Below are 144,179 nucleotides of genomic sequence, written 5' to 3'. Positions count from 1 at the left end.
CAGCTGCGCTGACTGAGGCTGGAGCTGAGGAGCCTCCTGCACACATCCCATTCCCTTTGCAAGGATCCTGGGCTCGCCCAATGTAAAAAATGGCGAGATCGGCACACTTGGGGCTGCTGCTGAGATGTCCAGGGAGGCTAAACCAAGCCACGCGCCTCTCCCAGCCACTTTCATGGCTTCCTGGAGTAATTCTTTTTTATTTTCATGATGAGAGTGGTGAGGCTCTGCCTCCCCTGACCGCACGTCACTGGTTGTAACATCCTGAGCCTTTGTGTTGTAACCTCCTGAGTTCTGTGATGTAATGTCCTGAGCAGACAGCTGAGGTATAACATCCCGGGCTTTGGTCTGGCTCCGAGTTTGCGGTCTGACCATGTGTTCATGGCATGTGTCAGTTTGCTTTGTGTGGGGGTTGGAGGGGGTGCAGCAGCTGGTGATGTCACCATGGTTTGGCTTCTGGATAGTCGTTGCATTTGGTCTATGGGATGGGTTTGGGTTTGAACTCAAACCCAAACTCTGGCTTAGATATGTAGATGATACTTTTGTAATTTGGCCACACAGGAAGGAAAAACTGGACAACTTTCTCACACATCTCAACAGCCTACATCCCAAAATACAATTTACTATGGAAATAGAAGCTAACAACCACCTTCCCTTTCTGGAAGTCCTAATCTACAAAAACGCTATGGCTCCCTAGGACACACTATATACCAGAAAAAAACACACACCAACCACTACTTAAATGCACAATCCCATCACCACCCTGCACAGATCAACTTCATAGCCAAGACCCTCATCTCCAGAACCAAACGCCTAGCTGGCAAAGACCACCTGAAAACTGAATTACACACTCTCACAAACATATTAATTTCCAACGGATTCCAAAGAAACACAATTACCAACCTAATCCAAAAGGAGAAACCCCCCAAGAACCGTGACACAGAACAGGACAACGGCATCGCTCTCCTCCCTTACATCAAAGGCACCACAGATAAAATCAGCAAAATTCTCCACAAACATAATATCAAGACAGCCTTCAACACTGACCAAAAAATAGCCAACATCTTAAGAAATCCTAAAGTCAAGATCCAACTAGAAAATCAAGGAGTCTATGAAATACCATGCAAAATCTGCCCTGCCACATACATACATTGGCCAAACTAATAGGAGAATAAATGCACACATCGCAGAGCAGAAGAATGCAGTCAGAAAAGAAGAAAAACCTTGCTCCCTCTTCCAGCACCTTAAAGCAACAGGACATGCAATTGATTTTGAAGGAACCAAATTAATCTCCAAAACTTAACACTTTAACAAGAGAATAATTATGGAAGTCATCAAAATAGAGAAACACCCCCACAACATGAACATTAATACGTTTGTGAGAAGCAACTTACAGAAGAAGATCAAAAAGCACTCACCAACTTGAGGGAAGACAACAACATAATCATTCTCCCAGCAGACAAAGGTAACGCCACTGTGGTGATGAACACGTCTGACTACCAAGTTACCTACTCCAATACCCCGCTTACAAACCTCTAAACACAGATCCCACCACCTACCTGGAAAAACCACCAAATCCAAAATAAAAGCCCCTCCCATCAGTGAAGAGATCCAGCAAAGAATCATCCCAAGAGAGAAATTATCCAGATGCCCCAAGCTCTATAGCTCCCCAAGATACATAAAGAAGGAACACCACTCAGACCCATAGTCAGCTCCATAGGCTCACCTCTACAGAATATTGTCAAATGCCTCGCCAAACAACTCCAACCCTATGCAGAATCTATCACCTCACACATACAAAACTCACTCCACTTTATAGAAACAATAAAGAAACAAAACCTACAACCCAGCGACCTACTAATAAGCTTCAATGTCATATCCCACTTCACCCAAGTGGCTATAAAAGAAGCCTTGACAGCTATCCAGAACAAACACAACCCCCCTAAACACATCCTGTACCTGACCAACTGCTGCCTAATCAACACATACTTCATCCATACTGGACAAAGATACAAACAGATAGAAGGAGCACCCATGGGATCACCCCTCTCACCCGTAATTGCAAACTTATACATAGAACATTTTGAAACTAACGCCTTAGGTAAATCTGAACACAAACCCAAACTCTGACTTAGATATGTTGATGACACTTTCGTGATTTGGCCACATGGGAAAGAAAAACTGGACAACTTCCTCACACATCTCAACAGCCTACACCCCAAAATACAATTTGCTATGGAAAAAGAAGCAAACAACCAACTTCCCTTTCTGGATGTCCTAATCTACAAAAAACCCTATGGCTCCCTAGGACACACTATATACCAGGAAAAAACACACACCAACCACTACTTAAATGCACAATCCCATCACCACCCTGCACAGATCAACTCTGTATCCAAGACTCTCATCTCCAGAACCAAACACCTAGCCGACAAAGAACACCTGAAAACTGAATTACACACTCTCACAAACTTATTAATCTCCAACGGATTCCAAAGAAAAACAATTACCAATCTAATCCAAAGGGAGACTCCCCCCAAGAACCAAGACACAAAACAGGACAACGGCATCACTCTACTCCCTTACATCAAAGGCACCACAGATAAAATCAGCAAAATTCTCCACAAGCACAATATCAAGACAGCCTTCGGCACTGACCAAAAAATAGCCAACATCTTAAGAAACCCCAAAAACATGATCCAGCTAGAAAACCAAGGAGTCTATGAAATACCATGCAAAATCTGCCCTGCCACATACGTACATTGGACAAACTAATAGGAGAATAAATGCACGCATTGCAGAACACAAGAACGCAGTCAGAAAAAAAGAAAAAAACTTCCTCCCTTTTCCAGCACCTTAAAGCTACAGGATATGAAGTTAATTTTGAAGGAACCAGGTTAATCTCCAAAACTGATCACTTCAACAAGAGAATAATTATGGAAGCCATTGAAATAGAGAAACACTCCCACAACATGAATAAATGTGATGATACCTCCCACCTACCAGACATCTGGAAACTAGCCCTAGTCAACAAACGAGTCCCAGCCACGAAAACCGACATCAGGCTCAGAACAACACAGGATGCAACCACCAATCACCCCCACCAGACTCAAACCCAAATCCATCGCATTGACTAAATGCAACCACCATCCAGAAACATCAAAGAGTAAGTGGTATTGAAATAGATGAAGGCAGATTCTGAGTACATAAATGGAGGATTTTCATTGTCAAGGAACTTTGCAGAAATAAATTTTTCTCTTGCAACTATCTGTGTGTCTTAAAAACCTTTAAGAAGTTTTTGAGGAAGCGCGTCAGAACAAATAATTGTGTATATGGGTCTTCCATGAATGTAATTATTTTAATGGAAAAGCTCAGTATGAGTTTTTTCAATTTCTTCAGAAAGCCAATTGGGGACTTATAAGTGGCTGCAAATAATTTTTTAAAAATGATATCTTCCTGATATCTCTTAGAATCTAAGATTATCTAAGCTTCTCTCTTCTGAGGAAAATTGGAACTAAACTGTATATGAAAAGATGAGATTGCTCTCCTGAAGAGAATTCTTGGTAGCTCTTTGAACTACAGTTTCCATGATTTTTGAATGAAATCCTGCAGTGTCTATTAAAAAGAATTCATTGATAGAAAAAAAAGAATATAGGTAGTCCTCAACTTACAACCACAATTGAGCTCAAAATTTATGTTGTTAAGTGAGAAATTTGTTAAATGAGTTTTGTTCCAATTTACAACTTTTCTTGCCACATTTGTTGAGTGAATCAATGCAGTTGTTAAATTAGTAAGATGGTTGTTAAGTGAATCTGGTTTCCCCATTGACTTTGCTTGTCAGAAGATCTCAAAAGGCGATCTCATGACTCTGGGACATTGCAACCATCATAAATGTGAGTCAGATATCAAGCTTCCAAATGTAAATCACATAACCATGGGGATGGTACAATGGTTTTAGGTGTGAAAAATGGTCATAGGTCACCTTTTTCAGTGATGTAATTGTGAACCGTCACTAAATGAAATGTTTTATGTTGAGGGCTACTTGTAATGTCAGGTTTTAGAGAAAGCTTTTGGTTAGTGGAAGTAATAGGAATTGGATTTTCTGTCACTAAGTGATACAATTCAGTGGTGGGTTGCTAATTGGTTTACTAGTGGTTCGCTCGCTTGTGCTCGTAATGCTTCTGCACATGCACAGAAGCATCTGGGTGGGTGGGTGGAGCCTACCAGTTCAGCCAAACTGGCATCAACCCACCTCTGATACAATTGTAAAGCATGTTACATGACTTCATCACTTAACAATGAAAATTCATGCAGTCCCAGTTGCAGTTATTAAGTGAGAACCTCTTTGCACCTACTTGCCTGCTTCTAATAAGCAAGTTGCTGGGAAATCAGCAGGAAGTTGTGAGTCCCAGGCAGCTTGCAAGAGGGCTGGTGCTCAGGTAAGGGATTGTTGTGGCTATACAAGTATAGTTGGGCTGGGAATGGCTGTGGTTGGATGCAATAAGGAGCACAAGCTACCTTGAACTCTACCACCATTGACCTTTCCTATGTTCTTCACATTGCTGAAGATATATACCTGGCCTGACTTTGTGAGGCCATTGCTGACGCTGCAAAACCTTCTTCCCAAGGCTACATGTGACCTTCCTGAAGAGCGAGGCCAAGTACTTTGTCAGCAGGGTGAGGAAGAGGCTGGTGAAATTCATCTGGGGGCAGCAGGTGCAACAGAGTGCAGAGTGCTCAAAAAATCAGAGATTGGGAGGTAAGTGGGATTTGAAGCCCACCCTGCAGTTAACCCACCCAAATTTTGATCATGTGACCGCAGGAGCAGTGCAATAGCCATAAAATCAAGGACCAGATGTTAAGTATCATTTATCCAGTGCAATCGTGACTTGAATGGTCACCGAATGTAATTTTATGTTTATTTGTCCATCATATATAACTCTAGAGTTATATTGCACAGAATCAGTGGGTTTAAAATAAAATGATTTTCTTTTTTATTGATAAAACCTATTAATTTTATCACAGCCACTGTTTATAAAAATACTAAGATTTTGTCATGAAGCCAAACATAAATTTTGCTTGTGCAAAAACATCCCATGGCAATAGTCAGCGTCTTTGTGTTTAAAAAGGTAATTAATATTCTATAAAAATGCATGTCATTGAATTACAAGATATTACAGCATTAGCTGTTGAAGAAATATTATTTATATGTAGAGCACAGCTGGATGAAGCCCCAAGCCCCCAAGTCATCCTGTGGTGCGCTACACTAACACTGTTTTAGCAATTGCCATGTGTAGGTACATATTAAGAAGCTGCTTCAGGCAGGTGAAATGCTGCTTTGGTATCTTGCTTTCCCATTTCTTTCAATCCTGCTTGGGGGGAAAAGAGGACAAATAACAAGAATATCACAAAACTTTTAAAATAGGATTTGAAGAATAATGTGCATTTTCTAAATAACGGTTTTTAAAAACACAATTTATAACTGATCAGATTATTTACCCTATAGTGGAGTGAACATAGGTTTTAGCAGATGGAGTGCTTTCACATATGTAGGGCTGAATCCTGATTTTCACAAGAATCAGACTTTGATGATGGGCAATAATGGATAATAATGTTGAATGACTGAAATCTAGTTTGCAATATTCAAGTGTGGTATTACTAAGGCATTATAAAGTTATAGAAAGAAAAGATTATTTCTAAAAGTTCTGCCAGAAAATGGAGGACTCTGGGATTTTGCAGACTTTAGCTATCCCCCTAACTGCCTGTAGAGGGCACTCTACGGTCTAGTCCAGAGTCCCCGAAGCTTTCCGTCTTTGTGGACCAGCCAGGAGGGGGAAAAGAGGATGGTTCCACATGAACAGCAGGCAAGCATGCGTACAGTTCCATTTGTGCAAGTGGTAGGCAGGCTTGTGTGAGCACTCTGCACAGCTCAAGGCCCAGTAGTGGGTTACAACCGGGGGGGGTTGGGGACCCCTAATCTAAGTTTTAAGTCCTTGCTGGACTCTACAAGCAGTCAAATGGACAGCTAAAGTCTGCAAAATTTCAGTGTCATCCATTTTCTGCCCCAACTTTTAAAAATGAGGGTTTGTTTGTTTTAGGGGTGAAAAACCTACAGAAATATTTTTTTCTACTTGCCCATTTTGTTCCTCTACTTTTCAGCCTGGAGTTAAGGGAAGGTTTATTTTTTTAAAAAAAAAATTAAAAAAATTGAGCACGCACCGAACCAGCAGTAATGCCAGCCGGAACCCACCCCTGTCCTGGACCTTTTCTTTGCCCTTGTCTTGTGCCTTGTGGATTGGACTTGGTACCTGGACCTTGTCCTGTAAGCATGCTCCTGCTCTGTGGGCTTTATTTGTACCATGGGGGTATTGTTTTGGGGACTGAGTTTGGGTGGATGCCTTCAGGGTGTGTGGAGGATGGAGGTTTACTAGTCGTTGGAGAATCATTTGCTGAGAAAAACAAAGGACTTTGTAGAAGCCTGCTTTGCCTTGACCACTTGGATCATACCAGGTTTGTATGTAATTCTAGGGTATCAGTAATTGTTTTGAAATGTCATTAAATGGCCTGCCTTATCTTAAGGATTACCTGTATTTATTGGCAACTCCATCAGATTTAGAATCTGTTTAGAATTTTAACAAATACCTAATATTTCTAAAATACTAAAATATAATCTTTTGCTATTCAATTTACATATCTATATATTTTGCAAATGCACTAAGCTGCTAAGCCATTTAATATTTAAAATACTTTAAATGCTTAAAACAGTGCTACAAGACACCCAATTGCCTTAATTAGAAGGCAGTTAAGCTAAAAATATATTTTCCCTTATGTTTTTTTTTTGCAATAAAAATAATTAAGAGTTTTCTTGGGAAAAGTCATTACAGTTAGTACTAATATGAAAACTTGCTCATTATGATTTAAGATTGGTTTTACACAGTGGCTTATTAGTGTTATTGAGGCATTATTTTCCCATAATCTGTTGGAAGCAAAATTTCAAAAGTAGTTTTATACTGTGCACCATATAATATGATATCCCCAAAAATAATCCTTCAGTAGCCTTCAACATATGCTGCTACCCTTTTAAATAGTTGTTTCCTTTCTATCATATTTATGACTGTCCTGGATTATTCTTAGCTAATCCACATCAGTTTCCTTGGTTATATTTTCTTTATCACTGGTTCCCTAGCTGATGGGTGTTTATTTATTTTTTATTATGAAAGCATTCCCTCTCAGATCAGATAATGTATTCTGAATCCTAGGGTGTCACAATCTGAGTAAATAGTACCAGATGGTTGAAACAAACACCCCCACTGAATTCTCTGGAAAGCCAAATCTACAAGGCTAATCACATCTGAAAAGAAAAGAAAACAACATAGCCTCTGACATCTAACTCTTAATAATGTATTATCTGCAACCTACAGTGATAAGTCTAGGTATGCTAAAAAAAAATCAATGCAATACAACTGATTAATTTGGAACAAATGCATTTGTGAAAATGTCTCAAACAATTCTAAAACTAGATGGAACCAACCTTATTTTGTAAAGAGAAAAAATGTTACCTGGTACCTTTTTAATAAAGCTGCTGTGTACTACCTGCTCCATATTATTAAGCCATCACAACATGTATTGTCTCAGACTTTCACGGAAGAAATATTATTTCACTTTTTGCAGAGCTGACAACCATGGCAGAATGAGGAACTGGTGAATGGATTGGGGCCTGAACCTTCTTCCTGGGTAAAAGGGAGGAACTGGGATTTACCAAAAGTGGTCCATATAGAAGGTCCCCATGAGGAAACTATAAAACTGTGGTCTATGAATTTTAGAGCTCTAAGAGCCCAGGGAAAGTGAATTTTACTCAAACAGATGCTGGATTTACCCACTTTTCTTCTTAATCATGTCTGTAAATTGTTTGTCAACTGCTTTTTGGAAACTAAAAACTTTTAGAATAATAAGTTTCATCATCATACCAGATGATTGTCTTTCAGTCTTTAGCAAATCATCACATGAGTTCACTCTATTTGGAGAAGGGATACCAAAGTTCTGAACATTCTATTTTTGGATCTTGCCAAGATGTAATAGTGAATGGTAGAGCAGCTCCTTTATTTTCTGGCAGGTGTGGGGGTGATGATGCTATTGCTAAGGACTGAAAGACAATCATCTGGTATGATGAAACTTATTATTCTAAAAGTTTTTAGTTTCCAAAAAGCAGTTGACAAACAATTTACAGACATGATTAAGAAGAAAAGTGGGTAAATCTTGCCAAGATGTAATAGTGAATGGTAGATCAGCTCCTTTATTGTCTGGCAGGTAGACAAATTTCTTTCAGAAAGAAAGAGAACCCCAATTAAGACCTTTCTTTTAATCTGGATAAGGACTCTCTGGTGGTTTCTGATGACATTGCTCTCACTTGACTGTATTTATGTTACAGACCTCTATATATTTGTAATAGCCCATGCACTGCTGCATCTCCTGTAGCAGGATATTTTCAATAGGTTTAACATTTCATGAAGGATAATTGCATTTGGGCTAGTGTGTGTTGCTTCAGTATTTACCTCTACAGAACAGCAATTTTCCTTTAAAGACATTGGCTGGAATGAAATAGTACTTCTACGGACAAAAAAAAGCTAAGTGCTATTTTCTACAGAAACGAATCTAGTACTATTCAATCATTTTGTATGGGAGTTGAATCTAGTACCATTATTTATTAATTCATTCATCATTCAATTTGTATAGTTGTCTTTCACAAGTTTGTGATCCTAGCTGGCTCTTATACCTAAAAACATTCAAATAACATAACCATTAAACAAAATCTAAAAATCACTAAAACATAATAGCTCTCTCTAAAACCAAATTAAAAATTCAATTAAAAACCAAAATTAAACTGGGAAACAGAAAAACCCTACAAATGAAAGTCCTGTATATAGCCATCTTGCATTTTCTCAAAATCAGATTATTTCTCAATTAATATTCACATAATCACTATGAAAAACATTTTGGCTTGGCATTTTGGTTTACATGAGGATTTATTTGCTTGTAGGAAAATATATTTGTGCTGAACGGCAGAAGTGATTCTCTGGATGTAATACATTCTTGTAATGTCATATAAGTAACAGTTAGAGTATTTTAGAGTAAGAAGTACCATCCTCTTGTGTATGACTCAAATAAGCCCAGTCACAAACTGTTTAATCATATAAAATGGGACTCTTTCCAGGAATCTACTCTTGAAAAGAAAATGGGGATTTTTTTTCAAAACTGGTCTTTGAATCAGTTGGATTTACTCAATATGCTGAATTTTAATCGGAGGAACTATATATTTTGATAAACTACCAAGTACTGCCCAATTTGAGAGATATACTGAATTTATGCTATTTTGATTGCTTGTTGCTTCAAGAAATATACATACATGACCATGTAATTGGACTGGCTTGGTAATTCTTACAAAAGGAGAATTGTTTTTCTTGTAAATGCTATTCTTCTTATAGCATCCAAAAATCTACTTACCAAATTTACCTTCTTCTTGCCTATAGGCCCATCTGGTTACTTTACAACATTCAAGCCTCTGTCTCTTTTACAAGAACACAGGGATAAAATGGACATGAATAATTCCTTCCCACTTACAAAAACCTTTTGGATTCAGAAATGTGTATGTGTGTGTGTGTGTTCATAGATTTTCACGGGTGTAGGTATGCTGGTCTTGTTGTATTCTGGTATTTTCCCGTGTAAGATTGAGATTGTCTTGGCAACGTTTCAGCAAGGTCTCGTTCACCATCTTCAGGCTGGTGTTTTCGGCTTTAAAAAAGGCCGAAAACACCAGCCTGAAGATGGCGAGTGAAAACTCACCGAAACATTGCCAAGACAATCTCAATCTTACACGGGAAAAGACCCGAATACAAGGCAGGCAGGCAGGCAGGCAGGCAGGCAGGCAGGCAGACAGACAGACAGACAGACACACACACACCATGTTTCCCCGAAAATACGACCTGTCCTGAAACTAACGCCTTGCCACATTTTTCGTGTGGGCAAAAATATAAGCCTACCCTCAAAAATAAAGCCCCTGGACAAAACCCCCACTCTGGCCAGACAGAGCACAGTTCAATGACCTAGCAGTATCCCGAAGGCACCAAGCCACGGGAGCCAGGGGGGAAAGGCACTAATGTTACAGGCTGAAGATGGCGAATGGGACCTCGTTGAAACATCGCCAAGATACTCTCAATCTCACACAGGAAAAGACCTGAATATGTGTGTGTGTGTGTGTGTGTGTGTGTGTGTGTGTGTGTGTGTGTGTGTGTATGTGTAAAGGATTCAATTTTTAATATAGACTGGTTTCTTTCTTTCTTTTGTTTCTTAAATAAAAATTCAGCTTTAAGTCTTAATGCCTGTCAAGTAAACCTCCAGCATGCATTGTGCTACATATCTTTCATCACACATTCTTGAAAAGTAGTTCATTCTATTGAAATCTGCAATGATCTCTTATTGAAGAGTTAAATAGGCAGTTTTAGTAACAGTATTAGAGAAAGATAATTTTAACTAAAATAAAAGAGACCCATGCTGATAGTCACAGTTTTTCTGATTCTATGAGCATACAATTTTCTCTTTTAATTTTTGTTGTGTCAATTCTTTTTTAAATTTTTTTAATTTTGAACACATACACACAATAACACATACATTACATTTCTACATCACACCTGAATTTCACATTCCTTCTCTTAGCAGTTATCAATCAGTACATCTTTATGTGCACTATTTTTCCTCTCAATACATTTCTCTGTATTGTTTCGCATTGTTTCAGATCAGTTTAGCATTTTTAACACTCTTATTTCTCTTTCATTTATCTATCGATATTTAGCTATTTACATCGAACAGACTGTTATTCTTCTACTAGTATGACATTTTTCATAGATTAGTAACTTTTATCTTTCTTGGACTATTATCGCTATTTTATGTTTTTATCCTCCAGCCACTTATACCATTTTCCCCATATTAAATAATATTCCATCTCTTCCTTTCCTTGGATTTCCTTGATTAACTTTTCCATCTCAGTGCATTCTAGAATTTTTTTGTATTATTTCATCTTCAATGGGTGTCATTTCATTTTTCCATCTCTGCATGAATGCTATTCTAGCCACTGCGATAATATGTAAGATTAAATATAAGGTCTCTTTATTATATTTTGTCATCATTATACCTAATAAGAACATATCAGGTCTCAAATCTATTTGCTTTTCTGATATGGTTTCCAGCCAGTTTTTAACTTTTACACGGTATTTTCTGGCTGCCTCACATGTCCACCATGTGTGGTAATATGTTCCATGTGCTTTCTCACACTTTCAACACTTTTGTGATACATTAGATGATATTTTTGCTAGTCTTGCGGGCGGTAGATACAACAATAGAACATTTTGTACTGGTTTTCCTTGTATGCCACAGACATAGTCAATTTTAAATTTATTCCCCAAAATTTTCCCCATTTTTCCAATTCTATATTGTAGCCAAACTTCTATGCCCCACTTTGCCATGGATTATTTTACTACTTCCTCTTCCATTCTGTATTTTAGTAGAAATTTGTATATTCTCCCAATCATTTTCTTTTCTGTGCTTTGGATTACCTTGTCTAATTCATGTTGTTCTGATTGTATTTCATATGTTTTTTTTTTCAAAAAGTTTTATTGGTTTTTTAAAACATTTATAAGGAAAAGGGTAAGTGGAATAGTTACAAATTTTGGCAGTTGCAAGTGTGGCAGACGCCCCCTCCCTCCAAACTCATAGGTTACATCTAAATATCAGACATTAATACATAATCATAAAAAATCAGCATATTAATTCTAGAAAAAATAGTTTTCAATCAGTTTATATAGTTATGATATATAGTCTAGATATAATTTCATTATTACTTTCGGTCTGTTTATAACATTGTGGTTTTCTTATTCATTTTTGTGATCTGAGCTTTCTTGGTGTTGCCCCTTCACCCCCCGCTGGCAGAGCTCCGGCCCCTCCCGTGTCCTGTGTGGCCATTGTGGTGTCTTCTGTTTTTTCTAGGTTCGCTTTATTTTTTTCCATAAAGGCCTGTGCCTCTATGGGTGTGTTGATTCTGATTCTTGTCTCCTCCCAGAATATCAGCATACCTTCAGGCATCAACCATCTAAACCACACCCCCTTCTGGTATAGTTTATTCGCCAATTGCGAATAGTTTTTCCTTTTCTCCCTAATTTTTTTGGGGATCTGCTTCAGAATGGTTATCTCCCTGTCATGGTATGTCAGTATTTGCCCCCTTTGTACACCCAGAATTTCATCTCTTGTGCTTTTCCTAAGGAATTTAATATGAACCTCCCTGGGTACATTGTGTGTTCTGGCATATGCTGAATTCACTCTATAGACCAGATCTATCTCCCATTCCATCTGCTGTTTATCTTTGTGTATGTATTCAGCTAGAATATTAGTCATAATGTCCCTTATGTTTTCCCCATCTGCTTCTATTACATTTTGAAATCTAAGATAAAAGGACATTCTCTCAAACTCTGTTTTCATTTGTTGGATATCAAGTTCTTTGTTTCCCTTCTGTAAAGCCTCTACCCCCCCTCTCACCTCCGCCACCCCACCCTCCACAAGGTCCAGTCTCTGTGAGTTCTTATAAATTTGAACTTGATTCTCTTTAATTTCATCTTTCATTTCCCTTAGCTGTTTCTTGATTTCCTCCTGTCCCTGTAAAATTTGTTGAAGCATTTGTTGAAGGTCCATCTCTGTAGTCTTAGGTTGCATCAGTTCTGTTATCTTTGACTGTGTGGCTGGACTGGATGTTGCAGATGTTGGAGCAGAAGTGGCAAAGCCAGGTTTTCCAGGAGGTGGTCTTTTTGGAGACATGGTTTATAAAACAAAGAGATCAATCAGTGTAGAAACTGGGCAGCTGGAGAAGTAGAGCAGGCAGGCGAGTCCAGAAGGCAGAGGATCCAAACAGGTGGGAGTTTCTTTAGTCACTCTAGCAATAGATGAAAGTTTTTTCTCCAAAGAGTTCAGGAAATAACAATCCACAAGAGATTCCTCTGGGTGACTCGGAGACAAAGACCGGAAGCCTGAATTTTAAAGGTGGAGTCAGGTTTCACAGTTCATGAAGACAATGGAAGTGTGCCATCTTGCCCTGCCAGCTTTGGGCTCAGAGGCATAGAAAAAAATTTAAAAGTTCAAAAAGTTCTCAGGTCATCAATAAGTTCTGGAACTAAGTCCCATGAAAAGCACTTTTACTGGGGTGAGGCATCGTTAGTTGGCTCTCCCCCCTCCTCCTTCCCCTGGGGACGAGAGCAGAATTTTAACAAGCCGCTTGTCCAAGGGGGGGGGAATCCCCCTCCCCCTCTAGCCGCTCCTCAAAGAGTAAATCCGAAAGGTTAACTTTTGAAATTACTGAAAAGTCTATCAATTCAAAAGTAAGGGGATGAAAGGAGGAAGCATCTCACCGCACCGCCGCTGCTTCCTTCAGTTTTGCATTCTCCGATCGGCATGGGGCGAGACGCAGGCGCGTCCTCCAAAACTGCTCCCCGGTGCCTGGAGCAAAGCGGAAAAGCCCCCACCAGCCACCGCCAGTGCCAGAGCCTTCCGCGAGCCGCTCCTTCGGCAGGGCGCCTCTTCGGGGCGTCCTGTGCCCCCCCGAAGACAGGGGAAGCCCACCGAAGAGCGGGAGCGGGCAAAGTCCTTGCCCGTCGCCGTAGCCGCCGGAACCGGAAGTCGTATTTCATATGTTTTGATGTCATTGTTGTATCTAGATTTAATTTGCCTGTACATGATCCAATCTACTTTTATGCTAATTAAATCTTTATATCTTGTCAATTTGCTTATATCTATGAAATTTGGGTGTGTCATCATCTCTGTCAGGGAAAGCCAATTAGGAATTTTAGTATAATGGGCTTTTTAAATTTTGTGCCAATTTTGAAGCAGCGCATTTCTGATCAGGTGCCTTTGGAAATATTTGTGGGTTTTATTTTTCCAATCCCATAGAAATGCGTGCCATCCCACTTGCAAACCATGTCCTTCTAGGGCCAAGACTCTTTTATTTTTCAGTTCTATCCATTCCCTCAGCCAAGTTAACGCTGTTGCTTGAGAATATAACTCCCAATCTGGGAGTGCTCCTTACCATCTTGCATTGATTTTAATTTGATCCTCGGTTTTCTCCCTTGCCATACAAATTTGGATGTTAATTTGTTTAATTCTTGAAAAAAAGATTTGCCTGGATTAATTGGTGCTACCTGAAACAGAAAGAATATTCTTGGGAGAATATTCATTTTCATCATAGCTACATGCTCCATTAGTGGTAATTGTATATTTTTCCAACTCTCCAGGTCTTTCTTTATTTGTATTATTAGTTTATTATAATTGCCCTCCTTGATTGAGGAACACTTTGCAGTCACCCAGATCCCCAAGTATTTAACTTTTTTAATTATTTGGTCATAAGTTCCAATTCATTATCTTGGTTTTTTGTCATATTTTTTGTTATTATTTTTGTTTTGTTTTTATTAATTTTTAAACCTGCCACTTCTCCAAATTCTTCCAATTCTTTGATTAATTTAGGGCCAGATTCCAAAGAGTCTTTTAGGTTGTCGGCAAAGGCTTGTATTTTATAGTCTTCATTTTTGATCTTTAATCCTTATATCTCCTGATCTTTCCTGATTTTATTTAGGAGTATTTCCAATGTTAATATGAAAAGCAGAGGAGAGAGGCGGCATCCTTGTCTTACTCCTTTCCTTATTTCGATCTTTTCTGTTAAGTCTCAATTAATAAGAACTTTGGATGTTTGAGTATTATATATTTTCCCCTATCATTTTTATAAATTTCTCTCCGAATTTCATCATCTCTGTTGTGTCAATTCTTATGCTGTTGTTCTCAGACATTTTTCACCATTATTTATAATTTGGCTAATTCTGGATGGCCAGTTCTCATATTACTTCAGGCAATGTGACTTTATTCCTTCAGCATCAAAATGCTGGCTTTATTACTGGAAAGAAAAAAAAATCCAGGAAACTACAGACCAATCAGCTCAATATCAATATTAGAAAAGATAATCAAGCAGCACATTTGTAAGCACCTAGAAATGAAAAAGACAATTACTAGCGGCCAGGATGGGTTTGTCAAAAACAGATCATGCCAGACAAACTTTGTTCCTTTCTTTGACAAAGTGATTAAATTAATGGATTAGAAAAATGCTGTGGACATAGTTAACTTAGACATCAGTAAGGCATTTGACAAAATTTCCCACAGCTTACTTCTTGGGAAGATAGAAAAATATTCAATAGAAGTTACCACCACTAAATAGATTAACAATTTGCTGACCAACTGCACTCAGTAGGCAATCCTCAAAGGAACTACATAATATGGAGGGAAACATGCAATGGAATGCCTCAAGATTCTATTTAAGCCCAGTATTCTTCAATATTTTCATAAATTATCTAGATAGTGAAAGGAAAGGGGAATTCAAATTTACAGATGACACCAAACTGGGGAAAATAGCTAACACTTTAAATAATACTCAATATTCAGATGGATCTTGACTTCCTGTGAACATGGCTAACTTAACACATGCAAGGGGAGAGATCTCCACAGGATTTCTCCCTGGAGTGTTGCTCTTCTGCCTTCTAATTGAAGGGATTGGTATCCCATCAGTTTTTATAACATACCCATCAGGACCCTTCAATACAGCTTTAAGCTGGCAGATTGTTTTTGGAGTTGAACTCCAAAGCTATCTGCATGCCAAAATCTGTTTGGGGACTGAAGAGTAATCATTTTTGGAAATTCAGGTTTAAAACTGATTGTAAGTTATGCCTTCCTTATCTTAATCACCTTCAAAGACCATTATTCTACCTTAAGTCAATTTAAAAGGGACTCTTTCTAGCAACAGCCTTCTATACCTTTTTGAAGACCTGTGCCATTTTAGGGATGTTTGTTTTGTTTAAAGAACTAGGAAGAAGGCTGCTAAGGCAAGCCAAATAAAGAAGTGGGGCAAGAAGAGAAAAAAAGTTGACAGATAAAGATAAAGATTGAAAGCTGTAATTTTAGTAACCGGTAGCTTGATCTTCTCAGCTGTGGGTGGCTAAGATCTTCTGATTCTGATTAAAAGAGGAAGCCAAGATGGTGAAGCAAAGTATTAGAGATATATTTGAAAGTTCTCTAAATAAAATGCTTCAATTTGTGAATCAGTTGTTCTCTGAGGATGAAAAGAATACTCTCAAAGTACTTCTGAGATGCAAACATGTGGCAAATGTTACCAAACTGCCGAGACAACTTCACAAATAGCTGTAAATACTCAGGAATTTAGCGTAGCTTCAGAAGACCCATATATTAACGTTCACTTTCACTCATTACTATTACTATGGTTCAAATGTAAACCTCTCAACACAACTGAAAGAAGAGCTTTGAGAAAATAGGCACATTTGGGTCTTTTTCTTTAAGGACATTAACAAGATTGATTAACAAGCGGCGGGCTGGCGTGGGCCACGCGGGCAGCGAGCGGCGAGCCTCCGTGAGGAAAGGCCTCCGGGCCTTTCCTTGCTGAAGTGCCAGGCTGGTGTAGGCCGTGCGGGCGGCAGGCGGCGAGCCTCCATGAGGAAAGGGCTCCGGGCCTTCCCCCGCTGAAGCGGTGGGCTGGCGTAGGCTGCGCAGGCGGCGGATGGTGAGCCTCCGCGAGGAAAGGCCTCCGGGCCTTCCCTCACTGAAGCGGCGGGCTGGCGTGGCCGGCAAGCCTCCGTGAGGCTAGGCCGAAAGCCCCCCGCCCCCCCTCTCCAGTCTCGCCTTGGCTGGCTAAGCCTGCCAGGCAGTGGTGGTTTCAAATTTTCTTGGAACCTACTCTGTGGGTGTGGCCTCCTTTGTGGGAGTGGCTTGCTGGCCATGTGACCTGGTGGGAGTGGCTTGCCGACCATGTGACCGGGTGGGAGTGGCTTGCCGACCATGTGACCAGGTGGGAGTGGCCAAGACGATATCACTGAATTCTTTGCCCCAATGGATGAACTACAATAAGATTAAAATAAGTACAAAAACAATAAAAGAGCAACTTACAGAAGGAAGATGACTGTTCTTGCCAGTCTTCAATATCACGGACTCCAATGAATGGGCTGCACAAAGAAGAGACACAGAAATGAACTCTTTCATTGCATGCACTGCATTGGGATGAAACCAGCACACAAAATAATAGAAAAGGAAAATTACTCTCCTTTTTTGCGTCTTCTGCACCACCACCTCATGCTCCAACAACCTGTACAAAGGAGAGACACAGAAAGCAAGACTTTAATTGCTTGCACTTCACTATCTCAAGGATGAACACAGCACAGACCACACCACACCCAGCAATAAAGACAGCTACTTACAGAGGAAGGATCCCTGGCTTGCCGGTCTTCTGCACACCACCTTATTGATTTACTTTGCTCAAAAAACCTGCACAAAGGACAGACACAGACAGCAAGACTTTAATTGCTTGCACTACTATATTAAGGATGAAACAAGCACACAAAGCAATAAAAGAGCTACTTACATAGGAAAGATGACTGTCCTAGCGGTCATACTCTGTTGTCTCTTCATCCTGTTAAATAATACTAACTTGGTTGGCAAGCCACTCCCACCCGGTCATATGGTTGGCAAGCCACTCCCACCCGGTCACATGGTTGGCAAGCCACTCCCACCCAGTCACATGGTCGGCAAGCCACTCCCACCCAGTCACATGGCTGGCAAGCCACTCCCACCAGGTCACATGGCCGGCAAGCCACTCCCACAAAGGAGGTCACACCCACAGAGTAGGTTCCAAAAAAATTTGAAACCCACCACTGGAAGACACGTAACATCACAAGTGGCTGAAGGAGCTAAGAGCAGACCATAGTAATCTCCAAGAACAGAAAGAAGTCACCATCACAGTAGCAGACATCCAACAGCAGGTCAACCTGAAGAGCTGGACAGCACTTGGCCCAAACACGATCCACACTTATTGGATAAAGAAACAACAGCAGTGTGCATAAATGTCTAACACAGATAAAGCACAGATAAACCAGCTGTTAGAAGCAGGCTCCCATCCATACTAGCTGAAACAAGGAAGGTCGGTACTCATCATGAAATATCCCCAAGGGAAAGCCCTGTCCAATTACCAATCAATAAGCTGGAAACCTTTTCACATAACATGGAAAGTCATAGTTATCAAGCTACAGTACCATATGAGGCAGCACATGAACACGATTCCAATGGGCATTGGAAACAACATTATATGCTCAAAACACCAGTTGCTTTATAGACACAGAAGTTACAGACTCAAGGTCTAGACAGACCAATCTGAGCACAGTCTGAATTTATAAAGAAAAGTTCATAACTCAATGCAACACACATGGATATGTGAATACCTAGCACTATACAAAGTCAACAGGACACTAAATAACTTCCTCAAGATCTTAATTGGACTGTGGAAGACAACACTGGAAGTCAACTCAAGACATCACAAATGGCCATCAAGTGTGGAATTTATCAAGATGATGCGCTGCTCCAGGCAGCAATGTACAAGATATGGAGAAGGGGAGGCATGGCTCCACCTGGGGGCAGGGAGGAGGGAGCAATATCGAAAAGGCTCAGGTCACAAAAATAAATATATCTGAAATATTATTGTAATTGTTGATATACTAGAAAGTGACAAAGAAAGAGATGATTGAACACATTGTTGATATAAAGTAAGAATTCTGTTTATGCTACCCTTTACATGTTATTTCCAAAATTGTAGAAGTGTGAGATTTGGGGGGGATTTCTACTGCTAACATGGGAGCTACTAAATTTTTCTATGTACCCTATTACCTTTTCCCTATAAATGTTTTAAAACCAATAAAAACTTTTTACAAGATGATGCGCTGCTCAAACTGCTGTTTTGCTTAGGCTTCAAGTTCAACCCAACTCCTTAAGCCAGGTAATCATAAGGTTTGGATATGGTAACAACACTACCCCAGCCATCTCTTCTGCAAGGATATCTAATTATATGCTAAGAGTGAACAAGATATTGACTCGCTGCCCACAGCATGGCTCTACTGTAAGGGCACTGATAAATCTAGATATAAATGATTTGCTTTAAATGATATAAATGATTTGCTTTAATTATTCGTTTAAAAGATTATATTTATATTTGATATGTATTTCTTTGTCCAAAGATCTAAAGTATTCTTTTTAGCAAAAATGAAAGTGATAATTTATAAAACATATTTTGAAAATCATTGCCATGGCAACTAGAAGGTCATTTCTAGTGAGTCAAATGAACAAATAGAATTAACTAACTTATGGCAGGTGATTTAAATTTATATCCCATCTTTCTTGCAATAGAGTAATGTATTTACAAATAGTTCTTTTTCCATTCATTCGCAACTTTCTAGTCTCTGGATTGTCTCCTCATAAGTTTGTTATCAACCAGACTGATAGCATTAGGCAAGGTTGAAATAATATTCCAGATGACAAATCAGTGCAATGGAACATGAGTGTGATTGTATAACAGGACACACTACTTATTAGATGAAGTTAAAATGGAGTTAAAACAGGGAAAACTGCAGAGAATATCTGTATATACAAGTACTCCATTATTATTCATAAGGGAGCACATAGTTGTATAAAGCCATTTTTCTATTACTATTTGGGTAAATTATTTCTAAGTATCAATTGATTTCCTCTGCTTTCAGCTGGGTCTTCTAAAATGCAATCTAATGACCGTCATGACTGTTTCTGTTATTTTACAAAAACAATGTGTTTTGTTTGCAAATGGCATTATATTATTTTTGACTTTTAAGGTATCTGGAAGTTAACACATGACAAAGAAAAGATTTTGTTTCTTTGAAATTCTCCCCGAGAATTCAAATTCAAGAAGGCTCAGCTGACTCACTTATTTGCTTTGCATTTAAAAACTTCACAATCTTTTTCCTGGGCTTAATAATATTTGGCTTTGTTTCCCTCAGGAACATTTGAATCTGTTGTTTTGCTGTTTTTCTACTGTGATTTTTAATGGTATTTTTATTTGTTACTGGTAAAGCTGCTGGCCTAGAAACCAGGATACTGTGAGTTCTGAGTCTGTCATATGGGTGATTTTCAGCCAGACCTTCTCAGCCCAACCCCTTTCATAGGTTTGTGGTTCTGGGAAAAATAGTAATCAGGAGTATTAAGTATGTTTTCTGTCTTGAGTTGACTTTCAAATAAATGAAATAAAGTAATAACAGCACAATTTTTCAAAGCAAAATATATCGAATCCCAGCTAAACATAAGTGTATATGCTTTCAACCGTATTGAAATATTTATTTTGATCATTAGCATTATTTTATAAATGATATCTATATTAGTCATGTGACCCAAATACCAGCCCATGCTAACAAAAGAGAAAAATGCTTAGGATATTAATTTAAATAACAAGAATAACCAGCATTCTCATTTTCAATAGGATGTCATTTTTAGATTATTCAAATTTAAATATTCCTGCTAAGTCTCAAAAGCCAAAATGTCCATTAATCATCACAGTTTTATTATCTTCTGTCTTTTATTTCCTGAAAGGAATGTTTTAAAGTCTTGGTTTTGGAAGGGATAAGAAGAAAAAGTTAAATTCCAAATTTAAAAAGGAATTAAATATATCAGCATTGTATTGTGTGATGTTAGAGTATAATCTGATAAGTCTTTTTTTTAAAATTTCAGCTCCGTTGTTTCACATTCAAATTCACCTCAATGAAATGAAAAACACTATTTTGAGGGAAGTGAAATACTTTTTTTGATTTAACTATTAATCAACACTCTTTGTTGTTCAGTTTTGTAATGACGTTTCCAGAAAAGATGTGTGCCAGATCTGATGTCTCAATCTAAATTTAATACATAAATAAAAGCTACCACAAGCTTTGGATCTAGGTCTGTATCCCCATCCTCAGTCTTTTGTTGCTGCTGGTCACGAGTTTAGGTTGGATGGGAACCTTGAGTCCAGCCATTATTTTTTGCTGGAATTCAAATTTAAAGTATTGTGACAATTGCCTTTCCTTCCTTTGCTTACAAATAATCAAGTTACATTACATGCAAACTTTTGTAAACTTTATTTCTAAAACTGTTTTTAGTGGTTGTTTTTTCACAAAATTTGTTTGTTACATATTGAACTTGTACATATTTGGGAAACTTCTACTTATAGTTGGCTGCCAACAAGATCTCTGAGGGAGATGCTAAAGCATACCAATTGATTGCCACAATGCAAACATTTGACAAGAAACCCTGCCAAGTAGCCTGTGGGACACTTGTATTAGTTGGGAAGCCTAGGTTTGATCTGTTGGTGTTCTTGCACTACTTGTTTCATAAGTTTCAGGACATAATTTTACATCTATAACACATAAGGGAGGAAATAACAAGGGAGCAGCTTGTTACTCTAATATATATTTTCTAACAGAATTCATTGTGGCTTATTTTCAAGAAACCAATACTGCACTAAAGCAAATATAAAATGCTCACTAGAAGAACACCATTTTAAATGTTATTTATCTATAATAGGAATAATGCTAATAGTTATCTGAGGCTGAAAAGAAGGCGCCCTGATTTTAAACAATACCCTTGTTCTTGATCATCCATAGCACTTTTGCCATTGTGGTGATGAAATATATGCACCGAAAATGTATTGTTGGAAGAAATGTCCTTCTGGGTTCAGCTCCAAGTGGGGGAAAAGACACTGGAGACATGGAGGCTGGTTGGAAAGATGGTTTAATGGTGGACAGGACCACATGAACAGAAAAGGTGATCACATGCTTCAAAGTTGAGTGAAGAAGAAGAAAGAGAAGGAAGGGCTGAAAGTTCCTGGCTTTGTACCCTCTGTTTGGCCCCATCTCTCTGTTTCCTGTTCCTATGTAAGAAATGTATTCTGATTGGTTGTCAGACTCCCATGGGCGAAGTTTTGAGTTTCTACATGCCATGTGGTGAGTTTCTGTGGAAGGCTAATATTATCATGCCTTAATCCCATCACCCTGGAGCTGAAGGGGAGAACTCTTTATCGTGCAGAATAGACTGGCTTGGGCATTTTAATGGGCCATTAAGGAAAGTGAGAGCTATTAAGAGTGAGTCTGTTTCCTGCCTAAAACATGTTACTCAATTTCTGATCCAGGAAAATATAATATTTTGCCTTTTCAATATTTCCTAAGATATTTCATTTTTCTAGGAGAGGGCTGGTTGCTACCTTCCTATAGTATCCAAATAAGGAGTGATTATTTTTGGTAATTTATTTATTTTATTTTTATCCCATCTTTATTACTTTATAGGAATTTAATAGCAGCAAATAAACCTAATGCTTCTTCCTTTTATTTTCTTCACATCAACAGCTCAGTGAGATGGGTTGGGCTTTGAGACAGCAACTGGGCCAGAGTCACCAGACAGTAATGTTTTATATTTTAGTGGGGGAGGGGAGAGGTTGTAATGTTTAAATGCTAAGAGAAGGCTGGGGAGAAAGTAGACTAAATGGAAATGGAAAATATACATTTATGTTATTAGATATTTTGTTAATTTTTACAGGATCTTTGTTGATTAATAAAAAAAGCTGAAGATTTGTTTGTAGAAAACAGGGTGAATGAAGAAGTATCTGGTTGAATTATAAGAAAGCAACATGGTGCTAATGAAGTTTTGGACTTTGTGAGAAACTAAGTGAAATGAAATTTTGATTTTTGGATTTGATAATAAGAATTGTATGGAATTATATAATTAATATAAACAATAGTTTATTTTAGAATAAGAGTTAAATGCACTTTTTGTCTATACCTGTACCAAAGACAGCAGGATGCCATTTTTTCTTTGCTTTTCTTTATTTTTTCCTTCTTTGATTTTTTTGTTTTTTATTTTATTCTTTCATTTTTCCCATTCATCCTTGCTTATGTTTTATTCGTGTTTTTGAAATTTAATAAAATAATATATATAAAAAAGTAAATCATGCCATTATGACTTACTATTATAATTTGAAACCAAGAAAACAAAGCTACTTAAAGAGAAGGTTTTAATTGTGGAAAATAATTTATCCAAACTCAAATATCTCTGAGCAATAATTAGCAGATGAAAGGAGACTCATTGTCATTAATAAAATATTCAATATTCATGTAGAACTACAAGATATTCAGAAAATTGTGAAAATGGAAAATGGAATATCCGAAACAATAGTAGAATAGTAGGGAGAACCTGGATAACAACAAGTAGAAATATAAAACTGACCTCCCCACCCAAGAAATAAAATTAAAAGAGAAAATTATACTATATGCACAATTGTACTTGAAATGCAAACATCGATGGCATTGAAAGTAATTCCCCCTCACAGTATAATGAAGGATGCGAATAAAGCATTTGAAAGGATTAAAATAACATCTATTGAACAGACCAATCAGCTTGCCTACGGTGTAACAGTGGTAGTTTCAAAATAATTGGTTATTAAAATTAGGAAACATAAGCAAAATCATTTTGAATCACAAAATGGAAGATCAGGCTGGAGGCCATGATAAAGAAACTAAGATCAGATATGAGTAATTTAAAGAATATGGATGAGAACAAAATTAAAGACTGTAAAGATCAAGACAAGACTAATTTTAAAAAATGACTTGGCACTAGAAAAATCTCAGAAGCTTTGGAAATATAAAGCAACAAATAACAGCAATAGCTTGACAAATCATCCAATTTTAGCTATTTGAATCAGACCAGAGGCAATTCCATGAAAGTATATCTGGCCACAGACATTCTTTAAAATGAAAAATCAAACAAAAAGGAAACAATCCAGTTTTGGAAAGATCTATGGGAAATCTATAAGAAAAATATTGGACGGATAAAAGAATTTAAAGATGGATTTGGTAAAAAATCAAATGGAAGAATTAATAATAACAGTAGAAATTGTTAAAAAATCAGAAGAAAATGATTTAAAATTGGACATCATTTAGAAACAATGAACAATGCATGGCTTTTGGCTTAAATGTCTGATTAGTTTACAAATTATAGCTAAATGACTTAATAAAACATTGCATACAGGAGACAGCATGGTTAATAACTGGAAAAATTTATCTGATTCAAAAAGATCCAATGAAAGGGACACCACCAGACTTTCCTGGAAAATTGGTCAAAAATGTGAAACTGCAACTCAAAGTTTGTAAATGTAAGACCATGCATTTAGGAAAAAAGAATCCTTTGGCAGGTTACAGTATTGAAGGTACTGAAGGTATTGAAGTGTCAGAAGAACAGCAAAAGAAAAGGATTGAGGTGTGCTTATAGAAGAATAGTCATTCTGAGTAAATTGTGTGGCTAGGAAACTGAAGATGAACAAAATTCTGGGGTGCATCTCTAGAAGTGATCACCAGCAGGAAGAAGGAGGTTTTAAAACTGCTATATAAGGCTTTAGCTAAACTCCACTTGTCCTGTTCTGGAGACCTCACTTTAAAAATATTATCAATAGGATTGAGCAAATCAGAGTGCACAACAAAGATAGTGTGAAGAACAAAACATCACAGGAGAGATTGGAAGAACTCAATATGTATCCCCTGGACGACAAAAGAGAAAGGGAACAAATAATTGAAAACTTTAAATATATTAAATATGAATAAGTTCCTAGAAAAGAGTATTTTCAATATTAAGCAACAATCAATAACACAGAAACTCACAGGAAGGGAGTTCAAAAGCTAGAAAGTATTTAGAAAGGATTACTTCACAGAAAGTGTAGGGAAAGCTGGGAACCAACTTCTAGTGGAAGTAGTGGGTCAATCATAATAACTAAGTTAAAACATGCTTGGGATAAACGCATGTCTATCATCTAACAAAAGTTTAAAAAATAAAATAAAAAGCAAAGAAAATTAATAATGAAGATAATAAATACATTAAAAAAAACAAAAACAAACAAAAAACCTAAAGGACAGACTTATCACACCAGCAGAGTTCTGAGAGATGAAATAGTTTTGGGGAATTGTAAAAGCCAATTTAGATAAGGTTTATAAAAAATATTTGATTCATTACCACATAGGTGGGTCATCAAATGTTTGGAAACAACTAGTGTCAGTAAAACATTAGAATGTTTATAGAAAAAAAAATAAGCAGTGGAAGACAGAATTGATGGCAGAAAATGAAAAATATGAGTGTGTCAACATTAAGAGAAGGATAACACACTATCACCAATATTATTTGTCATTGTCATGATCCCACTTTCAATTATTCTAATATAAAAAACTTTAAGCCCTCAAGAACGTTAATGTAACTTTTGCTCAAAATGTTCATTTTTGATCTGCTTCTTTGAAAGTTCTGCAATGTGTTTTGCAAATATCCACATATTTGTTAGTAGACATTCATATTACTTTTATTTATTTGTTCACTTATTTCAACAAAGCTGCTCTCTATAGCATAGCCAAACTTATTTACAGTATCTTGATTTCAGATCTGGGATTTTTTTTTAAACACAGCAATTCCTCCTTCCTTTCTATGATATCTGTTTCTTTTGAACAAACTGTATCCTTCACTTTCTATATTCCAGTGATGGGAATCATTCTGCCAGAAGTTTGTCATACCTATTAAATTATTCTAAGAACACTAGTTCATCTTGTTTATTTTCCATACTCTGAGCATTAGTATATGGACAATTAAAGTTACTAATTTTATAATCCAATGTTCTTTTTAACTTTTCACTGATTAATTTAAAAAGTCTCAGTCTTGCAGCAATTTCTCTCATGAGTAATATTTTTCAGTGTTACAAAAGTGTTAATGCACCTAAGCTAAATGGCAAAATAATAATCTTTAAACAAAAACTGCAGGGAGAAATAATGAACAATCCAATGGTGGAGGATGTTTATCAATGTTATTTTGTCAGGAACATCTTAGCTAGCTGAAATTGAACATAAGTACAATTGATACCTTTTAGGATTAGAGAGGTGCTGATTTATCTATTGGTGTCATTTGCTGAGCAACAAATGTATTTAAGAACAAAGTTCCAAAAGGCATATGGGAAAAAGAACATTATTCGCTTTCATTGATTCATTGAACTAAGAAACATTGAAAATATAATGCACAAGAATCATGAGGATTTCCAAAATAGCATCCTTATATTATTTTCTATTGTTTATTCATGCATTTTCCCCCAAATTAAAACTATTCTGAATAGTTTGTTAGTTGGCATTATTTGACAACATTTTCTGAATAAAATACTTGATTAAATATTTAACATTTTAATTATATTTCATTTATTTTCATATTATTATATGTAAATTAAAACCAGCCCATATTGAGAAAACATTTAGGAATTATCCAAAACCAGCCTTTTGTTTTGTAATTCTTGTTGATTCTTGACTACCATAAGTATAAGCTAAATAAAAATAATCAATGTTATCAAGTTATTCTGATTCTGACAGGCTTTAAATCAAACAGTGTGTTAATTTTCATCTTCTTAGCATTTTAGCTTCTTCTATTTTATCAATTACCTTTTTATGCTGTTTTTATTGTTTAATTTTAATTGTACTTGATATCTTGATTGCTTACATAATCACATTTTAACAAAAAGGAGTAACAATACATTAAATAAATGAAACAACAGGCACACTACCTTCGTGTATTGGGAACTGCATTTATTTATTTTTCAAACTCTGAGAACCGCAGGGGGCATAGAGGTAATACACTGATATCATCAGAAACAGCAGGGCAGCAATTTTCCACTATTTTTAATCACAGTTTTTATTTGCTTCCTCTCAGTTGGGTAAAACTTACTTAAATCTATTGCAAAATTAACATATTTGCAAAAGCAAGGGAAGTCATATTCCAACAGTGACAGCTGTCAGACTTTTTCCTTGCAACTCCATTGATAAGCAATGCAGTTGTTAAAAAAATCACGACCATCCTGCTTAGCGAGAGCAGCACTAGCAGTCCCAATTCCTGTCACTGAATGGATCCTGTATGGCAGTGACGTGCGGTGAGGTTTATGGCTGGTGAGGCTGGTGACGTTATCAGCGCGAGCTGCAGTCCCCTTCATGTTGACTCAGGAAGGCAAGGAATGGGACCACGTGTGCAGGAGACTGAAGCTGCCTCAGCCTCCTGCACACGTAGTCCCATTCCCCTCCTTCCTGACTCCTATAGCTTTGTTTGCTACAGTGCCTGTCATACCACACCTCAGCTGGGGCCTTTTTTCACTCCATCTTTTTTGAAGCTGGTGCAGCTGGTCCCTTTTCTCTCTTGTGCCAGCTGGGGCTTCTCTCATGTGCCTCCATTCGCATTCCACCCAGTTCTCCTTGGGCAGGGGTGTCCAAACTTGGGAACTTTAAGACTTGTGGACTTCAACTCCCAGAATTCTGGGAGTTGAAGTCCACAAGTCTTAAAGTTCCCAAGTTTGGACACCCCTGTCCTTGGGCTATCAATTGGCACTCTTAAAAAATAAATTATATGAGGTAGATTGTAGCCTAGTGCTTTGTTAGGTGTGTGCTGTTTTGTCTACAAAAAACAGTAAGTATATAGTAAAATAAGTAAATACGGTAGTAAAAAATTTGGGAGTGGAACACAAAAGTCAATAAGCCCTCCAATTTGCCTTTAGCTAGCTATAGAGGTAGTTTGTAATTGGCTATGTGCCCAAGAGCAATGAATACATAGTCATCCCTCCATGGCACATATTTGATAAAGTTTAGCTATAATTGAAAGAAATAAGAAAACATAACAATATTAATGCCATGGAAATTTGTTTGCCTCTTTCCTATATTTTTAAACAGTTTTAAAAAGCTTAATTTCAGTTTTACGGATGAATCAGAAACTGACTCAGGTTTTTAATTTTTTTCACATCGGTTCATTTTTGTAGTCAAGATGGTGATAATAATTTTATGATTTTATTATAATCATACTGTAAATATTTTGAAAACTATCTTGCTGTAAAATACAATAAAGCAAAATAATAAGGTGAATGTGAACTACTGTATTGCATTGACATTATATATTCAGCATAAACAATTATTAAATGGAAATTCAGATTCACGAGATGACTGTGTGCCAATACCAAGGTTTGATCAGTCATGTATGCTGTACCCAAGAATTACATTCAACAAAAGGCACATTAGTCTCATATAGATCATATTATCACCACAGAAAGATTCTAATCCATATTTGTATGAAATACTGCTTTGTTGAAATTAGGATGACTTCTGCCATTTCTTTAGTATAGATAAGTTAATGGGAAGATTAGTTAATTAATGTATCAACCTCTCATGAATTTTATAGCACTATGAAAAGGGAATAGATTAATCCTTTATTAAAAAGTGCATAACTTGAATGGTTAAAGTCATTTGACAGTTTTTCACATATTAAAGGATTATATTATCTTGCTTTTATCCACAAAGCTATAAACTCCAAGATGAATACAATGAAAACACTACATGACTTAGATCCTTAATAAGCCCAGGAAATAATTTTATTTAATATTTAGAAATTAAAACTACTGCTTTATTGAGTTATTAGACCCTTCATAATTGACTATTAAACATTGATAGATAATAATCTACTATATTTTAATATAAAGTTAAAATAAAAAAGTTCTATACTAGACTCATCATAACAGTAAGTTATAAGGATATCTTGCATATCATAGTTTCTTACAACACTGACAAATAAATGACCTATGAATCAACATTTGTGTTTGGATCCAAAAATATCTAGCTTTTTAACATGTCCATCAAATATGATAAAATGTCCCCTTTTGTTCATTTTCCAATATAAATTTGAAGTTTCTTTATTGTTCCAATGGTACACCACTTTATAAAAAATTTCTTAAGTTTTTAACATAGTGTATACTTCATTCCATTCAACCGCATATTTTCTCATTGATCCATTTCTATATTATATTCTGTGCATCTTGGCAGAGTTATGCTGGCCACATGACCACAGAAATGTATTGGGACAATGCTGGTTCCCTCAGCTAAGAAATGGAAATGAATACCGACCCTTAAAATTAAGACATGACCAGACAGGGGAAATCTTTATATTAAAATCATTTTTAAGCACATTTTATCATATATTCAATCATTTTTTTCAAGTAACCAACTTGAACAAACAAACTCTATTGCCTACTTTAAATCTTGCCAATAACTGTAACCTTCTGCTACTAGTTCTTCTCTTACTTCTATTTTACATTCCCCTTGACAAAATTCTAGTATTTCACATTGTTAGCCATTTGTGTTTAGCTATTGTGTTTAGTTATGATTTTAGTTGTATAAAATGTTTCTTATGTTGAGAGTCACAAAGTTACAGCCACAATTTTTGGAAATTAGTTTGTATCTATGCCGTATTGTAAATATGGTATGCTTAACATAATATTTTTTAAATCCACATTGACCTTGACTTTGTTGTATTGCAAATTTCCAGCTACCCAAATCCTAATTCCAAGACTCTTTTATTTCTTAGTAGCACATACTCTTTCAACCAAACCAAATGGCAAATTGCCACACAAATTTAGATATATCTTTTTGCCACTGCTGTTTAAATGTTGCATCAACTGTCAAAACAGCTATTATTTGAGACAAAACCATAATACTAAGTAAAACATTCATTTTTATCTAGACATTCTTTACAATAGCAGTTATAGTTTCTCCCATTTTAACATGACTTTTTAAAATTCATTCCATGTTTTATACATACTTTGAAATTACATACAGTTCATATTTGTCTTACTTTCTTCTCAATCTTTAAACCATGTTTCCATCAATTCTATTTGATGTTTTGTTTGCATATCTATTGTTAACATCATATTTTGTTTATTAATCTTGAAACCTGCTAATGCACCACAGCTGGCTCAGGAATTCAGGGAGTTAAAGTCCACAAGTCATAAAAGGATCATTTCCCACCCTTGGACTATATCAAAATATAGTCAATATGTAAGCAATATGTCAAGATAAGATTATTGGGAAAGTTGGGGGAACTGTATTTTTCAATGTACTCTTCTCCTAATTGATACCTTCCCACAATGAGATCCCTTTGATGCTCTCTAAGCTCTTTGAAAACCATGCCTTTTGCTGTATGTGGCAACTGAGTAAATGTCAGAAAAATCCTATTAGAACAGCTGGACTTTATAAGGCTTTGATCAGAGTCACTTTAACTGATGACAGATACTGACTACTATTTAACATCAATTGAATGTAATTGATTAATTCTGAACACAGCCATATCCCTACTTATAAATAAGTGTGCAACTTATGCAACCACATTATTATATTTTTTTCATTGTTATTTCCTTCCTGAAATATTTCAGTTTGTTTTTCCATTGAATTGTACAGCTTATAAGATCTTATAAAGATCAAAAAAAATTCTGAAGTGATATACCTTGGTCTGATTTTTTTACATCTCAAAAACCTGGCATTTTACCAGAGATATGTAGACTTTTTATTCTCACCTTATATTTAAAAATATATGCATTTTGCAAGCATTTGACACTACCACTTTAGCTATGTTTTACTTCTCCCTTAAAATCTCAATACTGTGTTTTAAAAGTATACTGTACTGTATAATATCATTAGTAACTATTTTCCCATAATTTGTATCAGTATAGCTGTCCAATTAGGAAACCCAAAATAAGGAAACACTCTCGGGAGATTTGAATTCCCAAATGTAAATGTTTATTGGATACATCATGTTGATACTAAAGAAACAAAATCAGCTCTGGTTTTCCCACGCAAATGCTTGCTCAGTTAAACAATAGTTTCCCTTTCTCCCTGGGTGATCACATTGTCCAATTATGAAATATCTTTTTGTTACGGGAACAGTCCATCTCTTTCTCCAACCCCTGCTGTGGTGACCTTGATGGTTTCCATGTCTCTCACACTTTTCGCATTCCATTTCCCCCTTCCCCGTTCATTCGTAAGTTGAAACGCATTAAGGTTTGAAATAAGCAAAGCAGTTCAATCTAGATAGCTTTTTCTAAATAATTGCTACCCAGAAGCATTAAGGTGATTCTTGGCACTATACGCCAACACATCTAGACAATGGATCAGCTGTTATTTGAATCTAGGCTGATCTGACGAATCATATTAATATACAGTTGTATATGTCTGCCCTATGTTTTATCTATTTGTAAATGAATATTAAATTTTTTGCCATTCTAACATTTTCTCTCCATCTTTTTCTCCAAGGTACAAGTCACAGAAATGCTTTCTCCAAGGTACAAACCCACCACAAGGATTTGGCTAGCCTTTCTTATTTTTTAACAATGCTTATTAACTTAGAAGACAATACTAGATCTGAAGAAAAATGTATTATCCTTGAATTACTGTATACTGGGGACATTTTTTGAGAATATTTTGAAATGGAAGAACAAATAATTCAACATTGGATGACGTATATACATACGCCTCACTGGAAGCAGTAATAATGGGGTTAAATGTTAAATGTTTTGGATGTATAAGGCTCATGTGTTAAACGTCACTTCTTGCTGGTAATTTTATAACTTTTATCTAGTCTAAGTTTTACCTGTCCTTGTAGCCCTCTAACATTTGAGTTCAAGGTGCTCATTTCAACAAATAAAACTGGGTGGCTATTGTGTCCATGCAAATGACGTCAGGGAATTCCCCCTGACAGCCGGCATCTGCACTAGCAACAGCCAGGTCGCGTCTGATTGGCTAAGACGCGACCTGGCTGAGAGCGGGGAAACTCCGGCCTGTGGATTGGCTGGTTCGTCTGACAGCTTCATATAAATAGCTGTCAGACGAACCCTGCTTGCTTCTCTCCTGTAAATAAGTTGAGTGTGTTGTATTCAATAAAGCCTTGTTAATTCTCTTCACGACTCTGCTCGCCTTTTGTGCCAACCTAACACTGGCGACGAGGATGGGATCTGGCTGCCGCTAACCCACCGAACGTTTCACCTCGGCACAATTGTCCTGGCGACCAGTTTTTCCGTTCCTGCCTAACTTTTGAACTCTGAGGAGACCATGTCGGCGATGCCAACTTTCGTCCCCTTCGGCTGCGACGGCGAGACCTGGGAAGCGTTCCTGGAGCGCTTCGAGTGCTACCTGATCGCCAACGGCCAACGCGATGTGCCGGACGACGAGAAGTGTAGTTTCTTTCTGAGCTGTTGCGGCACGCCGATGTTCAGCGCCGCTCGCTCACTAGCGGCTCCTCAGCCAGTCCACTCACTGGACTGGGCCACCTTAACGGAGCGTCTACAGCGCCACTATGCCCCTACCCCATCCTGGGTGGCGAGGCATTACGCTTTCAGACGCTGCGTGCAGAAGCCGGAGGAATCTGTGAGCCAGTTCCTCCAGTCGCTTCGCACAGCGGCGATGAGGTGTGAGTTCGCCGATCTGGACCGCAACCTCACAGAGCAGTTTGTCAGCGGCATCAAAGACTTGCGCCTACGCCGGCGGCTTCTGTCCCAAGCGGACATCACGCTCACCGGGGCCATTGAACAGGCAAGGGCAGCCGAACTCTCCGACGAGTCCATGGCGGAGATGTTCAACCTGCCGCCTCCGCCAGGCCGCACTTGCCTGGTGGACGAGTTGGTCCCTCTGCCAATCGACTACCCTGAGGAGGGAGCGGTGGCTCGTATAGGCCAGTCCTCAAGAAGACGCGCCCCTCAGCGAGCCCGAGAAGCCGTGACCGCTTGCCTGGGCTGTGGAGGCAACCACGACCGCTCTGGTTGCCCCTTTAAGGCTGCGGTATGCCGCCGCTGCCTTAAGAAAGGACATTTAGCCCAGGTCTGCAGAGCGCAGTTTCCCTTGCCTCAGCGCCCAGATGACGTCTCGACCGCAGCCGCCGCCAAGCCGCGACCCGGGAGCCGTTCTGGACGACGACAGCAGCAGCAGCAGCAGCAGCAGCAGCACCAGCAGCCTTCGCGCGGAGGCTGCTACGCCGTGGACGCTGATCAACACGCCAGCCCCGCAGAGTTGGCCTTCCACACTGGTGCAGGTGCGGAGCGCATCAAGGCGTCGCTCCTCATTGAAGGCTCCCCCTGCACCATGGAGGTGGACTCGGGGTCTTCCCGATCACTCCTGTCGTGGGCAGAGTTCTCCCGCCTCTGCCCAGGCATCTCCAAGACCCAGCTCTCCTCCCCAGAGGCAACCCTACGGGACTACCAGGGGACTCTGATTCCTACCCTGGGTTGTCACCTGGTGCGGGTGGAGTATGGGGACTTTTCAGGGTGCCTTCCCCTTTTGGTAGTAGAAAAGCCTTTGCCAGCCCTCCTGGGCCTTGACTGGTTCCCGGCACTAGGCCTGTCAGTACACGGGGTAAGGCAAGTGATGGCCACGCCTCCTGACGTGGCCGACGTACTTGCAAGGTTCTCTGATGTGTTTGATGGGCAGCTGGGGGCGTATAAGGGAACTCCCATTTCCTTGAATCTAGATCCCCAGGTTGCCCCCATTAGGCTGAAGGCCCGTAGGGTGCCTTTCGCCTTGAGGGCAAAGGTTGATGCGGAGCTGGACAAGCTCGTCGCGCAGGGAGTCTTGGAGCCTGTGGATTACTCCAAGTGGGAGACCCCTTTGGTCATCCCAGTTAAGGCGGATGGTTCCATTCGCCTCTGCGCTGACTTTAAATCCACCATTAACCTTGCCCTCCAGGCGAACCCCTATCCAGTTCCGGTAGTGCAGCACTTGCTCCACTCTTTGGGACAAGGCTGCATTTTTGCGAAACTGGATATGGCGCAGGCCTACCAGCAGCTCCCGGTGGATGACGAGGCGGCGGCCGCGCAGACCATCGTCACCCACCATGGAGCTTTCCGTTGCCGCCGCTTGCAATTCGGCGTTTCCGTAGCCCCGGGGATCTTCCAGAGCCTTATGGAGCGTTTGCTCCATGGGCTCCCTGGCGTGGTTCCGTATTTCGATGATGTCCTGATCGCCGCTAGCAGCCGATTGGGCCTCATCGAAGTACTGGTCAAGGTCCTCGAGCGTTTCAGGGGCGCGGGATTAAAATTGAAACGCAGCAAATGCTCGTCTGCTGTGCCCCGGGTGGATTTCCTGGGCTTCACTATTGATGCCCAAGGAATTCACCCCACCCCTTCCAAAGTAGCAGCCATCAGGAATGCCCCCACGCCTGCCTCCAAGACGGAGCTGCAGGCGTTCCTTGGCTTGCTAAACATTTACGCGCCATTTTTGCCGCATAAGGCGTCACTAGCCGAGCCGCTGCATCGGTTACTCGACCGATCGGCAGCCTGGCGCTGGGGCAGCCGCGAAGCGCATGCGTTCGCAGCTGTCAAAAACATGCTGACGTCAGAGGCAGTCCTCGTCCAATATTCGGACAAGCTGCCTTTGACTCTTGCTTGTGACGCCTCCCCCGTGGGTTTGGGGGTGGTCCTGAGCCATGTGCTGCCCAATGGCTCGGAGGCCCCCATAGCCTTTATTCCCGGACACTGACTTCTGCGGAACGCAACTACAGCCAGATCGACAAGGAGGCTCTGGCTGCAGTGTCAGGGATTAAGAGGTTTCACGATTACCTCTATGGGCGGCATTTTACTTTGTTCACCGACCATAAGCCACTCCTTGGGCTTTTGGCTGGTAACAAGCCGACCCCTCCCATTCTGTCACCTCGCATGACTAGGTGGACAGAGTTCCTAGCTGCTTACAGCTACACTCTGCTCTACCGTCCGGGCAAGCACATAGGGCACGCTGATGCCCTAAGCCGCTGCCCCCTTCCTGTTGCAGACCCTCCGACAGTGCCTTGCCTGTCGGTTTTGGCCATAGCGGATTTGGCTCTGCCCCTTTCTTCCGGAGAGGTGGCCACAAAATCTAGGGCTGACCCTGACCTGTCCCAGGTCATGCTTTGGGTCCAAAGGGGCTGGCCTGAGGGACCGGTGCCAGAGCACCTTCGCCCCTTCAAGGCCAGGCAGTTGGAGCTGTCACTTCACAGTGGGTGCCTCCTGTGGGGTGACAGGGTGGTCATTCCACCCAGCCTGCGCCACCAGGTGCTATCTCGCCTTCATGAGGGCCACCCGGGCATAGTGCGCATGAAAGGCCTGGCGCTCAGCTATGTCTGGTGGCCTCGCATTGACAACGAGATAGCCGCTTGGGTGGCCAGCTGCTCCCCCTGCCAACTTTCCCCACCGGCGCCACCGGCGGCCGCTCCGCGGGAATGGGAATTGCCCCGTGGGCCTTGGTCCTGCCTTCACGTAGATTTCGCGGGCCCCTTCAGAGGCCAGGTCTTCATGGTGGTGGTGGACGCCTATTCGTGCTGGGTGGAGCTCATTCTCATGAGATCCACCACAGCCGAGGCCACGATCAGAGAACTGACTAGGCTTTTCGCCACCCATGGCTTGCCGGATGTCATTGTCTCTGATAACGGGCCTCAATTTGCGTCCACCGCTTTCCAGTTGTTCCTGGCCTCTCAGGGCATCCGCCATGCCCCGGTTGCCCCATACCATCCAGCTAGTAATGGCCGGGCAGAACGGGCGGTCCGCTCGGCCAAGGAGGCGTTAAGCAGGATGGATGGGGCAGACTGGCCATCAAGGGTGGCTGCTTACCTTTTGGTACAGCATGCCACTCCTTGCCCCCTGTCCGGGAAGTCTCCAGCCGAGCTGCTGATGGGCCGGCGCCTGCGGACCACTTTGGATAGGTTGCACCCGCTCTATTCAAATGAACAGCCTGGCAACCTGGGGCCCCCTCCCCGTTCCTTCGCAGTGGGCGATTCCGTGTGGGCTCAGGCCTTCTCAGGGGCGGTTAGGTGGGTGCCTGCCACCATCACCGCCATAACCAGCCCCTGTTCTTACAGGGTCCAGCTACATGATGGGACCGAATGGTGGCGGCACCTGGATCAATTGAGGCGCCGCCTACCGTTCAACAGCGACAACAACCCTGCAGGGTCGACCGTCGACGTCGCTCCACCTGAGCCCACCAACACATCGATTCCTGGTGCCCTTCCACCAGTCACAGTTGACCCAGTCCAGCTGCCCTGGGCCGTTCCGGCCTCGGACGCCGCCTCCCGGCCGTCCATAGTTGGGGGTGTGCCGCCCATTGGGCGAATTCCTCCCGGTTTTCCGTTGGCCTTCCCCGAGTCAGGCCAAGCCTACCCTGGTGTTCCCTGCTCAAGCCCGCTTTCGGCCGCGCCCCCTCGGCCCTGCCTACCTGATCCTTGTAGTTCTCCTTCCGTGGTGGGCCTCCAAGATGGCGCCCGGAGCTCCACTCCCTTGCGGGAGGAGCTTCGACGAGCACCACCTTCTCCTCCGGCGCCTCCTGTCGAACTGAGGCGTTCTGGGCGGGTCCGGCGCCGCCCAGCCTATTTGCGTGAGTACGTATGTGCGTCGTCTGCACATGCGCACTCACTGGGGGGAAAGGAGTATTGTGTCCATGCAAATGACGTCAGGGAATTCCCCCTGACAGCCAGCATCTGCACTAGCAACAGCCAGGTCGCGTCTGATTGGCTAAGACGCGACCTGGCTGAGAGCGGGGAAACTCCGGCCTGTGGATTGGCTGGTTCGTCTGACAGCTTCATATAAATAGCTGTCAGACGAACCCTGCTTGCTTCTCTCCTGTAAATAAGTTGAGTGTGTTGTATTCAATAAAGCCTTGTTAATTCTCCTCACGACTCTGCTCGCCTTTTGTGCCAACCTAACAGTGGCATGTATTATAAAATATACAATATATATTCTCAGGAAATGCTTTACTTAGCACTCAACTGATTTCTAAATAAGTTGCAGGTTTCTACAAGAATACTCCAACAAAGAGAATGTATAAATATGCAGTAAATCAAGAGGGGGCAAAAGAAAAAGATGGTTTGGTTTAGGGCCAATCATAAACATACTGAACTAGAAATTAGCCAATCTCTTTGAAGTCCACTGTGTTATGCAGATCAGCTGGAATAAGTACAGTGCACCATTTATTTATTTTATTTATTTTATTTTAATTTGTTTGTATCTTACCTTTATTATTTTATAAATAACTCAAGGCCATGAACATATCTAACATACCACCCTTTCCTCTCTATTTTCTTCGCAGCAACCTTGTTGAGGTAAGGTGTATTGAGAAAGAGTAACTGGCTCAAAGTCACTCAGCCAGCTTTTCATGGCTAAGGCAGGACTAGATCTTTGGAAGCCCACCCTTCTTCACCGAATTAATTACATTAACTGTGATTTATCTGAACATTAAATAAGCCTAATGTAGCTCTAGGTTTATAAGGCTATAACTGATCACATAATGATATTACTACAATAATATTTTAATGACAATTATATTGTATTTTTTTCTGCTCCTCTTTTTATTTCCATTTTCCTCCCGAGATGGAAGGGAGTTTTGACCTCTGTTCAATCTTGCACAAGCCCTTTGGACCCAGGCAGACTCAGGCAACAGTTGCCTTCAGCAGGCCGAAGCCAAGGGGGCAGTCCTTGAGTAGCCATTTCATTCCTCCTTCTCCTTCACCTCCCTAAAAGGAAATAAAGAAAAAAAATCCATTCTGTTACCCCTGAAGCCTGTCCCTCCCCCCCGCCAGCCTGTCACCGAGGCTCAAAGCTCGGGAAAAGGTAAGCCCTCGCCGCCGCCTGTTGCGTTTCCTGCATAGAATGGGCGCGCGTTCCTTCCCCTTTGACAAGGCAAAAGCAGCTACTTCCTAGCGGCTAGCCGTTCAGTTACTTGACAGCCGGAAAGGAGGTTTTTCCAGGGTCTGGGCGAGACAGAGGACAGGGTTGATAGGAGAGACTTGGGGTTTTTTGCAGAGACGATATTCTCCCCCCGTAAGTGAACAACACTGTTTTTTAGATATGGTCTCCTCAAGTACATCTTTCGAAGTTGCAGGATGCAATTCGTAAAAATGGAAAGCACGGAGGTCGCAGGCAGGGAGAGATAATTTTAATTTGTGCCCAAATGATTTTTAAGCTATTGGTAGGGCGCAACATAAACAATACCATTCGGTGATACAGCCTACAGACCTTTTCTTCAAAATGTATTCTCCCGCATCACCTTCCAGGTATTTAAAGTCTGATTGAAAGAAAATACATTGCGCATATACGATTTCTAGGTAGATTTAGAAAGGCAAAGCTGTACCACTGCAAATCATCAGTAGAAAAAGCAAGAGAATAGTACCGATTCGGAGTTGGGGTTATACAGCAATCTGGAAATGACCAGACTGAAACGCTATTTGATATTATCACGGCCGAATAAAACGAGGGTACATCTAAACGTACACAGTGGGTCTTATGTGGGAGTCCTGATTAGCGGAGGAAGAATTGAAGCTGCAAGAGCAACAGTTTACTTGGCAGTCGGAAAGGAGGCTGGGATGGGACGTAATCTGCGGTAAAACTGGGAAGATGTTAACAAGATTGGGGCAATAGAGTAGGTTAAGGAAAACGCTTCTAGGTTTAGGAGGACTTCTCCGATTGAGCACATTTAAAATGAATCTCGAGAGGCCGGGTGCTTGTCGAGAAACTAGCAATCCGAAGCTATTCTGGACGTTGGCCGGGAGCAGGTTTTTGCATAGCAGGCGAACGATCCGGGAGCCCTGGAATGGTTTGGCAAGCTTGGGGAGCCGGGATACGATAGCGCAAGCCCCTTCCCGAACGGGAGGAGGGAAAATCTGGGATTACACCTTTAGGGAGACCGTGTGGAATTGAATGCCTCATTTCTTTCTGCTGATGTTCCAGCTACAGGGCAGGGTGGGGATGGGAAATTTCAAACTAGACACCAGGAGCCTGAGATTCCCTTGCAGCACGTAAAACAAAACTCTCGTAGCTTGACCCGTTAGAAAGCAAGTCATCTCCCGGATCGCAGAGGCTGCGCGCGCGCCTGTTCAGGAAGCAAGGCTTGAGGGTCTCGGAGAATACAAATCTCCCTGAAGGGACAAAAAAGGGGAAGCCCCCCTCCCTTTACGCAGCACCTGTGGAGCACGAAGCAATTGAGCTTGTCGTGTTTCTTCAACATTCCCTATAACCCCGCCGCCGCCGCTTTTGCCACGCCCGGGCTGCAGGACGCCACCAAGCCGTTGCTGTAACGCCCGACGCCGCTCATCATTCGGTAAGCGAAAGAAATCAAGTAGGAGAGCGATTGGGACGTGCTGACGGTGCAACATGAGGCGAAGAGCGAGCAGGCAACTGAGTCCCACGGGGGGAAGCGCCGCGACTTGCATTGGGATTTTGCTACAGTGAAAGGAACGAGCCTCCCTAAGATCGTCATGGGGAGGAAAAGCTAATCCTACATGACTCGTGTGCGGTTTCTCACAGAAGGCGTGCAACAAATGGCAGCCAGATCTTTAATCCAGGCTGCAGTGGCGGCGGTAGCAGCTCCCAGGTGAGGCGCAAGGCTCCAGTTCGCGAGCTGCGGCTCTCCATACTTGCCTGCGCCTCGCCTCCCTTCCTCCTTCTGAGTCATCCCGCTGCATCTGGTAAGGCGCTCGAACTCCCTGCCTTGAATGTCTCGGGTAGGCTAATCAGGGAGTCAACTTCATGCCTGGGTGAGAATCTCTCTTTTTTCTGGGTTTTGCACATTCCATTCAAAGCCTTAAAACGCGAAAGCCGAGAATGGGAGTTCAATGTCCCGTTTCAAAGGGAGAAAATAATTAATGTATGAATCAATCAAAACGGAAGAATGTCCTGAGGGACGTTGTGGTCGCGACCCCAAATACGCAATTTAATGGCTGTGTAAAGGAGGTGCAGAGATTCGCCGCAAGTGGGAAATAGCAGTATGTGTATCTCGATATGTTTTTCTAAAGGGAGCATAGAAATTCAATCACCTTGAAAAAGTCTGAAGGAAGGGGGCAAAAATACATTCTAGGAGCTGTTGAGAGGCTTAGATAGTAAATAAATTAAGTAAATAGCTTTTACTGATGGTGTATTTCCTTAACTAGAAAGGACAGAGAATAACCAGTTGTGGAAAAGAGAATCATAAAAGCTGTTGATATTCAAGTATTCAAATAATAAAAATCTAGTTTGTAAAATGGAAGATATTGAATGGAAAACTTGAGTTAACTACTAATTCTATTGTATTAGAGTATTGGATAAGCTGCGGTAATTAAAAACTGGAATCTTGAAAGTTTTTTTTTTTAATTTACTGAATACTTAACATACTTTTCCTTATTTCTTTGGCAACTTCTTGACAAAAATGATACATGCAGGTGAGTTGGGAAAAAAGAAGAAACTATTTATTTATTTATTTATTTATTTATTTATTTATTTATTTATTTATTTATTTATTTATTTATTTGGGCCTTCAAACCATTATTGAGTCCTGGTGTATCTGTGAATAAGTTGATACTATACAGTTTTCTCAGGAACATTTCTGGCTTTGCCCTTGCTTCCTAGGGTTGTGAGAGAATGACTACTTCAAAGTCACCTAGCTGGTTTCATGCCTAAAGCAAGACTATAACTAATGATCTTTCTGCTTGGTTCTAGATTGGTATTTTTAACCACGATCCCGAAGTGGTTAAATGCTAGAATGTAAAATGGGCTTTCTCTGTCTCTTCTCTTAACTAAGGGACACTATTGAGTATTTCTGTACTGGATGTTCTGAAAGTACTATTGTGGCTGAGCAATTTCAGGAATGTTTGTGCCAACTGAATAATCCTTGTAGTTAGTAAAAGAAAGTATTCTGAATGACAAATGAACATTACAGGTGTTAAATTTCATATCTATATTATTATCTTGAAATTTGCAGTTATTTTAAGAGATTTGATTTATCTTCAGAATTTGGATGTACTGCTCCTCATCACTAAAAGTGATTCGTGCTTCACTTCCCAACAAGTTAAAAAAAATGTTCCACTCTTATCTAAATTTCTTTTCTTCAAAATTCCTAAAAATCCAATCTAGACACATTTAATATTTTTATAGTGTGGAATTTTTTTGGGGGGGGGATATTTTGGGAGTTTTTCAGCAGGACTTAGTATTGCAGAACTGTTAACTTAGTTTTTGAGACTATATCCATTTTATATCTGAATAACATCATAAAGGAAATAAAGACATTGCAAGAAATTTATATATATATACACACACACACACACACACACACGTATGTACACACACACACACACACACACACACACATAGATTCAAGGTGAAGCAGTTCACAAGAAAATGAGACCAGCATTCCAGCCATTCTAACATTCAGTTTCTTTCTGTGCTTAACAGTATAGGCTGATCTTAATAAGCCCTTTAGTGCCAATGCCACTGAAAAACAAGGCCATCTATAATAAAAAGCTTATTTATATAATAAATCCAGTGATCATAATCCATCAATTCACTTCATTTCCCATTTTGTTTACTATTATAGGGGCGAATTAAAGTGAAATTAAACTTTTAATTATTAAGTCTCAGTGTCACTTGCTTTTTTCACCCAAATTAAATGACCCTTTAAACCCAGCAAGGTTATTTTCTCTGTAACACATTGGGAGGGGGCAGTGGTTTGTTTCAGGCAAACACAGTGATAATACGTAAATAATGTAAAACCATGAACAAGAATATATTTCTAAAATATTACATTCTAGGACTCTTAAATCAACATAGTAGAGGGGAATCCCTATTAGAATTTAATGATAATGGAAGGTAAATATAAGTTAAATCACAAATTTAATAATTTCTCAATGGAGGGTAAAAATAATTTTGCAGATAATTAAATGTGATCCTGTAGCCATTGGGTCTAAAAAAAATCTTTTAACATAATTAAATGTACCTATGGTTATTATGTGCTATAGGAATTGTCATTGCCTTTGGTAGGTCATAGGAATAGCTTTCCATGGATTGCTCTATTGGTAAAAATGAAAGTGCAATTAAGTCAACATGAAACATTCACTGGGGAAAAATATAGGCATATACTTAAAATCATGTAGCAATTGAACTGTTCTTCTATGCATGCCTATCCAGAGAGGAACTCTGAATATTTCAATAGAGTTGAGGCGCACCAGTGTTAGTCTGATGATCTTTTGTTTTTATTAAATACCACAACTTACTTTCTGATTATTTATTTGAAACTATAATATAGAAAAAAAGAAGATTTTTTTTAGCATAATTTGAGCTTTCTTGGTTTTTTGTTAATACCATCATTATGACCACTAGCTGACTCTGATGGTAAATCAACATAACTATGGTAAAGACTGTTTCAAGAATACTAATCCTAACATCAGATATTTTTTTTAAAAAAATAGACTTTTCTGTAGTTCTGAGCAGATCAAATCTCTCTATGGATTTCTTGGGGAGAAATTGTGAATTTTAAAAAAAAGAGCAGAGAAGAATAGAGGAAAAGACAATATCTTAAGTTGAATCCTTACCATAGATACTTTGAAATTAAAGAGCTTACTTCTTACATTGCCCTCATTATTCCAATACTTCTACAGAGAATTCTAAGCATATTAATTCAGCATCCAACTTTGGCACATAATTCAGGACCTTATATAATCATTTTCAAAAATATTGAAATGTTTTGTGCTTGCTTTAGGCCAGGGGTCACCAACCTTTCAGACCTCAGGGACCACCAACTTCATAATTTTAAATCCCACAGACCACTAATATGATCTGCCTAATGACCTGCTGGATGGGTGTGGTTAGGTGGGCGTGGCCAACTCGATATCACTCATGACAAGGGCGCCTCGCCAGACTCTACTCGCTCCTCCCCTCCCCTCCTTGCCTGTGCACCCGGACTCCTTAGGGCCCCAACAGGAAGCAGTTGCTGAAACTAAGCAGCCACCATGAGAAAAAATTGACAAAACAGCTGGCTCAGTTCAAATTGGATCTGACCAAGAAGGAGCCTCAGCAGAAGCCCCTCACTAAGAACTACGAGCATAGGCTTACCAAGCAGAAGGAAGACCTGTGGGAGTGCTAAGCCAGGGACTGGTCCCTGGAGGCTCAGCAGACTGAAATGGTCAGCCAGTTCCAGGCTATGATGAAGTCCCACTGGAACGAGGCCCTCCGGTTCTTCGCCACCAGTGGCACTTCCCTCCAGCCTTTACTCAAAGCCCCTCACCAGGAGGCTGAAGTAGACCCCAAGTCGGAATTTCTCCCACTCCGAAGGGGGAGGCTCTGCAGCAACACAAATGTTCATTGCATATATCTGGCCCAGGAGCCGTAGTTTAAGGACCCCTGATTTAGTGCAATATAAAAAATGCAAGTAATTTTTCTGCGGACCACCAAAATTTTCTCTATAAACTTCCTATTGTAAATAATTATTTGGCTTTTAACTAAAATTAATATTAATTGACCGATAAAATATATATTAGTGTTCTTACTTAATATGTTTGACCAGGAAGCACCCATCACTGTAGAATGTTACATTCACTGTAGAGTGAATTGTAGAAATATATTTTTTTAATCCACATTCTTCAGTTTGTATTTCATAGAAACAAATGTTATTTCCATACCGTGATTTGATCATCAGAATTAAGTCTTTACCTCATGTGCTACCACCCTGCCATCACCAACTTCGATCCTATTGCATCCTCATTCCATCCCTTAGTTTTTAGGATAGTTTTTCTAGTTTGGAGAAAAAAATGAGTTTGTAATAATCATGGCTTGGTAATTTAATTCTGACTGATACTGGAATGACTCCCAGAAAGCCTAATCATCATCAACAGTGGTGAGAAACTTTATGAGTGGTGATACAGAAATGCTTCAGTAGAGAAATAAGAAAGAAAACTTTTGGAACAAAATTATTATGAGCGAGAAAATAAATTCTGTAGTTCCAAATTTATAATATTTATTTTAAAGCAGACAGGTATTATTTCATGAGCATTATACTGAGCCACAGTGGCACAGTGGTTAGAGTGCAGTACTGCAGGCTACTTCTGCTGACTGCAGGCTGCCTCAATTTGGCAGTTCGAATGACACCAGGCTCAAGGTGGACTCAGTCTTCCATCCTTCCAAGCTTGGTAAAATGAGGACCAGATTGTTGGATATAATAAACAGCTTAGAGAGTGCTGTGAAGCGGTATATAAGTCTAAGTGCTAATGCTATTGCTATTATAATTGGACCCCACTTGCCAGCAAGCAAGATTGGAAAAATTGCACAAGAAATAAATGTTTTTGATAGTGTCGCTATTCCACAATATCCTCTTGCAAAGTTTATTTATTTGCACACCAGAGGTGGGTTCCTGCCAGTTCTAACCTCTTCTATAGAAGAGGTTTCACAAATCTACAGTGCTGTTTAGAACCGGTTCCAGCTCCCCCCCCCGTCCGCACATCATCAAGAGGAAGAGGGAGAGGAGGAATTCTGGGAGTTGAAGTCCACAAGTCTTAAAGCTGTCAAGTTTGAACACCCCTGGGTTTTTTTTCTAAAGGGTTAGGGGTGCAAAGGTCTTGTAACTTGACAGCTTTAAGACTTGCGTGCTTCAAATACCATTTTGGTTGCTAAGCAAGAGCGTTGTTAAGTGAGTTTCACCACATTTTACAAGTTGGCCACGCCCACCCAGTCACATGACTGGCAAGCCTCTCCCACCCAGTCACATGGCCGGCAAGCCACTCCCACCACGCAGGCCACACCTACAGAAGAGGTTCTAAAAAAAATTGAAACCCACCACTGTTTCACACAAACCCACACCCACACTTCAATAGCAGACATTTACTAGGTTTCTGATAATTGCTGATAGTTGAAAAATTTGTCTCTAGAAATGTGCTTTTGTTATCCTACTGTAAACCAAGCCCGACTCATATGATATATTGAACATATCTGAGTTGCCTATCTTTGGATATCATACTAAGTTATAGCTGAGTTCACACTACTACATGAAACCAAAATGAAGCCATAATTTGGGTTAATGTTATGTAAGGATCCAGCAGGGTCCTTCTACTCTAGAAGTGTTGGAAGAAATGTCCTTCTGGGTTCGGCTCCAAGTGGAGAAAAAGACACTGGAGACATGGAGGCTGCTTGGAAAGATGGTTTTAATGTTGGACAGGACCACATGGCCTGAGTCCTGAACAGCAAAGGTGATCACATGGTTCAATGTTGGTGGAGAAGAGAAGGGAAGAGAAGGGCAGAAGAGCAGGGTTGAAGAAGGGCTTGCAGGGATTTTTATAATCTGTTCTGCCCCACCTATCTGTTTCCTGTTCCTGTGTAAGAAATGTATTCTGATTGGTTGCCAGACTCACATGGGCCCATGCAGGGGCAACCCTCTAGGCTGTTTTGAATTCAGGTTTGATTGAGTTCAGATGCCATGTGGTCAGTTGAGTAAAGGCTTATTATCCTGCCTTAATCCCATCACAGCTGAAGAGGAGAACTCTTTATTATGTAAAGTGGACTAGCTTGGCCTTCTTAATGGCCCATTGACAAAGTGGGGATGGGCAGGAAGCTGTAGGAATTTAGTGTTTAAAATGTGTTTCTCCCTTTTTCACATTCAGGAAAATATAATATTCTGCCTTATCAATATTTCTTAGGATATTTCATTTTTCTGGGAGAGGGCTAGGTGATAACTTCCTACAGAAGTAAATCCAGACTAAATTCTCACTGGTTTTAGTAAGTCCTTCTTATAATTTGTTCTTATGTTAATATTTATAATCTTCCAATATAAGTCCTTTCAATTACTTATTCTTCAAATTTAATTGAAATAGTTTAGAACTTTGGTTCTGGCCTACAGACATTCCACAGAATGCAACATCAACTTTGCACAAAATCACTCATTTCAGGTGATTTGTACAATCAAAATTGTTGATTGTATCTGGTTAGCAAGTTACAGCCTTGCTCACAGCAAAAGCTGTGTGCTGTGTTCTAATATGAGGATCTTTATTTGCTCACTGAAAAATATTCCCAAATAAGAAATTAGTGCTCTGTGTTAGTAAATTGTGAGAATATTTACAAAAAAACAATATTTACATTAAAATATCATTTCCTGACATGCGTAACAATTTATTTTTATTCTCAATATTGCTTCTCCAATTCATGTAAAATATCCTTCACCTTTTTTCCTTCTGTTATTTCTAGATGCAAAGGTTTCTTTTCTCCAAGCCCAATTTCCTGAGAGTGCTGTATCATAACTCTTGATTTAAAGAATTGTCAAGCTCAGAGTTTATCTTGTGATTGAACCATGACTAAGGGAAAAACTTTTAAAGCACTCAAGACTGGTGCATGCAATGTTTTTTTCTATTTATGGTCCAGTGTCTAGCAGTAATGTTCTGTAGATAGAACTGAACTCCAAAATTTTGGTCATTTTGGGCTTCTGTCTCTCAAAAAAATCAGTTTGTGTGTGTGTATTTTTATGTGTTGCAAATGTTATAATTAAGACAATGTTCACAAAGCATATTGCTGTACTAAATTCTGCTTATAGCAGAAGGGAGAAGTAGGGTGGTCCAATTTTTTTAAAAAGTCCCCTGGGATAAAAGACCAACCCATTTGGTTGGTAAGAGACTAGAGGTATTGTAATGTGATACACTGAAGAATACCAAGAGATATTACAAGAAAGGTAAAATAGGCATTTCAAAAAGAGATTTAAAAAGTTGTGCAGGTATCAAGAAGACTGTGGAACATGTCCTGACTGTAGATAAGATAGCAAAGTTGCAATTACAGAGGGCTAATCTTTAAGGCTGGACAATGCTTCAGAATCAGTTTAAATAAATACTTCGAAGCACATGGGCTCCAAATGAAGTACAGATAATCCTTGATTTACAACAGTTCATTTAGTGACTGTTCAAAGTTACAATGGCACTGGAAAAAGGGACACGACCATTTTTCACATTTCAACTGTTGCAGTATCCCCATGGTCATGTGATCAAAATTTAGATGCTTGGTTCATATTTATGTTGGTTGTAGTGTCCTCGGGCCATGTAATCAGTTTTTGCAAACTTCTGCCAAGCCAAGTCAGTGGGGAAGCCAGATTCACTTAACAACCATGTTACTAACTTAACCAGTGTAATGATTCACTTAATAACTGTGGCATAAGAAAAGTTGTAAAATGGGGCAAAACTCAATTAACATGTTTCACTTAGCAACATAAATTTTGGGCTCAATTGTGGTCGCAAATCAAGGATTATTGGTACTTGTCTGCAACTCCTTTGAGCAGATGTGCTTGAAAGCACTTTTGGCTGAATCCAAAGTCAATGCAGTCCTACTAATTATAAATATTATATACATTTTCTTTGTATTATAAGATTGTGATCAGTTGCTTAACCATTTAGATTGGGTCCCATGTAGAATTCAGGAAACTAAAATCATTTTTTTAAAGAACTCTAATATTTGTCTAGAAGATTTGTATTTTGTTTATGAAAATTAAAGCAATGTTGGAGTTCTGAAGTACAGACTGAATTTTATTCTAGCGAAGAAAGAACGTTGACAGGACTCAGATTGATCATCTCGTTAATGCCCATCTTTGGAACATGTGAAGCAGCACTTTGATGCCCATAGCAATCAATTTTTGCACACTGGTAATTAAAGAACAATATTTTGGGATCAGAAACTGTGGTTTATGAGCTTATTTGAGTTCCAACATGCTTCTTTTCAGATAGTGAAATTACTGTAAATGCTGGAGGCTTTATTTCAGCTGCTATGCTCCTCTACCAGATGGCCAAACCATCAGTCATGCTGTGGTCAAATGATAGAATGTTCTGCTGTTGTGAACTGAGTCATATTGCTTCTTGCTGATGGTCACTGACCCAGCTAGGAGATTTGTGTTTTCAATACTCAGCAGTCATCTTTTTGTTAATTAGTGTGTGACTATGGAGGACAATTACAAAGGCCATGGACTTTAAAAAAAAAACAGTGGTAAAGTGCAAGGAACTTGTTTCCCTAAGGCAGAAAACATAATGGATAGGAAATTTTGTGTGGGATGCTTCTTGTTTATTCTTTCATTCTCAAGCATAATAAAATGTGCTTTATTGGAAGGTTGCAAAATTATTACCTCGAGAAAAACTATCTGGTTTTGTTGTGATCGCTGTCTCTGTACATTGTAAGTTTTTTTGGATATTAAAGGAATAGGGCCCTCCACAATACCAATTGATATGAAAAGAGGCAGACTCCAAAATAGAATAGTCCAGGATAAAAAAAATGGATGGGGCCAGAAGACAAACTAAAGTGCATGAAATGTAAATTTAATCAAATCAATAAAAGTTAATATCAAACCAAACTATTACATGTCACCAACCCAAACTATAAGTTAACAGGCTGTACTGAGAGTAGCAAGGAATAGTAGAATATAGCACAGGGATACCGTATATCTTACTGTATAATGGACCAATCATTATTTCTCAACCCCAAGGGAATGTAATATAAAAACAAAATCCTCACATATTTGATCATGTTTATTTAACACTGCAAATAATTAATCGACATAAAATTTTGGAGAGGCTATATGAGATTATGAACAGTTGTGCTCTGAACTATTTTCTGCTGGAGGAAAATAATCTGTTTATACTAATACCAATGTCCAGAAAGCAAAATGCTTTCTAGATGTATCATATACCCCCAGTTCAGTGGTGAGATTCAATTTTTTTTACTACCGGTTCTGTGGGCGTAGTTTGGTGGGTGTGGTGTGCCTTGGTTGGCGTGGCTTGGTGGACATGGCAGGGGAAGGATACTGTAAAATCTCCATTCCCTCCCCACTCCAAGGGAAGGATACTGCAATATCCCTATTTCCTCCCAATTAGTTGTGACTTGGGAGGCAGAGAATAGATGGGGCAGGGCCAGTCAGAGGTGATATTTACCGGTTCTCTGAACTACTCAAAATTTCTACTACCGGTTCTCCAGAACTGGTCAGAACCTGCTGAATACCACCTTTGCATCAGTTGCTCCAAGACTGGAGCCTTTCTAGCAATAGACTTTGAATGGAAATGTCTAATAAAACAGTAGTTTTATTATACATTTTCAGTAGTTCATTAGTTAAGACTCAGGAGAGAAATATAATTTGATTTCCTGAGTGGTCTGAAGGGTGAATGCTTTGGCATGTGTCAAAGGGATAGGAATTATATTGGTAATGGAAAAGAAAGAAAACTATAGGTTTCTTTACAAATGCTCTGTCTGAATGTGGACAAGTTTGGCATCAGGAAAAAGAGTATATGAAATATATCAGACTTTCGTTAGTCACAATAAGGTTTTATTAGGCTGAGTCCTTGGAAAGTAGCAGAGAAGATAAAGAACTAAACTAGGTCAGTGCCGCCAAACTACTTTCTGCCTTTTACTGGGCACATGTAGAATTCGGGGAAGTTGTTACATGCTTTTGTGCAGACTGGCTGTTACTGCATCATAGAATAGCTGCCTTACAGGGTCCAACCATTTATGGAACACTAGATTGCCTGCCAGTCCCCTCAAAACTCCAGACTGTTTTTGTTCATTTTTCTGAGCAGAAAGGCATGCTTACTATATAAAGAATGCCCTGAGCTGCACCTGCCCATTAAACTGTTTGCCTCTACTAGCAGTCTAGCTTCCTGTTTTATTTTTGTTTTAATCATTTCTTTTTTGAATATAAAATATTAGGTTGGGTAGAAAATCTGGCAATGTCAAAGGAAATATTGTAAAGCACCTGGATTAAATGATCACTTGAAAATCCATTTGCATTCTGAATAGAGTGAGTTTCATGAGTAAATTTCACAAACTTATTTAAATGAAAAATTATTCCAGAAATTGAGTTTTTCTAGGAATCATGGTAAAATTTCAAAGGAAAAGAAAATATTGATTTTAGCGTAGATTAAAGAACTAATAAGGGACAGGAGATTATGGCAAACAGTATCAAGCTATGTTCTCCTTCACCCAAAGATTGTGTGACTCATGCTGTACTTAATAGAAAAAGGAATATCTAGACTATATTATTCGTTATTGTTCAAATAACATTTGAAATGCTAGTGCTTCCAGTAGGCAGTCAATACTTTGTCTTTTGATCAATGTAGGGATAAAAGGAAAAATAGTGTACATATGGCTTAGGTCTTTTTCTCTTTTCCTTCAATAGAAAAATGTGTCGAAACATTCAGGCTATTTTTTGCTAGCTTGTTAAGTCTTTATTCAGCTTTCCAATCAAAATGTAGCCTTCTGAGCCTAAGTGTTTGCAAGAAGACTTTGCAAAATGATGATAGTGTTGTCTAGTTATAGAACTGAAAGCAACTCATCAGCCCTATAGGATGACCTGCTGGGTTGACAGCTGTGTCATTTTTGCAGTTACAGATATAGCAAGTTGTTTATAGAGCGCCCCCCCCCCCTTGATTGGGTTCATTTTTCTGGTCATACATTTTGACATCAGAATATAATTCGTGGTTCACCATGGATATTTCGGCTAATAGTAATGCTTAAAAAAAACAACCTGTCATCTGATTGTTCTTATAAATGTTCCATTTATATACTTAAGGTTTAGAAAAGAGAATCTTATTCTCAATACGGGGATGAAAATAATGTGATTGTATAATAAAATATCTATAAAATATTTTGACTTTTTAATTTGCAGAGTGGACTCCCTTTAAATTTTTTAACAAAGAAATACCTTACTTTCAAAAGAAGCATAAGATTAGGCCCTGCTGTTCAGAGAAAATTTGCAGTGGGGGTGGGGAGAGGGATACATTAAGTATTAATTTAGAAGTGAGTAGATTTTGTTATTGCTACAGCTATGATATACATGTGTATTATCTTAATTCTAATAAAAATATGAAAGCCATTCATTGGAGCATCATATGACAGATGGTGAGGCAGGAAAGGGAGTGGTCTGAATGTGATTTGGACAGAGGTTTGAATGGCATTAGATCTTCATAAACCTCCACCAGATAAACTACTTGTGATTAATAGCTTCTTAATCCTCTTAATGCCATGTAGAGCTTTAACTAAAATGACAATTCAGAAGAGTCACCTTGCAATGAATATCTGATATGGAAACAGTTTGGATGATATGTGTACAGAATATAATTACTATTAAATTGCTTTAATGTTGTAGAGGAAAATGCTGGCTTTTGTTACAAATGACTCTTTAGTTCCTAAGTGGAATGTAGTAACATTTTCATGTCCTTTATGTGGTAGTTTACAGTACAAAATTGTGCAATGTATCTAAAAGATGTAGTTTCCAGCATTGTTGACTTTTTTATTATCTTGAGTTGTAAATTGGAGACTATTAAGCAGCAAAGGGTTTTGAATTTGAGCTAATACTAAACATATCATAAGTCTTAAGTATGTTGTTATTTTGGTCTGTTAGAGCATATATATTCTGAAAAAAATGTTGGCTTCTGCTACCCACTTATCTCAACTGATCCCTTTCAGATTCATCCTGTCTTAAGTTTGGGCTTTCTCTTAAACTTCTCTTTTCTCAGGAGTTCCATATATCTCTTTCCTTTTCCTTATTATATGCTCATCAAGTGTGCCTTAGTTGCTAATTGGTCTCTAGGTGAAATCATATTCAACAAGAGAGTTCCAGGAAGGATTGGAACAAGTCTATTAAAGCACTTTCCCTTAGTGTGTGCTCCCCTGAAGACTCCATCACATCAGATCTGTAAATACAGGAATGTCAGTATCTGGTTTTAAGCCATCCTGGGGCATTTAAACAATGATTATGATGAGTGCACTGATCAGGGGCATTTTCAGAAAATATAAAATAGTCAAGAAAGTAATCATGACCACACAATCTAAGCCCCATCTATTTTGCATGCAGTTGTGGTTGCCATCCTCATCTTTTTCCATCTCTCTGGGCACTCCTAGCTCTTGACACCGAGCAATAAGAAATAAAAAGAGTATTGACAAAGAAAATAAAAAAAAGATAAAACATTTAAATATTTATAATAAGCAAAGCTGTGAAGGAAAAGCTGTGAGAGATTACTAGAATGGTCACAATTTACTTAATAACAAACTTTTAAAGTCCTATGAACTTTAGTGGAATAGCTCAATATTTCCATATTTTGTGAGCTGTTAGACTTGTTTTTCTCTGAGGTTGTTCTTCAATTTCCAAATATTTTGTCATCAGACTGGATAACATCATCAGTTGAACTTTATGGAGCTGCTTAAAATTTAAGTGAATTGCATCCATCATGTTTTAAGTCAGCTGTTAAAAAGAAAGACAGCTGAATTGAATAAATAAGAGTATCCTAAGCTGAATATATTTTTAATAGGGAAGAATAAATATCATTGCATAACATAGCTATAGCTTTGGAAGTAGAGCAATAGGACCACGGTAGCTTTCTCCCTTACAAATCTATATGATATGACCTATTGTAAAATTTCTTCTAGATGCCAATTAGATTGATGATTTAACTCAGTTACAGGTGGTCTCCACTTATGACCATAGTGGACCTTGTGGCAAGATGGGTGGCAAATACATTAAATTAATAAACAATAAAATGGAGCCTAAATTTTTCATTGCTGAGCAAAACAGTTATTGAGTTTTGCCCCGTTTTATAACCTTTTTTTTTACGACAGTGTTAAACAGATCATCACAATTCTTAAAGGAATTTGGCTTCCTCCATGACTCTGCTTGTTGAAAGCCAGTTGGGAAATCTACAAATTGTGATCACATTACCCTGGGACTGTGCAACTGTCATAAGTACATAGTTAAGTGTCTAAATTTTTATCATGTGACCATGATGCTGCTACACTTGTAAGTCATTTTTTTCAGTGTTGTTGTAAGTTAAAACAATCATTTAATAAATGATTGTAAGTCGAAGACTACCTGTAGTTGATTAGCCTGCTTTTCAGAACTTTCCTATTTCTGAATCTTGTTTTGAACCAAAGCTTGTTAATAACAGCCACATCCTAACAGAATGGAAGAAATAACAGCATCTAGATAAATATTTTAACTTGCAGAATGTGCAAGTGCTTAAAGGTTATTCCATTTGCAGATTTATGTTACATGATATACAAATTCCCAACCATCCTGTTAGTGGGTATGATGTTATATGTATCATTGTGAGGCTGGCATTTGTGAATCTGTCTAAAATTGCTAGGTCTTCTTTTTATAAAGCAATTGTGTATGTTGAATACTCCTGTTTTTTCTGTAAATGTATTTTAAAATATAAATATGAAAAGTTAAGATAATATTTTCAGCTCAGACTTGGGTATTGATGATTTCATTAATTTGCCTATGTAATTTTCTTGGCAAAAATGCTGGAATAGTTTTTCATTTCCTCCGCCTCTTGAATTTTCTTTTCTTTTTTCCCCCTCCTAGAGCCCCATTATTTTGGTCAATCTTTCATCCAAATTTTAAGCAAACCCTATTCCACTTAGCTTTCAGAAATCTATAGAGACCTATTACTGTATTTTTCGGAGTATAAGATGCACCTTATTTCCTCAAAAAGAGGCTGAAAATCCGTACCATCGAGGCTTCCAGGCGGCCTTCGACAAACTGGGTCTACAACTCGACCTGGGATGCGTTCGTGAGGTGGTGCGCCCCGCGTCAGATTTCCCCAGCTAGGGTCACTATTCCCAATGTCTTGGACTTTTTGCAGAAAGGACTAGACGATGGTCTGTCACATAACACCTTGCGTCGTCAGGTAGTGGCTCTGTCTTCGGTACTGGGGGGGTGTAGGGTCTTCCTCCCTTTCTCAAGTTCCCCTGATCAAGCGGTTTCTTAAGGGGGCAGCTAATCTCCGGCCTCCCCCTATCCATGGGTTCCCTACATGGGATCTGCCCCTGGTCCTCAGGGCCTTGACGGGGGCCCATTCAAGCCTCTCTTCGGTTCATCTGAGATTCTTGTCCCTTAAAGTGGTTTTTCTAGTGGCAATTACCTCAGCCTGGCATATTTCAGAGCTGGGCGCTCTGTCATCCAAGGATCATCTTTGCCATTTTCACCAGGATAGGGTGGTTCTTCGACTCGACCCTACCTTCCTCCCAAAGGTGAACACTCCTTTTCACAGGGCACAGGAAGTTGTCCTGCCCGATTTTTGTCCGGGGCCGTCTAGTGATAGAGAGAGGCTCTGGCACCGGTTGGATGTTCGTCGGGCTTTGCGTATTTATCTCCGTCGGACAGCTGAGATTCGTCGGTCGGAGGCCTTGTTTGTCTCCTTTCAACCTAGGACTCTGGGGGCTAGGGTGTCCTCGGCTACCATTGGCCGTTGGCTATGACAGGCCATCTGGAAGGCCTATGGGGCAGCGGGGCACCCCGTTCTGTCGGGGATAACGGCCCATTCTACTAGGAGTGCCGCAACCATGGTGGCATGGGCCACTAGGGCTCCCTTTGAAGACATTTGCCGGGCCACCACTTGGGCGACTCCGACCCCGTTCATCAGACATTATCGTCTGGATTCGTTCGCTTCAGTGGATGCTTCTTTTGGTCGGAGGGTCCTACAGAGGGTGGTAGCGGATACCCCCCTTGGGCCATAGCTTGTGGTTGCGTTTTTGTTCCCTCCCTTGGGACTGGGCTTTGGTATGTCGCACACGTGACCACTCCCTCTCTTCCACTGGAAAAAGAATGTTGGTCTTACCTGAACGTGTCTTTTCTGGGGAAGAGAGGGAGTGGTCACGACCCACCCTGTTCTTGGGTTATAGGGGCCAAGGGGAGGCCAGGTGGTTCACGGGGGTTTGTGTTGTTGTTTTGTTCCAGTTCTGTTGTTCGCCTTCGAGGAAACTGGGCAGGAAAGGAAGGCAGGAGTATTTAAGAAGTTTACTCTCAGTCTTTGGACCAATCAGGCTTTGAGAATACCCTACATGTGACCAGAAAAGACACGTTCAGGTAAGACCAACATTCTTTTTTCGAAAAACTGGTCGTTTTTTGCTCATTTTTGGCCCTTCACTCCCCCAGGAGCACTCTGCAAGCCCCCCCCCGGCTATTCATGCTTTTTTAAAAACGGGCTGGTTTTCGTGAGGTTTGCAGAGTGCAAAAACTTTTTTTGGGGAAAGCTCTTTAACTGATTGCTGAGAATTACATTGATCAAGTGCTGTGCCAACAGAAACAAAGTCTTAGGTGCTGCAGATTGTCAGCAATTTCCTTCTCCAGCACATGGATAAATACACCTGGAAACATCTACCTACCTACCTACCTACCTACTCACTCTCTCTCCCTACCTACCCACTGTATCTCTCTCTCTCTCCCTCTCTCTCTCCCTACTTACCTACCTACCCTCTCTCCCTACCTATCTACTGTATTTCTCTTTCCCTCTCTATCTACCTACGTACCTACCTACTCTCTCTCTACCTATCTATGTATTTCTCTCTTTCTCTCTGTCTATTTCTCTCTATCCCTCTACCTACCAACCTATCTACACACTCTCTCTCCCCCACTACTTATCTACAGTATTTCTCTCCATCTCTCTATTTTTCTCTCTATCCCTCTACCTACCAATCTACCTACTCTACCTCCCTCTCTGCCTATCTTATTTATTTATTTATTTATTTATTTATTTATTTAGCGCTTCTAGACCGCCCCCTCTCCCAAAAGGGACTCGGGGCAGTGTACAATCCATATCAAAAACATCATAAATAAATTTAAACAATTAAAATTATTAAATGGATAAATACATAAATAAGAGGAGGATAAAAATAGACAGAACTGTAATTGCTAAATAAATAATTTAAAATATACAGAATTTAAAACCCCAGTGTCCTATAAAATTAAGTCCCCTAAAAAACCAGTAGGAAATATATATGCCAGGAGGTAGACGTTAAAAATTATGCCAGGCCAGCCAGTCGGAACAGGTGTGTCTTCAGTTTCTGCCGGAAGGAGCGGAAGTCAGTGGTGGTTCTAATGTCGGGGGGGGGGAGGGAGGTCATTCCAGAGGGTTGGGCCCATCACAGAGAAGGCCCTACTCCTTGGTGTCGCCCGTTGGCATTGCCTAGTGGACGGCACCAGGAGAAGCCCCTCCCTGTGAGAGCGAATTGGCCGCAGGGATGTGTGTGGGAGGATGCAATCCCGCAGGTAACTAGGCCCTATGCCATGGAGCGCTTTGAAGATGGTGGTCAAAACCTTGAAACGCACCCGAAAGACCACAGGTAGCCAGTGCAGCTCGCGCAGGAGCGGTGTTACGTGGGAGTACCTAGTACTCCCCATGACTGCCCGCGCGGCTGCGTTCTGGACTAGCTGCAGTCTTCGTGCGCGTCCCAAGGGAAGCCCCATGTAGAGAGCATTACAGTAGTCCAGGCGAGACGTCACCAGCGCATGAGTGACCGTGCGTAGGGCATCCCGGTCCAGAAGGGGGCGCAATTGGCGCACCAGGCGAACCTGGTGGAACACCCCCCTTGCCACGGCTGCCACATGGTCGTCCATTGACAGCCGGGCATCTAGGAGGACGCCCAAATTGTGCGCCCGTTCCACAGGGGGCAGTTGTTCGCCCCCTATGGCCAGCGTTGGAGTCAGCTGACTGAACCGAGGTGCCGGTAGCCACAGCCACTCAGTCTTTGAGGGGTTGAGTTTGAGTCTGTTGTCCCCCATCCAGACCCCAACGGCTTCCAAACACCGGGACATCACTTCGACAGCCTCGCTGGGGTGATTTGGGGTTGAAACGTACAGCTGAGTATCATCAGCGTACAGATGGTATTCAACCCCAAAACCACGGATGATCTCCCCCAGCGGCTTCACATATGTGTTGAACAGGAGGGGCGAGAGGACCGACCCCTGCGGCACCCCACAAGTGAGTGACCTCAGGGTCGACCTCTGCCCCCCCGTCAACACACATTGCGACCGGTCGGAGAGGTAGGAGCCGAACCACCATAAAACGGTGCCTCCGACTCCCATCCCCTGCAGCCGGCGCAATAGGATACCATGGTCGATGGTATCAAAAGCCGCTGAGAGGTCTAATAGGACCAGGATAGAGGAACAACCTCTATCTCTGGCCCTCCAGAGATCATCAACCAGCGCGACCAAGGCTGTCTCTGTGCTGTGCCCGGGTCGGAAGCCGGACTGGCGTGGGTCTAGATATTCGGATTCGTCAAGGTGTCGTGGAAATTGCTGTGCCACCACATTTTCAACAACCTTCACTAAAAAGGGAAGGTTGGAGACTGGACAATAATTAGCCAGCTCCATTGGGTCCAGTGAAGGCCTCTTGAGTAAGGGCCTCACCACCGCCTCTTTCAAGGCAGTTGGTAAGAAGCCCTCACCCAATGAGGCGTTCACCAGGCCCAGAAGCCAGCCTCGTGTCACCTCCCAGGATGCCAGTACCAGCCAGGAGGGACACGGGTCCATTAAACATGTGGTGGGTCGCAGCCGTCCACGCAACCTGTCCAAATCCTCGGGGGCAACAGAGTCAAACTCCTCCCAGAATGGTCTCACAAGACTCACTGTTGACGGCTCTACTGTATTTCTCTCTCTCTTTCTATTTCTTTCTCTCTATCCCTCTACCTATCTACCTGCTACACACACTCTTTCCCTACCTATCTACTGTGTTTCTCTCTCTCTCTCTATTTCTCTCTCTCTCTATCTAACTTTACCTATCTAACTACTCTCTCTCTCTCTCTCTCTCCCTACCTACCTACCTAGCTAGTTACCTACCTACTATATTTCTCTCTCTTTCTCTCCCTCTCTATCCCTCTATCTACTTACCTAATTTTTAAAAAAATTGCCTCTTCAAAAGCTTGGTGCGTCTTTTACTCCGAAAAATATGGTAAGTACCAATCTCATTGTTCTCCTTTTTCACTTCATGCCTCTATGGACATGGTCCTTAGATATCAAGATAATTAAGCTTTAACTTCATTATTAATGCTGCAGTGACTGGTTTGGTTTTACTTCATCTAGTATCAAATGATTTGTTCTTGCAATTCAACATATTCTCAGAAATTATCACCACTACATTTCAAAGGTATTTGTTTTTCCTCATTCAGCCTCTAGAATTGTCTTTCTTTGTAGGATACCTGTCCCTAGTGCATTACATGCCATTAAATCCATGTTTGACCCTTCACGACAAATGGCTGTGGAGTTGCAAGTCAAAGGGAAGGACCTGTGGGACAGTAGAGAGCAGGCCAGCCAAAAGGGCAGAGATCTGGGAGATATGTGAGGGGAGTTGTGACATGCTGTGGTTGTAAATGCAGACTGCCAAGCATCTGAATTTTGATCAAGTGAATGCAGGGGCAATAGACTATAAATTCATTCAACACTCTTGTAACTTTGAATGGTTGTAAGTAAGGGCATGGTGAATTTTATTTAAATCAAGTTGATTTAAATCACGATTTAAATGATTTAGATCACTAGTAAAAAGGCTTGATTTAAATCAACTATATTTAAATCATAAGTTTTAAAGAGCAACTTGTCACGATGTTAAAAAGTTTGCTAGGCCTGAACTGAATGAATTGACACTCAAGAGTTAAACTAAGAAAGAGTTATTGCGCAGGTCATAAAAGGTCTTATCTGAAAGTGATTTATTGCGCATGCGTTACACATTCCAAAATTCCTTTCTTCTTTGTCCGGCTGCCAAGCAGAGCTGGCAGACGGAGCTTTCATTATCAAAATGTAACAATTAGTTTATTTTACTTTTATTTACTTTTATTAAAGTTTGTTTATTAATTAGAATATACTTGTCAAAGGCTTTTATTTTATTTTCTTAATATCTCAAAAGATATGCGGAAGGGAATCAGCCCGATCCATTGATCTCAGATATCAGGCGTTTTTTTTCCCCCTGACACAACTGTCATCTCTGTCATGCAGTGACTCCTCCTCTGACCTGCAATTGGCTCATCGACAGTCCCAATATTGCAGAATATATACTCTCATGCTACATAACTAAGCACCATTTCATGCTGAATAAATTAAATTATTAATGCATCTTAAATGGAAGATTTTTAGATAGCTCTTTACTCCCAAAGCATTTTATTAAAATACATTTAGTAAAAATAAACAGGATCTGATTTAAATTTTAAAAATCAATTTAAAATTTAAAAATATGATTTTTATTTTTATTTTTAAATCATTGATTTTTATCCATCCTGAGTGAGGACCACTTGTAGTCATTTTGGTTTGGGAGCAGGTTATTTTGATAGTCTTGCATAATTTTCTTGTTATTTACTTACAGAAGCTACACACAAAAATTAATGATACATATCACAACTCTTGCAATTCTTTCTTGAAAGTGCAATTATTGATTTGGTAAAGCCATAACAGATAAAATCATAATCTACTGCAGAAAGAGCATGAACTCTCTATTAGGAAGATGCTTAAAGTGTCATCCTTTATCTTCCATTTTGTTTTGCTTTTCAATGAGATCAGAAAGTGTTCAGAGAGTACTTGATGCTAATTGGTCTTGAAAGAGCATTTTTTTAGAAAGAACATCCTTTTAATTCATTTTGTTGAATTTGTTTATTAAAAAATCAGTATAAAATAAAATATTTGAATATCAGTGGGTATTCTGGATGGCCACCTTATTCTATCTTTCTTCTTGTTCTATTTACCCCTTTCAGTCTGCCAGAAAAAGCTGTTTTTAATTAGCTATGATAAGATTATATCAATACAGAAAGTTCCTCTGGAGGCAATATATTATTTGAATTCAAGGAACTGTCTTTAGATTGAAGGTAACATTAACTCACATAAAGCATATATCAATACCAGTTAGGCATATATGTATTAAGTATTGGAATGAGATGAACATCAAACTAGATTAGTACCGTGTTTCTCCAAAAATAAGACAGGGTCTTATTTTCTTTTGACCCCCCCCAAATTTTGCTTGTGCCTTATTATCGGGGGGGCTATTGGTTTGGGGTTGCTGGGTGGCTGCTCTCTTGCAAGCGGGCGCCTGAAGAGCCGGGCACAGCCTCAGGGGCAAACGGCTGTGTTGCGCTGTCACAGCAGCGCAACAAAGCTGCCATGAGGTGACCACGCTCATGAGCAGCTGCCCAGCAACACCCCTTTTCAGCCGGGCAGAGTGCCACTCAATGACCCAGTATTATTCCAAAGGCACTAAGCCGTGTGGCGCTCTGCCCGGCTGGAAAGAGAAGTTGCGCGAGCACTTGTTCTGCCTCCAGCTTGCGTGCCTCCCTGCCTCACCATTGTTAGGTACTTGTGCGATTAAGCACTAGCAATGAACCCTAGGTCGAGGTTATAACAGAGCAACCCTGTAAAGTATACGCAGCGTGCGATAGATAAAGCAACTACACTGAATAATGGATAGTAAAGTAACAAAATAAACTTTACTTTTTGAAGAATATAGCAAAATCCATAAACACAGCCAAAAAGTCATACACAGAAAAAACAGTCCAATACTACCAAGATAACTTGGATACAAGTAGCAAATAACTTACACACAGTAAGTAATAGCAACAGTAGTAACAGTTAGACAGCAGTTATCATACATCAATCAAGAGAGAGAGAGAGAGAGAGAGAGAGAAACAACATCAGCTGCAATTTAAATGCTGTAATCTACTAATTAGCAGAGTTCCTCTCTTAAAGATACATAACATGCCTGGTGCAATATATTGTCTACCCAACTTGTTGGTTACACCCTAACAACCATGTCCACCACCATGTCCCTGCAGGGCTGGGCCAGGGTGCCGGCACCACAGCGACCCCACTCCTGCCACCGCCGCCATGCTCCGAGCATAACTGGCTTCCAAACTACGGAGATCCACTGCCGAGTCTTCTGGCAGTAGCCGCTCTGGGGCTACGTTCTGTGTAGTCCCAGAGCGGTCATTGTCCAGGGGGCTTATTATTGGGGGAGGGCATATATTTTTGCCCACAGGAAAAATATGGCATGGTCTTGTTATCAGGACATGTCGTAATTTCGGGGAAACATGGTATATATAATGGATACTCCATACATGTGTAAAAATCCAATACTTGTTAGAGGGCTATTTTCGTGCCTCTTCTATCATAACTCAATTAACTGAATACAAGTAATATATCAGAAACACCCATTTTATTAGAGGCTACCAATTTAGTTTACTCCCCCCAGTACCCACCCCATCTTTTGCAGACAGATAGCCCTTTGAAATAAAGCACTGTAGTTTGCAATATGAGAATAAAATTCAAATTATACCGAGCAGGTAATCTAACAAAATGTCTTATGAACAGGCTTGTATCTGCTATTCTTCCCTGAAGACTTATAGAATAGTCAGAAGCAATTTAAATCAAGACTCTTAAAAATATACCCATATAGTTTATTTTATCGATGCTTTGTATGGGTTTGTAGCACAATACAGTTAATGTTGGCATTTTGAAACCCTTTCGTTTATTTCAATTATTGTGTTAAGAACTAACTCACTGGCTATCTGAAAATAACTTTGTGGTTTCCACTGCTGGTTATCATTACATCCTTTACTTTTGGAGCTTGTTTTAATTTGAGTTTGAAGAGATCAGCAGTGCATTAAAATAATCTTGCTCTCTGAGTTTAAATTTGTGTTCTTCATTTTCCACCCATTTAACAAAAGTGCTTCTGTTAAAACAACACAGTTTTGAATGGAAGGTGATGAATTGAAACAAAGCCTATAATAAGATGCAATATATACAACTGACATTGGCAACATGAATACGTTTTACTCCAAAGTTTGTTTCCTTAAGTATTCTTCCTCAGATTACAGCAGAGTGATTTAATATTACATTTATTTTATCAGACCTTATTAAAACTCAAGAACAGGGAAAATAGGTATAAAAAGTTAATATTAGAAGTTAGAAGTAAATTATTTATATTTAATATTATTTTTCATTAGGAAATATTTAACTTAAAATTTATTTATGTATTTATTTATGTATTTATTTATGTATTTATCCATCCATCCATCCATCCATCCATCCATCCATCCATCCATCCAATGTTTGTATTACCACAGTTGTAAAGCTACCATTGGCTTGCAGCCTCAATAGTAAAACATCCATAGCATTCATAATTTTGCATAACAATAAACAACACAGATGAAATATGAATAGTCAATGGTGATATAAAACAAAGGTCATCTTAAATGGATCAACTTTTAATAGTTTCTGAAGTCTAACAGAGTAGCTGATACATCATATCTCTACCAGTGTGGGCCTCCATTCACCTATTACAAATAAATAGTAGGAGTGATGGTGTTAATAATAGATCTTTCCAGGAGCTCTGCATTAGGTGGGCTTAACATGAGTGGAAGAGATCATCTTGGAAGAACTATAACGGCAAGCCTTGATCTCCTCTCCCCCTTCAGTCAGTAGTAACAGATTCTTAAGACTGCCTGGACAAATCCTTGCTGTGTTCTTTTCAAAGTTTTCAGAGTGGTTTGCCTTTGCCATCTTCCTAGGGCTGAGAGAGAGAGTGATTGGCCACTATAAATGAGAATAGGACAATCCTCTAACACCATGATGACGACCCTATGGCACAAGTGCCACGGGTGGCACGCAGAGGCCACTCTGCGGGGAAACCAGCTGTTGCTGGAGCTATACCATGCAGGTGCACGTGCCTCCTGCCAGCCAGCTGATGTTCAGGTCTCTGCCACTATGTGCAGGGGGGGCAGGGTACATGCAGGGATGCACATGCGCAGGGCAGGGTGCATGCATGGGGGGCACTTGCATTGCATTTATGGGCCTCACACAGCATCCCTGTGCCCCATTTTGGCTTCCGGGTTGGTGCAGGCGGCCTTCCAGGCCAAAAACAAGGCGCAGGGGCACAGCATGAATTCCCCCCCTGTGCCCCATTTTGGGCCTGAAAAGCCTCCTGCACCAACCTGGAAGCCAAAAATGGGCGATGGGGGGAGTGGGGGCATACATGGGGGGAGGGGAAGCATTGCATGCATATTGCATTATGGATGTGGGCATGCACGATTTTGGCATGTAATGCCAAAAAAGTTAGATATCACTGCTCTAACCATTCAAAGTACTATATATGTATGTATGTATGTATGTATGTATGTATGTATGTATGTATACGTATACGTATACATCATATACATATACATATACATCATATACATATACATCATATACATCTACATAATCTACATCATATACATATACATATACATATACATATACATATACATATACATATATATATATAATGTTAAATAAGCATTCAAGTGTGCCTTACTGAAATCTGTATAGTTCTTTCCCTTTCTTATTGTTGCCCAGCTGTGTGGGATATAGTATATAACTGGGGTGTCTTGGAACTAGTAACATGAATTTTTACCCTCATTTATATTAAGTCAATCAAGGCAAATTGTGTTTGAATGGTAGGAAATGTTTTTTCTTGGACTTTTTTTTCTACCTGGTTGGACTAAACTGCCATTTATGAAATAAGTTATCAAATGACTTTATTACTGTCTCTTGAGTTCCCCTTCTATTCCTCTATCTAAATCTAAAGATGTCGATGTATCCTGGGCTTAAAACAGAACCTGTAGAATGAGGTAGAAGCTACCCCACTGCTTCCTTCCTTCCAAGTAGATATAATTCTATTGAGGACATGTTGAATGTAATTTGTCAGCCAGTTACAAATCCCATCTGATGGTGATGCTGTCCATCACACATTTTTTGAGCTAACCAAGAAGTAGGTTGTGGTCTACTTTGTCAGATGCCTTACTGAAATCCATGTATATCTACTATATTTTGCTAATCCACTAATTTAGCCACTTTGTCAAATAATGAAATAAGATTTGTTTGGCATGATCTATTTTTGACAAATCTGGTTATAACTTTGCTTGCTTCTAGATGTTTGCAGTCTGTTGCTTGATTATCTTTTCTAGGATCTTCCTAGGTATTGATATCAGGCTGATTGGTCTGTAGTTTTCTGGATCTGCCCCCCCCCTTTTTTAAAATAGGAATCACATCAGCTCTTTTCCAATCCTCTGTAGTTCCTTGGTGATCCAGGATCTTTGAAAGATATGGTTCAGTCCATGTCGGCGGCATACAAGGAAAACCAGTACAAGATGTTTTATAGATGGCACCTCCTTCCTGTGAGGCTTGCAAAGATGTTCCCAAATATATCACCGACGTATTGGAAGTGCAAAAAATCACATGGGACTTATTACCACACATGGTGGACATGCAAGATGGCAAAACAATTCTGGCCCAAAATTTAAAAATGGCTCGAAGAAATAACGGGGGATAATATAGACTGGAAGCTGGAAGTATTTTTATTAGGTATAATCACAAAAAAGTATAGCAGAGAAATTCTGTATCTAATCTTACATATTATAACTGTTGCCAGAATAACATATACCCGAAATTGGAAGAACAATGCAGTACCAAAGGAAGAGGTGATAAGAAAGATTTTAGAATGCACTGAGATTGACAAATTGACGAAAGAAATACAAGGAAAGGAGGAATCAGAATATTATTTAATTTGGGGAAAATGGTATAAATAGAGAACAGAAATAAGAAATAGGGAAATGTAAAATAACGATGTAGTAGAAAGTTAGGACATAGTGATAAGATAGGAGTTAGTAAAGATAAGATAGAATAATTAAATGATAGTAAGAACATAAAGTATACTATAGGTAAAACAATATTTTGATATAAACAGCTAAGTATAAATAAATATGGAATAGTACATAAAAATGGATAATGAATAAGGGGACCACGAATGTAAGATGTAGGAGTATAGACATAGAATGTATAGGAGGGAAAACACTAACTGTAAAGGCACACCAATAGGAAACTGCTGTTTGATGTATGATGGAACTTCTAGTTCCTGTGTTGTTTTAAGTCGTGTGTTTGTTTTTGTGGATGTGTTTATGTGTCTAAAATTAAAAAAAAATTAAAGAAAGAAAGAAAGACATGGTTCAGTGGTCCTTCAGAACTCTGGGATGTAATCTGTCAGGTCCCAGTGATTTGAACTCATGTAGTGTGGACAGGTGTTCTCTTATCATTTTCTAGTTTATTTTTATTTTTTTGCAGATTTTTAAAATTATTTTTCCCTTCTACAACACATTACAGTCATTATATCAACATTGTTATGTCATCATATCTGTACATGTATATAATATTTCTCTTCTATATTTACACACCTTTATACACAGTTCTATATGTATTTATATATATTGTTTTTCGGCTTAATTTTCTTGTTTTGCAGCCATTTGTACCAATTGTTCCAAATTTCATAATATTCCGACTCTTCTTTATCTTTTAATTTCAGTGTTAATTTGTCCATCTCTGCACAATCCAAAGTTTTTTTTTATCACTAATTCATCCAAGGGGGTATTATTTTGTTTCCAGCATTGGGCAAATGCTATTCTAGCTGTAGTTAGCAAATGTGTTAATATGTACTTAATTTTCTTTGTATATTTCCCTTTAATTATTCCCAGCAGAAAGATTTTGGGTTTGTATTTTATCTGTTTTCCTGTAATTTCTTGCACCCATTTCCAGATTTTTGTCCAATATTTTTGTGTTTCCAGGCAGGTCCACCATATGTGATAAAAAGTCCCTTGTACTTTTTTACACTTCCAGCAGGTCAGCTTCATGTTTGGGTACATTTTAGCCAATCTTTTTGGTGGTAAATGCCAACAATAAAACATTTTGTACATATTTTCTTTAAGTGCTGCTGATCGTGTTAGTTTATAATTTGTGTTCCAAATTCTTTCCCAATCCACTAGATCTATGTTGTAACCAAAGTTTTTGGCCCACGCTATCGTGCAACCTTTAACTTTTTCTTCTTCTAATGTTACTTCTAATAAATATTTGTAAATTTTCGTTGTGAGTTTATTTTCCGGGCCAATTAAAATTTTATCTATTTGTTGTAATTCTGTGTATATTCCATATTCTTTTACATCTTTTTTGTATCTCGATTGTAGTTGGAGATATGGCCACCAATCTATATTTTGCTCCTTTAATTTTTTATTTGTTTTCAAATTCCCTTGGCTGCCTAAAATTTCACTACATCTAACCATTTTCGATAGATCTAGTGTATTGGGATGTGTCATGGCTTCCATAGTGGAAAGCCATATCTGTATTTTCATGTAATGTTTTTCTCTAATTTTATTCCAGACCTGTATCAGTGCATCTTTAATATAGTGACGGAATGTATTTTTGTTTCTTTTTACCCTCTTCCCATAGGAAAAATGCCATCCCGTTTGTGGCCCTCTAATGTTAGTATTTTTTTATTTTTTAAATTTATCCAATCCCTGATCCATGTTAGTGCTGCTGCTTTGTAATAAAGCTCCCAGTCAGGGAGTCCCATACCGCCTCTGCTTCTGTCATCTTGTAGAGCTTTCAACTTTATCCTGGCTTTCTTCCCTTGCCATATAAATTTTAATATAATCTTATTCAATTCAGTAAAAAAGTGTTTTCCTAATTTTATGGGGATTGTTTGAAATAAGTATAATATTCTCGGTAATACATTCATTTTTATTGCTGCTATTTTCCCTAATAATGATAGTTGTAGTCCCCCCCCCCTAAATCTAGATCCTTTTTTATTTGTTGCACTAATTTTGTATAATTATTTTCTTTTATAGTTGAGCACTTTGCAGTTAGCAATATTCCAAGATATTTAACTTTCTTTGTCACTTGCAGTCCTATTATTCTTTCTAATTCTTTATTTTGTTCTTCCTTCAAATTTTTAGTTATCATTTTAGTATTTTCTCTATTAATCTTTAACCCTGCTACCTCTCCATATTTTCCTAATTCTCGCATTAAGCTATTTCCTGTTTCTAGTGGGTCTTCTATAATGAATATCAAATCATCTGCAAAGGCCTGAATTTTATACTCCTCTTTTTAAATTTTAGTTCCTCTTATCTCCGAATTTTGTCTAATTCTTATTAAAAGACTTTCAAGTGTCAGGATAAAGAGCAGAGGTGATAGTGGACAAACCCTGTCTTATCCTTTCATTATTTTAAAGGTCTCTGTACTTTCCACATTTAATAATATATTTGCCCTTTGGGTCGAGTATATCGTTTCTATTAAGCTTTCAAATTGGTCCCCTAATTTCATATTCTTAATTTGTTGTATCATGCATTCCCAATTTAAAATGTCAAATGCCTTCTGTGCATCCAGAAAGACAAGTGCCACTTGTTTCTCTGGATGCACCTCATAGTACTCTAAAATATTTGCTATTATTCTAGTGTTATTCCTGATTTGTCTTGTTGGGAGAAATCCATTTTGGTCTGGATGTATATAGTTATTTAATAATTTTTTCAATCTCTCCGCTATTATTGTTGTGAATATGTTATAGTCGGCATTTAACAACGAGATTGGCCTATAGTTTTGAATCAGTTTTTTATCTGCACCTTCTTTAAATATTAATGTAATATGTGCTTCTCTCCGGTATTTTTGCTTTCATCAGTGCCTCATTGTACATCTCCAACATCAAGGGTTCTATTGATTCGTTCAATTCATCTATTATTTTGTACCATTCTGCTGGGAATCCATCTGGGCCTGGCGTTTTATTATTTTTCTGTTTCTGAATCGCTTGTTTCAATTCTAGTTTTGTTATTTTTTTTTTGACATTTCTTTCATATCTTCTGTTATTGATGGGGTTTCTTCTCCATTTATATATTCTTTTATTTGTTTTCCATCTACTTGTTCCCCTTTATACAGATTCTCAAAGTACTTGTATGCAATCTTTTTCTTCCCTTCCATTGTATGTTGTAGTTCACCAGTTTCTTCTTGAAGTTGATATACTAATCTTTTTTCTCTTTCTTTTCTCAATCTATATGACAGCCACCTCCCCGGTTTATTTGCTTGCTCAAATAAGTTTTGTTTTATTAGTTTTAGGCCCTTTACCATTTCTTCCTGGTCTAATATATTTAATTTATGTTTTGCTAACATCCAATCCTTTCTAATTTTGTCACTTTGTGGCTTATTTTGTAATTCTGTTTCTAAATTTTTAATTTCCTTCTCTAATATCTTCTGTTTTGCCCATTTTTCTTTGTTTCTTTTTGCTGAATACACTATAATAATTCCACGGGAATAAGCTTTCATGGTGTCCCATAAATTTTGTATAAATGTCTGTTCTTTTGTGTTTTCCTTAAGGAATAATTCCAATTCGTTTCTACATTTTTGAATAAATTCTTTTTCTTTTAATATTTGCAAATTTAACATCCATCTTCATCTAGTTTTTTTCTCCCTTTCCAGATTATTTTAATGGGGTTGTGGTCTCCCCAAGTATTTGGTAATATTTCAATTGTATGTATTTCTGCCCCAATTTCCCCATTCATCCGTGCCATATCAATCCGTGACCAGGATTGGTGTGGGTTGGAATAAAAAGTAACTTTTTTTTCTGGTTCCATTTTTCTCCAAATATCTATCAGGTTTAGCTCCTCCATCATCTCAGAACAGGTTGTTGATAATACTTTTTTTATTTTTAGTTTTTTTGTCACTTACGTAATCTTTTTTACTGTCTACTATGGCACTATAATCTCCTATTATGCAGATATTCCTCACTCCAATTTCTCTAATTTTTTCATATAATTTTTTATAAAAGTCCTTCTGATTTTTGTTTGGGGCACATATTGCTACCAGTAGTACTGATTTTTTATTTATCCATATCTCTATCATTAATATTCTTCCCTTTGGGTCTGCATAAATTAAATTTGTCTTTATCCCATCTTTAACATATATCGCTATCCCTTTTCCCTTTTCTTCTGCTGATACTGCATATAATATTCCTAATTTAGTACATTCCAGGTATTTTATATCTTGTTTTTTAATGTGTGTTTCCTGTAAGCATATTATGTCTGCCTTTTGTTTTGTTAATTTTGCCCAGATATGCTTTCTTTTTGTTGGTGAATTTAAACCATTAATATTTACTGACAATAATTGAATTTCTTCTTCCATCCTCCTAATTCTCCACCTGTCTTTGTTTTTTATTAACTCTAGTTTCTTGTTTTTGGTCTCACTTCCTCCTTTCTCTGTTGTTCTTCCTCCTCCCTACTACTTTCTCCCTGTTCTCCTTCCGTTATTCTCTGTTGTCGTTCTTCCTGGCTTCTATATTCCATCTCCTCTTTACTGCTGTTTCTCTTCCGGGCCTACTAGTTGCTCATATAAATCCTGTACCTTCTCTAGATTGTCAATTTTTATCCTTTTCTCCTGCCAGGTTATCAGCATCCCTTCAGGTACCAATCACCTAAATAGTATATCTCGTTTAATCAGTTGTGTCGGCAGAAATCAATATTCTCTCCTTTGCTCCCTCATTCTTTGCGGGATTTGCTTTAGGATTTGTATCTCTTTCCTTTTGTACATCATCGGCTCATCTCTTGTTATTTTATAAATTATATCTCTTACTTTTTTCTCGCGAATCTGATGTGTACTTCTCTAGGCAATCGGTGTTTTCTGGCATAATTGGTGCTTACCCTGTATATATCGTCCAACTCATTTAGAATCTCATGTCTGTCTCTTTTTAACATCTCTGCTATTAATCCTGACATTATCATTGGTAAATCTTCCTCTTTTGTCTCTGTTACATTCTGGAATCGAAGGTAAAATGCTGCAGGGTCCATTTCCAGGTGGATGAGAGAGTCTTCTAAGTTTTTGCTTGATGTTTTCATCTGCTGATCATCTAAGTTTAGTTTCTTCTCTGTTTGTTCTGTTCTTTTTTCTACCGCTTTTATTGACTGTTCATTTTTTCCCAGTATTTGTTGTATAATTCCCATTTTGTCATCTAATTTCTGTATGTCGTTTTTAACTTCATTTTTCATTTCACTCATCTCTATTTTCATTTCATTCATATCTGTTTTCAATTTACTATGGTTTTTAGCTAATGCCTCTTGAAGCTTAATCATAGTTTCTTAGATAGTTATTTATTTATTTATTTATTACTTGAACTTATTAGTCGCCCCCTCTCCCCACAGGGACTCGGGGCGACGTACAAAAGTATTCTATAGCGTACAGAGGAGGTAAGAATAAATAAATAAGTTACAATACCTAAAAAAGTTAAAACCCCAGTGAAATTAACCCTTAAAAACTAAAATTACCAATTAAAAATGCCCTGGGCTGGAGAGGTTGTAGTATTATGCCAGGTCAGCTAGTCGAAACAGGTAGGTTTTCAGCTTCATACGGAAGGAGCGAAGGTCGGTTGTTGTCCTGATGTCTGGGGGGAGGTCATTCCAAAGGGTGGGGCCCACTACAGAGAAGGCCCTACTCCTGGGCGCTGCCCTCTGGCACTCTCTGGAGGACGGCACCCGGAGTAGTCCCTCTCTGTGTGAGTGGACGGGTCGCAGGGATGTATGGGGCAGGACGCGATCCCGCAGGTAACTAGGCCCTGTGCCATGGAGCGCTTTGAAGGTGGTAACCAGCACCTTGAAGCGCACCCGGTAGGCCACAGGAAGCCAGTGCAGCTCGCGCAGGATAGGTGTTATATGGGAGAACCTCGATCTCCCCATAATTACCCGCGCGACTGCATTCTGGACCAACTGCAGTCTCCGGGTGCACCTCAAGGGGAGCCCCATGTAGAGAGCATTACAGTAGTCCAGGCGAGACGTCACCAGCACGTGAGTGACTGTGCGCAAGGCCTCCCGGTCCAAAAGGGGCCGCAATTGGCGCACCAGGCGAACCTGGTGGAACGCCCCCCTCGCCACGGCTGCCACATGATCTTCCATAGACAGCCGGGCATCAAGGAGGACGCCCAAATTGCGTGCCCCTTCCACCGGGGCTAATTGATCATCCCCGATGGTCAGCGATGGCATATGCTGGTTGAACCGGGAAGCCGGAAGCCACAGCCACTCTGTCTTGGAGGGGTTGAGCCTGAGCCTGTTGTCATCCATCCAGACCCGTATGGCTTCCAGACACCGGGATATCACTTCAACAGCCTCGTTGGGGTGGTTTGGGGTGGAAATGTACAGCTGAGTGTCATCAGCGTACAGATGGTATCCCACCCCAAAAACCATGGATGATCTCGCCCAGCGGCTTCATATATATGTTGAACAGGAGAGGCGAGAGGATCGACCCCTGTGGGACCCCACAGATAAGGGGCCTCGCGGTCGACCTCTCCTCTCCTGCCAACACACATTGCGTCCGGCCAGAGAGGTAGGAACGGAACCATCGTAATACGGTGCCCCCGACCCCCAACCCCTCCAGACGGCGCAATAGGATACCATGGTCGATGGTATCGAAGGCCGCCGAGAGGTCTAATAGGACAAGGATGGAGGAACAACCCCCATCCTTTGCCCTCCAGAGATCATCCACCAACGCGACCAAGGCTGTCTCCATGCTGTGACCGGGTCAGAAGCCGGACTGGCGCGGGTCTAGATAATCAGCTTCCTCCAGGTGGCGCGGAAACTGCTGAGCCACCACACTCTCAACAACCTTCGCTAAGAAAGGAAGGTTGGAGACAGGACGGTAATTTGCTAGCTCCGTTGGGTCCAGAGAAGGCTTCTTGAGCAGGGGCCTCACCACCGCCTCTTTCAAGGCGGTTGGTAAAAGGCCCTCACCCAGCGAAGCGTTCACCAGCCCCAGTAGCCAGCCTCGTGAGCCCTCCCAGGAGGCCAGTACCAACCAGGAGGGACACGGGTCCAATAAACATGTGGTGGCTCGCAGTCGCCCGCGTAACCTGTCCAAATCTTCGGTGACAACAGGGTCAAACTCCTCCCAGCATGGTCTCTCAAGACTAGCCTCAGACGTCCCCACTGGAGCACTGAGGTGGGTCCATCCCCTTCGGATCCGATCGATTTTATCCTGCAGGAACTCTCCAAATTCCTCTGCCCGGCCCAGCAATGGGGGGTCCCGCTGCCCCTGTGACAAAAGGGAGCGGGTCACCCGAAACAGGGCGGCAGGGCGGTTCTCTGCGGACGCTATAAGGGTGGCACAATACTGACGTTTGGCCACTCTTATTGCCACAAGGTAAGTCCTTACGTAGGCTCTTACTTGTGCTCGGTCGGATTCGGAGCGGGAGGACCTCCACTTGCTCTCTAGGCGTCTCCTAAGGCGTTTCATCGCCCTTAGCTCCCCGTTAAACTAGGGGGCCCGGGTAGATCGTGGCCGTCGGAGAGGCCGCAAAGGCGCCACCCGGTCTAAGGCACCGGCGGCCGCATTATTCCACGCGGCTACCAGGTCCTCTGCCCGGGGGCGGGGCAGGTCTGCAGGAGGTGGCCCAAGCTCTGCCTGGAACCTATCTGGTTCCATCAGACTCCTGGGGCGGAACCATCTGGGATAGTCTGGTTCCGCCTCCCCGCGGTGGGGAGCAGCGCCAGGGAAGTCCAGCTGGAGAAGTGAGTGATCTGACCATGACAGGGGCGTGATGACTAAATTCCCTCTTCCCAGATCACTCGTCCACTGGTCGGAGACAAACACAAGATCCAGTATGTGGCCTCTTTCGTGTGTGGGGTCCTGAACTACTTGAGTCAGATCCATGGCTGTCATGGAGGCCATGAATTCCCGGGCTGCCCCGGATGCCTCTCCCGTCGATGGCAGGTTAAAATCCCCCATCACTAATAGCTTGGGGGTTTCAACCACCATCTCCGTGATCCGCTCGAGGAGCCCGGGCAGGGCCGTTGATGTATGGCGGGGAGCCAGGTATACTATCAACAGGCCCAGCTGACTCCCTGGGCCCCATTTCACGCCCAGAGACTCACAACCAGATATCTGCGACACAGTGAATTCTCTCGGTGCCAAATCTTCCCGGATGATTATCGCTACCCCACCACCCCTACCTTGGGCCCGTGGCTGGTGGAATACACGGTAACCTGGAGGGCACATTTCCCTGAGGGGCAACTCCCCCTCTGGGCCCAGCCAGGTTTCCGTTATTCCTGCGAGGTCCGGCTCCCCCTCTGTGATCAAGTCACTGATGAAGGGGGGCCTTATTAATCATGGACCTCGCATTACATAACATCAGCCTAAGGCCCAGGCTCTGCCGATCCTGTCCACCTAGCCTGCGGGGGTTGGTACAAGCGACCGGGCATATCCAGCGGCCCCGGTCTCCCAACCGACTGTATGTTCCTCTAGTGTCCTCGCGCCCACCCCTCCCTACGACCGTCGCAATTGGAATTCCCCTTGTAGGAATGGTGTTTCCTCCCACCCCCCTCACTCCGCTCCCCTCCGTCCTGACCCCACCTGTTGACCTGGCTATGTCCATACCCCAAGGCCAAGTAGCCCTCCCCCCCTCCCTGGAACCCCTTAAAACCTTTAAAAAACATTTTACTAAAAAACCCCTAATCCCCCGCTTCCTCCACCTCTCTAGGTTAATAAACCTCTCATCGAGGTGGGCCCTCTTCAGGGCAAGGGGGCATGCCTGCGAGAGGGGGGACCCTCGCAGTCGAAGAATGTCAGACCTTGAATAGATAAAAAGGTTAATCAATCCATGACTATGGCTGTGGCAGGGTTTTTCTTTGCAGCAGGTCCAAGATGTAACTTGATGTAAAATAGAGCAATGAGTATTTGACAGGCAGATAAGATGGGAGAGGAAGCAGACCTCGCAATCCACAGTAATCTACAGTCCACCAGCGAGGCCCAGAGGTAGTTCTTAAGGCCCAGAGGCCCAGAGGTAGTTCTTAGAGTATACAGGGATCGCACCTCAGCGGGGGTGCGGGGTGGGGGATGGGCGGGGGGGTAGGCGGGGTGCCAAGGCCAGCTGCTCAGCCTATTGATCTTCTGGAGGTCGCCCAGAACCTCCGGCGACCCCCTGGCTTTCTTCTCCAGCCCCACCGGCCCCACTGGCCTCTTAGCCAGGTTGCGGTCAGAGAGATAGATGAAAAATAGGGCGCCCGATATTCCAGCGCCATTTCTGCCGCCCCGTCGCCACCGCCGGTCGGATCCAAACGCCGCCCCCGCACAGCAGGATGTAGCTCGCCTCTCACACGTTCTCCTCACCGACTCGCTATCCTCCCGGAGTCGCTCCTCCGCTGTCCCGTTGTCCCTCTGCCCTGGCAGCCACATAGACCTCCTCCTTTCTGCTCTTGGTGTTTTTTCGCTGCCGCGGCTCGGCCTCTGCGTTCTCTGCATTCTCGTCTCTTCGCCGTCCTCCTCCTCCTCTGCCTCCGTCCTCCTGGCTATCTGGACCCCGCCCAGATAGTTAGCAGTGCTGTCTGCACATTTTCGATATTTAATCCAGAGTTTGGCTTTTCCAATGTAGTCATTTCTTCTGTTGACCTTTGGGATGCTGGAGAAACAATCAATACCTTTGTTGCTGGATTTGTCGCTGGGTTTACAATTGTCTTTTTCCCGGTTCCCAGTGCTGTTGTTGTGATATTTGCCATATCTTTTAAAGTTTTATTTTGTTCTTTTTGTATCTTATATATGTTATCCCAAATTAGCATCCACTATCTTTCCCTTCCCCCCACTTTTTAAATGATTCCTTAACTTAGCTTGTTCTATCTATATTAATATACAAACAGTAGTCTTAAAGCAGTATAAGCAACTTAAATAATATCTATAAATTATTCAATAATAACTGGAAATAGTAAAGAAGAAGTAAACAAACAGAGAGGGAAGGACAGAGAGAGAAAGCCTCAGTGCTCATTCATATCAACAGTACTATATCTTAAAGGTATGGTTATTTCATTATATCCTTAGTATGATTACTGGAATTTAACTCAGATAGGTATTTATAACATAGACATATATAATATATAAGAATATCCACAAGCTTTCCACTTACTTGTTTATGAATATAAATATTGATTTGAGTACTTATTTATAGGTATTATAATATTATATATTATATATAGATATTGTATATAATTGTAACTTATTTCACTAATTAATGCAGTCAGTTCATTCACCACTTTTTCTTTAAGTTCTGGGTTGAGTTACTTTCTTTTCAGTCTTTACAAAATTGTCCACGTTCTTCTGTTCTAAATGATTCTAAATAATTTCAGCACAGCTGTTGCATCAGCCTCTTCCCCTTCCGTTTCGTTGTTCTCTTCTCTTCTTAACTACTGTCTGTCAACCGCTGCTCTCAAGCACACCACAGTTCTCCAAGTCCTCCCTCTTACTCGATTTCTTTCCACTACTTGAGTCTGTATGACTTAGAGTCAGTTCATACTCTTTCTTGTTGTCTCCCCTCCGATCGCTCACTTACGCCAGTTAGTTCTTCAGGCCGGTCTTTACCTCTAAAAATCTGCCACTCTCACTTCTCCAAGTGGCCTCTTGGTTATAGGGCTCTCTCACCCAATCTCTGGAGACTCACTGCTTTGTCTGTTCTCCTCTGCGATCTTCCCTTTTTGCCCACACTCACAGCTGTTTCCACTCGCAAGCCGGTCCTCTAATCCACTCAATGACAAAACAAGTTGATTAAATTCTTCCTTCCCCTTTTAGATAGTTTGTCGAGACTTCAAGTCCACCATTGAAACAAGGCAGACGCTTGCACGCCGGATTAAAAGGGTATCCCCACGTCGTAACGGGTGGTCGCCCTCCGCCTCATTAGTCCTAGGGTTTCCCTACTCCTCCGCGTCTCTCTCCAAGATCGGCGTATCCCCGAAGGGATTCTCCAAACGTGTAGATTGGGATAAGAAGTCAGAGCCCTAATTTCTTCCCCACATTCATCTCGACGTCACCACCGGAAGCTCCCATTTTCTAGTTTATTTTAATTTGTATTCCTAGTCTGTGTTTTACAGGTATGTTTTTGATATAAGTTATGTATTTGGTATATCTGAGATATCTGAGTCCAAAGTAGAAATGGTGATGGAGAATACATCTTAGAATTGATCTTCCCTAGTTCTTTGGAATGTAAAGATTATGTTACTGTAACCTTACAATAAGGGTAGTGTTAGCATTCTTGGTTTTGATGTCCTAGTCTGGAATACTTTGAAGGGCGACATAATGGCATTTTGTACATTCACTTATTTCTGGTGTTGCAACAATACTGTAGCAAGGCAGTCAGCAGATAGTGCTATACCCTGGGGGTGGAGATAGCTTTAAAAACCAAAACAGGATCTTTTGCCTCTTTAAAAAGAGAATAGTACATTTGCAATATCGATCTCAGCCTTCAAGATAGTCCAGACCAGGAAACCAAAATGAAGAATAAGAGAAGACTGAAACCTGGAACTCATTCCTATCTAATCCATCACCTTATTATTATACCATGCTAGGTGTTATGTATCAATTATAATCCTGTTTAGGCATTCCTTTTGCATATGGATCTCACCTCAGTAATGTCACTGCATAATCAGTTATTTGCAAGTTTAGCAATTACAGCTGTGTGAAAAAGTCCTGCACGCTTTCAGTTTTAAGCTGTATTAAGTTGATGTTTAATCAATTTTTCACTCATAGAAACCACGCAAAATTAGCACTTTGGTGAAAATTTCTGTAGTCGGATTGAGATGCATAATTTTTATTAATATAACCAAAGTCTTTTTAAGGTTTTGAGTGAGTTTATGTGTCAAAACAAACACAATTTGAATTTTCAAGAATGTTAGGATCAAAAGTAGCCAATCAGCAGCGAGCTTTGGTTGACCAATCAAAATGCACAGAGGCTAAATCTATGAGCCAATCAATGTTGTCATACTCTCTGACTATAAATAGGCATGAAAAGCATCAAGAAATTTAATTTAGCTCTGGCTGCAGGCAAGGATGAAGGCCTTTGCTTTCACCAGTACTGAGAAGCGCCATCACGTCATTGTGCTTCATGAAGAGGGTTACTTCTGTACAGAAATAGCCAAGAGAGTGAAATGCCATCCCACCACATCGCAGCAGAGTGGTTGAAAAATACCAAATTTTCCAGATCAAGAAAGTCGACAAAACGGCAAGATTGGGTTGTGCAACTCATTTCAATGGCTGAAAGGAAGCTCACCTCACCTCAGATTACAAGAATTTGGGGTGAAACATGATATAAAAGTATGCACAAGCACAGTGCATCACAGAGTGCTTGCCAGAGGGCTCAAAGGCTGCAGGGCTTGAAGTAAACAGATGCTTACCACTCTCATCGATGTGCGTGGACCAAGAAGTATGCCACGTGGACCAACAAACAGTGGGCCAAGGTCATCTTCAGTGACGAGAGCAATTTCTACTTGACTGGGAATCAGTGCAATAAGTATGTCAGAAGATTTCCAGCTGAAGAATTTAGGCCGTACTGCCTGAATCTATCTGTGAAGCATCCATTGCATGTGATGATCTGGGGCTGTATCACTGCTTCTGGTATTGGTCGGATACAAATTGTGCAGGGAATCATGAATTCCAAGCAATATGTTGAAGTCCTGGGAAAGACCATGCTTCCTTCAGCTCAGCAACTTGTAGGGAAGGATTTTTACTTCCAGGATGACAATGCTTCTTGTCATCAAGCCAAGTCTGTCCAGCAGTGGATGAAGAAGCATGGTGTTCGACTCCTGGATTGGCCAGCTAAGGGCCCGGATTTGAAGCCAACTGAGAACTTGTTGGCCAAGATTGGTTACGAAATAAGTAAGAAGCAGGAGCTGATTGAATCCATTATTGCAGCCTGGCACCACATTGTCACCAAAGATCACATGCAAAGCTTATACAGTTTATGCCAAAGTTATGCCGCCTGGTGATAAGCAATAAGGGCTGGCCAATTTCATATTAGTAATCATGTTTGGTTACCTAAACGGTCCTTTTCAGGGCCACAAACAATAAAAATGTTAACAAACACTAGCATCGGCCTTAGTAATTGCAACACGTATGCCACTGGGTGTGCATCAGTTAATCTGTTTTCATAGTCATTGTAAGCATGCAAGAAAATTCACAATCCCCATCCAAACAGCACCAAAAGCTTATGCTTTTCACTTAAAAACCATCAGTATTTATTTAAATATCACAATATTTGCATAGCAGTTAGCATAAAATATCATAAAATCAATGGCCTATCCAAAAAATGTCATAAACTGTAAACCGTAAAGCTTTTTCACACAGCTGTATCTGCATATGAAGAGCATATGTATTCTATTTTGATATGTATATGGTTTTTAATAATGACTGTACACCGCCCCGAGTCCTGCTTAGGAAAGGGCGCAGTTTATAAATAAAAGTTTGATTGATTGATTGAGCATTGAATAACTTATATGGAAACTTTTGATTAAATGCATACATTTTCCATGGGATATTTAACACCAACCATTCACTCTTACCAGGTAAGCAATAATGAATAAGAATAAGAAATATGCAATCAGCTGTATGTGTAACTAGCTAGTTATTTCAATTTTTCAATTTTTTTTGAAGTAAACAGTAGTAATTATGTATTAAGAACTATGATATCCAATTAGAACTCCAGCTGTTATTTTTCCTTTATAAAAAAATGTGGGGGTAGCTTAGATTTTTCTTCTACTGGTTAAATTTAAAGTTACAAATAATAATCTATCTCCAAATTGTATTATTGTATTGTGATATTTCAAAATAATTCTTGTGAATCAAAAGCAAAAAGCAACTTTGAAAAATAAGTTTACCTAAAACTTATTTTATTGCAAAAATGAAAATTTTCACCTGTTTTTCTTTTCTTTTCTGAATTCTATTCATATTCATAAGAATGAAATGAAAAGTATGATGCCTTGTATACAAACATTCCTATATAATTTTTGCTCATATATTCAAGATCTTTTAGTCTTAGATCTTTTGGAAACATCTGAGCAGCAGATTATATTTATGTTGATGTCTTGCAATCAGCAAGTAGTCTGAAATAATTAGTATAAGTCAAAACTTATATCCTTTTAAAGCTTGCCTTAAAGCCCAGAAAATATACTTTATTATAGCATGCATCTCTCATAGCATACTTTTTCTACATTTCGTTATGAATAATATTATAAGTTGAACCCACGTTTTCAAGAAGAGAACCTGATAAAAATATAAATGCAGGAAATAGAATTCTATGGATTCTTACTTGTTTTTTATGTTTTCCTTTTCTTTTATTTGGTGTTCTGTTCTTTGTAACTTTAAAAATGGTTGTAAATGATATTTTAATGATTGTTTAATTCATTTGCAGCAGTAAATAAGTATTCATTTTAAAAATCAAAATAATAACTTTTATTTAGCTCTTCCTTTAAAAGAAAAGCTTGAGATGGAAAAACAGCTCATTTCACAAAGCTGACAATAAATAATGTATTCAAAAGGTTTTATAGATAAAGCACTCTGATGCAAAACTGAGGCCAAATAGTCTTTAGAAAGACATATATCTAATAAATAGTGTTAATGTAGTTGCCTAGATCTGTTGGTCTAACTTAAAATATTGGTATCCTCTTCTTCAAGCAAACATACATTTACTTAATTCACATGAGAATGGACATTAGACCTCATTATTAGCATAATACAGTGTCTATCTCCTATAAGCAAGAGTATACAGATAAATCATTCAATAGAGCTACACTTGGATATAGATTTTGATAAATAGTTATTTGGAATAATGCAAAGATGGGAAACATAAAAACATACTGTTTTGGTGCTGTACTGCAGAGGAGAAAGTGCTAATATACACAGGGTGGCTACTTTTTGAGGAAAACTGAGCTGATAAGAGTTTTCTTTGCTGCAAAAGCAAAATGTTACTGTTGGCTTCAGTGAAGATGAAAATGACATGACATGTGGTCTAACTGCTAACAAGACTTATTTTGTTGCCTGAGAAGGGACTCTATGTACCTTCCCTCTGGAAGAGATGACACAAATATCATTTCCTGACTGTTTGTGCTGTTAACTGTAGAAGTTTCTGTGTTGATTCTAAGACTACTTGTCAGTGTACCTTTAAGCTTTTTTTTAAAAAAATGACGCAAGGTCTGCAAGAAGTCTGCCTTTATTTCATAAGTTTATGACAGAAGTTGACAACGCAAGGCTGCATGTAGACTTCAGATGTTGTGACCATAGAACTCTGCAATTGTCACATGAACCAGTTTGTCAGAATTTTGATGACTGAGCTTAACTACCACTGGTTCAATGTTTTATGTTTTAGATCAAATTGCCAACATACCCTGGATCATGAGAAAGCTAGGGAGTTCCAGAAAAGCATCTACTTCTGCTTCGTTGACTATGCTAAAGCCTTTGATTGTGTGGATTACAACAAGTTGTGGCAAGTTCTTAAAGAGATAAGAGTACTAGACCATCTTATTTGTCTCTTGAGAAACCTATATGCGGGTCAAGAAGCAACAGTGAGAGCTGGACACAAAACCACTGATTGGTTCAAACTTGAGAAAGAAGTCTGGCACGACTGTATACTGTCGCCCTGCCTATTTAACTTAAATGCAGAGCACATCATGAGAAAGGCGGGGCTAGATGAATCACAAATTGGAATTAAGAATTCCAAGAGAAATATCAACAACCTCAGATATGCAGATGATACCACTCTAATGGCGGAAGTGAAGAGGAAGAGGCGGGTAAAGGAGGAAGTGCAAAAGTTGGCTTGAAACTCAACATTAAGAAAACTAAGATCATGGCATCTGGCCCTTTTAACTCCTGGCAAATAGATGTGGAAAAAATGGAGGTAGTGACATTTTATTTTGCTGAGCTCCAGGAGCACCGCAGATGGGGACAACAGCCAAGAAATTAAAAGATGCTTGCTCCTGGGAAGGAAAGCTATGACAAATCTAGACAGCATTCTAAAAAGCAGAGACATCACCCTGCCAACAAAAGTGCATATAGTCAAGGCTATGGTTTTCCCAGTTGCAATGTATGGATGTGAAAGTTGGACCATAAGGAAGGCTGAGCGCCAAAGAATTGAGGCCTTTGAACTATAGTGCTGGAGAAGACTCCTTCATGTCCCTTGGACTGCAAGGCAATCAAATTGGTCTGTCCTAGAGGAAATCAACCCTCACTGCTCTTTAGAGGGCCAGATCCTGAAGATGAAATTCAAATACTTTGGTCACCTAATGAGAAGTAAGGACTTACTAGAGAAGAGCCTATGCTGGGAATGATTAAGGGCAAAAGAAGAAAGGGGTGACAGAGAATGAGGTGGCTGGATGGAATCACTGAAACAGTCGGCATGAGTGTGGACTCCGGGAGATGGTAGAGGGCAGGAAGGCCTGGAGGAATGTTGTTTATGGGGTCGTGATAGGTTGGACATGACTTTGCAACTAACAACAATAAGTTGCATTCTACAGTATTTACTATTTTCCTGACTTAGTGGATACAGCATCCCTGTGTAGGTTATTTTCACGAACATCCAATAGAACTGAGTTTGCAAAGTTTAAGTCCCGCCTCTCCCTGCTGAGCTTCCCCAGGTTTTGTGACTCACCACCACCTGAACCAGACGTGCTCTTGATCTCTCCCTGAATAGTGTGATATTTTACCTTACTTTTCTTGCCTTTTTCCCTCTTTTAAGCTCTTTTCTCCCTTTCTCTTAGGTTTCTTAGATCCCTTCCTCGTTGGATCCCTGGAGGCTGCCTGGCTTCCTTTGGAAACAGCGTAGCTGATTGCTGGAGGGCATCTGCAGCCGCAGATGCCCCTGTAAGTGATCCGGAGGGCCCCGGGGAATGCGAAGGCCAGGGAGGGGGAGGTTTTTTTGTCCCTGTCGGTTTTTTGGAGGCTTGGGAGCCAGGATTGGCTCCCTTGTGCCTTTGGCACCTCTGGAGCTTCTTTTTGGCTCTGAAGAGTGCTAGCAGGCAACGTCCAACATTTTAGAGGCAAGGAGACGCTTCTCCTTGCCTGTTTAACCCTTCGGAACAGTTTTTAGCTCCGGAGAGTGCAGTGGGTGGCATTTTTGCTGCCAAACAGGTGGTGGCTGCCATTTTGGGGGCAGGGAGAGGCTTCTCCCTGCCTGGTCAAGCCTCCGAAGCATTTTTTAAACTCCAGAGAGTGTGAGCAGGTGGCACTCAGCCTTAGAGGCAGAGAGAGGCTTCTCCTTGCCTGGTTAACTTCTGGAGCATCTTTAGGCTCCGGAGAGAGCAGCCGGGGCCATTTTTTGGTACTAAACACATGGTTGCTACCATTTTGGATTTTGGGAGAGGCTGCTCCTTTGTTACTGAAGCTCAGGAGCACCTGTTAGCTCCAGAGAGGATTACAGTTGCCATTTTGGCCGTAAGTGTGAGACAGTCGCTAATTGCAAAACACTGGATTTTTTAGCAGGGCGATCCCTTACTAACCACTCCAGCTGACTCACTCTAGGTCATCAGGCCTATTGACTCAGCCTAGAACTCCTGTAAGGAGAGTTAGGAATTTGGGCCAACTGGATCTGCTCCCCCAGTGAGGGGCTTACTGCCCTGCCTCGCTAATGCTTGAGGCTGCTGGCACGGGGACCATTGGATCTCTTGTTGTGGGCAAGATAAGGCCCAGGTGTGCCTGTCTAGGAGGACCATCTTCTGCTCTCATTACCCAGAAGCCGGGCCCTGGTGTGCCCTTAATTGGGATATCCACCTCCATTTGTTAACCTTCAATATCTAGTCAGATAGTATACAGGAATGGGCGGAGGTGCAGGAGAGGCCTCATCCCCTTTGTTAGATGACCCTCTGGAAAGTCCATCTACCCTTCGCCTACCCAGCAGGTGCAAATCCCCTCCCCCCAAGAAGGGAGGTAGAACCAAGGGAAAGTCAAAGGCCACACAGAGAGCAGAACTCAAGAGGCAAAAGGCCATTGACAAGCAAATTGCCAAGGCCAGAAGGAGTCACAGAAATGGTCGAAGGCAGTGATCCAGGCGGTGGCAGTTCCCTCTTCTTCTGAGACTCCTGCACCAGCCGAGGCCCCAGACCCTGAGGAAGCTCTATCTACAGACAATGACGGCTCTGGGATAGAGGACCTAGACATGGAGGAGGCCCCTCCACCCTCTGCCCCGAAAGGGACGGGCAGCCCAGGGCCGCAGGTTCTGCTGTCTCCTACGGCATGGGTAGCTGCCAGCCTGCGTAGTAATACTTCTCCTCCTGACATGGCGGCATTATTACTGAGGCCGTTAGACAGGGTATTGCAGCAGGTCTCCAACAAAAGGCCTCCTCTGTTTCCAGAAAGCGTAAGAAACATAGCAAGATTCAGTGGCAACGGGCCAATTAGGGATGGCTCCAGCCCAGGAGGATAAGAACCTGGGGTCTTCAGACAGCTCCTCCTCTTCAGAGGATTATGAGGGCCAGGCTCTTCAGGATTCTGAGCTGTCAGATGATGAGGATTCGGATCAGGAGCAGACTCTCCTAGCTGGGCTCTTAAAGCTTGCCATGTTCAGGTCTCTGATTAAAGCTCAGAAAATAGTCAGCTCAGGCCACTAGAGACAGGTCAGGCCACTAAGTCCCCAGTGACGAAAAGGGATTCAGCTGAACTGGTGTTCACCGAACCCATTGTGCAGAAGCAGGTAGTCCCTTCCCCCCTTCTTTCTGGACGTTGTCCAATGGCAATGGAAGTTCCCAGAGTCGGGTCCTTTTCCCTTCACCCAGGACAAACGCTTTTACAATATTGGGTCTGATTTAGCCAAGGCCTTGGAGGTTCCTTCGGTGCACGCTCTAATAGCGGTGTTGTCCTCACCCAATGTGACCCCTAGCAATCCAGAAGATGCCCTGAAGGCTGAGGATAGAATGGCAGAGCACGTTCTCATTAAGGGTCACCAGTCAGCCATCTGGTCGATTAGAGCAGCTACGGCATCACCCTTTTTTAACAGGACCGCTCTCCTATGGCTTCAACAGTTGAGGGATAGGATCCCAGTCTTGAACTTGAGATCCCATCAGGACCTCAATAAGCTGAAGGTGGCCCTGCAGTTCTCTGCGGACACCTCCATCAATTCTGCCAGGTTCGCAGCCAAGTCAGTGGGGTCAGCTAGAGCGGCCAGACGTCTACTATGGCTGTGGCCTTGGCAGACTGATACCAAAAACAAGTGGCATCTAGCCTCCGAACCATTTGCAGGGGGTATTTTATTTGGTGGGTCCCTTGAACCTAGTCTTACAGAGTCAAAAGATAAAAGGAAAATTATCCCTTCTGTGTTCCGCAGGACTGAGAATTGGACTGCTCCATATTGTTGCAGGCCATCCTTTCGGACCCCGGACGGAGGATACAGCTTCTCCCGTCTGGCCAGACAGTATTCAGGATGTCAGGGTCCCCAACAGCAACAGGACAGGATGAGTAGGGTTTACCAACAATTCCCCCCTTCCAGGAGATCATACCGAGGTTCAGGAAACTCTCATCCCTTCCACAGGTGAAAGTGACTGTGAAAGGAACCTTCCCATCGGCTGTCGTTTGGCCTTCTTTGCCTATAGATGGGAGGAGGTAACAATGGTCTCCTAGGTCAGGGAGACGGTAAAAACAGGCCTCTCCTGAGAGTTTCTCTCCTATCCCCACCGACGCATTTCTGCCTGTCCCGTATCTCGTGATAGCGAAAAAAGGTGCCTGGTGGACCAGGCCATTCAACACCTCTTGAACATACAGACCATCTGCCTGGTTCCAGTAGAACAACAGGGGCAGGGTTTTTACTCCCTGCTGTTCATTGTCCCGAAGGTGTCGGGGGGCTGGAGAGCAATCCTCGACCTCAAGGCCTTGAACCGCCACATTGTATACCGATGATTCAAGATGCATTCGTTACCGGCCATCCTAGAAGGCGTCTGAAGGGACGACTTCCTCATCTCGATAAATCTGACAGAGGCCTATCTCCATGTCCCAATCCATCTCGAACATTAACAGTACCTGTGATTTGTTATCGGGGACGCTATTATCAGTATCAAGCCCTCCCATTCGGTCTCTCATCAGCACCCAGAGTGTTTACCAAACTCCTGGCAACCTTGGCGGCCCACCTACGAGTCCAGCCCATTCGAATTATGTACTACCTGGACAACATTCTCTTGTTGTCCATGTCCCCAGAACAGGCCCGCAGGGATCTGCAGAACATCGTAAGCATTCTGGAAACTCACAGTTTCTCAATAAATCTTTCAAAGAGCCATCTAGTTCCAACCACATGCATAATTCATCTGGGCACACTCATAGACACCTGCCAGGGTCGGGTCTTCTTATCAAGCGAACGACAGCAAGGGCTCCGGGAGATAGCACAGTCAGTCAGGAGGCAGAACCGGGTACAGCTACTTCAGCTGTCCCAGCTGCTAGGCAAGATGGTCTCATGTTTTGGAATAGTGCCCTGGTCCAGGCTCCACAGCAGGTCTCTCCAATGTTTGCTCCTTCCCTTTCAAAAGAACAACAGCAGCTGCTCCACAAGTCAAATCACGTTGCCCCCCCAAGGTCCGCAGGTCTCTGAATTGGTGGTCTTCTCTGGCCATAATGCAAGGATGTCTGTTCTGGGAGCCTCATTGAGTCCGACGCCAGCCTAACGGGATGGGGAGCCCATTCCAGAACAGAGGTGGCACAGGGCCAGTGGACTCCATCGGAACAACAACAGACAATCAACTTCCTGGAGCTGCGGGCGATCCGTCTGGGGCTGTTGCATTTCCACTCGTCGGTAGCGGGTAGACACGTGTTAGTCCTGATGGACTACATGGTGGCAAAAGCTCACGTCATCAGGCAGGGTGGCACCGGGTCCAAATGGTTGATGACCAAGTCAGCTGCTGCTGACTTGGGCAGAGGAACACCTCTTCTCCATTCGGGCCGAACACATCGCAGGCACCAACAACGCCACAGTGGATTGGCTGAGCTGATCGCAAGTGGATCAGGCAGAGTGCAAACTCCATCCTGCCCATTTCCGGGAGATCATCAGGTGGTTCGGAACTCCAGCAAGCCAACCTCTTCGCCACCAGCAGCAACAAGAAGGTTCCTCGGTTTTATGCTAGGTATGCGTCTCCGGGCCCAGAAGGAAGCTATGCCAGAAGAACGGGCCGAGTTGATTCTCCTGGCTCCCTACTGGCTGCGACACCCATGGTTCACGGGTCTCCTGTCCCTATTGGTCGCTCCTTCGTGGAGGCCCCCCCTCCAGGACCTCTCTACGACAGGGAGCCATGACACATCCAGACCTGCAGTGGGTCAAGTTGACCGCATGGCAGCTGAGCAGCGCTCAATGACAGCAGAGGGTCTTTCACTAGACGTCATTTGGACAATCCAAGCAGCCAGGAGACCCTCCACTATTCGAATCTACGACGCCACTTGGAAGGCCTTCTGCACCTGGTGCAGGTCCAAAGGGGTGGTCCCACTCCAGGCATGGACATGCCACATTCTTGAATTCCTGCAGAGGGGTTGACTGTTGGCTTGGCTCCCAACACCCTTCGACGTCAGGTTGCAGCCCTTTCTTCCGTCCTCTGCTCCGGCCTTGACAGATTGCTGGTCACCGATCCACTCATTCGACAATTAATAAGAGGTTCCTCCAACTTGCGTCCTCCTACCATGCATCGTTACCCATCCTGGGGCTTGCCACTTGTCCTTCAGGCCCTTACCCAGGCTCCGTTCGAGGCATTGCAAGACACTACTAATCTCTACATGTCGCAAAAAGTTTTGTTTATAGTAGCCATCATGTCTGCTTGCCGGATTCCGGAATTGGCGGCTCTTTCCATGTGACAGGACTTGTGCACCTTCTATGCAGACAGGGTGGTTCTCAGGGTAGATCCGGCATTCATTCCCATGGTGAACTCTATCTTTCATCATGCGCAGGAGTTGTTTCTACCCAACTTCTGCCTACAGTTGGTCCATCACCTTAAACACAGCTGGCACACCCTTGACGTCCATCAAGCCTTGAAGATCTACTTACGCAGAATATCATCTTTCCGTCATTCAGATGCCCTGTTTGTGTCATTTAAACCAGAATCTATGGGCCTCAGAACATCGTCTCCCTCCTTGGGGAGGTGGATCAGGGCATGCATTGCAAAGGCGTATTCATCTCAGGATCAGCCCGTTCCAGGTAACATTACAGCACACTCTACGTGTAGTGCGGCCGCTACAGCTGCCTGGGGCACACGGGCACCATTGCATGAGGTTTGTAGGCCACATGGTCATCTCCATCCACCTTTATTAGGCACTACAGAATTCACAGGTACGCATTGGCTGATGCGGCTTTGGGAGGAGAATCCTACAACAGATCAGGGTTAGTCAATGGGGATTCGTCCCGGACAGTTTCCCTCCCGTGATGCTGGACAAGCTCTGGTATGTCCCACACAGGGATGCTGTCTCCACTGAGTCAGAAAAATGTAGCGTTGGCTTACCTGATATACTCATTTTCTGAAGAAGTGGAGACAGCATCCAGAGATCATTTTGTTTATGCACGTCTGCGTATTAGTTTCGTCAAAAAAGCTGGGGAAGCTCAGCAGGAAGAGGTGGGACTTAAACTTTGCAGACTCTGTTCTATTGGATATACATGAGAACAAACCACACAGGGATGCTGTCTCAACTTCTTCAGAAAATGAGTGTATCAGGTAAGCCAATGCTACATTTTATTGGTGACAATTTGCATCTGTTGTAATTTTGTATTTTGCACATGTCTGTCTTCCTTAGTGACAAAAATGTCTCAGATGAATAGGGGTTGCTGTTCTAACCTTTGTTGTCTAATCTTTCCAAGCTTTGAGGCATCTTTCTTTTCATTTTTAATGAATCAAGTCGTGCTTCAGTTTATCAATATTGAATCTTTAAGGATCATGGAGTCAGAGCTTGCCATGATCCAGTTTACCAAACTTGCAAACTAACCGACACTGTAGCCAGTACCAGTGGTCAAAGTGCGGTTGATAGTAAGAAACATTAACTAATATTAAGAACAACAAAGTGCTCAAGTGGAACATTTGTAAGTTGGACGAGGTTCAGGAAGAAAAAGTGGAAAGAACTACAGAACATGTTTCTACTGACTGCTTTTATTTAAAGAGTAACAGCTGTGTGGTCCAAACCATAATATTACTGACAAACATTTTCTTCTACTTGGATTTATCATCAAAAATGATATTTGCAATAATATTTTTGAAGCCGAAGATAATGAGAAAAGAATACTTTTGAGCAGAAGTTCCATGTAAAGCCTCATAACCCCAGGATAAGCATACTTTTGTAAATATGGGACCAATATATCTGTCATTTTATTCCAAAAGAGCAGGGATAGTGTCTATATCACCAGAATGTTCTGGGGCTGCTTACTGTCCTACAAAGCAGGGGACAGGAGAAACCAAAGGGCATTGATGGGGGAAATAGACAGGTGTGAAGGGAGAGCGGAAAATAAAAATCCCTGCAATAATAAGTGCGGAGATATTCCAAGTGCCTGAATTTTGATCTACAGGTCATTACAATAGTCATACTTTGGGCACAGGTTATAAGTCAATTTTTAAGCACCATCGTAATTCTGAATGGTCACTGAATAAATGGTTATAAGGCCAGGACAACTTGTATAGTTGTAAGGATAATACTTCATACTTATACTATTATTTCTAAAGATTTGTCTCTGCCAAGCTTTCACAGTGAGAAGCCCATCATACATCACACCAATGTGGAAGTTAACTTGTGTGAAAACATTGGTCACACTAAATGCCTGCTGATCTGGAAATCCCTTCATGCACTATTGTTTGTGCAAAGAGATCTTTCAGTACCGCTAGGAATGTGGTGCCTGAAATAAATACTATGAATGTACTAGTTTTGAACAATATGCTGAAAGCTACAATCCAAAAAGGAGGACATCTACATTTAATTCCATCTTCTTCACTTATTTTAAATTAAATAGAGTTGATATGAACATATATTGTAAAGAATGTTTATATTGAAAACTACAATTTGATCATTTCTGGAGGCCTGAGTTCTTTTGAGAATGTCATGGTCTATAGGAGGGATAAGGTTTACCTAAATTCATTGTCCTAATTGTTGTAACTTATTATATAGTAATTGTTTATGTCCAGGATTGTGGATGCATAGTTCAACCTTTTCTCTGCTAACTCAGCAGCAGGATCTATAGGATATGCAGATGAAACTCGAAAAATTAGAATATCACGCAAAAGTTCATTTATTTCAGTAATGCAACTTAAAAGGTGAAACTTATATATGAGATAAGACTCAGTACATGCAAAGCAAGGTAGTTTAAGCTGTGATTTGTCGTAATTGTGATGATTATGGCGTACAGCTCATGAAAACCCCAAATCCACCATCTCAGAAAATTAGAATATTACATGCAATCAATAAAACAAGGATTGTACATAGAACAATATCGGACCTCTGAAAAGTTTAAGCATGCATATGTACTCAGTACTTGATTTGGGCCCCTTTTGCAGCAATTACTGCCTCAATGCAGCATGGCATGGAAGCTATTAGCCTGTGGCATTGCTGAAGTGTTATGGAAGACCAGGATGCTTCAATAGCTGCCTTCAAGTCTTCTGTATTGTTCGGTCTCGTGTCTCTCATCTTTCTCTTGGCTATGCCCCATAGATTCTCTATGGGGTTCAGGTCAGATGAGTTTGCTGGCCAATCAAGCACAGTAATCCCACAGCCATTGAACCAGGTTTTAGTGCTTTTGGCAGTGTGGGCAGCTGGAAAATGAAGTCAGCATCCCCATAAAGTTTGTCTGCAGAAGGAAGCATGAAGTGCTCCAAAATCTCCTGGTAGATGGCTGCGTTGACCCTGGTCTTAATGAAGCACAGTGGTCCAAAGTCCTGTTGCTCAGTGGTCCAAAGTCCTCTTTTCTGATGAGAGCAACTTTTGCCAAAAGCACCAAAAAGTGGTTCAATGACCGTGGGATTACTATGCTTGATTGGCCTCTCCATTCTTGCTCCATACTCTGGGTCCTTGGTTTCCAAATAAGATGCAAAAATTATCTAGGACAAATATATTCTCCTTCATTTGTATACTTCATAAGTAAACATGTTTAGGGCTGCACTGAGCTTTTATATTGTATCATCACAAAAAGCAGTCAAATCAAATCAATCTTTATGATTACACAGAAGTCTGCATTAATCCCCACGAAGGGTGCATTATTTATAAAAGTACAGTATGAAAAACTAAGAATTATAAAATGGTTTATTTTTCCAAAGTTAATGAAGTTTCCTCCAATAGTCTTTTTATATCCTTTTTGTTGAAAAATTATTTTATATTATTGCTTAAATTAAAACATCCATCCCTGGTTTTTGAAATAAAATTGTATAGTTTGTGTTATGTACTGAACTTCCCTGTCATAGACTTGCATTGCTGGCTCCTGATTGGCTAAGATGCAAGCAGCCTGCTGGCGGGAGAATCCAACTACCTAATTGGTTAAACGCCTGACAGCTCAAGTATGAAAGAGCTGTCAGCTGTCTTTTGCTTTTACGAGGTTTGCTGGTACGAGGTTTGCTGTACATATGAGCTGTTTGTCACTGTTAATAAAGGTTGTGTTAGCTTCAACCTGCCGTGCCTCAGTCCCTGTCTGCCTCGTTCTCCCTATAGAACACTGGCGACAAGGATGGGATCAGGTCTGAAGTAAAGGACAAAAGCGAAGTCACTGTTAGAGCTGCCTCAAGTCACTAAGCGACAAGACGTCGCTCATATCTGATTTTTTCTGATTCTTCATGCCCATCCTTTTCAGGATGGCTACCCAACCGGCATTCTTGGCATTCAGCCCAGCCACTGAAACATGGGACGCTTATCTCAAACGGTTTGAGTGCTTCACTGGTTTGTCTAGTGGCCGTAGGAGAGGCTATTTTCTCAGCGCCTGTGGCCACGAGATATTTGGTTCCAGATCACCAGCCAAAACTTCCAAGGGCCTCTCTCTCTCGTCATAGTTGACGGCCAGCTGCCCAGCCTCCTAGGGCTGGACTGGTTCTCCGGGTTGGAATTCAACATTTCCAGCATCCACTCCGTGGTTCCAGACTCTTTCGCCGCGCTGACCAGCGAGTTCACAGACGTTTTCGACGACCGGCTCGGTAAATATACGGGGACACCTATTTTGTTTAACTTGGACCCCCAGGTGGCCCCAATCCGCCTTAAGCCTAGGAGAGTGCCATTTGCCCTAAGGTCCAAGGTAGACTTAGAATTGGACAAGTTAATTGCACAAGGGGTGCTAGAGGCAGGAGACCACTCCCCCTGGGAGACCCCCATTGTGATACCCATAAAACAGGAGGGGAGCATTAGGATCTGTGGTGACTTTAAATGCACCATCAATAGAGAGTTGCAAGCCAACCCTTACCCTGTACCTGTGGTGCGGCACCTGCTCCACTCCGTGGGGCGGGGAAATGTGTTTGCAAAGTTAGACTTGGCACAAGCCTATCAGCAGCTTACGGTGGACGAGGCCACTGCCATGGCCCAGACCATCGTAACCCATCCGGGAGCCTTTAAGTGCAAGAGATTACAGTTTGGGGTTAGCATAGCCCCAGACATTTTTCAGAGCCTAATGGATCAATTGCTCCAAGGGCTGCCTGCGGTAGTGCCTTATTTCGATGATGTGCTTGTCTCCGCCAAGGATCAAGCCGACCTCATTGACAAGTTAAGGGCGGTCCTGCACAGATTTCACCAGGTGGGGCTAAAATTTAAGCGGGGGAAATGCAAGTTACGAGTCCCCAGTGTAGAATTTTTGGGGTACCTAGTGGATGCCAAAGGCATCCACCCTACCCTGTCCAAGATAGAGGTGATCAAAAACGCCCCCACGCCCACATCTAAGGTGGAGCTTCAAGCCTTTCTTGGGCTCCTCAATTTCTATGCCATATTGTTGCCGCATAAGGCTTTTTAGCTGAGCCCCTGCACAGGCTCCTAGACTCTAAGACCCCCTGACATTGGGGTCCTAAGGAAGCCCATGCTTTCAGGGCGGTTAAGGATGTTCTCATGTCCCAGTCACTGCTGGTCCAGTACAGTGACCACCTCCCTTTGATTTTGGTGTGCGATGCATCGCCATATGGCATTGGGGCTGTTCTGAGCCACGTCCTCCCTAATGGCTCAGAAGCCCCAATTGCCTATTATTCCCACACGCTCTCGTCTGCGGAAAGGAACTACAATCAGCTAGACAAAGAGGCCATAGCTGCTGTAGCAGGGGTCAAACGTTTCCACGATTATGTTTACAGCCGTTTTTTTCAGTTGGTCACTGACCACAAACCTCTTTTGGGTCTCTTGGCAGGGGGCCACCAGACCCCTCAAATTCTGTCACCTAGAATGTCCAGGTGGACAATTTTCCTGGCAGCCTACAATTATCAGCTACTCTATAGACCAGGGAAGAATTTGGGGCATGCAGATGCCCTCAGTCGCTGCCCCCTGCCAGCTCCTGTTGTTGACCCTGCCCCCGCTGCCTCCGTCCTCCTGGTTGAGGAATTAGCCATTCCAATATCCTCCCGGGATATTGCCAGACTATCTGCAACTGACCCTGTTCTCTCCAAAGTGCTGGACCGGGTGCGCAGGGGGTGGCCGCAGGGGCCAGTTGGTCAGGAGTTCCAGCCTTTTTATGTACGCCAGCATGAGCTATCCATTCTCAATGGATGCCTGCTGTGGGGAAACTGGATAGTACCCCCCCCCCAAGCTTAGGGAGCCAATTTTGAGTTGCCTGCACACTGCTCACCCAGGAATTGTGCGAATGAAAGCGCTGGGCAGGAGCTACGTGTAGTGGCCCAAAATTGACCAGCAGATAGAGGACTGGGTGGCAGCTTGTCAACAGCGCCAGCAGTCAAGGCCGGCTCCCCCATCAGTGCCCATCAGAGAGTGGGACATGCCCCAGGCTCCATGGGCACGAGTCCATTTGGACTTTGCCGGCCCATTCCTAGGGCAGAACTTTTTAATTGTAGTGGATGCCTACTCAAAGTGGGTGGAGCTGGCACTCATGCCATCCACCACTTTGGAGGCCATCATAAAGGTGCTGGGAAGGCTTTTTGCAACCCATGGGCTGCCTGATGTGGTGGTGTCCGACAACGGGCCCCAGTTCACGTCGGCACCTTTCCAAATGTTCTTAGGGCAGCTAGGCATCTGTCATGCAACCACAGCTCCATTTCACCCGGCCGGCAATGGCCTGGCTGAATGGACTGCTAAGGAGGCATTGGGCCACCTGGGGCCAGGAAATTGGCAGGATAAATTGTCCCAATACCTCCTGGCGCAACATACGACATCGTGCCCGGTCACCAACCAAAGCCCAGCAGAACGGCTAATGGGATGCAGGCTCCGGACAACCCTGGACCAGCTGCACCCCAGCTGTGTGTCAGAAAAATGCCCCAACACAGACAACACTGCTCGAGCCTTTAAGTTGGGAGAGCTGGTCTACGCCCACAACTATGGGGCTAACCCAAGGTGGCTCTCCGGACAAATAATACAGCTAACTGGACCCTACTGTTATAGCGTCCAGCTTGACGATGGAAGAGAGTGGCGACGACACATTAATCAACTTCGACAAAGAACGACTGGTGCTTCTGACCTCCAACCAGGGCAGGCCCAATCCTACCCTGGGGAACTAACGCCGCTAGAAGCTGCTTCCGCACCCATCTCCAACACATTCTCATCGCCAACCCTACCTGGCAGTCCAGTTGGTCCAGTGGTGGTTACTTTTCCCGCCGTCTCTGCCGCTCAGTCTCCAGCAGTTCCGCAGGCCCAGCCAGCAGAGACTCCTCCTATGGCTGCTGCCCCCGAACTGAGACAATTGGGGCTGATCCGACGTCGGCCAGCATACTTGGCGGTCTACACATGTGCCAACTGGGAGGAGAGGGGTGTTATGTACTGAACTTCCCTGCCATAGACTTGCATTGCTGGCTCCTGATTGGCAAAGATGCAAGCAGCCTGCCGGCGGGAAAATCAAGCTCTTTTATACTCGAGCCTGACAGCTCGAGTATAAAAGAGCTGTCAGCTGTCTTTTGCTTCGCTGTTTGCCGGTACGAGGTTTGCCATACATATGAGCTGTTAATAAAGGTTGTGTTAGCTTCAACCTGCCTTGCCTCAGTCCCTGTCTGCCTCGTTCTCCCTATAGAACAGTTTGGCGCAGAGGAACTGTGTAAAGGAACAATTTGCTAATATTTGCTAATATTAGTTCAGTTTCTGCTTTTTCAATAAATAAGCCTATAGGCAAAAAATTGTGACAGTAAAATTCTGGGAAAAAACTTAATTGAAGGATCAGAATAATGTTTAGTACTTGCTTGAGTAAAATTTAATTTTGCGTATTGGTCTGGCACTGCTCTTTAGATTTTATTAACTAATGTTACCAATGTTCAAGCTGAACTTTTTTGTGGCTAGGGAGAAGGTTTACTGTGGCAGTGATATCCATGTGATCTTATTCTCTTAGTAATTTATTAGCAGTAAATTTCAGATGGAATATCCCAATATTTTAAAGGATCTTCTGAATGTGTATTTCAGATTTGATACAGACTATAATACAAGGTAACTTTCAACTACAATTGGCTCACAAATCCAGTTGTAAACCATTATGGTTATAAGTCATGTGACCAGATCCTATTTTTTGTATAATGTTCATGTTGTAATTAAGCAGATCAGGTGAGTATTAACTTAATGGCATAATTGTTATTTGAATCCTTTTTTCCAAATGGGCTTTTTTGTTTTTGCCAGAAACTGGCAAATAAGAACTGTAAATTGACAAAAAAGTCATTACAGAACTAGAACTAGCTTTACGGGCTATAAAGCTAGAACTAGTTTTATGGGCTATAAAGCATCTATTATGCTCTATACTCTGAATTGTCATAAGTCAATTAGCTAGTACTGCCAGTTCAGGATTCATAACTTTCGACAAATGGAAGATTGAGTAAATTTTGTTTGTTCCCTGGAGTTTTGCATCATAGATTACAGTAGCTCTATTACTAGTGCTAAGTAAATACAATTTGTGATAATCACATCTTCCAAAATAGACAGAGCCAGAATCTAACAAAAGAATAATAATATAATTAATAATATTAAAGTTGATGATTAAGTAAAAGAAGGTGTTTATTATTTGAGCCCATCTGTAAATAATTGTACAGATAGTCCTGAGCTTACAATTACAATTGAGACTAGAATTTCCATTGTTAGCTAAGTGAGGTTGTTGTTAAGTGAATCATGCCTAGTTTTACAACCATTTTGCCACTCTGGCCAGTGGACGAGTGATCTGGGAATAGGGGATCTAGCCATTATTCCCCTGTCATGGTCGGATCACTCACTTCTCCGGCTTGACTTCCCTGGTGCTACCCCCCACCGCGAGGAGGCGGAACCGGAAGGCATTAGATGGTTCCGCCCCAAGCGCCTGATGGAACCAGATAGGTTCCAGACGGAGCTTGGGCCACCTCCTGTGGATCTGACCCGCCCTCGAGTAGAGGACCTGGTGGACGCATGGAATAGTGCGACTACCGGGACCCTAGACCGGGTGGCGCCTTTGCGGCCTCTCCTGCGGTGACGAACCACCCTGGCCCCTTGGTTTACTGAGGAGCTAAGGGTGATGAAACGCCACAAGAGACACCTAGAGAGTCGTTGGAGATCCTCCCGTTCCGAATTTGACCGAGCACAGGCACGAGCCTATTTGAGGACGTACCTTGTGGCACTAAGAGCGGCCAAACGTCAATATTGTGCCGCTCTTATTGCGTCCGCAGATAACCGCCCTGCCGCCCTGTTTCGGGTGACTCGCTCCCTCTTGTTTGAGAGACCGCGGGAAGCCCCTTTACAGGGCAGAGCAGAGGAGTTTGGGAAATATCTACAGGACAAAGTCGCTCAAATCCGGATGGGATGGGCCCCTTTCAGTGGTCCAGTAGAGACGCCCGTGGTGAGTCTTGAGGGACCGCTTTGGGAGGAGTTTGACTCGGTTGCCATCGAGGATTTGGACAGGTTGCGTGGACGTCTGCGACCCACCACATGTTTATTGGACCCGTGTCCCTCCTGGCTTGTACTGGCATCCTGGGAGGTTACGTGCGACTGGCTCCTGGGCCTAGTGAACGCCTCGTTGGGTGAGGGATCTCTACCGGCCGCCTTGAAAGAGGCGGTGGTGAGGCCCCTGCTCAAGAAGCCTTCCCTGGACCCAACGGACCTAGCCAATTATCGTCCTGTCTCCAACCTTCCTTTTTTAGCGAAGGTTGTAGAGAATGTGGTGGTACAGCAGTTCCCACGTCACCTGGAGGAAAATGATTATCTAGACCCGCGCCAGTCCGGCTTCCGACCCGGGCACAGCACGGAGACGGCCTTGGTCGCATTGGTTGATGATCTCTGGAGGGCCAGAGATAGGGGTTGTTCCTCTATCCTGGTCCTATTAGATCTCTCAGCGGCGTTCGATACCATCGACCATGGTATCCTGTTGCACCGGCTAGAGGGGTTGGGAGTCAGGGGCACCGTTTTACGGTGGTTTGGCTCCTACCTCTCTGACCGGACGCAACGTGTGTTGGCAGGGGAGCAGAGTTCGACCCGGAGGTCACTCACATGTGGAGTGCCACAGGGATCGGTGCTCTCGCCTCTCCTGTTCAACACATACATGAAACCGCTGGGCGAGATCATCCGTGGCTTTGGGGTGGGATATCATCTGTATGCTGATGATACTCAGCTATACATTTCCACCCCGAACCACCCCAATGAGGCCGTCGAAATGATGTCCCGGTGTTTGGAGGCCGTACGGGTCTGGATGGATGGCAACCGACTAAAACTCAACCCTTCCAAGACGGAGTGGCTGTGGCTTCCGGCCCCCCGGTTCAACCAGGTGCTTCCATCTCTGGCCATTGGGGGCGTGCAACTAGCCCCCATGGAACAGGTGCGCAATTTGGGCGTCCTCCTAGATGCCCGGCTGTCCATGGATGACCATGTAACAGCCGTGGCAAGGGGGGCATTCCATCAGGTCCGCCTGATGCGCCAATTGCGCCCCTTATTGGACCGGGATGCCCTACGCACAGTCACCCATGCGCTAGTGACGTCTCGCCTGGACTACTGCAATGCTCTCTACATGGGGCTTCCCTTGAGATGCACTCGGAGACTACAGTTGGTCCAGAACGCGGCCGCGCGGGTGATTATGGGGAGGTCTAGATACTCCCCTGTAACACCTCTCCTGCGCGAGCTGCACTGGCTTCCTGTGGTCTACCGAGTGCGTTTCAAGGTTTTGATTATGATCTTTAAAGCGCTTCATGGCATAGGACCTAGTTACATGCAGGATCGCATCCTGCCCCACACATCCCTACGACCAATTCGCTCACACAGAGAGGGACTTCTCCAGGTGCCGTCCGCCAAACAGTGTCGGGGGGCGACATCCAGGAGCAGAGCCTTCTCTGTGATGGGCCCAGCCCTGTGGAATGACCTCCCCCGTGACATCAGGATTATTTCCGATCTCCGCTCCTTCCGTGTACAGTTGAAGACCCACCTCTTTCAATTATCCGGCCTGGCTCAACCGTAATTTTTTCATATTCTTCCTGACTGTCTTTTTTAAATTTTAAATTTTTATTGTATATTGGGTTTTTATTAAACGGGGCATGTTAATGGTTTTAATTTGTCTAAATGTTTTAATCTATTACCTCCTCCGTGCATGTATGTCTTTGTATATATGTATGTTTATATATGTCTTAGTGTACGCCGCCCCGAGTCCTGCCCGGAAAGGGAGCGGCTAATAAATCCAAATTTATTATTATTATTATTATATTATTAATTGTTAAGTGAATCATGCCATCATTTAAGTGAATCTGACTTTCCCCATTGACTTTGCATGTCAAAAACCAACTCAGAAGGTCGTAAATGACAATCACATAATCCCAGGGCAATGCAACCATCATACACATATGCCAGATGCCAAGCATTCAAATGTTGATTACATGATTATAGAAATGCTGCAGTGGTCATAAGAGTGCGGACTGGTAATAAGTCACTTTTTTCAGCACCATTGTAACTTCAAACAATCATTAAATGAATGGTTGTTAAGTCAAGGAGGACATATTCATCTACAGAAACACACATGGGGGTGCACACAGATGCACCCATCCATGTTCCCCCCCTTTTTTTTCTGACAGAAAGAAATAAGGAAATCCAAGATTTGCATTGTGATAACAAGTGGTATCCTTTATTGGAAAGAGAAGAGTGGGACTGCAGAACTGCAAAGAGATGAAGCAAGAGCAACAGAGGTTAGAATCCTGCTTAGGCTTTAGGAAAAAAACCGTACTTTCCCCAGGGAAAGATTCCCTTTGAAACATCAGCTAATCTTCGAGTTTGTCAAATATATTTGTAGCTTTTCTTCCTTGAAAATAGAGTCAGTATCTTAAATTTGCCTTCCTTTCAGACAACTGTGGTATTGTTATGGCAGTTAAATCACATGTTTGGTCAGAATCCATTATGCAAGTCTTAGTTGAAATATGTAATCTTACTAGGTGTGTGGGATAGGACTAGGCTTTCAAAAGAGTTCCATTGTGTGAGAATTTCCTTTGGTAGAACTCCCAGGTTGAAATTGAAAAATTGCTAGGTGGAAAGGTCCTTAATTAAGCTTTGCAGATTGTATAACAACTTTATTTTCAGCAGGCAGTAAATATAAACGATACCAAGACTTCTATTGTCTCTTGTTTGAGGCAGAGTTTTAAAAATAGATTTGTAGTAGCTAGTTTGGGAAAATAAGCATGCCTCATCAGCTTAAAGACATTTGGCACAGTAACTTGTAACCTTTACACTGAAGACATCATTGACATAATTTTTATTAATATTATATACGGGGGTTGAAAGACAGTTCTTTGGATCTGCAAATGATTCTTGCAGTTATATTGATCATTATTAAACATGCTGATTGTGCAATCCTGTTCATGAAATTTTAGAATTTTATTTTAAATTGAATTAGTTAATATTTAAGCTTTTTCTTTTTACTTACAATCTATTCAGGTTTAGATTTTTCATATACTTGCTTCTTTACTATTTTTGTAAAATAGATGTGAGAAAAACTTGGTGAAGGACACAAATATTTGAGGATGAGGAGGAAAGGCAATGATGCAAAAATGGGACTGGAGGTGACTGCAGAAGAGGTGTCAGACAGCATCCATATAGAGGCATTTATTGGGTATAAGTAATGGAAAAGCACATTTCCATTACGTATAACCTATAAATGCCTCTGCCTGGGATATTCCTTTCCTCCACTCTGTTTAGAAGAGCTAGGATTATTTTTGTTGTTGCTGCTGCTGCTGTTCTTGTTTTCAATTTCTAAAGTTGTCTTATATCTGATTTAGAAGTTCCCATTAAATGTTTTATGTTTCCTTTCTGAAATGATAGGAAACTACTACTGATTTTTAGCAATTACACTGCAAAACTTTAGTAAGGAGGGAGGGAAGGAAGAAAATTTATAATCCTTGGCCATAGGTTGTCTATTCAGGGTAGAAAACCACTGGCTCATTCTTTTGTGCTCCATTGTATTTTTCTAATTAACTAGATATATTGTTTTTCTTAATTTTATAGTAGTGCAGTATCATATAATGTTCTGCATACCTCTGTTCCATATGGAAATGAACATTTTTTTCATCTGTCAGTTTAAATATTTGCTTGCCAACTTTCTAGCACCATGAAAATTTTCATCTGAAGAAATGATAAAAGCTTGCATCAAAATTATTTTGTTCATCTCTTATCTGCCCATATCTATCTATTGCCCACCCAAAATAGCTTATAATTGGATAACACAAGACAATAAATCAATTAGAAACTTTGGATTTTCTCAGCAGATGATTTATTCATTGCTATAAAATACTATTTTTGGGGGGGGAGTACTAATTGTGCTTTTAAGTAGAAAAAGCAGATTTCTGATGCTGTGGTTATCAATTTAGATTTGTAAATGATATTCTATTCTTAAAATAAGCAATTGAGTTAAATTAATCCTGTTAACAATTCATTTACAGCATATTAGAATAGAAGGAGAGGGAAGGGAAGGGAGAAAAGAGAACACAAGAGAAATCATAGGGCCAGACCATGGAGGTTTCCCTAATCCAACAAGTTGCTCAAGCAGGAGACCTTAATATCATAAATGATTGTACAACCTTTTCTTCAAAATCTCCAGCAATGGAGCATCCAAAACTCCAGGAGGCAAGCTGTTCTATTGATTAATTCCTTACTATCAGGAAATTTCTCCTTAGTTTCAGATCAGATTTGTCTTTGAAGAACTTCAATCCATTGCTTCTTGATTTACCCCCAGGTGCTTTGGACAATAAGACAATCTCCTCTTCTCAGAGACAGCCCCTCAAGTACTGGAAGACAGCATCATGCACCCCCAATTCTTCTTTTTGTTAGGCTAGACATGTTCTGTACCTGTACATTTAATTTTTGCATTTGGTATGATGAACACTGTACAATATGGATATAGTTCTGTTATTAAAAGGCACTTGGTATGTGTATATTTCTGTGAAATGCAACAGAACCTGTACACAATGAGTTTGTTTAGGCCTTATCTGAGATTTGAACTATAAAAGTATAAAAATCATAAAACTATAAGAATTCAATGTATTTCTGTATAAACCATCAACTTTTGCTACTTTATACAGATATACAGGAATAAATTTAGGATACCTAGATCTAGTAATTTGTGCACTTACCCAGAAATAAATATTGAATGTATGAGGACTCATTTCTGAGTACAATTGCATAAAACTAAACTTCATTTATTTTCAAAGCACTAGTTTCATTCACACAGAAATTGATTGTGAAAAATTTAGATTGTATTCCTTTTGCAGAAATATTATATTTACACATGGATGGAATTTCATCTGAAAGGTCATTATTTCATTCATCTAGTTATATGTATGTCTCATTTAAGCAAATTTGCTTGGCTACCAGTTATAGGAAATCAAAAACAGAGCTTACAAACTGCACTACACTGATTTGAATTGTCAGAACATGCTTTGTCAAGCCGTTTTATAATTTAATTTGATGGGGAAAAATCAATTCTAGAATATTGATTTATTTTTTCCTCATGGAAAGCTGGTCAGCATGTAAGGTAGTCCCTATTTAACGTTATTGACTGTTCCAACTGATAAAGAAGCAAGTCATTTTCACTTAAAAAATATCATTTAAACAAAAAAAAAGTGAGTTATTTCAAATGAACACACTGTCTTGTAGATTTGTTTGAAATGCTGTGATAAATCTTCTTTTTCTTTGCTTGTTTTGGTAATTTATAGGATTTGGGGCAAAAGCAAAGAATTAAAGAATATTGAAACCAGTTTCATATTGAGCATGGTCCAACTTATGACTTATTTTATTAAGTCCAAATCTGTTACTTAGTCCCTCTTGGCATGTGGCACATATATTTGCAGTAGCATTGTGTGGTGCTCAAAACTCAGGAAATGAATGAATCTCAATTCATGTTCTATCCATTTCATGGAGAGGGAGCTTTGTGACACATCTGTCTGACAATTTCTACTAACAATTGTGCTAGTGGCTTTATTCCATATGGATTCCTCCAACTTTCAAGAGATATATCACATGGTAGCCTCATATACAACCTGGAATTTAAAGCCCTATCATGAAAATCTTGATAACTTTGAGACCTGTGAGATGAGTCTGTGGCCTTTTCCTGATCTTTCTAAACCCTTTCAGACTCATAAGTCACCCTCAATTGCTGTGTCGTAAAACTATAGTATATGTCCTTAAGTGAATCCAGTCATTCCAATCAACCTGAGAATAACCATGATCCTTCATTCCAAGATTTTTTTAAGTAAAGCTTATACATAAGTCCATATGTTTTATTCCATACTTCTTTGTAAAATGGGTTAATGATTCTCTTATTGTAATTTAAAGAAGAGATTTCAGGGCAAAAGAGAAGGATAAGCAGGGAAAAGAATGAGTCTGTCGGGTTTCTAAAAACAATTGGGCATTATGTCATGTCATATTCTAAGTGTCATAGCTTCACACCATTCTTGATGGTCCTATCATGATGTTGGTCATTACACTGATGTTGTTTCAAGACTTCTAAGGACAGGCATGGCAAAAAAAAAAAGACTTCAAGATCAAAAAAGTGATGAATGTTAATTTTTCCGCTTTCTGCCTTAGACTTCAGCTTTTCTGTTTCTGTTACAGTCACAACTCTAAAGATCAATATTCTTATTAATTAGACATTGTTTTCCTTTTATTCTTTCTCATTAAAAAGAAATAGCTCGTAATTCTCAATTTTCTGTAGTTTAAAAGATAATTTTCTTTTTTCTATGCCCTTATACCTATGCCCTTTCCATAATACAATATTTCACATTACCCTATTATTAATCTTCTAAATCCATGGTTAGAAAATGACCATTACTTATTAACCTTTTGAATGCTTGGTTTTATTAACACATACTTACACAAGAATTCAGTGATCAGCATTCTATGAGACTGAAAAAGATAATACGAAAGAAAATAAAGGAAAAGAATAAAAGAATTCCTATTTACAATATGGTATAGATCAGGAGTGTCAAATTTGATTTCATTGAGGGCTGCATCAGAGTTGTGTTTGACATTGGTGGGTGCAGAGTCGTGGCCAGGGTAGGTGTGGCCAGGATGGGCATGGCCAGCTTGATGTCACTCATGTCGGGGGCACTATGGTGGCCTGGTGGGGCTGAGGGTATCCATTGTCTCCAGTAGAGGAAGGTGAGACCAGGAAGAGTGCCAAATTCTTGCCCTCCAGAGGAGCCTCACCGTCCCTCTCAGACCACACAGGTGACCTCCGGATGGTGACACAGGCTGTCCAGAGCCCTAGGCAGCAGAGGGCAAGTGCCCACCCCATCCCTCGAGCTCCCAGGGCATTGGGATCCCACACTCAACCCTGCTTCCTAGAGGGGGCACCCAGCTGCACTTACCTCCTCAAGGCTACTGCTGCTGTGCTTGCTCTCCTTGGCACATGGTGTGTGCGGGAGGGCAAAGTGTGTGAGTCATAGGGAGGCCTACTCCCTCTCCACAGAAGAAGACCCCCAGTTTTGTAATCAAAGAATCATCAGTGATCGGATGGGAGACCACCAGGAGAGGTCAGGAGGAGGAGACAAGGGGATGGCAAAAAGGCAGCAGAACTGCTGGTGGCCAGGAACTAAGGCATGACTTCCCTTAGACCAGTGCTTCTCAAATAGTGGGGCGCCCCCCCCCAGGGGGGGCGCGAGGCTCCGTAAAGGGGGGCTCGTTCGACCTCGTTACGCTCTGAGCATAACTTCTTCTCCACCTTCCAAACTTCAAAACTCGGCTGCCGAGTCTTCCAGCAGTGGCTGCTCTAGGAGTGCGCTCTATGGTTGTGGGCTGGCTGCTGGACAGAGAGTCTTTTGGATATAGATTCTTCCAGACAGAGAGTCTTCCAGCAGTGGCTGCTCTAGGAGTGCGCTCTATGGTTGTGGGCTGGCTGCTGGACAGAGAGTCTTTTGGATATAGAGTCTTCCAGACAGAGAGTCTTCCAGCAGCCAGCCCACAACCATAAAGCACCCTCCTAGAGCCACTCAGCAGCCGAGTTTTGGAGTTTGGAAGCCAGAGAACTTTGTCCTTGAAAGTGGTAATGTCTTTCTATCAGAGCATATGTAAATATTTGAACAAAACTGAAGGTTCATTCTTTTCCCTTTGTTTTATATCTACAATCCTAAGCGTATTCAAGTTCCACTTTTTAGGCCTTATCAAAACAGTGCTAAACTAACTACGCTTGGACACAAAGCTATTGTAATTCTGCAAAGAGCAATCATCTATAGTTTTCTTTTTTTATTCTCTTATATGTTAATAAGGATACAGTGTTATGCAGAGGTGTACTTATAACAATTTTATAGACAAATGATAGTATTTACAGTCGCGCGGGGCGCGCAAAATGTTTTCTTCTTCCTAGGGGGGGCATGACAGAAAATAATTGAGAAGCACTGCCTTAGACTCTTCCCTTCCTCCCATTATAATCTTCCTTTCCTCTGGAGCCTGGGGAGGGCAAAAAAAGCATGCAAAAATGGGGTGGTCGCGCCTGTAGTGCACGCATGCGCTCTGGGGGGTCACGCATTGCATTATGGGTGTGGCAAACCTACACACAACCCCCCTGCACTCCCCCCACTTATGGCACGCGAGCCAAAAAAGGTTCGCCATCGCTGTCATATAGGATATGATTTTTCAGGAGATTTTGCCGAATGGGAATGCAAGTGAAAAGAACAAACCACTGCTACCATGTTTCCCTAAAATAAGACAGGCTCTTATTTTCTTTTGACCCCCAAAATATGTGCTTGGCCTTATTTTCGGGGAGGTCTTATTATTTTTGAGATGTAGGAGGCGGTGAGCATGGTAACCTCATGGCTGCTGCTGTGCTGCAATATTTTCAGGGAGAGCTTATTTTTGGGGGGACGCTTATTAGCACATGGAGCCGAAAACCCGATTGGGCTTATTATCTGGGGAAGTCTTATTTTCAGTGAAACAGGGTACGACCAAGCATAGAATCTTTTAAAAATTAATAAAATGAATTGTCAGATACGTAAATGTTTAGTATAGATACATTATTTCATAATAACTCTGTAAAAATCAGAAAAGAATATGTCTGTTATATAGAGAAGAAAATACTATCTGAATTAGGAAATAGAAATTACAACTTCCGCCTTTTTTGATTGAAAGAACTGGTGGGATTATATGAACTGCTTAGTGGAATTAAGTCCTCGACTTTCCTTCCAAATGAGCAAGATAGTCAGGTTCAGAAACCTGCTTGAATGGGTGACAATTATGCAGATTCAAGCAAGCCCAACAGAAATAACATAATAATCATCCTCATGATATTTTGATGAAATAGTACCTTTACATTTTTAACCACTTCTTCTATAGCACCTCTATTTCTTCTGCTAGCTAGTGAGACCATGTTTCTTGAACAATTTTTGCCACCAGAATGAACTAGGTTTCTTAGGCAGCGGGTATTAATGTGCTGCTTGCTGGATATATGTCCCTCTGGAATTTACACCTTTTTCACTATGCTGACTTATTATCAACAGACTTCCTCAGCCTAATTACAATGAAGCTTTTTCTTGTATTTCCTATATAGCAGCTCTGATATCTGCTTCTCATTCATTATTCTTTCCAAATAATCTTACTACATTAAACATGTGCTAATTAGGATAAGTTAGCAGTGCTATAAAGTGTATAGTTTTACCCTTAGTCTCCTTTATTTGTGGATTCATCTGGGTTTCACAAGAATGAAGAGGGAAAAAAGAAGGCTGTTTAGATGATTCACTGCTTAGGGAGGATTTGTCTGCCACTGTTTGTTATCAGTTCTTTTTAACCCAGGTGATAAAATCTATCCCATCTAGGTTTTATCTCCAGAATCTCACATTTTCACTGGATTCTCTATTATAATTTAATGTCACTAAGCAATATGTAGTGAATATGAGGTTTATATGACAATAAACAGAAAAAGACAAGAACTGGTATGTCTAAAACAGAAGGGATGAACTTTATTTTTATTTTCCTCTTGCATTCTGTGGTCTATAAGTGATCACGTTCCTGATAGTGAAGGGCCCAAACTGGAGCTCAGTGTAGCCAAAACTATACTTGGGATGGCCATGTGATTTCTTTTTAAAATCTCCTTTTATTTCTATTCTCCCCTTCTACTTTTTCTCTTCATGCAAAGGGAGTGGGCTATGTATTCACAGAAGAATGGTTTTCCACAGTGGAACAGCACCAGTTTAGCAAAAGGCAAATTGGGGGTGAACGTTGTTTCCTGTGACCTCGTTCTATTACCCTCTTTTTTTCTCTTGACGGGGGATCCTATATCCAAAGAAAACACTGGGTTACAGCTACCCTCCCTTCCCAATACTATTACCTAGACCAGTGGTGGGCAACCTTTTTTTTCAACTGAGCCAAATCTCGCCAAAACCACGATTGAAATTTACTTTGAGAGCCACATTTTTAAAACCGAAAATACATAGGATGGTACACTGTTTTTAGTTTCAATAAGTTTTTATTGAGAATATTCTGCATGCAAGTATCCACATAGGTCGGGAGGATACAAATAACACAACTAATAAAACAAAAACTTTAGAACGATATTATTTATCGATAATGTTAAATTCCGTAAAATTTTCCTTACAATGTAGAGAAAATTACATCCTGACATTGACTGACAAAGTCACAACCACTAATGTGAACATTGGCCTTGCATTTCCTTGGATAGTTTGAGTAAGTCAGGTTTGTATGTTGTTGTTTTTAATTTCATCTCTCTCTCCCACTTTCTTTCTTTTTTTTCTTTTTCTTTCTCTCTCTCTCTCTGGCTCTTTGTCTCTCTCTCCCTCCCTCCCCCATCTCTGTCACTCTGTGTGTGTGTCTGTCTGTCTGTCTCTCACTCACTCTGTGTGTGTGTGTCTGTCTGTCTCTGTCTCTCTCCCCTCCCTTCCCCTCTCTCTGTCACTCTGTGTATGTGGGTGTGTCTGTCTCTCACTCATTCACTTAATCACTCACTCTGTCTGTGTCTCTCTGTCTGTCTATCTTTCTCTCCCTCCCTCCCCCTCTCTGTCTCTCTCTGTCTCTGTGTGGGTGTGTGTCTGTCTGTCAGTCTCTCTCTGATTCCCACCCTCACTCCCTCTCTCTGTTCCTCTCTCTGTCTGTCTTTCTCACTCACACACACACACACACACACACTGTGGTCACCTTGTTGAGTGTTCCAATCACATTTGAAACACTCAACAACTGGCCTGCATTTATGGTATTTTGCAGCATTCTGCAGTCATAGGACCAAAATTGGTTGTCACTCGCCCGGGCTTTTGCAGAAGCTTCCCTCCGAAGCCCGAGAGGAGGGAGGGGAGCGGGCACCCGGCACACAGAAGAGCCGCATTAAAGGGTGTAAAGAGCCGTATGTGGCTCCCGAGCCGCGGGTTGCCCACCACTGACCTAGACTATCTGTAGGTGCTGTTCAGGCCCAGGGGCAATCTTAGAAGTAAAAATGATGCTGGAGGCTGGTATTTTGCTTTCCAGCATGCCAGATTCTCATTTTAATTCAAAAGTTGAATTAAGAATAAACTTAAATAAAGCATTAAGTGGGCGGTGAGCCTAGTGAGTGATTCAGGAAATTCACTTGGTTCCCAAATATTAAAATTGTTTATTGGCAAATGGAAAAAATGTTGATAGGCAGCTAGAGAAAGAATATATTTAATTGTAACTATGTATAGATGTAAATAAATCATTTCCCTCCCCAAGCATAGATATGCTACAAGTTAGTGGGAGATTCGCAATTTGTTACTGAGAGCAGAATTGCATGCTCAAGCAGAAAAAGCTTTCAGACATGCCCTGAATTAAAAGACAATTGGAGTATCTCTTTACTCCAATTTAAGTCCCTTTAAGTCCAGGAACATATTGCAAAGATTTCCATTCTGTTTTGCCACAAAATTATTGTTTGATTTCTTTTTCTTCTTTAATTTTTGCCATTTTTGCAATTGCATTTATTTTTCAGAAGCTAGACATATAATGTGTTTATATAGCAAACATATGGACCATAACACCAAAGGGAACGGAATTCTATATATAAAACCTATAGTAGAGTTGATAAAACTATATATGACAATCTCAGGGAAAAAAGACAGTTGATAATGAGAAAAAAGGCTGATTTAAAAAAGCAAAAGCTACTTTTTTAAATCTCTCTCTTCCATATAAGTTAAGCAATGGTATGGAAAATTGTAACTTCTTCTTAGGGCAACATCATCTAAATTTGTTAATGGCAAAATGGAAGCTAATTCAATGCTGCCAGGTTTATAATAAATTTGAGCTCCTATTTAGAGGTAGTCCTTGACTTACAACTATATTTGAGCCCAAATTTTATGTTGCTAAGTGAGACAATTGTTAACTGAGTTTTCCCCATTTTTCAACCTTTCTTGCTACTCTTGTTAAGTGAATCACTGAAACTGTTAAGTTAGTAATATGATTATTAAGTAAATCTGGCTTTGTCAGAAAATCACAAAAGATTATCACATGACCCCTGGACATTGCAAGTATATAAATATGAACCAGTTTTCAAGCATGTGAAGTTTTATCACATAACCATAGTGATGATGCAATGGTCATAAGTGTGAAAAATGGTGAAAGGTCGCTTTTCAGTGGTGGTGTAACTTCAGAGAGTCGCTAAATAAATGATTTTAAGTCAAGTACCACCTATTTTTCCCTTTTTCTACAAAAATGAAGATTAGGTAGAAGTAATCACGTAGCAAATATTAGGAGAGTAGTGTCTGCAGAATCTAACAAATTTTATCAGAATGTCAAAACAAGCATTGCAGCTTAGCTCCACTTCTTACTACTGCTCAACAGTAGTAACTGTGAAAGGGATCTTGGAGTCCTAGTGGACAACCATTTAAATATGAGCCAGCAGTGTGCAGCAGCTGCCAAAAAAGCCAACACAGTCCTAGGCTGCATAAACAGAGGGATAGAATCAAGATCACATGAAGTATTCATACCACTTTATAATGCCTTGGTAAGGCCACACTTGGAATACTGCATTCAGTTCTGGTCGCCACGATGTAGAAAAGATGAGGAGACTTTAGAAAGAGTGCAGAGAAGAGCAACAAAGATGATTAGGGGACTGGAGACTAAAACGTGTGAAGAACGATTGCAGGAACTGGGTATGTCTAGTTTAATAGAAAGAAGGACTAGGGGAGACATGATAGCAGTGTTCCAATATCTCAGGGTTTGCCACAAAGAAGAGGGAGTCAAACTATTCTCCAAGGCACCTGAGGGTAGAACAAGAAGCATGGGTGGAAACTATAATCAAGGAGAGAAGCAACTTAAAACTGAGGATAAATTTCCTGACAGTTAGAACAATTAATCAGTGGAACAGCTTGCCTCCAGAAGTTGTGAATGCCCCAACACTGGAAGTCTTTAAGAAGATGTTGGATAGCCATTTGTCTGAAACGGTATAGGGTTTCCTGCCTAGGCAGGGGGTTGGACTAGAAGACCTCCAAGGTCCCTTCCAACTCTGCTATTGTATTATATTGTATTACATATGTGTATGCAATGTCACAAAAGAAGGAAGGAAACTGATATCAAAACTGATTTCATCACTTGTTCCCCTTGCACTCTCATAGATGCCCACATAGCCTAGGAAAGGTGAGTGGACTCCACAATTCAATTGAGTTAGGAGTTGATTATTGGGCTGAAGTAGACTTTTTTATTTTTATAAATTGAATTCTAACAATGCATGCCACATAGAACGGCTAGTAGAATTGTAGGGCATTGTTGCCAAATCATTGTGCTTTCATTGTCTTTTTCTCCCTTGTTCACTTTTTACGGGCATTAGAATCTATGTTTTGGGGGGGGGGGGGCAGGACAGCATTTATGATTATGTTTATCTTGCTGCAAGGTTTCTAAATATAAACTGACTTTGTATATGTTTTCATTCTATGTTGCTTTATTTTTAAAGAAAAATACATCATCCCGAATTTGATATTTTGATATAATATATAATATTTTTCTGTTGTGGGGTTTTAAGAGTTAAATTTTCAAGATAAATTTTAAAAGCCACTGTTCACACACATCTTTCAGACATATAGTTTTTAGGATTTTTTTCTTCCCAGTATTTTGATAAAAGGAATGACAAATGTAAGTTGATTTTATTTGAGATAAGCATTGTGCTAGGAATAGATTCTTCAAGTGGAAGCTTAATTTGATGTTCCAAGCAGAATGCTTTTATAGTCCTAATGCTGCAGAGGGAAATACTTTTAAGTCACAAAATCACAAAAAGGTTTTTTTTAATTATTGCTACTGACTTATTAATTTCCAAATGACCTATACCTTTTCTGTCCTAACTTTTGGTTTATTAATTTAAACATTGAAGGTGTGGAGCCATACATAACTTATAAAGATTATCAGCTACATTTATGTGTAATCATCGGTTATTGATTCAAGCAAGTAGACAGTTTGCTCATAGGTTGATAGCCCTGTCTCACCAGAATCTCTGCAGATTTTTAACAGGTTGTGGCACAAGAGAAACTGAATAACTTCTCAAGATGCTTAAATGAAATAATTTTAGGTCATTATGTCTTGCAGTCATGATAAACTATATCAGTGTCTTTCAAACCTGGCAACTAAAAGATGTATGGAGCTGAAATCCCAGAATTGGTCTACTCATTTTAAGTTGTCATGTTTGAAAAACTGATAAATATAGTTATTAATGTCTCTACCAATTCAGTTTTTCAGTGAATAACATTGAGAAAGACAGATTAATGAGTGTGATATAAACCTTGCAAAACCTAAAGAGCTGTGGCAATGTTTTTAAAATCTTTTTGTGACTGTTATTTTGAAGATCTTAAATAATTTAATTATGAATGTTTATTATTTACAGTATATTTCCTCAATAAGACTACACACTATTTATTTTTATTGGATGGTAGACAGGCAGACAGGCACAGTGTTTTATTGTTTACTTCCTTGCCACGCTTAAGGATGTGCATGATTCTGTGTCTCTTAGAGATTTACCCAATCAGTTCTTCTGTAAGTGCAATAAAATAATTTATGATTCAAGAGGTATAAAAGCAAACTCAAATGCCTTTTGAACACGAAGTGAACACATCAGTTGACAAGTGCTGATTAATTTACACGTACGATATAATTAAGGAAATTTTAAGTCTAATACAGAGCAATGTATTTGATGTTCGTGAAGTCATCGTATAATTAAAGCTTTAAATATTCATGTGGGCTCTACTTACCATTTCATATTTCTGTAACTATTAGAGTTAATTGTTTATGACATGAGATTATTAACTGTTTTCTTTCCAGAGCCTTCATAAAAACTTAAAGCCAATCTGAAATTTAAAAACAATAGAACGTTTTCAGGGGGAAAAAATGGGCTCCAAGAGCTACATTTTACTTATTGGGGCAACTTACAACAAGATAAAAATATGTATGTATATGTGTACAGTATGTATGTTAATATATAGAGTGGTTGTTTTTAATAAATATATATTGGGAAACTTACAATAAGATAGAAATATACACATACTAAAAACAGTAATGATTTAAAAGTTTTAAAAAATTGTAAGGCAGCAGTGACATCTTAACAGCAATAGCGGAGCCACTTCAAGATCTCACCATTCCTGTGACTCCCAGGTCTATTAGCCTGATAGCATATCCAGATCTTAAGAGACTTCTGGAAAACAAATAGGGATGATGCCAACCTCATTTTGGGAGAGAGAACGTTTCTTAAAATGGGCACCACAGAAAAGCAGGTTCACCTCCTGGGATCTGCTAAGTGTAGTTCAGTAGCAAACAGAATCCGTAGCATGCACTTTCTGATAGATCTGACGAAGTGAGCAAATATAATCAGTGAAAGGCATTTCCTCAACTAACCTAACCCTATGACATGAAGGACTTTAAAGGTTAAAATCAGCATCTTGAATTGGACCTGGAAACAAAACTGGCAATCAGTGCAGCTTGTAGAGCAGAAATGTAACTTGTTCTTCTGTATAAGCACACATATCTTTTGCAGTATATCTGAAGTTTCCAGATACTCTTCAAGGGTAGCCCCTGTACAGCTCATTACAGAAATCCAGCCGAGTGGTGCCTAGGGCATAGTGAGTTTGAGAAGAACCTTCTGATCTATGAATGGGTGAAACTGGTACAATTATTTCTATGTGTGCTAAGATCCTTCTATTCAAAACTGCCACTTGCTCTTGAACCGGAGTTGTGAGTTCAGGAGGACCCTGAACTGCACACTGGATCTGTCTGGAACAGTGCAACCCCAATCAGCAATAAAGATAGTATTAGAACTGGCAGTCCTTGAAACCCAAAACCATTCCAATCTTGTCAGGAATTAGAGCAAGCCTGTTGATCCCCATCCAGACCCTCACAGCCTCCAGACACCAGGATAATACATCCATGACTTTGCTTAATTTGCTAGAGACAGAAATATATATTTTGGATATAATCAGCATATTCATCTGATGACAGATCAGCTCGCCCAGCAGCCTCATGCAGATGTTGAATAGGAGTGGAGAGAGTACCAAATACTGCAGTACCTACACAGCAAAGTCTGAGAGTGGGATCTCTCCTCCCCAATCACTACCAGTTAAAATCAAGTTCAGAAAAATATGAACCAACATAACAAAGTGCCGCACACCCTCAATCATAATACAAGACCAATGATATAAAAAATTCAGAGTGCTTAAGTAGGATAAGGATTGATGCATAACCTCCATCCTGCTCTTGCATGAGATTATTCCAAAATGCAACCAATATTGTTTCCATCTGTTCTGACTCAATTCATGAAAGCAGGTGCAGGCACCAATAAAGTATTTTATTGTACTGCTAAACCAAGACAGACAGCACTTCAGGAGTGTTGGTAAACTTCCACTCTACTTCCCCCCCCCAAACAAAACTACCCACAGTCGGTGTAACACAATTCCACCAGCTGTGTCCAATAGTCACCAGAACCAAGCCCCCAAATAGGAAGAAAGGTGAAATCCACAAACTTGGTGCAGAGGCTTCAAAACAAGGTTCATCCAGAGTCAGAGCCTACAAAGCAGGGTTTGCAAATCCAGAGGCTGAGACAAGAGTTGAAATCCAGAAGTCAAGGTTTCCAAAACTCAGGGGACTGAGTGCTGAAACTAACGATTGTTCCCAATGAAAGCACCTGCCCATGGCCTTTGGTTAAATCACTCCAACCACTTGTTCCTGCTGATGAGGATGGAGCAGCTTCCTCTCAAGCAGCCTCACAGACCTCCTCTGAGATCTTCACTCTGAGCCACTCTGTGTACCTCCGATTGTGTTGAGGAGGCAGCTGTTCCTTGCCAAAGGGCATCTATTGTCTCTCATTACTGCTTCCTGTTTGCAGCCGATCCTCTCCTGTGTTCATGAAAGCATGCAGCTCCTTGTCCTGTCTACTTTCCCCAATGCCAGGAGCTTAGGACAGCATCATCCTCAGCTCCTGAACTCTCTGAACATTCCAGGGAAGACATACCATCCCCACATGGTACTGGTTCCAACTCCCCCTCTTTCCCTCAGCTGGATTCCAATGGGGCTGTGATACCGTCCAAAATCCAGTCTATATTCTGACTGAAAGGAATCCCGATAAATATCTTCATCCAAAGTTGTCTGAAACTGCTGCACAGTCACCTTTCCAGTCACCTTTCCCAGAAATGATTAGATATGGGATAAAAATTGTTTAATACATTGGGGCCCAAAGACGGCTTCATGAGGAGAAGTGAACCAAGTCTTTAAGAGGTAAAGGAACATCACTTGAATAATTCACTACTGCTAGAAGCCACTCATGCTAGTTCCCCAGGCAGCTTTAACAAGTCAGGAGAGGCAAGGTGATTAAACTCACAGTTCTAAGGATTCCCCATTTCCTCAGGGCCCAGAGGTTCCTCTGTTCCTCAGGTAACTGAACAAAACTGATCCTCAGGCATCTCCTCTGTTCCTGCAACAAGACTGGCATTCAGTTTCAAGTTAATTTGTATAACTTTGTCCAACAGATTCTGAACAAATTCTTCCTACAGGAGATTCTACCAGCCCCCTCTACCCAAGAAGGCATGTATCACCCAGAACAGGGCTGCGGGATTTTGCAGACACAACAGGGGCAGAGAAATAATAGTACTTCACTATCCTTACTGCCACAAGGTAGGCCTTAATAGTAGTTCTAATCTGGATTCAATCAAGTTCATCCTTTGTTGAGAGTCAGCAATGGCCTAGATGTCTGTTCTCTTATTTCATCTCAACTCCTTCATGAACTACAGGGAGTGACAGGATCAACAAAAGGGAAAAAGTCACATGGGCACAATCTGATCTAGAGCCTCAGCCAGCTCCCTATTCCAAATAGTAATAGTAATGAAGACCATGAAGCAGACCAGAGAATAGCCCCCAGCTTCCTCTGAAACTCACTAGGATCCATTAGTCACCAGGAGAGAAGCAATCTAATTTAAGCTTTAAAAAATCATGTAGGCTCTACACTTTATATTCGTGTTAATTGTTCATGACATTAGATTATTAATGTTTTCTTCCCATAGTCTTTGTAGAAGCGGAAACCCAGTTTAAAATTTAAAAATAAAATAAAGGTGTTTTTTTTTAAAAAAAATCTGGACCCTTAAGACCTCAAATAAAATGCCAAAATTTATTGTATTAAATAATGACTGTGTTCTCTCATTTGGAAGTAAGACTTCATGATTAATTGTGACATCTCTTTTATTCATTTAATTAGTGATCGCTTAAACTTCTTGCTACCTGCCTAATTTACTGTTCATTTTTCAAAAACATTTTCTCCATTGATTAATGTTTTGTCCTTCATGGTGTTATGGTCAGTTACTAGGAACTGATGAGCTTGGGACTTTGAAAAAAATCTATTCAGACACTACGATTTATTCACCTCTAACTCAGAATACCTGCCCACCTACCAGTTCAAAACCATGCAAATAGGAGTAGATTAAAAGGTACTACTTCAGTGGGAAGATAACAGTATTCCATGCATCTTGGCATATAGTCATGCAGGCCACATGACCACAGAAGTATCTTCGGACAATGCTGGTTTCCTCGGCCAAAAAATGGAGATGAGCTCTTCCCCCTAGAGTCAGATACGAGTGGACAGGGGAACTTTTACTTACCTTTAACCTAGAATATTACAAATAATATCACATTGATGTAATAAGAGCCATTTTATATATTTAAGAACAGTATTCTAAATTCAAGACAATATGATAGCACAAGTTTTTCTGGACTGTAGCATTTTGAACTGCAGGTGGTGGGTCACAGTTTTACTGTTCTCTGTAAGTCAGTGAGGTCCATCAAAGCCTTTCTTAACAAATCACAGAGAGTAGTGTAGTTAGTACCGACCTGTTTTTGTGATTAGTATTGAACAGCATATCAGTTCTTATGCTTAATTATGTATATAAAGAAAAATGCACCCACATCATATTCAAGATACTGTACATGAAATATGGGATACGTGTGAGTGGTAAGATTTACAATCCCTCTTTCTTTCAGGAATTTAAGGCAATGCACCCAGTCCATCCCCCCAGTTTTCTCCCAACAACTATTTCCAAGCTAGGCTGACTGAGAGAAAATGACCAGTTCATGGCCCCAATGAGCTTCCATGGTTGAAGGTAGACTGGGAACATAGGGCTTCTTAATTTTAGTCCAGCATCTTAACCATCCTATCATATAGACTACAAAGAAGAAGCATCTATTTGTGGAAGCTCCATTTCCATCATTGGTAAGGTGACCAACTTTTTTACAATGAAAAGAAGGACAAAACATGTTCTATTGTCCAAAATGCTAAGGTGACCAACTTTTTTACAATGAAAAGGAGGACAGATAAATTGGGAAAAATATATTGTAAATAAAAGAAATATTTTATTCATTGCAACAATAATACACTAAAATATGATATATGCATAATGAAAACATTTGCAACATTTTATATTGTAATTATGCTTACATGCCTGTTAATTATTATTTAAATGAGTACTTTTCCATTGAATTAATATTTTTTGTCAATGTATCATCTTCTAACAATATATTGGAAACATCTGAACAAGAAATATCCTTCATATTGAATTTTACGGCAAGTGCTGCAGCTAGAGTATCAACATTCAATCTCGATTTCTCACTTGTCGAAAAATCATTGGCAATTGAAAAAAACTCTTTCAACTGCTGCATTAGTTCCAGGGCAGCACAACGTAAATTGAACAAGTATAAATAAATGTTCACATGGAATATGTTCATTTTTGAAATGGCTGAAAATCTCCACCCATCTTTTATCAATTTCAACATGTTGATTTTCCCATTGTATTAATTTTTCAGAATTTAAATATACATTCAGTCTTCTAATTTCTTCAAAGAGACAATTGTCGTCTATTTTAATGTCTAGCATTTCTTTAGATAAAAATTCAACACAAGATTCAATATCTGTTCAATATACTTGCGATGAAGTAAAAAAAACACTATTAAAAACTGTTTAATAAAATATGTCACATAACGCGCAACAGATTAGCCTTCAAATATCGAAAAGGAGGACATGTAGGAGGACACTTTTCAAGGGAGGACAGTACTTACAAAAGAAGGACTGTCCTCCCTAAAGGAGGACGGTTGGTCACCTTATCATTGGAAAAGTACCATTTCAGGGTCTTGGTTCTATTGATGTTTACCACTGCAAAAGTTTACAAATTACTGTTCTCTTAAGAAACTTTTGAAACATAGAAGATGAAATATTGACAGTTTCCAAAGGGTAAATTTATATCAGACCCTGTTTCTTGCTTATCTCTCAAAATTATTATAAGAACAAAACAAACCATGGGTGACAAATAGCACAGAATACAAATGTGCTGAATGAAGTTACACATGAAGAAAGGAATACATTTATTTTCATATATAGACATTTTGGGCCTGAAAATCCCTTCAATAAACTTTCTAACCTCTTGTCTATATCTGCTTTGTAGTTTACAGAATAGAAGAAAACTGATTGAGAGGTGCTGATTTGAACTATATCATGGTTATGGTACTTTCTGTATCTTAGCATATTATTTGACATGGACAGGCAACATTCGATTAGTAAAATCACTATTAAAATGTTTTCATCACCAACTAAATATTTGCATTAGCTAATTTAAATTCAAAATATTTATTACAGTCAAAAACCAATGAAAAAAATAGATAATTTATAACTCATATTAAATTTCAGCATATTGTAAAATATTGTCCTTTAAGTCTTTAATTATTAGAATGAATTCCAAAAAAGTGCTGGAAGTCAAGTAGAACAGTAAGACCATTAAATTTATTGATATATAGTGATTTCCTTTTTAAAATTGGAATGTAGACAAAAAATAAGTAGTTTGGTTTCTCTTTAATATTTAAAATATACATAAATCCTTATACTCTGGTCAGATTTTGTGTTATCATTCATTGCTGAAATTTTGTAAATGGTAAAATGGTTTTCATTTGTAAAGTTCCTGATTTATTCTCTATATATCTAAACATATTACAAGAGCAATCTGCATTAATTAGGAATATAACAGCTCTTTTGCAAGTTAAAATGGTAGGCAAAGGTTTAGTTTATTACCTATTTTCACATGTACGGTAAGTGTTAGTAGCCATTCCACTCTATTTTCGATCTCTGACAATCTTACAAAACCTATTCAATTTTAATTGTTTTAAGCATTTTAATTTGGGTATATTGGATATTCAGTGGCTGTCCAGTACACCCAATAGAAGCATATTTTTGAAATTTAGCCATGAAGAATGATCTATCATAACATTTAAAGAAAAACACTTTTAAACTTGTTAAACAGTACTCAATTATTTCTAACTCTGATCTGGCCTACAGTACTTGCTTTCCTGGTGCCAGACCTGCAATCATATTCCTTTTAGGATCTTTGGCCTGCCACTCTCTCTCTTTCTTTACTATGCTGTTTCATAAGTGGGGAATTGGGAGGGGATAGCAGTATTTTGTTTTCAAAATAAAAAATTCCTTTCTAGAAATCAAGGTCATTCTTGTCTTTGCACCTCTGCATCCGACCGAAATTAGATGGGTGGAAATGTCAACGTGGCAGAGGAAGATTGGACCATGTGATGGACTTGTGGGTGTGGGGACAAGTTCATGAACTTTTAACTGGGTGGAAACCCAGGAAGCCTTCAGATTTGGGTTTCCACAGATGTGCCAACATGTCTGTCTTATTAAATTGGAACTTTGATGAAAGTTATGTCTTGAACTCTGATTTAATTCTGGCTGACACCTGGATTTTGATGTTTATTTCATTTCATTTTTTATCCTGCTGCAGTCAGAATTTACTCGGCTGATTGCATCAGTGACGTGCAGTCAGGTGAGGCAAGTGAGGCACAGCCGCACCTCTCATCATGGAAAAAAAAACATATGAGAGCTTGCTGTGAGGTTTTAGCGCGCTCAGCCTCTCAGGCGACAGCTGAGGCAAGACTGAGCTAGCTGCTGATGACTCTGCTTAACTGTTAAAAAAAGGCTCAAAAAAGCATCCCGGCCAGACGAGAGGGACTGCAGAGAGGGTCTCCTCGAGTCTAGGACAGCGAGTCATTCAATGGGAAAGTTGCCTCTTGGAAGGAATAACCCAGCTTGGCTCCCGCTTCGTCTCTCCTGCCTCTTCGCTTCTCCGTTCAGTCGTTGGGCGGCAGATCGAAAGCGGGAGCCAAGCCGGGTTATTCCTTCCAAGAGGCAACTTTCCCATTGAATGACTCGCTGTCCTAGACTCGAGGAGACCCTCTCTGCAGTCCCTCTCGTCTGGCCGGGATGCCAGCGAGAGTGTTGGACTGGAGGAAGGAGGGATACATTCTCTCTCTCTCTCTCTCAAGTGGCAAATCCGAGCAGCCGCTGCTGGGAGCCCATCACACATGTTCAGGCAGGGGGGGGGGTTCTGAAGGCGTGCAAGAAAGCCCCCCCCCATTGCCCAAATGTATGTGACGGGCTCCCAGCAGCGGCTACTCGGATTTGCCATTTGTGTGTGTGTGTGAGAGAGAGAGAGAGAGAGTCTAGGACAGCGAGTCATTCAATGGGAAAGTTGCCTCTTGGAAGGAATAACCCGGCTTGGCTCCCGCTTTCGATCTGCCGCCCAATGACTGAACGGAGAAGCGAAGAGGCAGGAGAGACGAGGCAGGAAAGACGAAGTGGGAGCCAAGCCGGGTCATTCCTTCCAAGAGGCAATTTTCCCATCGAATGACTCGCTGCTCTAGACTGTGGAGACCCTCTCTGCATTCCCTCTCGTCTGGCCAGACTAGAGGGACTGCAGAGAGGGTCGCCTCGAGTCTAGGGCAGTGAGTCATTCGATGGGAAAGTTCCCCCTTCCTCCGCCCAGCCCTCCTTTGCTTAGGCTTCTTTGTCAAGAAGCGGCTTTTGGGGCTAATGGGAGAGGGAGAGAGAGAGAGAGAGAATCCCGTCACATAGTTCGGGCAATGAGGGGGGGGCTTTCTTGCACGCCTTCAGAAAGCTTCTGAAGGCGTGCAAGAAAGCCCCCCCACATTGCCCGAACGTATGTGACGGGATTCACTCTCTCTCTCTCTCTCTCTCTCTCACACACACACACACACACACACAAACACAAAAATGGCAAATCCGAGTAGCTGCTGCTGGGAGCCCATCACATACATTTGGGCAATGGGGGGGGGGGCTTTCTTGCATACCTTCAGAAGCTTTCTGAAGGCGTGCAAGAAAGCCCCCCCCATTGCCCAAATGTATGTGACGGGATTCTCTCTCTCTCTCTCTCTCTCTCTCCCATTCACTCTCTCTCTCTCTTCACTCTCCTCTCCCATTAGCCCCAAAAGCCGCTTCTTGACAAAGAAGCCTAAGCAAAGGAGGGCTGGGCGGAGGAAGAGGGAACTTTCCCATTGAATGACTCACTGCCCTAGACTCGAGGCGACACTCTCTGCAGTCCCTCTAGTCTGGCCCCCCATTGCCCGAATGTAAGTGACGGGCTCCCAACAGTGGCTGCTCGATTTGCCATTTGTGTGTGTGTGAGAGAGAGAGAGAGTGAGTGTATCCCTCCTTCCTTCGCTGGCGAGAGTGAGGGACTGCAGAGAGGGTCACCAAACCAATTTCGAAATCATTCTTTATTCCAAATGCGCTCAAAAAGCATCCGCGATCGGTGGAAAAGAGCACTAGGTAGCTGGAACGCAAACACGCATCTACCCAACTGTCTTTTCCAGCTTTTCATGCACATTTGGAATAAAGAATGATTTCAAAATTGGTTTGGCGGGGCGGGCGGAGTTGCGGTTCTCAGTGGAAGCTGCGGGCAGCCGAGGCTCCGACAAGAGCGAGGTGCGCACGGCAGGGGCGGAAGGTAGCCTGCAGCTACCCCCTCCTCTCCTTCCTGTCGCTCTCGGCTGGAGCCAACCTCGCCGGCCCTTCCAGAGCCGGAGCGGGATGGAGCGAAGAAAAAGGGGCGGAAGCGCAAACAAGAGCTCGGGGCGACAAAGCGGACTTTTCCTTGTTGCATGCAAAACGCCGCTTTGGTGGGAAACCGCTCGCCATTCTTGCGCGCCTCTCCAGCCACCGCCTTGGAAGTGAGTCGCGCGGACGGAACTTTGGGGCTGAGGAGAGAGGCAGGGACGGAGGGAGTGGGGGTAGAGGAGCCGGCCCCCTCACTCCCCCAGGCAATGGGGAAAGCTTTCCCGGAATGGGGGGGGGTATCGCGGGAAATAAAAAGGGCGCGCGCTGGGGGGGACGAAGGAGGCTTTGGCTCGCCTTAGAGGTGGGCGGGAAAGCAACGAAAGGGGCAGCGAGGGCGGGTGGTGGCTGCAGGCGGCAAGGCTTGAGCGGGGTGAAAGCGCAGCCCCTTACGTTGCTTTCCCATTCACCCCGCTCAAGCCTTGCCCGAGGGAGCTGGGGATCGGGCTTTGGGTTGGTGGGAGACCTTGAAGGAGTGAGGGGGGGAAGGGACTGGCGCCGGTGGAGGAAGCAATGCTACGCGGATCAGTGCACTCCGCGGTCCTCTTAATGTTCACTCAGGAAGGCGGAGAATGGGACCACATGTGCTGCACACGTGGTCCCATTCCCCACCTTCCTGATGACGTCACCAACCTCCCCAGCCATAACCCTCACCGCACGTCACTGGATTGCATGGTACCAGCAGAATTAAAACATCAGCTATAGAGATTAAAATAATGAAAATGAAAAACAAAATCAAATCTCTCAAATCCAAATAAGTCAAATTATGGTCATGCTTCACTGGGGAACATCTTAGGCTTCAGCATCTTTCTGAAAATAATCAGGGAAAGTACCAATCTGAATTCCACCAGAAGACTTCCAAAGAACTAACTCTTTTCCTGAAAAGGAGCTCTTTCTTGGCTCAGCACTTTTATTTTTCAAAAGTAGGAGACTAAGAATAATTTATCCTGAGATGACCCAATAACTTAGGCCAGTGATGGCTAACCTTTTTGTCGTCGCATACCAATAGCACCTCCTAACCAACCTGAAAGCCAAAACAGGGTGCAGGGGTCCGTGCACCCCCCTGCACCACGTTTTGGGTCTGGAAGACATTCTGCACCAACCTGGTGAGTTCCCCCCCCCATGCATGCACCCCCCAGCTGGCCAGTAGGAGGCATGCACAGTGGATCTGGGCTGGGGCAACAGCTGGTGTACCCACATAGAGGGCTCTGCAGATCACTGTGGCACACGTGCCATAGGTTCACCATCACGGGCTTAGGCCAATTTTGACTAGAATAACAACTGCTATTATAGTTAACATTTTGCTCTACAGCTTTTCTATCTATGAAGGAGGATCAGGAAGTGAAGATTTAGTAGCAGTATGATTTATCACTATAATCTCTGGGTGTTTCATTGTAAAATGTTATTAATACTGGAATTCTCCTTGAATATCTAGTTCTTTGTTATGGAAAATGGATTTTTAGAAAGTTAAAAACTGGAATTATCACTGTAACAACAACTAGGAAATTGTTTATATTGCACGCTAGTCCGATAGAAAAATACAATATTTATAGCTCATGGTTGGAGTCCTTGGTAATCTCTGTTTGCTTGTAGACATTTCATTATCCAACTATGTAACATCATCTATACAAGTAATTGTGGACTTTGTTTCCTGTTTATGTACTGTAACTTTTCCTGCCAATGTTGGGGGGGGGGGAATTGATGGTTCTTGGTAATTCCTTGATTAAGGTATATATATTTCCGGCTTGATTGTTTCTCTGATGTTAATCCTTGCTTATCTGGTATTTGATTGCTGGAGAGATATGTTCTGATTTTTTTGTTTCCTTCTTAGTTTTTTATTGCCTTTTGAGTATGTGTAAATACGGTTTGTCTCTATATGTCTATTGACATGGTTCATATATCTAAACAACAGACATTTGTTGGAAAAACCAAGAAGAAAACAACAATCTTACAAGGGCAAGCTCCTGTATATAAACAAGAGGCAGACCCTACACTCTTTAGCAATGTTGATGTTACCTAATCAGGTAATGAAACATCTCAAACAAACTCAGATTGCACAAAAGACTCAATTGTAGTAAAAAAAAATCCTCATGAAGGGGATATATAGTATAATTTGACTGGAAGAATCACCCTATTACTGTATCTTTATTAATTTGCTCAAGGACCTTTTATAGCTCTAATTATTTTTTTCTCATAAACATATTCCAGCAGTGAAAGCTGTAGTTCACTGTTGGCTTTCTATGTGATTAAATGCATTTGAAACAAATGATCATTCAGTTGTGCACAATAAGTAACTTCAATTTTGTTTCTTCCAACATAGTCTATATTTTTTGAAAAGCAGATTAATAATAGATTAGCTTACACTACAAAGAGCAATCGGAGAGCAATATGTCTTCCTTTTATAATGTGTAGTTAATATGCAGAGCTATATGAGCCAATAAGGTGATGATCCCATGTTTTTGGTCCTCTCTTACAACAATGTTTCTCAGTATTGGCAGCTTTAAAATTGGACTTCCACAGTCACATATCTTAAAGTTGCTGAGATTGAGAAATACTGAGCTTGACAAATACATTTTACAAATGTTCATGCATAATCCAACTATCTCTTTTGGTCACTTCTTCTTTCCAGTTCAAATTTGTAAGCAATCCAGTCACTGAGTGAATGGATGGCCATGAAAATTGCCTAAATAAATAAATAATACATTCCTCAGTTTGGAGAGACAGAAAATCAAGCACTGATTATGCCTCATTCTCATTCCTAAGTGTGGTAGAGAAAATAAATGTAGCAAATAAAATGGAAGCTGCACCTTTCCTGCTTTTAAACCTTTCTGATGCAGAGACAAACCCCTCTGCAATCCCATTTAAACAAAAGACTAGAAGCCTCCTTACCAGCTCCCAAGTCCAGCCCTTACAAGGGATTTGTAATCTAGAGAAAATTTCCATCTCAATCAGCCTTATTATTTTCAACATTCCAACTCTTTAACATTGGACTTCCCAGCTTTGGTACATTCCTGAAAGGCTCACTTTGCCAATTGTACAAATAATAGCCAGCAAATCAGATTCCTAAGATTTCTCACCTACTGATGTAGGCCTCAACATCAGTTAAAAATACCTTGCTTTTCCATTTTTAGGGATCCCTATTCTTATAAAGCAAGTATCCAATGACTGTTACAATTAACATGGTTTCTTTGCCTCAGTATGGTAGATTGGGGAAGTTCCAGCCAAAGCATGGAAAAACAAATCTTCCTCTAACTACAAGAAGCATGTTTTGTGTAAAGAGGGAACTCTGACAATCTTGAAACCAAACCCTCTTTTGCAACTCTGATTGGCTTTTTCCAAAGACTATAATTTCTTAATTTGAATGTATAGTAAACCTAATGAAGACATTTTGAAGCATATATTTCTTTCCCAGTGGGTTATATGCAAATGAAAAACATTTACTTTGATATTTCAGCCTAATATCTCATTTTTCCCCCAGTAATTGAACCAATAAGTTAAAAAAGATACAATCTTGCCCAGTATATAGAATTCCTGCTAGGAAATGCAACTTTCCTTTTCCCATTATCAGTTTCATTACATAGTTGAATCACTGGTTTTCTGAATATACTGGGAAATTGCCTTTGTTAACTATGATTATAATAACCCAATTTTTACCATTTTATTCATCATTTTAGCCATTGTCTATCCACTGCAGAATGAAGGCTTCTTCCGCAAGTTTGCGACCAATATGGTTCTCAGATTTCTTTTGCCAACTGGGACCACAATACTTGCTGATGCCATCAATCCATCTCTTTCTTTCATGGATGCTTTTTATCAAGTGGGGTCTATTTTATGGCTGTCTTAGTCCACCTGCCATCAGATGATCTTGTTATGTGATCAGCCCATTTCCATTTCAATTATTTTACTCTCAATGATATTGTATACTTTCATTTGCTCTCTAATCCATGTGAGGCTTTACTATCTTGTCTTGTAATGCCGAACATATGTCTTTTCATGCTCTTTGTGCCATTCATATTTTTTGTATTGATTGTGAGATTAATGTCCATGTTTTACCAACTTATTTTAGAACAGGTAGCACATACTGATTGAAAACTTTTGTCTTCAGGCACAGGGGGTGGGGATTGTTCATGAAAATTATGCTCAGTATGCAAAATGCCTGCCAACCTACTAGAGCTATTTATTTTCATGATTTTTATTTTTATTATACCTTATGGTTTCCAGCCAGAAGTTTTTCAGACATGCTGGATTTGATAACCAGCCAACATGATCAGCGCTAGCTGAAGGAATTACAGATAAGATGTAAAATAGCTAGACAGAGCCATATTGAGCAGGCTGCATGGTAGCATGTATTTTCCATAGTTCCTTATATAATAAACCAAGTTGCAAAACAGACCTCTTAATTCTCTGCACTGTGTAATTTACTTGTTGAAATGATGAATGGAATTTTGTAGTAATTATGTGCTTCTTAAGTTACAACTTGAAATAAATAGCAGTGCTTGATGCAGTAGCCATGATTTCATATATGGAAAACCAAATGTGTTATTAATGCTGAAAAAAGACAAAAGTGTTCCGTTTGTCCAAGGTATCAGTGGTTTATTTTGCCTTTATTGTACTATACATCAAGGGTGATGAGGTGAACTTGCCCCAAACACATCTGCAGATTTTCTCTGAAATCTCTACTTTCTTTGATACTCTTTGATACCGATTCTGGAATACCCGATTCTTTCTGGGTAGATGGTTTTGAACAGAATACTTTCCTTATGTGGAATTGGCAAGATCTCCACTCTTTCCCAACAAATAAGCTTTTAAAAGAATGACATTGGTTTCCTATTTTTACACTGACTTACCAAGTCAAGGTGGATTTGGAGTGTGTGACAGTAATAATGTGCTGAACATTTGAGTGATAATTGAAAATAATATTTAATAAGCGAATAAATGAAAAAAGATAGAGGAGGGCTGGTTACATCAAATTATAAGAGACTGAAAGTCGGTCTTGAAGCTCCAAACAAAGAGTTAGATGGTAAGAGTTTACCTTACTTTATCTTATTATTCCCAGGCATTACTTTTCAGACACAGACCTGCATCCTAGGCCTAATAAAGAAAGTTTCATTACTGAGTTTGTTTCTATGAGGATTATCAACCAAGGTGCAAACAAATTTCTGCTTTGTCTCTCTGAATCCTAATTTTACCTCTTATTGGAAGATACGTGTGTGTGTTATGCTTACCTTTACATTGAGACTAAACTGACTTCCTTTTAACTGATCAGTTTTTCAGAAGTTTAGGAATCTTGTTCTAAAGCGATAAGTTAGTACTTATAACAGAAAACCTGTAGGAAACATTGCACAGCATGTATGACCTGTTTATATTCATAAACTGCAATAGTGTTTAATATAGCTCCCGGCATAGACCATCTGCCACAATGATAATTTGGCTCTAGGTGTGCGCAACAGTAATATGATGTCATCTTCTTGCAAAGCCAAGTTTCAGTGCACTTCTTTTTGCCACAAAGCTTATTTTTCTCATGTTGTCGCCATTGGAGGGATACACAATCTCTCCTAAACTCAAATTAGCAACTCTTCAAATGAAGTTGTACAATACCTTCAAAAGGTAGATAATAGAATAGCATCCTTTTACGGAATTAGTGGCTAGGATAGTGTATTCAGTTCATGTCAGTTGCACTGTTGCCAGACTTCTATCATTGTGGTTGGTTTGGGGGATTATGGAATCTCAGCTGTTCTGTTCTCTTGCCAATTTCCAAGCAGAAATCAGAACACTCATTTCTTCCATTAGATCTTCCGTTATATTAAACACTGTAGTTTCTCATCCATAGTCAACTTGAAAGTTCCTGTAGTTCAACTGAGGTTTACATCAGATTTCTGGAAATTTAATCACATAATTCACAGAGGCTCTGCCCTCTTTTTGATCTGGTATGGCCACTCTATCAATTTGCAAATTGATTCTCCCCCTGTATGTATGTATGTGTATGTATGTCTATCAGCATTCTTTTCTAAATGTGAAGAATATCCCTGAGATGGAACATATATTTAAAAATTAAATGACAAGATTGTGGGCCTTCATTCTCTTGAAATCACTATCATTTTTACCTCAGCAAAGCCCACCTTGAGTATTTGCTTCTATTAGTGTAATTGAGATCTGCGTGCTATTTTTTACAGTTCTCTTTTCTTAAAATTTATTTTACTTCTGAAATTTTACAGTTTGCTTTGTATGTATATTTGTCCACACAGGAGGGATAAAAGCTCAAAGTGGCTGTTGTTATAATACCCCCATTCCATACCAAAAATTCCCCTAATTGGATCTATGCCACCAGGGTAATTATAACTAACTTACATTTTTAGAGATTAAATTAAGTAGAAGTATTCCTGTTTTGTATTCTTGAATAATTTATTATTTTATATTACTACAACTTTCCTAGTCTGAACTCCTCCATATCCCCATGCTTCCAGCTAGCACACTATTTGGGTACCTTGGAAGTCAAAATCCAGCTCATGACAAGAGCAGCCAGATTATATAAACTGTATACAGGTAGTCCTTGACTTACAACTACAATGGAGCCCAAAAATTCTATTGCCGAGTGAGATATTTGTTAAGTGAATTTTGCTCCATTTTACAATCTTATTGCCATATTCGTTAAGTGAGTCATAGCAGTTATTAAGTTAGGAACATGGTTGTTAAGTGAATCTGGCTTCATCATTGACTTTGCTTCTCAGAAGGTCACAAAAGGTGATCACATCACCCGGGGACACTCCAGCTCATAAATATTAACCAGTTGCCAACCATCCACATTTTGTTCATGTGACTGACCATGGGGATGCTGCAATGGACTTAAGTGTGGAAAATGGTGATAAATCAATTTTTAAGTGACATTGTAACTTTGAGCAGTCACTAAGTGAACTGTTGTAAGCCGAGGATTGCCTGTGATAGAATCTAAACAAATTTTTCACAATTACTTTTTTCCCATTAATGTAAATGGAGTGTGTGAAATTCTCTGTCTAATTTATTTTCTGTATTTATTTATTATTTTTCTTCTCCCAATAGGCTTGCTGTTATTTTGGTCCCTCTGGTTTATTTATTTGTTTATGCATACATACATTACATACATTACATACTCTACATACCTACATTTTGAAAGCATTTAATATTGTACTTGAAAGATAACCACCTATACTTTTTTCAATTATTTAATTATGGAAAATATATCTGGTAAGCGTTCCTTGTTTTTATTTCATTTTATATCATTTTCACTCCTTGGATTCGATTTCTTTTAAAAGCAAAATCTGCTCTGTTGGTTATATATTATTTAGATTCTCGATGCCTCATAAAAAGAATGAAATATTTAAATCTGCTTCAAATATTCTTATTATTTCATAATTCTAAATATACATTTAACAATTATGTAATAGTTGTAGAATAATAATAGTCAATTGTACCTAATAAATTTTGGGGGGAATGGGAGAAATAATGCTGGATGTTTATCATGCGCACACACATAGACACAGACACACACAAGTAAAAACTGAACTCTGCAGGGATTTTGTAGAGGAAAACATCTAATTCTTTCTTTTGTATTTGGATTTTGTGCCTTATCCCACTGATTTCTTTCTATGTTGTTTCTAACTGGGTTATTAATAAATATATTTCTATAGAATTTTGTCAGGATTTAATTCTGGTCTGAAAGCCTGAAGAAACAGCCCAGTTTTCAGAGCATTACAGAAAGCTAACAGGCCTTTTACAAATAGAAAATCTGAAAACTTCTTAGTTGAATTTAAGTTTAATTTTTAAAAAATAATCTTATGTTTCTTTAAATGTATATCATATGGCAGAAGTGGGGTATGAGAAATAAGAAATTATTTTAATGCTAGAGTAGGGAGAAATTATGGTTTTGTTTGTGTAAAATTTCATTGGTAGGAGTGGGATTCACAAGGATTTTCTTTAGAGATGTGTTTGTAAAAATGAAGTAATTTGGCTGAGAAAATATGCAGAAAAGAAATACAGAAAATTCTAATTCTTTGATGTATTCTAATTGTCATCTGGATTTATGCAGCCCAAATCCCCACACTCTTACCAGCTCTTTCCCCCTCTCTCCATCCCCCTCACCTATATCAACATTATATAAAACACATCTTTAGTTCTTTAAGCTTTGCTACCTTTTAATTTCTTGTTCTCAAAAGTAATTACAGCATCAAACTTTATGTTTCTCTTAGAATTCAACTAGAAGTTCCCTTTCCTCTGATATTGCTATCAAAATAACCCTGTATGTTCCAATAATCAAAATATGTGTGTTTACTTATTTCCTATGGATTATAGATTTATTTATTTATTTAGATTTAGATAGGATTTTTCCAATGTTTGCTCAACCTCATAAAACAATTATTTTGTTTCTCTTTTCTTTAAGATCTGCTGGCCGTAAGATATGAGATGGCACCATGTGATTCACTCAGCAAGATCTCTTTCTACCTCTTTGACAGAAAAAAGGAGCAAATTAAGAAGCTTTCTTCCAAACCCCAAGGCACTTCATCAAAGTAACTGAACTACAATAAGTTGACAGGTTCTTGGATCTTATCTTACTCTATATTGTGTTTTTTTTAATGATATAGAGAGGCTAATTGCTATTTTCTCAATGCTCAGATCCTAGGTCAGAGATAGTATTCTCTTGATATGATAATAATTAACTCAAATTCTAAGATTATATTGCTGTATATTTTATTTATTCATCCCATTTGTGGATATTACAGTTATGCTAAAATATACTTGGAGCAGTTTTCATATTAAAAGGGGTTCAGAACTATTTTCTCTTTAACATCTCTGTTGCCTCCATTTACATTTTTTTTTGTTGGGAAACATTTCTCACTGTTCTTGGGTACCATAAGAGATGAATACTTTCTGCCTTAATTTATTTATAGAATTTATTTGCCGCCCATCTTGCACCCAACAACTCTAGTATCCAAGCGGCCTTTACTCATTTGTCTTAAAAAATAGTAAGATAACCATCATGTATCAATAATGAAAAACCTATTCATTATCAGTGGTAAACATCACCTACCCATTTGCCCAACTGCTAAGATGGTTTTCTCCAGATTACATCTGAAAATAAAAGAGTGGATATTTTACTCACTACTAGTCCTAGTATTATTTTACTTACATGTTAAAATGAACTTCATTTATATTTAAATAGTTTGAAAAAATGCAAACTTAGCTTGTTGGTAAAAGTATGTGTGTTTGTGATACATATGATTGAAAAGATGGAGGTACTTCATAATGAAGAAATTAAAGATACTGTATTGCAACATTTCACAATCTGTCTTTAGGTTTTGTTCAAGTTATTGCAACCCTCTCCCCTTTCAATGGATTGAGTTCCTTGGGAAAAAAATAGGTGTTTTTTTTAAGTCATTAGATTTTATTTTACATACATAGAAAGCACTGATAATTTTTTTAGAGTTTTTATAGCAAAATTCTTTACAAGCAGATGAATACACTCAGTCTTCACTAGATTGGAACTCCAGTACACCTCCCATAATTTCCTAACTAGGATGCCTGTGAACTTGATGCAAAAACATGCTTATGACTTCAGATTTATCAGTATTTGGTTTGTCTGAAAAATAAGTACATTCTTGTAAAAAAAAGAGGACTTCCTCTCTTAAATAGTTTAATTTGGATCTAAAGCAATATGGAACATTGTAGTGCAAGGTCATTAACCACAAAAATGCTTGCTTAATTTGTCACTGCTGCATGAGTCTCAGTGTAAATCTCGTTAATGTGTCTGCTACTGTAAATGGAAGAAAGTAATTAAGTTTTATTACCACTGTTCTAGAAAACCTGTGTTTAAAAAAGAAAAAATAGTCTGCTTTGGAAATGGTGATATTAGAGTGAAAGAACATCTTAAGGTCATTTATAACACCGAACCTATTGGACATTTACTAAATTAGACTTTGCCATCAAGATTTCCCATTTGACTACAATCCTCTACATGTTTATCTGGGGACAAGACCCAGTGAACTTAATGGGAGATAATTTCTGAATAGTTTTGTCCTGGTTGTACCTTAAACTATATTGACATCATTTAAAACATACCCCTCACAGTCTTCTAAAAGGTTTTTTTGTTTTCCTTTTCCAGGAATTTCCTTTTAAAAAGCAAACCAACCATGAAGATGTCTATATACTAACCTGTTCTTGACTTCCATTGTTGGTGAGAATGAGGTTGCAGTTTTGTTCCTGAGACACTTTGCCACCACTGTTGGGTAAATGAGAAGCGGTTGGGTGATTATGCTGACATTCCAGCATGCATTTGGTAGACCTGTGGTTAACTCGTTCCCTCTCCATGTGTCTGCTTCTACAAAGCTTTGTCCTCATGATTCTATGCTTTCATTCTGCCAGTATGTGCCCCAAAGGTTGCCTTTGTTCTCATTCTGGAGGTTTGAATGTCAGCTGCAGCAATGCAAACCTGAAAGAAATACCCAGAGATCTTCCTCCTGAAACTGTCCTCCTCTATTTAGACTCCAATCAGATTACATCCATCCCAAATGAGATTTTCAAGGACTTGCACCAATTGAAAGTCCTCAACTTATCCAAAAACATCATTGAATTCATAGATGAGCACTCCTTCAAAGGGGTGGCAGAAACCTTGCAAATGCTAGACTTGTCAGACAACCGGATTAAAAGTGTGCACAAAAATGCTTTTAACAACTTGAAGGCTAGGGCTCGAATTGCAAACAACCCTTGGCACTGTGATTGCACCCTTCAGCAAGTCTTGAGAAGCATGGCTTCCAACCATGAAACAGCCAACAGTGTCATCTGTAAGACCTCCGATTTAGATGAACATGCTGGGAGGCCATTTCTCAATGCAGCTGATGCTGACCTATGTAATATTCCTAAAAAGACAACAGATTATGCCATGCTAGTCACCATGTTTGGCTGGTTCACCATGGTGATATCCTATGTAGTTTACTATGTGCGGCAAAATCAAGAGGATGCACGCCGGCACCTGGAGTACTTGAAATCTCTGCCAAGCAGGCAGAAAAAACCAGATGAAGCAGATGACATTAGCACTGTTGTATAATGAGCCCAAACCCTGTGACAGACTGAGGTAGCCATTAGGTATGGAGAGCACGGATACCAGCTGTTTCCTTCTAACATTCGTGGTCAATATGCTAAAGACTTTTTCCAATTAAACTGAATTCTGCCACTGTCAACCTTTCTTAAAAAAAAGATGTCTGTTTTGGGATAATAACAGTACTCTTTTATTGTTTCTCTGGTGGTATTCTAAATGAAGTGAACTAAAATGTAAACATTAGTTTAGACTCATTCCACTCTTTAATAATGAAATTTATTTTTTTAATTTAAAACCAAATAAAAGCTAAACTTTGAACCATGTAAATGCAGAGTAATTTATTGACCCAAAGACTGCCTTATAAGCCTTGTTTGGCTATTGCTATGTGGACAGATCACAGATTTACACTGATCCAAAAGTGATTTTGAATCAGGCCAATTCAAATTTCCCGAAATTGGCTCTCTGAAGATATATCTAAACCTTGATATGTATTGATATATTTATGAGAGAGATTATGTTGTTATATGACATAGTACCATTCTATGTTCCAAGTATACAACTGTCATTTTGATATTATCAACTTAATGTTTGGTTAGTTCCAATCTGCTGAATTCAAATGATCAACTTACTATTGATTTTGGCACTCATATATTTTTATTCTGGCTGCCATGCAACACCGCAGCTTTCTATAACCTGGTACTGAAATTTTGAGTTTCAAGTCTTATCTGCTGTGGATTTGGGGAGTTGATTTCTAAAATATCTGGTGAATATTGGAAAGTAGTTTATTGTAATGAACATAAAGTGTTGCATTTGAATAGATGTATATGAAGTGTTAGAATAGTATTTGTTTTAGCTTAAAAGAGAGCATTGGAGAATTTATCTATAAATCTATTTTGAATTGAGATTGAAGTATAATTTTTCTTCCCTCTCCTTTCATTCTAAATTTTAGAAAATCCACATCCATTATTATATAAATTATTTTTCATATATATGAAAGAGCATATGCAAAGAGTTCGCAGTTCTTTGGCTCAATCTTCAATTTTTACTGTGTATCTGTAAGTGAGATAGCTATAGAAAATCTTGTCAAGATTTGATGAAGTGGGCTGGTTCCTAACCAAATAATAAAATTGGCTCCTTAAAATCCATAGGAACTTGTTGTATAATTAGAACCTGTGTAACAGATCAGGATCCCTGTTCTGAAAGCCCAACTGTTTCAATTATTGTCAGTATTAGGTTAGGGGAATCGCAGAGCTATTGACACTAGGAAGTAAAAAAAAAAAAGCAGTGGCAAACCATTTCTGCAACCTGCTAAGGGAACCATATAGAGGTTTTCTATTAGAATCACTTTTATACAGAACCATTGAGCTGATGGGGACCGTCAGACTATTATCTAACTCCCTGTTGAGTGCAGAAATCCAAATTAAAGCATTTCTGTCTAACAGACAGCTGTGTGTCCTCCAGCTTCACTGAATGACAAGGAGAAAACTAGCTCTGAAAGTACATTTTTCCCCTAACAAAATATTGTTAATTTTTTTCTAATGTTCAGTCAGAATTGTTTTTTCTATCATTTTAACCTAACAAGCAACTTGATTAAAATACGACAAATTTAATCTAGCAAGATTTATTTTTAACAAATATATGCTGAAAATAGTATCTTCATTGTTTTCAAGGTACTTACAGATTGCTGTCTTTATTTTCATCTTTAGGTCTTCCCAACCACATATCAATTTTACATTGGTCTGTAATTTCTTGAGTACATCTATTGAACGAATATATGAATTTTTACTTTCTCCAGTCACCTAGCATATCAAAAGGTCTCAAGGATTTTTTCCAGAGATAATTCATAAATGTTGGTCAGACCATTAGCAACTTACCATGTAGTTCATAAAATCCTAGATATCTAAACTATTCGTGAGAAACTGCAATTCCCTGACCTTGCTTATGTCAGTCTTGAACTTCATTCCTTCCTGTTCAATATGCTCATGACGCAAAATATATGCTTCTTGTTAAGAGATGATATGGTCTAAAAGAGGACTTGGATAGTTATGTTCGCATTTTGCTTCTGTTCCTTTAAATATATTTTAAGAAAACCTGTTCATTTTTCTAATACTCTGCTAATTTCAGCTCATTCTGAACTTTAGATTTTGTGCCACCATTCTTACAGTTTTGGGTGTCTCACTGTACTCTCACCTTGGTAATCTCTCTTTACAAGTTTTTGTTTATTTGTTTTTCAGAACTCAAGTGTTTCTGGAACTGGGCCATACTGATTCAATATTTTAATACTTTTCTTTAGCTATACTGTTTCGAATCTCTTGTTCTTCATTATATACGAAGAAATATACCCAAAGTGAACTGGCATCTGAAGGTAATGGAACACAGGCCTTCCATTGGGCCTCAGCCCGTTACGTACAATTATACAATGCAGTACAGTTAATTCTTCACACAAACTTGAAATGGATAGAATAACCTTATTTAATGTTGTGCTATGCCTCACACACTCCTAAGCTAGCTGTGAATTTAGAGAACTAAATCCCAACATTAACCTAATAATGTTAGTGATTATCTGAATTTGGTTCTGATTTTGAAGGTATCTGCTTTCACTGAAGTGGGGGAGAAGGTACTTCAGTGAAAGCAGGTGCCTTAGAAATCAGAACCAAATTCAGATAATCACTAACATGATTAGGTTAATGTTGGGATTTTAGTTAGTTAATTAGTTAATTAATTATTTATGAAATGTTTTATTACTATAATACTGATTTCTGACAACTGGGTATCAACAGTTTCTAAGCTTTTTAAGGGAAGAAAAGACACCAGATGACTTCTTGAATCAATCCAGAAGCACTTAAATTTCTTCATATGCTCCTCATATATTTTATAGCATATTTCAGTTGAGAAATTTCAAAGTACTGAAATTGGAGAACCAATCACTAATTTTCCTTCCAGACAATCTTTATTTGGAATATATAATCCAACCAATGTTTCAGTGTTTTGATTAATTGAATTGAATATTGAATTAAACTATTGAATTTAATTCCAGAATAAGTAGATTCATGCATATTACAAAATATGTATCTCTAAAGGAAATACCCTCCTTGGAAGTAATTTGTTTAAGTTTTAATAAATTGGATACTTTTCTTTTTTTAATTATATTTCCAGACACTTTACTCTGACATATCAACGCAACCTGAGAGTGTCTGTAAATCAATGCAGTTTCAATTTTATTGAACAGGGATGATGTAAGTATTGATTATATGCTGTCTCCCCCGCTGTCAGGAACAAGTAGTAATCTTCATCACAAAGCAGTTAAACTGGGCAGTTGCTTTATTACATATTAGCTTTGAAAACGTTATGAAATCAGCATAAATTGACTCATTAGTAAAAGAAACACAGGTAGTCCTCAACTTACAAACATTTGTTTAGTAACTGTTTAGAGTCACTGAAAAAAGTAACTTATAATAGTTTTCACACTTAATGACCATTGAACATTCCCATGGGCATATGATTGAAATTTGGATGCTTGGCAACTGGCATGTACTTATGACAGTTGCAGTATCCCAGGGTCATGTGATCACCTTTTCCAACCTTCTGACAAGTAAAGTCAATAGGGGGCCCAGATTTACTTAACAACCATTTTATTAACTACAGCAATTCACTGAACAACTGAGGTAAGAAAGATTGTAAAATGGGGCAAAATGCACTTAACAACTGTGTTGCATAGCAATGGAAATTTGAGGCTCAATTGTGTTTGTAAGTTGAGAACCACCTGTAGTCAAAAGAAGCCAGGGGCATTGTCCATTTATTAATGTACAGCACTAATACATCACAAACAATATCCATCCAATTTATAAAATTAATGTCCGTTTTTCAGTTACCATATCCTCTATTCAAACTGTGATGCTATATTCAGAACTTTATCTCTCCTTGCCAGGCTTGAAATTAATTAAACTATTCCATAATGGAAACAGAAATAAGCCTTTTTATTTTATGAATGTAACAGAAGCCTACTTTTTAACCCTAAGAAACATCTAGGTTTTTTTTCCCTTCAAACCTTCTCTTTTCTTTTTTGAAAAGTTTTTTATTTTTAATCTCTTACATACATTTACAGGTATACATTCACATAGTTATTATTTTTGTTATATTTTATCACTTTTATACATTTACATGTATGACTACATGTATGATTACATTGTATTTCATATAGGGATTTAAAATATATATTCGGAATTGCTTTGCTTATCATCCCATACACCTATTTTATGTTACCGCCACTCTACTTTTCCTTCCTTTTTCTTTTTCTAACTCAGTTTAGTGATCAGGCAAGATAATGCTTGAAAAGGGGGAAATGTCAACAAAACAAAAGAGAAAGGAATAAAATCCAATTGCTGTTGATAAAATACATTCTTTGTTAGATCAATTAGCTTTTTTTAACAGTAATAAAATATAAATAGCAACAAGACAAATTTTGAAAGAAAAATCATTAAGTCACTTGAAGCATATACAATAAAGTAATTTAATTATTCAGATATATGTATAAACCCATCTATATAATTAGAAAAGACTTTCATCTTTGGATACATTTTGGTATTATAAAAAACAAAAAACAGTAATTCCAAATTAAAAATAAAGGATCAGAATTCATACATGCACTTACTCCCACAAACTCCCACAAACAGAATGGATGAAATAAATTCATAATAACTTTAAAAGAAATGTGTGTGTGTGGGAGTAACATCTCTGAAATCCTTAGTTTTTGAAGTGGGGGAAATCAGTTACAAACATTTTCTGTAAAATAGAGGAGCATTTAAATGCTCATCTTTATTAGTAAAAAAACCCTAATGTTAATAATTTTAAAAGTCTCATAGAAGTGAGCACTATGAACATAAAGTATTTAAACATTTCAGACATTTATAGGCATGTAAACTATAATCCAACTCACTACTAAGCTCTGTAGATCTAATAGAGTTCCCACTTCTATATCAGTTTCTTCTATTAAATATCTTCTTGGTATCTTCAAAAACTCAACTGCATACACTGCAGGTAATCCTCGAGTACGACAGTTCACTTGCCAACTGTTCAAAGTTACAACATAAATCCCTCCACAAAGTACTTACAACACAGTCCCAATGTTATGAATCTTGCATTACCACAACAGTCGCTCACCCTTACAAATGACTATAGAGGCACTGCAATATTCACCCTGTCTATTCCTCCTGCCCCAGCCGGGTCTCCACAGGCACTGGGGCTGTGAAGATCTAGCAAGCCTTGGGTTTCTTTGCCTCTTCGTTTCCTCAGGCCTTCGGTGCATTCACAGAAAACAGGCCTAAAATAGTGCCAGAAAACATGAGATCAGGAGCACGAGATCTCATGCTAGTGATCTTGCATTACATTAAGCCTCTGTTCTCTGTGAATTGCAGCCTGGAGGAGATCTGCGGCCAAAGGCTTTCCAAACAGAGGAAATACTTCAGTTCTTCAGGCTTTCCCTCCGTTTGCCCTTTTCTTGCCAAAGCCTGCAGGGGAAAGAGATTGTATCCCTGTATACTCGGGTTGTCTTCTTTGCCAGCAAGAAAGGAGCCCAGAAAGGGCTGGTGTATCCATCCTGGGCTCTGTTCTTCCCGGCAAAGGTTTTTTGCAAAGTCAATCAGAGCCTAGAAGGACACAACATCCTTATAGTCTCTGGCAAGACTTTGCTCAAGGTGAAACCATTGCAGAGAGGCTGGAGAGGAGACAGCTCATTGAGATCTTCAAAAGGTAAGTGGACTCAGTTGGGCAGGATTGGGGGGTAGGGAACATGAGATGTCTCTGGGTTGGGTGGTTGGAAATCACTAGGCCCTCCATGCTCTGAGATATCTTGTGCACTTAACCCACACATTCGAGTAGCGAATGCATGGGTGAAGGCAGAGAGTTTCACGTTTATTCAATGTGATTCACTCCAACAAATCCTTGGGTTATGAATGTAATTGGCAGGCTCCATTACATTCATAACTCAACGATTACCTGTATTTTTCTAATTCCACTAAAGGGGCTTCCAATTTGGCATTATTCCCTTAGTACTTTTAGTCTTTAAAAGCATCTAGATGCAGTTCGGGTGCCAATCTCAACTATTATCCTAGGAAAAAACAAATATAAATTCTTTATGCATGTTAATTTTCTGGTTTTTTTAAAAAAAAGGTAATCTAGCTTGTTATTAAAAAAAATAAAGCAAAGATAATAAAATCCTATTGTTCTTTGACTGTTACCAAGACTAACAAGAAAATATGTATAAACATAACAAGATTTAGTATTTCTGAATAAACATATTACTGGAGTTTGATTTTGCAATAGCCTCTTCTCCTGCCCATTACTAAATTCTATAGAAGTGTTGAGTAATTTATAGCAGAGTGTAGTGACTTGGAGAAATTTCTGCAAAGAAAATGTATCTCTTTTCTGCTAAATCTGCATTTACTAGAAATGTAAGAGGCTAGTCTCAGATCTATGAAATATGTCTTTAAAAAATGCAACCAACTTTTGAGGATTGGATGAAAATCTGATCCTGAAATTCATAGGTAGGATCAATCAGATTGATGTAAATACATGATAATTATGGTCAGAGTATATCTAAATCAATTAAGATAGTAATAACAGTAAATCCATAAAATCAGAAGGACCTAAAATGCAAAGGAGAAGAAAATGTTTGAAATAATTGAATACATTTGAGCTTCCACTAGTGATTAGAATGTTGTCTTATTCTAAGATAGACTGACACATCTAATCTAAGTTTCCCAAAATTTTAGATAGCTAGTTTCCCCCCACCCCAATACCCAAATCTTAATCTTTTTAGAATCCATAATCATCATTGTAATACACTTTGCATTCTGGGAATAATTGGGAAAATGGGAAAGCTTTGGTTCTCATCCATCCTTATAACACCTCCTTTTTATTCTTACTTGTAAAAGTGTAAGAATGAGTTAAGGTAATTCTTCACTTACAACCATTTGTTTAATGATTGTTCAAAGGTACAAGAGCACTGAAAAAAGTGACTTATGACTGTTTTCCACACTTATGACTTTGCAGCATCCCCATGATCATGTGATCAAAATTTGGATGGTTTGCAACTGGCATATATGCAGAATTGAATGGAAACTTCTTATGTGAAGTATAATTTCTCTTATTTTAGAGCTATCAACTATCTCGCCTCATTTAATCTCTAATCCTGGTTTGCACCAACCTGGAATCGTTTATGTAGGTGTTTGTTTCTTTATGTGTATATTTTGTTTGGCAAGTGTTTTCCCTTTATCCTCAAGCTGTTAAAAAAAGAATCTTATTATTATTAAAACATAAAATTGGGAAGGGCGTCTAAAGCATCCAAGACAACTTTATGTTCCATTAAGGAATTCAGATTAAAGCATTCATAACAGGTGTCCAATTTTTGTTTGAATATGTTCGGTAAAAGAGAATTCACTATTTAGAACAGGATACCTACCCCGGTCCATCGATCAGCACCGGTACGCAGCATGCCAGCAACCTGTCCATGCAAACAATTGAAGCCCCAGCCATGCAGCATGCAAAACCACCACCCCATCAATCCACAGAAAAACCCTTTCTTCATGGAACCGGTCCCTGGTGCCCAAAAGATTGAAAGCAGCTGATTTAGAAGACAAGATAACAGAAGAAAAGATAGAAAAGGAGAAATAAGAAAATGATGAATTCTTCCAAGCCAGAATGAAATGCTTTACTTACATACTAGCATTCACATCCAGATTAAGTAAATACAATTGAACGTTCTTGCTATTTTTGCCTGAATTACTCCTGGTTCTATGGGTGATGGATGACCTAGAGTGTGCTACCTGTTATATCTTAAGTCCTGAAAGACTGCAATAGAAGCTGATTCATCTTACAGAAGAGAAGAGCATAGCAAATTCTACTTAGTTCGTAGCCAATGTTAAGAGCTATGTAATGTACCTGGAACAAAACTTGGAATATGTTTGTTGGCTTTGTCTTCAATGGAATTGTTATTTCTGCTCTGTTTGCATATATAGCATTAAAATAGTTTCTATAGCTATACAATGTATATAGATTGGCTTTGTACATTTTAGAAAATTCTCTATCTTTGTATATATCAGAAGAGAGTGGACATTTCCAGGCCTCCTAATGTTCAAAGATTACAAGGCAGGAGAGTTAAGGAGGTGTAACCATCAAGTGCGAAATAAAGCAAGGCTATAATTATAAAGCAACTCTCAGAATAGTGAAAGTCAAAGCAACTGTTAGGATTAAATGTTCTTTTTGAGATCCTTCAAAATAGAATTTATTATCTCTCTGAAATCTCCCTAGACTGAACTCCTCAATATATTTTCAGTTTTTCAGTATAGTATATTTAGGTGCTTAGACCTTATTAGTCTTTTTATTTCTCACTGGTATGACATAAATTCCACTTTTCGATCCTTCAGTGGTTTTTATAAAGTGCTACTAAATTCCAAATATGGACTGCATCCTGAAAAATACATTACTGCATAGCAAAAACAGAGGGAGGAATAGAACCAGAAGCAATATCCAAATTTCATCTCCATCTCATAAAAAAAAAATTTCTCCAGAATAGTGAAAATCTTTCCTCTTAGCTACTAGTACTATAGCAAAGATGGAAGGGAAATTGGATTTCTGTTTTTTTCCTTAAAACTTACGTTCCTATCATGTCATTCAATAGCATAATCTAAATTATGGCAAACTAATCACCTCAATTAACCCTGAAGAATATCCCCAATAGCAAATAACTTTTGGAACTGTAGTCCAGCACTTCTGAAAGCATTTGCTTTCAGTAAGGAGGATAATGGAACTGAAAGATTGATAGAATATTTTGGGCACTGTGTTGGCTGGATGGACGAAGGCAGAATTACTTATTGTTATGATAAGAAGAATACTTTTCAGGGTTTCAACTATTTGCAGCACATAGCCTGGGGCAAGCTTCAGGGGACATAAATGCGTCTGCCTATTGTTTCATACCAATAGCTATGTTTCCAACACAGAAAACAATTCACCCATCCCTACTGAAATACAAATGATTGAATCCAGGTTTAGGCATATGTAGAATGAATGTCTTGCAGCTACTGTATACTCTGGTAGATAACCAGCAGAATAAATTAACTAACTTGCTCCATTGATTATAAAAACATTTTAGAAGTGATGAGAAGCAGTTATCTTAATAAACATTTGTAAAATACTAGCCTTGGCAGCAATGTTTCAAAACATTGTCAGATCAATTTTTAAACATTTTCCAGAAGAAATTTCTTTTTCTACTCAGCCAAATGCCTGTCCATCCCCACCTGCTGTGGACTTGAGTTAACAAGTTGAGAAGTAACCATGGGACACTTGCAACCTGTTTCCTCTAGTTGCCACAGCAGCAAAATATTAGAAAAGGTCATTCTCCCTTTGATCTGTATAAGCCTAGATGATTGTGTTGGCAGCATTTCTTTCTATTATTGTAAAAAACCAAAGAGATTTATTGTAACTTAAAGATAAACACATTTACTTTACAGCATTTCGAGGTGCCAGTTCACTTTGTAATATGTTATGCTGAAGAAGACAATGTGGGAGAGGGAACTTCTAAGAAGATTATACAAAGTACAAGTTGATCGCTTTGAATTTGTTTAATAATTTTGTGCTGTTTTGTCTGATAAAAGACAAATTTTGCTCTTCCGAGGTTAAATACCTAATGACCTACAGAATTTCTGTTGATCACCAAAAGAAAACACTATTATGGTTTTTTGTTGATCTTCTAGAATATTAATTAAGAACTAAGACAGATATTAGTGCAAGATATTAACAACAAAAAGTTTACCCTAAATATTAATGCGAATCATCAAAGAGCTATGAAGTTAGTTTTGAAGTATTCAGTGCCACAAAACTTTGCTAGAGCTGATCAATATGGGGTCTACAAGGGCACCAACAAAACACAGCACAAAGTAGCACCTAGCTGTGCTGATATTATTATGTGGTATTTCCTTTCTTAACATAACAAAGCTTAGCCATTCACATGCTCAACGCTATTAACAACTTGTTAATAAGCCAGAATGGCAGCTTGTTGATTTACACCAGCTGGCATGATTTTCTCTCCATTCTTTTAACTTCTAAATAATTCCTCCTTCCCAAACACAGTAGTAGAGCCCATTTCAGAGTGAGTGAAACCAGAGCAGAGCCTTGGTTTTTCCTACAAATCCTCAGCCATTTTCCCACCAGTGATTGATCAATGCTCTAAAGGACCCCAGTGACTAAACATGAGTCCAATGGTTTTAATAAAAAAATGGAATTTAGAATGCCAATAGTTAAACTCCAATTTGGTTCTGGATTAGAACTCATGGGCTCCCTTTTCTAGTCTGCTGCCTTAACCATTACTCTAATCAGGCTCTCTTACATAGTTTAATTATATTTTGATGCATTTTCTCATTTTTTTCAGAGTTAAATTATAGATGACAGATACAATACACCACTATGTATGTTCTTAAATTATTTTTCCAGAGCAGAAGTGAGTAATTTGCAGCTCTAGGACCACATGCAACTCATTGACTTTAATTTGAAACCTTTTCTTCAAAAAAAATTGCTACAGGCAATTGACAAGTATATGCTATTTACATCAGGAAAGTAGGAGGGAGAGAAAAAAGAATTCTGCTTTCCCTAGGAGTTGCCAAGGTTCAGACTTGTTTTTCCCATTTGGAATCTACTGGAACCACATTGAAGCCAGCACTGTAATGTGACGGCCAGAGAATGTTGAGCTCTAGAGACACCAGATCTTTTTGTGTGGTATGGCTTTGTGCCAGCATTGCTAATATCATTTCACTTACTCTGTACACTTCTGTAAAGGATACATATATATATTCAATGAGATGAAAAGATTTATACATGAATTGATACGTTCAAATATTTAATGCCAGCATATAACAAGTTAGTCCTCTAAATTAAATGCTTTTCCCTGCAAAGTTAAATTTGTTAACTTCTTTCTGTTGTTCTTGGGTACTGAGATGAAAACTAAAAAATGAATTCAGGCAGAAAGACACTGTAGTAGTATTAGCCTTTTCCTTCTATTTGTCATAGCTCTGGTATGATGGAATATATCTAGTGCACCTTGATAGTAAGAGTTTTGGGAAACCTGAGCAGTGACATACAGTATAGAATTATAGATGACAAAAAATTGATTAGTCTCTAGGTGCTGCAAGTCTTTGTATGATAAAAATAAAATGGATTTGTTGTGATGTCATATCATAGACTGTACATCTTGCCCTCTAAAAATTTCCAAGCAAGCGTTGTGCTTGAAAATAGTAAATGGTTAATAGAAAGAAAACACAGTCATTGCACTTGGAACTGACTGTTATGAATGAGACTAAAGAAGAGAGAACACACTTTTATTATTCATGGGCAAATTGCTGAGGCAACTTGATAATATAAAGATACATGAACTTGGAAGCTCTGCTTATCTTAGATCATAACCTTTACTGTCTTGTACCAATTTCTCTCCAAATGGAAGTCTGCTAAAAGAAGATAAAAACCATAATCCCATAGTGACATAGAGATCTTTGCTGGGATCTTAACATTTTCAAAATACATAATCATGACAGAAACAATTGCTGACAGTGCTTTCTCATTCTTAGTCCACAGCAGAAGTCCTCAGAACGATAAAACATTTTGAAGTAGACTGAGATTCATTCCTATGGCCAATTCAAGCAGTTATTTTCACATATGGACCAGTGTGTACTATCACATTTCCAGTGGCTTGAGACAACCATTATTATTTGCCTCATTGAACATCTACTGAAGCAAATCCTCTCTACCTACCAATTGATGAGTGGCAAAGCTTGGGTTGCTGAATGGAATTTCTCATTCCAAATTCTGCAAAGTTTAAATGTAAGTATCAGTCAGTTTTGTATCAAAGGAGTACCTTTGAAAAACACATGCGTAAGAGCAGGTTTGGTGGAATGGGTGGAAATAAATAGATGATAGAAATAGATGATGGATGGATGAATAGATTAGATAAGACAGAGACAGATTTGATATACCACCAAATCCCCCAAAATGCATGGCAATAATATATTCAAATAAAATCAATAAATAGTTAATACTAATCAAAATTGTTAAAGCCATTAATTCATTTGGCATCTATTATCCAGTGACAATGCTTAAAAAAAAAATAGAAATTGAGAAAAAAACTGCAAAAAGGCATTTACTGTTTTTCTAAAAATTATTAATAGAGAATGCTGTCTGGAACTCTGGATAGGACTATTCCATTGAGATGGGGTGACAATGGAAGAACATTGTCTTCTGCTTCACTAATTGGTGGGATTATCTATACCTTTACTTAGGATCAGAAACAATTGATGGGTTGGTTTTATTTGAAAGAAATTAAATTAGGGATACATGAGTGCTGAGCTGCAAAAGAAATATTCTGAAGTCTATTGTAAGTCAATGCTATATTTTCAGGATTGGTTTCACCTTCCAGAATGGTCCTAATGCTGCTTCTGAGAAGTCTTAAAAACAACTCCATGTAAAATGCCCTGTGGTAGTCCAACCTAGACATGATGTGTGTGAGAGATTGTTGACAATCAAACATAAAAGCAAAATCTGAAGAGTTACATTTCCCAGATAATTACTAAGTGTGTTCAATTGCCATAAACATAGTTTTGTAGCAGAAACAACTAAAATTAATAGGAGATCAAGAGAAGATGATTAATGGAATACTGAAATGTCTCTCACTGCAGTATTTTGTTGCACCATGCACTTGTTTAGATTTATAGGGGATAGCCCAGGTTGTGTCCCATAAGCCTGTGAAAATTGTTCTTGTATGAATTTTTGTTTTCAAAAGATTGTTAATGCAACTCATAATTGTCTGGAGCATATAGGCTAAATGCTAAACCATAACTGCTATTGTATTTTCTCTTATTTATCTTTCTGTCTTAAGCTTAATCTAATGTGTGAATAAAGTGCCTGTTAGAAAATTTCCATTTACTCCTATTAACTTTGTCAAATATTGAAGGAAAAGTGGCTATTTTTGTCTTATCATAAGTGCATCAACTCAGATTTTTCAGCTGGCTTAAATGCATGGGTTTGGTAATACAGACTCTGATGGAGCTTTTTATACCTTCCAAATGCCTGGTGTAGATCCCACATGTTTAAGTTTTGTTCTCTTCTATTTTTAGTTTAATTACTCAGCTTCCATCCCATTACACTGGAAGTCAACACCTGTCCTACTAAATATAAAGAATATAGAATTGATTTCATTCTGTCTCTGTGACTAGTTCTCATTATATTGCTTCCTGAATTGACCTCTATGATTATAAAATAGCATGGGAGATCATCCTTTCCTTTGAAGGAATTATTCATAGGGTGCATGATTTCCAAATGTGAAAGCCCACAAAAATGACATGCATTCCTTTCCCCTTTTTAATGGCCATGCTAATGCCAAAGGATTTCACTGTATACATTTGGAATTATTACATGTTCAACTGAGATGAGCAAAACCATTGCCAGAGGCTAAATTCTGCTTTACTTGCTGTTGCTGGAGAATTGTACATTGAGAAGAAATACGTTTTGAATATATTTCTTTTCGAGCCACCTAGTACAACTAATAGAACATTGGAAGAGATCCTTTTTGCCTCATCAAAGAAAATAACAATTTGCAAGATGTCTGGGACCAGCTCTCATTAACTCCAATCTATAAGGATAGGAACCACTAGGGCACATAATTATCACAATTTATCCTAGGCCTATCATCTTCGAAATAAATGATATCCTGAATAATTTGTTGCTGCCAACAAGTGTTGCAGCTGGGGCATCAGGTGCTGTTTCTGTTCATGATGTCAATCATAATTGCATGATTAAAACTGTCATCTTGAATTTTTTTTACAAACATCCACACACACCCTCACACATATACATTGTGGATGCCTCTGGCTGTAGTGCTGCTAAATTGTGCAACTTGTACATTATCTTTTTTTTTTTAATCCAAAACTAGAACCCAAACAAAGTCAAGAATTATCCTGAATTTTATAAACATAAAGCTGCTCAGAAATTAGACAAGAAAAACAACAAGAAAATCTTGACACAAGAACCTTAAATTAAAAAACTAAACAAATATACTTTGAGGAATATTGTTAAAATTATATTTATAATGTGTACCCTATTTTATAGGGCATTGAAATAAGAGTTAGAAACTTCTGGGATTTGTTTTTTTGCTTTGGTGACTAATTTACCACATGCAATTCACTCAAAACTGTGCAAAGAAATTCAGCTTAACTCACTTTGTTTGGTTTCCAAACAAGTATAAAAGCTGACCACTTGCAAAGCTGATTCTGGTCACTTAGGTGAA

The 144,179-nt window shown here is 40.1% G+C and overlaps 1 protein-coding gene across 5 annotated transcripts; it reads left to right on the top strand.

Moving 5' to 3' along the window:
• Positions 1-38,917: 38,917 nt before the first annotated feature.
• LRRC3B (leucine rich repeat containing 3B) lies at positions 38,918-142,793 on the top strand. Of its 5 annotated transcripts, XR_014173637.1 has the most exons (5): positions 112,184-112,514; positions 127,205-127,357; positions 128,924-129,047; positions 132,150-132,221; positions 141,469-142,793. XR_014173637.1 is itself a non-coding variant. In XM_081933732.1 (3 exons), the coding sequence occupies exon 3, from the start codon at positions 129,089-129,091 to the stop codon at positions 129,863-129,865; it is 777 nt and encodes a 258-aa protein (XP_081789858.1). In that variant the 5' UTR covers positions 38,918-39,246; positions 127,205-127,357; positions 128,924-129,088; the 3' UTR covers positions 129,866-130,711. The 5 variants fall into 5 exon arrangements, 4 of the variants coding, with proteins under 4 accessions (XP_081789858.1, XP_081789857.1, XP_081789859.1 ...); XM_081933732.1 differs by lacking the exons at positions 112,184-112,514; positions 132,150-132,221; positions 141,469-142,793 and adding an exon at positions 38,918-39,246 and having other exon boundaries at positions 128,924-130,711; XM_081933731.1 differs by lacking the exons at positions 112,184-112,514; positions 132,150-132,221; positions 141,469-142,793 and adding an exon at positions 39,244-39,315 and having other exon boundaries at positions 128,924-130,711.
• The last annotated feature ends 1,386 nt before the right edge of the window (positions 142,794-144,179 follow it).

Source organism: Natrix helvetica, assembly GCF_964273705.1.
Source record: "Natrix helvetica genome assembly, chromosome: Z".
NCBI lineage: Eukaryota > Metazoa > Chordata > Lepidosauria > Squamata > Natricidae > Natrix > Natrix helvetica.
The sequence above is the reverse complement of the archived record's forward strand: the minus strand, read 5'-3'. Positions and strand labels throughout refer to the sequence as shown.

Coding starts and splice junctions, on each gene's coding strand:
- LRRC3B (XM_081933732.1), top strand. CDS start 129,089: ATGCATTTGGTAGACCTGTGGTTAACTCGTTCCCTCTCCATGTGTCTG.